General features: G+C 42.2%; 2 protein-coding genes and 2 long non-coding RNA genes across 9 annotated transcripts; 3 read left to right on the top strand and 1 right to left on the bottom strand.

The window, feature by feature from the left end:
• Positions 1–23,759: 23,759 nt before the first annotated feature.
• ZC2HC1A (zinc finger C2HC-type containing 1A) lies at positions 23,760–59,500 on the top strand. Of its 2 annotated transcripts, XM_055705065.1 has the most exons (10): positions 23,760–23,901; positions 35,586–35,659; positions 36,400–36,516; positions 36,727–36,862; positions 40,122–40,270; positions 41,287–41,389; positions 42,232–42,340; positions 48,311–48,433; positions 53,260–53,367; positions 54,031–59,500. In XM_055705065.1, the coding sequence occupies exons 1-10, from the start codon at positions 23,886–23,888 to the stop codon at positions 54,215–54,217; spliced, it is 1,122 nt and encodes a 373-aa protein (XP_055561040.1). In that variant the 5' UTR covers positions 23,760–23,885; the 3' UTR covers positions 54,218–59,500. The 2 variants fall into 2 exon arrangements, with proteins under 2 accessions (XP_055561040.1, XP_055561042.1); XM_055705067.1 differs by lacking the exon at positions 48,311–48,433.
• Positions 59,501–62,227: 2,727 nt separating this feature from the next.
• Positions 62,228–73,172, bottom strand: IL7 (interleukin 7). 3 transcript variants are annotated; one of them, XM_055705022.1, is made up of 5 exons: positions 72,663–73,162; positions 69,458–69,597; positions 65,771–65,857; positions 64,840–64,992; positions 62,228–63,380 (listed from the first exon to the last, which is right to left on the bottom strand). In XM_055705022.1, the coding sequence occupies exons 1-5, from the start codon at positions 72,670–72,672 to the stop codon at positions 63,228–63,230; spliced, it is 543 nt and encodes a 180-aa protein (XP_055560997.1). In that variant the 5' UTR covers positions 72,673–73,162; the 3' UTR covers positions 62,228–63,227. The 3 variants fall into 3 exon arrangements, with proteins under 3 accessions (XP_055560997.1, XP_055560998.1, XP_055561000.1); XM_055705023.1 differs by lacking the exon at positions 72,663–73,162 and adding an exon at positions 72,387–72,521; XM_055705025.1 differs by lacking the exon at positions 65,771–65,857 and having other exon boundaries at positions 72,663–73,172.
• LOC129735632 (uncharacterized) lies at positions 72,355–105,542 on the top strand. Of its 3 annotated transcripts, none has more exons than XR_008731390.1 (4): positions 72,355–72,494; positions 84,221–98,085; positions 102,280–102,533; positions 105,469–105,542. It is a non-coding gene; the product is annotated as an uncharacterized LOC129735632 (long non-coding RNA). The 3 variants fall into 3 exon arrangements; XR_008731391.1 differs by lacking the exon at positions 72,355–72,494 and adding an exon at positions 73,583–83,316; XR_008731389.1 differs by lacking the exon at positions 72,355–72,494 and having other exon boundaries at positions 83,329–98,085.
• Positions 105,532–109,081, top strand: LOC129735633 (uncharacterized). Its single transcript, XR_008731392.1, has 3 exons — positions 105,532–105,617; positions 105,714–108,173; positions 109,005–109,081. It is a non-coding gene; the product is annotated as an uncharacterized LOC129735633 (long non-coding RNA).
• The last annotated feature ends 16,428 nt before the right edge of the window (positions 109,082–125,509 follow it).

The raw sequence follows: 125,509 nt of genomic DNA, 5'->3' as shown, positions 1-125,509 counted from the left end.
ATTGCAAGATGCAATAGAAATCAGAAATAGTCAGCCTGACTGTACAGCCATGAAAAAAGCGTCACTCCTGCACACTGCCCTCCCTCACATACAGCATCTGCAGGTAGTGCTTGTGACTGTTGCGACACACTGATTTGTAATTAGGTTGGAACAAGATTTTCAAGAGACCCTGTGGAATACATCCGAACCATACTTTGTACCACCAGGCAGGGCTGATCACATTTTATCTGCTAATTATTTCTTCCTGTCCGATGTTCAAATGAAATCAGATTTATTATTCATTCTAATGTATGCTTCTGAATATCCATGTGGTGATAAGTGTGGCACTGTTTTACACTGTAGTGTAATAGGATGTCTTCTAGTCATTTGTAATGTCCTATGGATCGCTATGGATCTGTACATTTTATGCCTGTATTTCCACTGAAAATTCACTAGATAATTTCCAATTAAATATCACAGACCAAATGGGAATATGCAACATAAAAATACTGTATGATATTTAGCTTTCTGTAGTATACACTCATCTCTTCTTGCTAATCCTGGAAGTTACACACAAGCACAAATAGGACACAATTTACGTGTTTCAGTAAAAGATCTTCGTTTCCACAGCCTCATCTTTGATCCTGCAATGCGGTGAAAATGTAGACTGTGTAACATCTGATTATAGTCATCATTTCCCTAGCAACAGACTGATATCCTCAATAAGTTACACAGTATACTTCAGAGAACAGGGCATGCTGTAAGGGAAGAAGATGGATGACTTAACAGGTCTTTTTAATCTATAATCATTCTCATCGAGAGAAAGAATTAAGAATTCTCTCTGGACACAAAACACAATATCGTCATTTGTATGGAAGTGCAGACACCAACGTTATATAATAATAAAAACGATCCTATAGAAAATGCTACCACTGTGGCGTTGTTATGGAGCCCTCCCCCCAAAGAAAAAAAAAATGCAAGCACCCCAGAAAGTAACCGTTAACTAGCACACGGACACCTCCTGGTGGCACTAGGTAGTATTTTAAATAGAAGGGTAAGAAATTAAACCAACTTACAGAAACAAAGGTCCAAACAGCCACGGTGGGCCTGGGATGATTAAGGTGTTGAGACAATTCTTTGGAAATCATGAGAGCAAAATATTGTAAATGCATCTTTTTCATGGTTGAATTACAGACTTGTTTTTTTCCTTGATCTCTTAAAATGCATATTATTTTTCAGAGCTTCCCCAGGATCTGCATCCATATCCCACAGATAGGATCTCCATAACTACTGGAAATCAAACTGGGGTTTTAAAGTAGGCATTGCAACGATTCCAGTAGATGAACTCAAATCAGAAAAGTATTATTCTTTGTCTTCATACAAACTCTGATTGCTTAGAGGACAAGCCATAGAATCCCAGTCTGCATTCAGCAGTCTGACAGCACAGTCAAAACAGTGACCTTCCTGGTGACCTTTACTATCAGGAAATTAAGAACCTGAGAATATCAAATAGGCTTTAAATTAAAGTAAATCCTCATAGCAAAACCAAAATATATTTCTTTGATACTTGTGGGAAGTTTATGCTTACTGAAATTCCTGGGGGAAAAAAAAACCAAAACAAAACAAAATCAGGAATGTTATCAAGGCAAATTTAGAAGAACAAGAAGGGATATTCCAAAGCATTACAGGGTGCTTATGATAGAACTCTCTTTCCTGGTGCTAATCCCATGATCGGGGCCAAGCAACTAGATGTTAATGAGATGAATAATCAAGAGATTTGGTGGCTATTACCATAAGTAGCCCAAGATGTTTCAAAGAGAAAAGAAACACAAGAAAGCAGGTTTTTAGCGCAGAAAAGATCATATGAGAAGGTGGACAAGAAGCTACTTCATTTTAGTAACATTTTAAACAAGCCTGTCTGCTGTTTCTTTACAGAGAGTTTTAGTGTTAGAGGATATGAAAGGACACAATGTGCTCTTAAACTGTATCACCAATACCAGGCATGACACCAGGAAAAGCTGGTAAAACATACTTAGTGTGCAGAAGTGCAGAAACCTCAGAAAGCTTCTTTTTGGAAGATTAAGAATACCATGCAGCAATTTGAGGCCTACCACCTCTTCTACCTCACCGGCCAAATTGTTGCTGACAGTCTCACATCTAGGCCTGAGTTTTTTCTTTCTTCAAAGAACATGTTTTTACAAAAGACCAGAAAAGTCCTGAGATAGGATGTCAATCTCAAATGCCTAAACCAGACCAGACACTCAAAAAATCTCAGGGAGAACCTTCTTCACTCCACCAACATTGGTGCATGTTTATATACATATAGCTAAGAAGATAAAAGCCTTCTCCTGTCTCCAGTCCAAAACAGCTCTCTAGGGGATCACTCTTAATGCATGCTTCTCTCTTTGTTTCAGTGTTAATTCCACCACATTTCAAGAAGGTTTGGCAGGTGTTAGAAGCTCTGGAAAATACATATTTTCCACAACACTTGCCTTTCTAACCACAGTACTAGCCAAAATAAAGGATTGTCCATTCACCTCAACCACATAATGTTTTCTTAAAATAACACATAATCAGCATTGCCACATACCTGGTAAGTAAAGTTAGTTTCTACCTTCTTTCCCGATGTCTAAAAAGTGACCTCGTGCTGCAGTGGTTTCCATTTTAAATCAACAAAATTCTCATTGCACTATCTATAATATGTTCCTTCTTCAAAATCAATCCTTTAGCCAGTCATTTTGGGGATTATGAAACAGTTCTGCATGAGACAACGCCACACAGAGAAATTACATTCCCTTGAAAGTAGCCTATCTATGCTTTCACAAATTCAGGGTCCAAAAAATACTGTAATATTAAGAATTATGACAGTGATGGTAAGTTCTTGTGCAATGGTACTCCCAAACATAGCAAAAATGGGATGCTTGGATCACTCAAAAAATAGAAATTGCTATTTAACTACACCAAACACGGTTCTGCCATATGTGCAGCTTCCTTCAATGGAGCTATTGGTCTACTTAGAATTCTATTTCTTTTGTTTGGGAACACATTCTTCCCTAAAACTTCCTTGGTTTTGAAAGGTGAAAGTTATAAATCTCCCTGATGAATACTATATACTATCCTGATATATATGTGTGTGTGTGAATAATATTCAAGGACTGGAAAAAATAAGCAGACATTCCTTACTGTGGTGTGCTTTGTACTAGTTACTGGCCTATGAAAGTCAAAACAAAACAAGTTCCCATATTTATCATTACAGAAAGACCCACACCATTTACTAAATGGAATTCTTCTACCAGATTTTGTCCATAAAATATCTAATGTTAATGTCAGCTCTTTGTCACTGTATTGGCCTGGAGACAGTGTTGTTTCAAAAGATGAAATTCCTTATTTATGCTACCATCTTGGTTTTACCATCAATTATGTTGATGTAAAGCTTGTACACAGATGCATCAACACAGTATTTTTTATCAGTGTTTCCCCTGCAGGAGACCTGCTTTCATATCAGCTACCTGCAAGGCCACTCAACGTCTTCCAGAGAGCTCACAACCTCTTTTTGGTCCCTCCATGCTGTCTCCCTCTGTTCTCTGAAGAATTATTCTGTTTCCCTAAAATACGTCAGTGTTTGTATTTGTCTGTTGTGAAGTCAAAAGACCTTTAGAACTTACTACTTTTATCTCCATATTAAAATGAATTGGGTTTTTTTCCCTGCTGTTTTTATTTATTTGGGATGAGTGAGACTATTCAGTAGATACTCCAGTTTTCTAAACATTTTCACAGTAATGCTGAATATAAGTGAATGTAAAGAGCTGAGCAGTTAATTTCAAGCTAGAAAAGAAGCAATTAACTACTTTGATTTTTACACCACACTATACAGACACAAATAACAAGTAGACTGCTCAGTACATTCTACAGAAATAACACAGTTTTTAAAAAGGGGGATCTGATTTATATCAATTATAGAGCAATCTCATTAAAACTCCCTTCACTGAAGACAACAGACTTGGACTAGTATAAAACTCATGTGGAGGTACACTTTGACTACCAGAAGCAGATTTGGCTGATAAATTTTTAGTAAGGGTTTCAATCACAAGGAGAACTGATGGGGACTTTTTTGCCCTGAGGTGTCACTAAATTAATCTCTCCAAATTAGAAACAATGAATCTATCCTTCATCTAACCAAGTGTACTGGTTTGGGATGAGATAGAGTTAATTTTCTATATGCACAGTCAATAGAGAGAGAAGCTTCTCCAGGAGATGATCAAGAAGCACAGTCTAGTTTAGGTCCTTTGAATCGCCCCCTACAAAAAACATTTGGGGGGACCACCTGGCTTAGTTAGACAATTCCCATCAGCTACTGTCATGAATATTTCCTCACACCTATACACTGAAGAATCAGGACTCACAAATTTGTCTTTTCATCTTTTCTATTCCTTTTGTTCTTTCGCGTGAAATGAGATAGCAAGGGCTCATATCCAAAGTGGAACAGCTATTCCAGAAATACGTACCAGTTTCAACAGACTCAGCATTATGATGTGATCATCATGGGTGAATGAGGCTTTGCAGATTTAGACACAGGATTATTCACGAGGCTGCAGTTCATAAACACGCTGATACTACTACTCAACATGCAATAATCTACTGAGCTGAAAGAAACCCTTGGAAATCATAATCAAAGCATTACCCCAAAAGACACTAATTTGGCCAGCCATGCAAGGTTCTAAAGAAAGGGTATTAATAACCCTGGTAACAGGCACCCAGAGTTTGTTCACTTTAGCGACCATATCGCATATAAAAGTACATGACCAAGCTGAAAGTTAAGTGCCTTCAGTGGTAACAGACATCTACAAGTCTCCACTTTCAAACCTTCAGGGATATTGGATATGAATTTGCAAATTGTTCTTACATTAAAACTTCAAAACTTTTATATGAAAAAGCTGTTTTGTTGATTGGGTTGTGCCAGTGACTTTTTTTTAAAGGAACAGGATGACACTACCGGATTTCATATTCCCATACATCTTTCCACTTACATGATAGAAGGAGGAGGGAGATATATGTCACCTTGAAACATATTTCCTTTCCATCTACTACCATGTTCTTTTCTCTTAATATTTGAACAGTGCTGCAAAGTGAATATAACAGGAGAACTATCATAATGAATTAGACCAATGGTGATGTGTGGAACTGAACATGATATTTAGTAGAATTCAATGTAATTTTATATAATCTATTACTTTTTTACCAATGTATGTTTTGTAGATATTAGTAAACTGATTTCCTTTTTCATTGTTTATGTACCATATGCTGACATTTCTCTTGGTACTTCATTTTGCCACTTTTTGAAGACTGAATACAGTGCTTGTTTAAGCCCGAGACATCTAATTTTAATACTTCAAAGATTAGCCCCTTTTGGCTTCTTTAATTAAAATAAAAGGTAATTTTGAACATTTTTACATAGGAAATGGGCAGCTTCAGAGAAGCACGTGCACTCCGTAACTAACAGCTTTGAGGTGAAAATTCAGGTTGTTCTTTTGCTGTTTTGTCTACAGCCCAAAGAACACTTAGGAAGTGTTTCAGAAAGATCCTGATGATTTTTTTTAATAATATGAAGGCTTACTAACTAAGAAAATGGATCTATTACACTAGTCACCCAGGAGTAATAGGTTTTGCTCACTTAATATTTGAATGAGTCCAGACCAGTGAAAGGCTGCCTTTCTTACTACTTCTTTCTTGAACTATTCAGTTTATCAATAAAAATACCTGTATCTATATTTGTACCTATATATCTTTATATCTACATCTAATTATATGGATTAGATATAGCTATATGGAGATATGTTAATTACATGTATACAGATATAATCATATAGATATATCTAGATATTACAGATATATATTACACATTATACATGTCTATAATCTATAATAAGTGGAACAGTACAATTTTGCCAAGCAGAAAAATCACTTGACTTGCCAACTACAACCACATGGCGATTCAGTCATTACTTTTTCCAGCTTCAGCAATAGGAAAAGCAGAACACATTTTTCATGAGCATTATAATACCTAACTAGTCCAGGCAGGCTGAGAGTATTTTTTACTTTGTTCAAGTAGACAAACCATTTAATTCAAAGCTGTATGCTTGATCACATGTACATTATGGAGATGTAATGGCACGTCAGCATTTATATTCCGGTAGTATAGTACACCAAGCATTTTGCAGATACACTACAGGACAAGCAATTTTATCTTAAAAGCTTTCATGCTGTGGTTTGACAGCTTGGGCTTTGAAATCTGTGATTTCTATGAACCAGTCTGTCAGGCTGCATCACAAGGAAGTACAAGTGCATCACACATGAAGTGAAGGTGCAGCATATAACCTCGAAGCTTCACACACAAAAAAGGTTAGCCCTTTCTTTCAGTTATCATCTTGTAGCCATTAGCTGATAAGCTCACTCACCCTTACCAGAAAGGTGACATTCCTTCTTGTTGGAGGGAAGGGTTCTCCTGTAGAGATTGTTTCTGACTAAGCTCATTTGGTGGCTCTGAGTATGACAGCCACCGAGTATGAGACTATCAAGGCTAAAACTGCCTCATAAAACCTTCATTCTTCCAACAAGCTGGATTCCTTCTCTTTTATACAACTATTTGTCACTTTTGCCAGCTGATCTTCTAAAGTCAAAACTCAAAACCTTAAATAAGGAGCCAAAACAGAGCTCAAGGTCTAGACGCTGTGTCCTGTTGTGATTGAAGGTGAGATCTCTTCCCCTTTCTAGCTGAAAGCCACAGAAACTTTGGGAAATTTTATTCTTTAAAGAAAGTACCTCAAGCATACACGAAACAAAACAAGGGCCAGATGATCATGACAGTACACTGTGTCTTAGTCTAACATTCAGTCTTCCTAGAACACCACTTCATCAAAGGATGTAGCAACAGTGCCTGTTTCCACAAAAAAGATTAAGGCTTTGATCCATGACATCAAAGGTTCAGAATAAATCCCATCCTTTGTCTAGGCTTTCAATCTCCAACATCTACCTTCTAAGCAAGAAAGTACTCTGGTGCTGAGACTTTCAAGCCTGCCTTTTAAAGTATTTCCCTGCTGTGTAAAAATAAATGAAATGTCTTACCTTCTCCCAGGTGAATGCCCTAACCACTAGACTACTTGACAATGGATCCAAAACTTTCCTGACTGTTTTCTTTAAGGAAAAAGAGTAGAATTGATAAACTCATCTTCAAAGGAAACTACTCAAAGGGATTTACATGCTTAATAAGAGCAGTCAAGCCAAAGAAGCACCCCCAAGCCCAAAGGGAGAGATTTACATCCTTGACAAGCAGGTCTTAAACACCATCTTGTGCTATTCTTTACAGACTTATGTGCAGGCACATGACTTCTGTAGATCTTATTTCTATGCCCATAACCCAGAGTCAGTCTAGGCATCCTCAAAAGACAGAGAATTGCAACAGTTGCATCCTCCTTATGAATGCATTTTAACATCTATTTGCTCTCTTCAGCTCTCACAGGAGAAATCACAAACCATGACTGATCTGAAATCTAGATGTAACCAACATTTTCCCTCCAACAAGGAGAACTGATTATTCCTATTCAACCCACCAGTGGTATCTAGGAGCAGATTTTATTCTGGCATTAATATTCCAGGCTACTTTTGGGAGAGGCTAGTGATAAACAGCTGCTTTTGAAGCTGTCTGTTAACCACTGCTTCCCCATCCTCGGGTCTTTGCCTTGGTAACACAACCTTCCTTCTTCACGTATGATGCTGCTCATTTATAAATAAGTCCCCAAACATGCTTTATCAAGAGAAACATATTGCTGAACACAGCTTGGGGGCAGAGGAAGAAATCTACAAAATCATTGGAGTTAGTTCTTTCCTGACCCGAGGAGTTGCTTTTACAGTATTCTGAACAAATGTTTTCACAAGACTTTTAAAAATAAAGACCTATTCTTCACTAAGAAATATACTTCAAACACATAGGAAAACCAACAGAGCTTATACAACTGTGTTTAACAAAGGTATATCTGGTGTGCATAGGAATATATATGACAGAAAAGTGTATCATAAATCTGTAACTATGACTAGAGAAATTTATGAAGTCAGACACTGAAATTGAGTAGTCATCTGAAAAAAAAAATTACAAATAGGTGTTTTCCCCTGACTGTCTCTTTATAATTGTCCCTGAATAAATGTGAGACTGCTGGGACAAATTTAGTTCCTATGATGTAAATCTAGAGTAATAGTGCCGAAGTGAATATTACACATATTTATTGGCTTTAAGAGCAGGAATCAACTGTACCCTATAATTTCTGCATCAATTCCATGCTGTAAATCAGCTTCATATTTTAGCAGAATTTAAATCTGTGTATAGATGTATTTATTCTTAAGGCATGTTTGCTGCATAATTGCTACTTCAGGTCCACTGGGGGGTTCCAACATTGGACTGGAGTTCCTTCTATGCAAAATGTCTTTGTCCTAAAAAATTGTCCTTAACAAAATCTGGCAAAGATATTTCAGAAATCAGTTCTTTCTTTGAACATATGAACACAGCATTGTTACTGTTTACAGTGTTAGAGCTGTACAGCAGCATTTGAGAACAGCATATTGTTCTGAAAGTTCAGAAGATCAAACAGTAAATTTGAAACACAAACAAAACCCCAACCTTTCAAACAAAACCTTGTTTATTTTTATTCCCCTTATTTAACATTCAGCTTTGAGGCCTTGATGAGTTATGAGGAAGGATGATTATTATTATTGTTAATATTACTAGGTTTGAAACTAAAATACTGAGTTCATTTTTTCATTGTAGTTTGATTCTGCCAGACTCTCAAAAAATAGTTACCCAAATAGAAACATGGTGTCATTCACATAAGGGTAAAAAATTAAATCACTGCATGCATGCATTTAATACTGGCAATAATTTAATATAACAGTATTTATCAGCAACAGATATCTTCTACATGTCTAAGTTTTATCTTCAGGACATATCCAGCCTGGTGACTGACATACCCATGAACCTGGGTGATGCCACCTCCCTACTTCACCCTCACTGTTTTTTTACTGGGAGGGCCAAAGGGTAAAGTCTCATGGTAAGATACTCTTTACCTGAGACATGGTGCTTTTTAGAACTTATTAACTATATTTCCTGAGGTCAGGTGCTGTCTTCAGTATATCTGACCTTCTCATTGCCCAGAACAGAGGGGTTTTAGACCAGCAGATGCAATTTTCTTCTGATGGAAACCATTAGTGTGAAAAATGAGCTAATACACACAAAATTTTTACTTCCCTGTGGGGCTGAGGGACACAAACCTGGTCCTCCAATTTAGACGTTCAGTACTGTATTCTAGGAGGATTCGTCCTATGCTTGCTAGACCCTACAGACCAGAGCCCTTCTGGTGTCTGGTACATTGTGGAACATCTTTTCTTCACTCAAAGTATGCAAGGAGGAAGGTAACTTTGTCAACACCATACACTGCCCAATTAAACATAGTTATAGTAATACATATGAGATCTGTTGGAGGAATTCTTCATGGATTGAAGACTTTCAGAGACATAGCAAAGGATGTTTGGAATTTAAAACATTTACAAGGCCAGAGAACACAGCAGACAGCCAGACAGTGCCCAGAGATTGCAAAAACCCGATGCAATCACACTTCTGGTTCAATTTCTGGTTTCTAGTAGTATTTTTAAGAATAGGGTAGGGCAGTTCGATTTCATCTGCAGGGGTGTGTCTTATTCAGCACTTCTGTGAATACCTTTCCTAGCCTTTCCCAGCCTGGTTCTTCTTTTTGAAGTGTATCATTAGCAACTCCAATTCCAGAAATGCTGAGCTTTATCTCCAGTCCTGATGGTCACAGAATGTGTTAGCTTTCTGCTCCAGCTGGGGCTGGACCTCCACAACAGCAACAGGCTTTAGGCTTTCTGTTGCAGCCTCTTGGTAAGCACAAAGCAGCCAGACATCCCAGACTGAAGCATCTTCCAAGAATTGTACAGTCAAGTCAGAATTTTGTTTCCATGAATAGTTGTAGATGGATTTTCCCTGTTTTACATTTCACCTCATCCCATGTTTTCATTTGCGTTCCACCCTCATTTCATGTTTTAAGTCCTGCAAAGCTGAGTTATGGAGTGAGGTACTTGTCTTTAAGAGTTTCAGAATGCCATTTGTAGTCATCTTTTATGTAGTCACACGGCAGATGGATGCAGCACAGCAAGCTATGAAGTCACATAGCAGATGGATGCCTATTAAGAAAGCCACAAATCATGACAGTCTCTTCCTCTTTTTGACAGAAAACATTTATTTTCAAGGTTTTCAAGCATTTTTCTGGACTGTATTTCACTAAGGAAAGAACACCTACAAAGCTTCTCCTGTAAGCCAGTGCTCTGGACCTAAAACAATCACAGCTTACACTTCTGGGGACCCGAGTAAGAAAGGAGAGGTAGCACTGCCAGTCAGGGCAAGCGTCCTCTCTGGGCAGAGGCTGTCAGACACCAGAGGACTCCACAGTCACTGTGGTGACACAGGCTTTAGTGTTATCCCTTCTGTAAACTCATTCGGAAAAGAGGCTACTGCAGAGAGATCTGTTCTTATGCTTCCTGACCCAGTCACAGGCTAACAAATTTGGAAGGAGTGACTAATGAGAAAGCTATAACAAATTATTACAGTTATGATGACTGTAATTGATATATGCTTTTCAGTGCCTTTTAGTGCTATTTTGCTAATGATAAATCTTAGTAAGTAATTACATCTTATTGGTTAATTAAACAACGTAGAAACAGGAGAGGACTAGCCATCCCTTCATGCATTAACTAAAAAGCTCTGGGAGTGAATGCAATGCCTTTGTTGTTTATTATGATACAGTGGTCCTCAAACTACAGCCTGCAGGCCAGATATGGCCCCCCAGGGTCCTCAATCCAGCCCCCACTATTTACAGAACCCCCCCCTGCCGGGGGTTGTGGGGGGGAAACCAAGCAGCCACAGATGACTGCCTGCCACTTCATCCACACACCGGCCCCCTGGTTAAAAAGTTTGAGGACCCCTGTTATAATAGCTTGCATAAGAAGGAAAAGTACTGTATTCATGGCCTGCCTAGAATTTTAGGAGGATTGTTAGGTAAACATCATTACTATTTTTGAAATGGCATTTGATCACATCACTCTCTCACTCTATTCCTACTTAGAAGTTTCCTAACTGAAATTCCCAAAGCTGTGAAGGTTCAGTTATCTTTGAATAAAGGATAGGGCCATTTTTGCACAACTACTTCAGGCAAAATCCTCTTTGAAATGAAGGAGAGTTTTGTGCAGTAACTATAAGAAGAAAGAGTAACATAAGAAACTAAGAATGTGAGGTCAAATCTCAGGCTGATTATTTTGGAAGCACATACTGAACACATGAAGGGATAAAAAGAGAGGTTTAGCATCTACTAATAACAAATGTTCACATTTTTTCTACACCAATTATGTGGGCGTAAACTCCTTTAGTCAGCAAGTCAAGCACTGAGGTCAACACCTTTTAAAAACCAATACCATTCTTTCAGTTAAGGGAAAAAAAATAATCACATATTGCAAAACAAAAGGCAGAGCCAAATAGATCAATATTATCATTCACCTCTTTAGAAAGTGAAGTAAAAAAACCAAAACCTGTAAGAAACATTTACCAAACTCCACAGCATTTCTATATTAGTCATAGTGTGTATATAAACATATTTGGTTCTTTTGTACAGAACATAATGCCACTAAAAATAGCTAACAGAAAAAAAAGAAAAAAAGACTTCTCAGTCTGTTTTTCTGCCCTGTAGCAGATAGTTTTATGTTTTGATCATTCTGTTTATAACTATTCATCTGGTATTTCTTACCTACTCTCAAGCATGCAGAAAAATCTACACTCTCTTATTATTAATATTCCTGGAACTATGGAATTGCTGTGAGAAAAAGGCAATAAGCTTGTTTTATTGTTTTGGTATTTCATGACCATGCATACTCATATTGAGTCACCTAGTTTTGCTTCCTGGCTGAGCGGTACTTTTCAGTCTTTATTATTTAGCATCCAGCTGTACCAGGAAGTTTCTTACCCTTAAGGATGTCTTTCCATTCACAAAAAGGCTTTCTACTGGTCATTTAAAGGAGTTACAGCTAAAAATGAGAACTAGAAAAGAAAGAATCTGAAAATGAAGCCAAAATAGTTTCCTTGCCAAGTCCTACAATCTTGCATGGTTTCCTTGTAGAAAGCCTTGTTTCTACCAGTATCACTCCTCAAAGAATTACAGATAGCAGGATAAGCACATCAGTTAACTGTACCAGAGCAGCATACAAATTCAGCCTCCCTGCTATTTTTGTCATGTTGTTTTCAACATGTTGACAAACACGTCAACAGATCCATAGGAGTAACAGGGATGTTTTATAACTAAATGTTTATTAAAATGGTGTTTCCACAAACTGGGAACAGCTGGAGTTTCAGAGCTGCAAACACAAACCTTGTGAAGGGACCTGGAAAGAAATTCTTTCTCTTAAGCAAATAAAAAAGGCAAGAATTTGCCTTGCAGGGTATGCATATGCTATTTTGCTAGCAAGTAGAGATGCCCGAATTGACAGTGCAAATAGGAACAACACAGGGCTCCTGTAAATTACTGTATCAAGCAAAATACTGCATGCTGGTCCTAATTTCCATAGATATGAAAAGGGACTTCAGCCTTTCTACTAGGACTGGGAAATCTGTTGTATACAAATAGCTACACAGGAATTGTGTATCATTGGCAAGAGAAAAAGTTACCTTAATTTCAGTGGCAGCATTTGCTTCTAATTTTTGTTTCTGTTTGTGGTAAAAATAATAACCATTTTGTTAGCAATTACCAGATGTTTATGCATCAAGCATATTAACTGAGCTGGCATACACACAACTATAGGATAAAACACAAAAGATGACTGATTAAGATAATGAAAGATTAACCACATCAGCTGATGGAAATTACATTTGAGATTTCTACAGAAGTCTTGTAGGGAAGCACAGAGCTGGGAAGAACTAAAATAGTAGTTCAAATCCAAGATCCAAAACATCTGGGGTCTGGATGTAGGAAAACTGAATAACCTAAAATAAATCTTCTCATCCATACTACATTGTAGTTTTAACACAGAAATAGTAGTGCTAGGGGATGCTCAGACTCTGCCAGGAACTCTGCTGAATTTGGTATGTTTGGAATTACAGTCACAGAGCAGCTGAAGTTAGAAGGGACCTCTGGAGGCCTCCTGGTCCAACCCCCCTGCTCAAGCAGCACCACCTGGAGCTGGCTGCCCAGGACTGTGTCCAGACAGTTTTCAAATATTTCCACAGAGAGACACTTAACCTCCCTGAGCAACCTGTGCCATTGCTCAGTCACCCTCACAGCAAGAAACTGTTTCTGGATATTCAGAGGGAACCTCCTGTGTTTCAGCATGTGCCCTCTGCCTCTGGTCCTGTCACTGGGCACCACTGAGAAGAGCCTGGTTCTGTCCTCTTTGCACTCTCCCTTCAGTTATTTACAGACATTGATAAGATCCCCCTGAACGTTCTCTTCTCCAGGCTGAATTGTTCCAGCTCTCAGCCTCTCCTCATAGGAGAGATGCTCCAATCCCTTCATCATATCTTCATGGCCCTTTGCTGGAAGGGCAGCAAGTCCACAGCTCTCCTGTACTTAGGATCCAAGAACTGGACCCAGCAGCAGGACTGTCACAGCACTCTCAAAAAAAGCTGCAACAAGGCTTTTACCCTCATATACCAGGTTAACATCAATAAGTAGTTAGCCCACCTCACCCCAGCACAGCCACCAATCCCCCACAAGGTTTCAAAAGTTAATCTACCATTTGTGCTGTTTCTTCATGCCCTACAGGCCAGTCCCTCTGCTTCTTGCATTTGCCACATCCTTCTTGTCTCTCCTCCATCCAGGGTGCACACACCCTTCCTCCAAATCTCTTTTCATCTACTCCTCTTATATATCCCTTAGAGCTATTTAAGTACTTAGCAGGAACCAGCCACACCTGCACCTTATCCACATCAGCCAACCCACCGCCCCTGAAGCCAGCCCACAGCTGTATATTATCAATGTTAATTACAACTCCCCTACACAGGATCACCCCTCTTGACCTGCTGGCAATTCCTTGTGTAATGCAACCCAGGAAACCATTCACCACCTTTGCCACAAAGACCAATGCATCACACCTTGAGGTAACCTGGTGTTGTAGGATCAGTCAGTAGGGAGGGTATGTCTATGCTTGCGCATGGGCTAAAGGCTAAATTCAGCAGGTATGCAGAGTGCTGACTTGTCACACACCAGTGGGGCTGGCCTTACAGGGACTCTGCAGCAATACTCTCAGCAAAACTCTGCATTTGTCTGCATGTACTACATGCACTTTATAGACCATTTAGTTACACATTTATCTGAAGTGCAAATAGCCCGAGTTCCCAAAGCCTGGCTGAACAGTCTCTAGCTATCCCGGCTGCATGTGGTGATTTTGTATCTGACACTGGATGGACATGAGAACTTGGGGTACTTTGAGGTGCCCAAGGATCTCCCTTTACAAGGCTGAATCACATCCCTATGCAAATTTATCTTAAGTTAATTTGCAGGAAAAAGGAGGTACCAGTAGTCAAGTCTCTCCCGACTGCTCTCCCAAATCCTGTTTATGGTGTATAAACTGCATACAAGGCATAATGCAGACATAGTCATCTAAGCCAGATCAGAGATGCAAACGAGGAGCTGGCCTCATTTTATTCTGTTTACAATACAGAAATCAGTGAGGGGAATAATAACCAGAGGGAAGCGATAACCAGGAACAGAAACTGAGGTAGCAGAAGGAATTCTTGTGAGCAAAGCTTTGGAAAGAATAGCTTGAAAATTTGGACAGAGGACACAGGCAATAACACAACCTGAAAGATCCAGAGAAAATCAAGCCAAGAAAGAAACACAAGAGACTGATTTTGAGGTACTCAAAGGAGTAATAGAATTCATTGGGGTTTCTATCTGAACTGCCAATTGCAAGACATTGCTAAACAGTGTCTTTCTGTTCTATTGGTAATGGATTTTTGTCCACAAAAAGCAAGAATTTCACGCTGGTGGAAAATGAATGAAATGGTCCCTGGAACCAGAGGGAGGCAACTGGAGTTGTGGGAAAGAATTTATTGCAAATTTTTCAGGAGCTGTAACAAGTCAGTATCCTACAGCTGTAAAGGATTTGTGCTGACTTAGTGGCAGTTAGATGCATGCAAAAATCATAATAAAAAATGCAAACTTGGCCTTGAAAATCAGTTTGATTTCCTTGTTTCTCCCTTTCAGTTTTAACTAGACCTTCAAAAGATCAGTTCTCTAAAAATATTTAAAGAAAAATCAAAGGAAGGGATCAATAAGGAGTGGGAAAACCATCAGTGCCTGCCATCAAAACACCCCTTTTTTTCTCACATTATTGCCTATGGTTGATCTCTAAATAACTCCTTTGCATGTTAATCGATAATTCTTGCCACCATCTGATACCTTTTAGATCTAAATGGTCCTCCCAAATGGACATAAATATCTACTGAACAGAGCACTTAAAACATGTTCATGGGTTAAAGACTAAGAAAAGGCACATAAGAGATGTGGATGTACACACATACAAAATCAAAAAATATTTGAGGAATTCTGCTCTGCCCATTTTATCTTAACCTTATTTTATATATTATCTGTCGAGAAAAGAAAATTGAATCCTGTTTAAAATCAACAAACTCCTCAAGAATAACATGAAAATAGTATAATAAAAACAAAACAAAAAAACCCCACCATACTGCAATCAAAAAGAATGTTGTAATCAATGTGGCATACTGTCTTCTCAAAATCTCCTTTCAAAATCTCTATTAAATGAAAGCCAGACTCACAAATTTAAATTTTTACTTTGCAAGTATTTAGCTTTCTTCATGCAAAAGGAAGATGATTGTGAGTAAGAGTCAGGGGACACAATTTCAACTCTTAATTCTGATTATGATCTTTTGTGATTCTTCTTCCCTTTTCCATGTCTTACACTGCCAGTGTTTGAAAGCAAAAGATTTCTTTAGTTGCTGGCCATTATTTTCATAAGTAATATCTCTATATCCAAATAGGGTTTTTTAGACTGAGTATCTTAGAGCAAAGACCAGCTTAATTCAGGCTCTGAGTTCAAGTGTGCCTCATACTACCGGATAAGAACAGAAACCTTCATTCAGTTTTGAGACCAATATATGTAAATCTTTTAAATTAATATGAAATTTCACAGTTAACCAGAGATTGAAACATTAAGATATGTCTAATCAAATACTCTTTAGTGAATCAAATAATCAAAGAGCTTTGCACTTCTAAATTTTGAAGTTTGATCAAATAACACAAAGTATTTAAGAATTTATTGTGAAAATTATTCTGAGCTGGCATGTGTCCCCTCTTTTTTCTGATTTCTATGATTAAAAATGGAAGTATGCTACAGCCCAGTTGTTGAATTAGTTCAGTATGATGCCATCAGTATGAGGCCCATTCCTCAAAGTGAAAGCATTAATATTTCTGTGTTTCTTGTTGGAGCCCATGTATTGGTGACTTTTTATAAAGGTGATAAGGGATTACACGCATTGCATAATCTTTCCAGGTCTTTGTCCAAGAATAGAAGGATCACATTCTGGGACAGAAAATGGCAAGAAGCTGAGTATCTTGAGTAGAACAAAAAAGGAAACCAATATATCAGAACATTTTATTCTGAAACAAAATCTAAGTTCAGTTAATAAACTCTACTCCTACTATGATTTAATCTAACCTTTTCCTCTGCATAGTGAAGAAAAGCACTATAAATTACAATATAGATATAGATTAAATTCTAATGCCATTTTAATTTCTCAATTAAAAAACAAAAGAATCTCCTAAAAGAGTGAAACCATCTCATCGCACCCACAGGACCATGGTACATATGTATAATTTCAATTTTAATTGCCACACAACACATTTGGAGAGTTCCAGAAGAGTAGAATATTTCACCAGCTATGTGGTCAATTTGTTTGTACAATACATAGAAGCAACCAATTTTTATATGCCTACCCAGCAAAATCTGTCTTCTAAGCAAGCACTTAAGGGAAAGAAACACATAAAATGCTCTGTGAAATTCTCTCATATTAAAAAGGCTTTGCAAAATCAGCTTTGCAGCGTTGCTTTGTTTCTCAGTAATCTCTCAGCTCTGGCTTGTGCCATGCCTTAGAAAACAAGATTGTGTCCTAAACCAACAAGCTGAGAGGAGTGGAAGTGTGTTGGAAATAAAACACAAACAGTGCAAGGGATTTACTAAAAGTCAATCTGTTTCGTTTACATATTCTGTACTCTGATTTTCCCACTCATTTTTTAAGAACGAACCTGCTAGTAGAACTGTGAAAACCAACACCCCAACATCTGAAGACTGTTATATAGGTTGCAGATGCCAATATATGGAAATAAGTAAACAGCAGAGGTACTACATCCAGTGAAACTTTAACTATGTCTCTAATTAGGACTTGAAAGCAAATTATATAGAAAAACTGTGTGCATTGTGTAAATTGAAAGTTCAACATAAAAATGCAAAGTCATAAAAGACAAGAATTTTATTTATAATGCACAAATTTGGATTTACTGAAGTTTTGAGCCCTAGATCTTGCAACGCAAATAAATCTTCTTCAGACAGAAAAGTGCAGCTGGGGCAGTGAGGTGGTGGTACAAAAGCAAGCCTATTTTAAATGAGAAAATGTAAGCAAATATGTAAAATGTAAGGAATACATACGCAAAAAATTTAATAAACATCTTGTTTCTTCAGTCCTGAAATTTCAGTTTCTCAGTACCAGCTTTACAGATACCATACCTTAGTTTGCAGAAGAAAGCTGTTACTCTAACTAGAGGAGACTAACACCATACCCTGAACAAAAAGGATCTGATGTTGCGGTCTTCTGGAGTTCTGGTTTCTCCCCTCTGCTCTGGGTAGTATGAGGTGCTTTGAGGGGTGGAAAAGGGTGATGGGAGAACATGTCTGGCAGAAGCACAGTTTGGGATACCGACTTCTCCACAAGTGTCTGCTGTTCTAACAGTTTAGTATTTTGCATAGCTGCTGTTTTGGTCCAGTCTCTATAAACATTCAGCTGTCTGGGGGAGCAAAATTTTGGGATTTCTTGAAAATACAAGGGAGCAGAAAGGGTAACATGCAACAGTTCATATTTCAGCCCGACAGAAAAGCAACAAACAGGAATTCCTGCTTTCCTCATTTTGTCCTTTCTATTTTTGAAATGTCTGCTACAAAACCATGAAAGGATTGGAGCTCATTTAAATAATGAAAAAATTCACTCCTGTGAGACTTGTATAATGGACCCATTAGGGTTTTATATAGCACCTTAGAGACAGCACAACCCTACACATTGGGCTATATTTTAAGTGCTGAGGTTTTTGTGCTTCTGGAACAGAAAAAGAGGCATTTTAATGGGCAGGGGATATTTTAAAAAAAATCTAAACAAAAAAATCCTCATAACAAAATCAGAGATCAGGAAAGGTATTTGGGAAATTAGAAACTCACAGTCTTTTTGCAAATCATCAGGCTTATTGCTGCACAAAACCTCCATATTCTGTCACTGTGTCCAACAGGCTGAGCTGAAGTGACTTTCAATGTTATCTGCTCTTTAAATCAACATCATCTACCAATGGAAGTGTCAGTTCTGCCTTGTCCAAAGACTGGCCATCCATTCTGATTTTGGTGCAGACACCCTTCCCTGTCCTGACACAGCTGTTCATGTACCCAGAAAGATGCACAGATCGGATTGGGGGTGTCGGAGCTGGGTAAGTCCCCAGACCACCTGAGCAGATGAACATCTGGCCCAGCACAAGGAGGAAGAGAAGGATATCAGAGTGTAGAGCTGAGAAACCATGGTCATTGGACAAGGACAACTGGTTTCGGTGGTAATGATGGTTTACCGTTCATGGAGGAATGGCATTACTCCAGCAGTAGAGTGTTCGATGGAAAAAAACCCCTTTCTTTTATTGTCTGCTATCCAGCTGAAGAATTACAGCCTTGGATAAAGTCTCCTGTGAGACTCCTCCTATTATGGGCTAGTTGGCTTGAGAAAATATACCTAACAGCATGGCATCCTAGAATTTAAACTTTTATTGTGTTTTGAGCATTATTACACCTCATTTGCTCTAGTACTTCGGCTTAGATCCAGCTTTATAAATTGAGCAATTCATGTTTGGAGAGAGCAAAAACTGTTCACTCCAGCACTGCTTACCCATTTTCATTGTGGCCTCTGGCCTTCTATTGTCTAATTCAGGAGTTCCCCAGCAAACAAAACTATAAAAGCGTGCTGAAAAAACCCTGGGTTGCTAAACAGATTGATAGTAAAATCACAATACTCCAATCCTGAATATAAATTTGGATTATAACCCACAAAAGAACAAAAGGCATTCTTGTAGTAATTCAATTGAGGAATTATTTTAGTAGGAGAGTAGTCTGTAGTCCTCAATTAGTGTTAATTGTTAAAAAAAAGATTAGGACTATTTAAATTTTAAAGTCCTCCTGTGCAGGCATATCTGAATTCCCAGAAGCTAGTTATAGTGCAAAATGTATTAATTAAAATGCCACATTGGGAAATCCTTCTTTATCCAATGTTCATTATTAACATGAAAGATAGTGAACAGGTTTTGATTTTCTATAAAGATTTTAGTCATTATGACAAGTATTCAAATGGTGAAGAAGAACATTTGAAATGTTAATGAAATTCTGATCATTTTACAGGACTTAGTCCTTCTATGACACTTCTGCTCCAAACGAAGGATTTGCACAGCTTTGCAAAGATCCAGGGCAATGTATTGTCAAACTCTGTATGCCAGAGTCAGTTTCTAAACTGACTAAAGATTTGGAGTGCTTCAGTTTAGGGATTTTTCTACACTAATATATACAGTAAACCGTATTTATTCCACAGCTCCTAATGACCTATCTAAACTGTTTAGAAGACTCAGCCTGTTTCCCGCAGCAGCCCTCCCTACCTGGGGTGACGGTTGGCCATATGAATATTTCTAAATGCCAGAATCCTCTCCTCATTGCATTTTATTAAATATATGCTGTGATCACTCTGTGCCTTTCAGATGATCAAAAACCAGGTATCTCTACCACATGAGAAGCTTCATGACAAACAGCGCTTACACAGACAAGATGGTTCAAATTCATTGTAGGACCAGTTAGGCTCTGCCAGTCATAAGCATCACTTCCAGGGAAAGAGACAACCTTACATATCAGTAATACACCTGGGATCTGTGAGAACAGTCCTCCAGCTCTTCTGCAAGAGGCCTTGGCAGATTAAGTCAGAACGATGTGGTATCACTGCTTTCCTGCATTTTGAAATTCAGGACCTTTTCAAATCTTGGACCACAATTCCACATCTCTAGGCACTTTTGAAAATGCTGAGTTATGAAACAGAAGATCCAGAGTAAGCTGTAACTTTTATTTATGCCCACAAACCATAGGGAAAATTTGGTCTTCATAGTTTATCACAAACTCATAATTTATCACTCACACTTATCCCTGGGGGCAGACTCTGTTTTTTTACCAACTAAACAGAAACACACACACACATATCCCCTCTTTTCTGGCCAGCAGAAAGAGACCCCAGTCTTTTTGGAAACCATCTGAATCTTCAGTGGCATCTCTATGCTCCTGTTTAATGTCTGAGCTTACTGCAGATTACCTTTTACCGCTCTTCTTTGGAACTCCTCATGGAAATTTGTCACAGGTAGTCATGTCTATGTTAGTGTTTGTATTTCAATTCTTTTAAACAAGCGTGAGCAAGGAAGATGTGACTTCTACATTTAGGGCCATATTTTCTTGGTCCTTCTTAGAGATACTACTGAAGATTCTGAATAGAAGGTGTTCAGACTGTATTACTCTTTAGAGGCAAAAATTCCTACCATCATTGCTGCCTCTACAAAACAATTGATATGGAAAAGGAGCTAAATATATACTGGTGCCTACAAGCTTACCATAACAGAAAATGTAACCTAAGATGCATTAGTAGCAATATTCCCAGCAGAGGCAAAGAACTGTAAGTGATGCAGTAAGATCACCTCAGGGACAGATTCTGATCATGTATGAAATATGAACTGACATGGAATAGGTGCAAATAAAGGGTACCATGATGATTATGGAAATGGAAAGCATAGTTTCTGAGGACAATTCAGAAGAGCTCTATTTTGTTTAGGCTAACAAGCTAAATACTGAAACAGAAGGCATGCTAATTGCCTGTTAATACATCAAAGAGGTAAACAATAAGGAAAATGTTTAAGCCAGAAATCAATGTTGGCATAAGCATACATGGTACATACTAGCAATTAATAAAGTTAGCATAGAATTATTTGGGAAAAAATGTAATTGCAGAATAGATTTGCATTTGGAGTAGTAGGTCTACAGCAGAATAACAGTCTTGGGTTGGGTGGTTTTTTTCAGTGTGGAAGTAAATTTATGAAGGTATTCATGTAGCACAGTGGCTATAACAGAGGACTAGTCTCGTATTCCCCTCATGAACGCAATTAAAATACGGCTACTTTTCAGCATCAGGAGTCTTTTAAGGCATGCTGTCCATATACATAGTTACACAACGCATGTTCACACACCAGCCACAAAAGCCAGGAGAACCTTTTAGCTGTGCAGCAGAATGGCCACTTGCCCATTCGTTTTATAAGAAAGCTCTTATTTCTTTTATTTCTTAGATGAGTAACGGGATGACAATGTCAATCAATGGCACCTTTGCAGAGCAAAACTAAGCATTAAGTCTGTTTTCAGTACAGGTTTCAGCCTGATCTAGAGTAGGATTTGACTACTCTAATGCGAGTGTCGACTATTTGCTTGTCTCTCATCCTGAAACAGGCGCCAAGTTTGGCGAGGTGGATTGCACCTTCAGTCCCGTAGACTGTATCACCTACAGAGACAAATCTCTACAGACTATACTGGGGAACCTGACAGGTAGCTCAAATGTGAACACCACATTGTAGACACTTAAAGATGGGTGAGCTGAAGTTACGTCCTGCCCCTGTTTGTAACAAAAATGACCACAGATTTCAAAGAGAAACAACGAACCAAACCAAACGCTCCTCTAACATGAAACCCTGTACTAAATTAAGAACACAAGATAAAAATTTTGTTATGTTCATGTTGTCGTTATAAAGGATTTGCCTGCTGAGAGATGAAATTACGTTAGGCCTCTGTTTTTGAGTCTGCAGTCCAAGTACAGAAATACCATGCAAGGAAGTGCACTTCTGATATGCTAGCCTAATGGCTAGTTAAACAGCAAATGCTTGTAGTTGCCAGCTTATGTCAAAGATTTAATGGATAATTTGCAAAGTTTAGGACTCTGCAACACAGTGGCAAACTAGTTCCACCTGGCATGGCTTGTAATTTTATAAGCACAAGATCTATAGATCAAAGGCAAATCTGAAATATATTTTCAGTATGATTCTAAACTACCTAGAAAAATTGCAGCTAGAATTACCAAATATAATCAAGTTTTTGGTCTCAAAGGATTATTTTAATCATATATTAAGTATGATGCGCATGCTAGCTGTTGGTGTGCAACATCTGGATCTATTTGTCCCATGCTAAAGGGATGCTAAGAAGACAACACGATCATAATCTCCAATTCAATTTAGGTTTGATGTGTTTGGTTTGCTTTCTTTGAGTTGCATTCCCAGAGTACCATGGTTGGGACAGTAACTGTGATTCTATGGACAAGCAAATATATATCAACCAACTTGTCTAGAGTAAGAAAAGAAATTATTTGCGTGTGCCTGCAAAGACAGTGGTAATTTCTGTAAAATTGATTGTTGTTTATAGAGAAAAAAACTTGTATTAGTTGCTCATGGCACATTGCCACAAGAAAGACAAATAAAAGATCTTAAGAATCAGTGCTGAAATCATGTCTTGAATAAAAAAATCTTGAAATGCTTCTGTTGCTAAAAACGTGGACAGCTTTTGTAAGAGGAACAGAAAAATTTCAATATGTATCAAGCATTGTTCATATTCATTAGTCAACAGCAATTTAGTGGCACTGTTTTCCAAAAAGATCCATTACCCAAATGTCACCCTGTAGCAGCAGGATGTCTGAGATACCCTCAGACTTGTATCAGCATCTTTCAGTTAAGAAAATAACTGGAGGAAAAAAGGGGGAGAAATCCACTGCCTGCAATTATTTTCAGGATGTGAACCTGAAAACCGTTTTTTCTTTTTCCTGTGGCAGCCCACGGTTTTCCCTCGGGGAAGGGGGCACCCGCCACAGCCACGTGCTGCGCTGCACCCCAGCACCCTCTGTTAGGCTCAGGGTGCAGCCGGTCACTGTCTGTGTAAAGGCTCGGTTATGTCCCCTCACTTGCTTTACTTTGGTCTTCATATACACGTGCTGCCCTTGGAATAAGGTCCTGAACCAAGGCATAACCTCAAAGTACGGCCTGTACGACACTCAGGCTGTACCAGAGCTAGGACAAGGCGGGGCTTTGCAGGAGCGCGGTGTCCCGCTCCCGCGGTGAGCCCGACCCCGGGGGCGCAGCCGAAGGGCGGGTGGCCCCGCCTGGGCGCGGCGGGCTCCCCGCAGGGGGCCTGGGACCGCCCGCGACGGGCGGCTGCCGGGGGGCACCGGCGCTCCAGGCCGGCAACGCGCGGTGCGGCGGGCCCAGCGCCGGAGCGCAGAGGCACGGCGGGGAGAGGAGGGGAGGGGCGGGGCGGCAGGGCGGGCAGGGGGGGCAGGGCAGGCCGGCCCGCCCGCCTCGGGGCTGTGGCCGTGAGGGGCCGCCCAGGCCCGCCCGCCCGGCCAATGGGAGCGGCGGTTGTTAGCGGGCCGGGAGGTGGCGGCGTTGCCACAGCAGCCGCGGGACCGCAGCCGGTGGTCGGGGCGCGCCATGGAGGGGCTGGAAGGTGAGAGGCAGCGGTGTGGGCGGCCCCTGCCTTCCCCGGGGGTAACCGGCGGGGCCCGGGGGCGAGCCGGACCGCGCCGCGCCTTTGTGCTGCGGCGGGGGCGTGCTTGGGCGGTGGCGGCGGTGGGAGCCGGGGCCCGGGCGCCGCCTTCCCCGTTCTCGGAGCCCCCTGAGGCGGCGCGGCGGCCTCGCCTCGCTCGGCGGCCGGGAGTGCGGGGAGGCGCCGGGGATGAGGCTGGGGCGCCGCGGGAGGCGGCAGCGTGCTTTTGGGGCGGCGAACAAAGGCGGGCGGCGGCGGGCCCGGGCGCGGCGCCCGGCGGGCTGGGGGTGCGGGGCGGGCGGGGGCGCAGGGCCGGGCCGGCTGCGCTTTGTCTGGGGCGCTGCCGCCGAGCCACGGGGCTGTCGCCGTTCGCCGGCCCCTTCCTGCCGCGGCCGGGCGGGGAGCCCGCTCGGTGATCCGCCGCTGGCCGGGAGTGCCGTGCGCGGGGGACGGCGTGGAGTGGTGCGGGCATCTTTGCCAGGCGCCCTTCTTTGGCAAGCAGACGGCTAAGGTGGGTGTTAGCGTACGCTTATGATGCTAGGGAAGCGTTCAGTGCAGCGAAGGCCAGGCAGCGTTTGGCGACAGAGTACTTGCAACTTCCTGCGATGCCGGTTGTTTGAACGAAGACATCGTTGCTCTCCATAGTATCCGTCGTAGCATAGATACTAGCTTGGAGTCTATGAAGTTACAGCTTGCTATCTGAACATTTCTATAGGCCTGTCATTACTGTGTTTTGCAAGCTGCTTTAACCATATTACTTCAGAAAAAATACAGGCCTTTGTGTCACAAAACAGTCATTGTCTTCCGTGCGCTGCTTCGCTAGAGGTAACTCAGTGCTTAAATAGGAGCGAGCACAAACCAGCCTTTGTTCGTTCTCCCTTCTAGCACCGTTGGAGAACAGAAATAATTCTCACTGATTACCTTCTGTCTATTAGTAATTTTACGGTCATCAGACACTGTGCTTATGCCTAGTGACTTCATCGAGACTATCAATTTGGACGTGACTTTGCATTAAAATCCTGAGAGGTTCTCTTTTTGATTTACTTGTTAAGCTTTGCAGACTATTAATGGCCTTTAAATTTTGAAAGGTAGTGTCCGCAGGTTATGAAATAATTTTTTAACAGGCAGTCCAACTGTCATGACAGTCCTGTGAAAATCATACATTGCCTGTCCAGAAGGGGAAAACTTGCTTTAATTTTGACTAAGCTATGTATTTGATTGCAGTTGGGACTGCATATCATCTGCAACCGATCTATCAATTGATTTGGCTGTGAGCTAGTTTACCAAGGCCAGCTATATCAAATGTGTGTAGCTAACCTTCATAGTAGAGGGTGGGAAGAAAGTAGATCTTCAGATAACAGCAAAAGCCTGAAAAAACATGTAATTTTTGCAGTAGAATTCATCCAGCTTCTGACTTTGCAGGAAATGGTTTACATTTTGTTTGTAATTTAGTATGTGCTGGAAGTGGTGGGAGGAAGAACTGCTAAATCATAGGTGAAATCTCATGTTTACTCTGTGAACCATTTCTTGAAAGTACTTCAAAAGCTAGAGCTTATCAAAGCATTTTTCCATTACGTGAAATGTTCTTTCTGAAAACCTGAGACTAGTTTGAGAATAGCAGCGTTCATAAGCCATTTCTAAAACTTAAGATGTCTTTGCATTGTGAACACCCATTTCCCACACTGTTGTCTTGCATTCTTGAATACTAAAGTTTAGGAAACTGAAGAATATAGCATTTTGTGTCTTTGTGGATCACTTTGTGGGTTTTTTTTTTTTCTTTCTCTAAACAAGTTGCCACAACATAAAATACGTCCCTTTTTTTTGCTTCAAATATTTTGAAGCAAGTGATTTTGCTTTTATTTGCAGTTTTTCAGTTTAAGCTGTCTCTCTTGATGCCCATTAGGTTAGGCTCAGGTGAAGTTTCTGTAGAAAGGTGGCCCAAAGGCGGGAACAATGTAGGCCTAACCAGTAACAGTAGTGAATTATTTTGTTGAGTATGAGGCTTTTTTCCAGTCATTGCTCCACCAGCAACTTGGAAGAACGTTACTGGTTGCCATTTTAGATTAAGTTCAGAAGCACAGTTGCACAGTCATATCCATCTCATCCCACGTGGAATTATGGGCTGCTTCTGAAATCTGGTTCAGCCTGCTCCCTCTCTGTATTAGTGCTTAGCAAAATAATGTCCCAGAAATGATTTGTACAGCTGGTCCTGGCAGTTTTGTGCGTGAGTGACATGATTATGGTGCAGGGCAGGACTTTGTCTTTTGGCAGTGGTCTGCTGATGTGTTTTTATAACTGTGAAAGATCCCCTCAGGCTTAAGATGCTTGGCCTGGACTTTCAACCCTCAGAAGCTGGTGCTTTACTTTTCTGAAGCTCGGCTTGTAGATGCAAGGTCAGTTTTATTTCTGTTTATTTAAGCATGCTATTAATAAGAAAGAACTCTACCCAGTTTATAATGATTCTTTCCATAATGTGGAGAGCTAACTGTGTGTGAGTTGGCTTGTGGAGCTGCACTAGTGATGTTTAAAAAGTTAAATAATATTTGCAGCATTGCAGTTATATTTTCTCACTATGCATGGGTTTAAATATTCAGTGAAATGGCAAGGTAGGTTTCTGTGTGATTTAAAAGTTTTTTCTAAAATTAACTTTTGTTGGTTTTTTAAAGTCTGTTCCTTTATTATTTTATTAGTGTTTCAGTATTGTTATATTACCAGATTGATACTGAAAGTCAAATTTGTAACTTTAATTCCTTTTATAAAACTTCAGTGCACATTACAAGTGACAAATTTGATGTTAAATCTAAGGTCACTAGCTCAGTTTTTGTTACTTTGCACCCTGTGTGCTGTTCGGCTGTTTTTCAAATTTCATTTAATTTACTGGTGAAAATACTTAAAGCAATAGACTGCCTGAAAACGTAGTGGTCTCTAAGGTGAGTTTAGAAACCTGTTCCTGAGTAGCCCACCATGTGTTGAATCTCAAGGACCATTTTTGATGGGTTAACATGTGCTTGTTGCTTTCAGTGCTGGATGGCAAGTGAAAAGCCGTCACATGGGCAGGCAGGCATGTTTGTGGCTCTCTGTTTTGCTTGAAGGAGATGGAGGAGGAGATCTAAGCACTGGATTCCTGACTACATTTAAGCTGGAGCCGTCCAGTGGTGGTATTTGATCTGTTTCTGTCCAGACTGTTGTTTTTTCTGGGAGGATACCGGCAACAGCTGCTTGAGCTGACTAAATAACTGCTTCCCACGCTTGTTCACAACCCATCCCAGCAGGCTTGGACTGCTGTGCTGCCTAAGGAGTAAAGGGCAGAGGGGCAGCTGTGTATGAGGGCAGAAGTCCAGTGCTCTGCAGTAGGTAATGGCAGTGCTTACCAAGCCCCAGTGTTCTCCTTCAGCCTGAGCTTTAGCAGCCAGGAAAGGCTGGTTGTGGTTGGAAGGGGATGGGTGGCTGCTTGCTCGGGAAATAGCCTGCAGTCTCAAACCCAGAGCTTTTCCTTGCAGATGCCAAGTAGGGACTACTGTGATTAAGCATTTAGACTGTGAGCAGCCTGGGTGTGCCCTCGAGGTTTCATAAGAATAAGGCTTGCTGTATAGCATTTTCTGCCCAGAGCTGTACTGTAATAGCATTTGTCCCCGGATCCTTCACTGTCACTAATAATTTCTGAGACACCCCACTCCACCCCAAACAGTGCAGGCATTGTAGTTTGGGGTTTTATGTTAGTAATGTGAGTGTTGAAAGTGAGTGCTTATGCTCATTTTGACGGAATTTCTGCATAAGATAATCCCTAGTCTTATTTTTTTCCCCTAATAATGTAGCAAATTATTTCTGTTTTGAAAACAAAAAATATTAATGTGTGTCTTCCTTTCCCTTTAGTGTTCATCTTTGTCTTGCCTCACTGGATGCATGCAGCAGCCTCCTTACTTTGGCAGCCATTTTCTTAAGCTCCTTTTGAGGGAGGCTCCTACCTTTTAGGAACATGTCAGCTTTTTATTTTTAATGTATCTTGTCTGTCCAGCAGAAGGAAGAATTAATTTTCTGGTACTTTTCTTAAACCAGCAAGTTGGAAACTATTAAAGATTGAAATGAACAACTACTATTAATGTATTTTCTTTTTAAGGAGTTGTTTGTCTCTGGTAGCCTTTAAAACATAATGATAAATACGACTTTGCATTGAACTGCTGTGTTTCACTAGGCATATTTGCACCTCTGTTAAGTGGTCCAATTTTGACATTTATTACACTGCATAATTGTGGTCAATGTATTTTCTGTTTCTAAGGCAATTATGTTTTTACTTTCTGATTAATGTTTTTGCTTCAGCGAAGAATTTGAAATTAAATGTTTTACTTAAGGAAAAATTTTGAAAGCTAAGTTTAGCCTGATATAATAGAAGTGTGCTATCAGAATGTATTTCACCTTTAAAAGAGTGGAAGTAATACATATCAACAGGGATTTGTAGAACTAATAGATTTTACACCGTTTTCTATATCTTTTTGTAGAATTCTTGCATTTTTAACTTTAATTGTAGTCACTAGATTGATCTAGTAATTTAATCCAATTGTTTGAATATAGTGGGAAGATGAATCTACTGTATCTGCGCACACATACATGATGTGGTTATCAAAAGCACTTGTTGCATTTTTGGTAAAATCTAGTTCCAGGAGCATGCTCAACAGTTAACTGGAGCGGGTGAGGAGTGGGGTTACTTTTTAAAGAAATCCTAGGGCAGGCAGGCAAACTAGGAAGCAATATATTATGCATGAAGTTTATTATAAAAGTTGTTGTTAACACATTATTTTATTGTTAACCAAGTAATGTTCTGATAAACAAGCAGACTTAGATTGGGATTGCTCTGTGCAATTACATTTGAGTATTAAAGTATGTAACTCCAGAACTGCTTTGGGGGTCATGGGTGCAAAGCAGTCTTGGTTCAAAGCTAGTCTTTGCTTGACAGCCTGCCTGCAGTCATCATGGTGCTTGTAGCCTAGTGCAGGAGAACAGTGAGTTTATGATGATAAAGCAGGATTGTGTAACATGTACATAGATTTTGCAGGTCACATGCTTTCTAGTGGCTTCAGTTGATCTTAAAGGTCATTAATAGAAGACCAGATAATGTATCTGGAAGTCAGATCGATCAAATAGTGCTGCTTATTTGCCTTTGGTTTTGTTGTGTTTCCGTACACATTACAGGGGAAGCTCTCATAGATCTTTCTGGATAATTGTCGTGATTGAGTGCCTCTCTAAAATGCCTGTACATTAACATGCACAGTATGGGAACAAATGGGAGAAATTGGAGGTCTGAATGCAGTTGCAGGGCTAGGACCTTACTGGGATTGTGCGTAGGTGGTAGGGCAGCTCGCAGGACTGCAGTCTTGTGGTTGAATACAGGCTCTTCAGGAAGAGCCAGCTGGATGGCAAGGGGAAGGTTGCCCTTTGTGTGGGAGAGCAGTGAGAATGCATGGGGCTTTTCTGTGGAGCCACCTGCAAGCTTATGGATCAGGGTTATCAGGCAGACCAGCGTGGGAAACATCGTGGGTGTCTGCTACAAGCCACCTGATCAAGAAAAAGATGTGGCCTCCTTCACATAATTGGAAGGAGCCTCATATTCACAGGCCCTGGTCTTCATGAGAGACAGCTTTGTGATGCCTGCTGGAGAGACAAATCAGCAAGGTACAAGTAATCTAGGAGCTTCTGGTATGCACTGATGACAAATTCCTGACCCAGCTGATTGAGGAGCTGACTGGGGAGGCACCCCAGCTGCACTTCATAATGTGAAGGTACGGGGCAGCCTTACCTGCAGTGACCTGCAGATGATTGAATTCAGGATCCTGAGAGGAGGGAGCTGAGCAAATAGCAGAATCTCAACCCTGGACTTCAGGAGAGTAGGCTTGGACTTGTTCAGGGATCTGCTTGGAAGAATCCCATGAGATATGGCCCCAGAGAGGAGTCTAGGAGAGCTGGTTATTTTTAGGGATATATAATGTGACATTGGCATGTTTTCACATTAAAAGTTACACTTCATATGAGGAAGGGAGGAAAGGACAGTTACAGAAAAGGTGAGCACACCATCATGCATGCGAGTTGTGTGTATGCTGCTATATGCAACCATTTTGGACTGCAATGCAATTAATTTCTCAGTCACAAAAAACCCCTTCTCAGAATCCTTGTCCAGTTTGTCACTTTGAGGCAATGGGGTGCTCCTTGATATGTTATTTTCAAGTAAGTAATGCCATACTCACCATCATCAGACTCATGTTTAGTGCAATAACAGTAATTTTGACAAATACAATGCACTTGCTGAAGAGCTGATATAAAAGCATGCAGAGTTACTACGAAAATCTTAAGCTTTTTAGCTTGAAGGAATGGAAGTTATGCTGCTTTCTGTTATGTTTTGGAAGCAGAAGTGACAGATTTATGCAAGATTAGACTGCATTGTCAATACAGAAGAGAATTCTTGAGGCTTTCCTCTAAAATCAGGGATGGATAGATTGATAAAAGTAGGTTGGTTTGCTGTTTGTTACATAATTGTGAATAACTTCACTGCATAAAAATATCAAAGTATATGAATGGTTGAATACTAGGAGACAGAGCTTACTATAATTTCATCTTCCTTTCTCTTAATTCTTCCTGTAAACTGCTGAATATCATAGGTGAGAAGGGATTTGCTTGGTGGGATAAATCATGCATGTCATCAATTATTAAGCAGAATTTACGAAAGTATGGCAAGTACTGCCTGTTGTTAAGCAGTATAGTGTGTTTGTGTGACTTTCATTTGCATTTCAGAATTCCTTTCAGCAAAATAATGAAAACTTGCAAAAGTTGCACTCTTATTGGTATATGCTTTTCTACTTTTGTACATTCATATTTTTATTCTATTATTTAGTGCTCTTTAAAATTGCACTTTAAAAATTGATTCTCTAAATGGTATTTGGCTGTCCAAAGTAGTGTTCCCTTACCTATGTCACCACATCAGTATCATTTTTAGGTGGCTCTTGTTTGTAGTATTTGTTATTAGTCTTTTCAGACTATTGTTAATGTGTTGATTAAAAAATATAACCCAGTCATTACCAATTAGTGGATGTATGTTGGAGACTGACAGTCCTCAAAGAGCTAGATGCTGTGCCTTGATGGTACAGATTCCAATTAATATGGGGAATGCAGTGCATTTTTTTTAATGAAGTATATGGAACTCTTAAGTGGAAAATGCCTTGCTTCTAGAGATGGGAGGGGAGTTATACTAAAAGAAGTAAATACAATTTTGCAGAAGAATTTGGCAAGCACTCTTCAAGTATTAACGTTCAGCAGCTGCAGATTACTTGCTGGTTTCAAATAGATGCCCAGACTCAGGACTGGAAATCGTACCAGAGTGTTTCTGCAAGTTTGAATTCAGTGAAGCTTGATGGTTTTGATTATCACAGTTTTCTGGCCCAAGTCATTTAGTACTGCCACTGCTGCAGATAAATAAAAGGTTTAGAAGGGCAGGGTTTACAACATGATAAAATACTGTTACTGGAGACTTCAGTGCAGTCTTCTTTGAAGCATTCTGTACTTGATATCAAGTGAAGACACATACTAGAGCATACAAAGCTCTCCAAAAGAGAAAACTGTAATAAACCTTTAGTTAATAGATCTTCAGTAATACTAAAGACCTGCTCCTTCTAGGTGTGGAGTCTTTACACAGCTGCTTAATTTGTAAACGTGACAGCAAGAGGTAGCATTATGCCTGTAACTGTCGGGTTGAACTTGTATGTATTGATGGGTCCACATGTTGTACTGAGAAAGGTAATCTGAACTGACAGCTTGCGCTTTCCTCTGTAAATCAGTTGCTGTTTTTGAACATGAGAATAGAGAAAGGTTGTTCCCTGGACATTTAGGTTTCAAGGAAGTCTATAAGAGTATTGAAAATACCGTGCTAGATCTGAGGGACTGACTGTACAGCTATGTTGTCAGCTAAACTCCAAGGTCAGAAAGTGTGGGTAACTGGACAGTGACAGTATTGAAAAGGAATGTGTTCAGTAACTTAGGTATAGGTAGAAAAAAATATTTGTAAGGTGGTTGTACTCTGGAAGTAGCTGGAGGAGGAAGAGCTGTGACATGGTTTAGAAACACAAGGGATGAGATTATTGTAGTGCTGCTAATAAAACTTCCAATCTAGTTATTTAATGCAGATACCCAGCATTGTACTAAGCTGAACCCTGTGTGTTCATTTGAGACTTTGTTTTGGGCAGAAAGTAGGAGAATAGGGTGTGACACTGTATATCATAGTTTTGGCATCACTTCAACTGAAATACTACCTTTTCCTTTGGTATTCACATAGCCATTTTCAACATAGTTCTCTTTTCCCGAAGTGTGTTTAGATTAGATAAACTAATAATTATGTCTGTCCTTTTCCAAGTTAATTATATTCATTTATGTTTAATACAAGCATGTAAACTGCTGGTGATTAGTGGTATTAAAGATAGAAAAAGGAAGAAGTGTAGCTGCTGGATCTTGGGTTGTCTGTGGTTGTATAACCAAAATTATGGTAATCCCTGCATTGTTGCTAGATTTAAAGAAGACTGAAGAAAATTACAGTGACACCATTTTACTACCAATTTGTATTCTCAGACTAATTTGCCAAGAAAATCCTTCTGTTTCTTGATTTAAGTGCTCCCTTTTTTTAACCTCCCCCCCAGCCCCCCGCCAATACATCCCAATTTAACAACCATTTCTGGTAACTTTTTTTGTTCAGGAAAAAAAATTCAGTCAGTCCATGACTGACTGCTTTAGATATCATGTATGAATGCCTTTAAAACAAACAAACAAAACCCCAACCCAAACAAAAAAAAAATCAAACTAAAACTAGCTCTTTTGCAACTTTCACAATTTTATTCCCATGTTTTATTTTTAAATTAATAGATTTCACGTTGATGATACTACTAACCCTTCTGTAAGAGAAGGCTCATGGGCTCCTAGAGAGGAATGTTAAGGTTTTGTGGTTTGGTTTTGTTTTGGTGTTGGTTTTGTTTTGGGTTTGTTTGTTTTTTACTTTAAAAGTGAGGGAAGTTGGAGGAATGCTTAAGAAACTGAAGGAATAAGTGTGCAACTCTAAAGGACTGTAGGCTTCTCATTTTCAACAAAACTTAAGGAACTTTCGTTTTTTAAAATAACTTCCTTTTGTGTTCTGGGTCACTGATTTGTGTTATGGGGGGAGGAGGTGCTGGCAGTAGAAATAGCTCTTGGCAAATGTGATTAAGTACCTGCCAGCAGCAAAGGAGGGTAGGAATGCTGTAAGAAAATCCAGCTCTGTAACTGTAGCTGCAATGAGTGCTAATGGGCGTCGGTATGTTATGCGTAAATACTGCTTGACCAGGTGAGCATCTATCAAGTCTACTTAATGGTGAATTTAAACACAAGCCCGAATTCCAGAGTTCAATGGACAGAAGGAAATGGTGGGAAATGTAGCTTTTCTTTTACTAAGGCGGGTATTTGAAAGAATTCTTCTCTCAGCTAAATCCTAAATCTGATACTATACACCTGATTTCAAGATCACTAGTTCAGATTCATTTCAGCTAATTTCTTGAAGATGCAAACAGTGCCATTTTGTATTTCCATGAAATACCTCTCTTGCTTGTTTCTGTGAAGCTGTGGGTTATATTAGAATTATGTGATAAAAGGAAGTTAAACTCTTTAGCAGAAGTTGAGTTTGCAGTGATGTCTGCTAGCATATTAAGAGTGCTGAGAGCACTAAAGAATGAAGTAATGAAACAAACAAAATACATCTGTGTATACCTTGTATTTTTTAGTGGGAGAATTGAGAAAATCTTTCAACCATTGCTGCAAACCCTAGAGGAAAATGTTGAGGGCAGGTTCTAGTCATCTAAGCGATGTATGAACAGTATGGGTGTTACTACTTGTGATGAATATTATATTCAGGTTTGTGGGTTTAAGAAAACAGATCTATGGAAAAATTTTGAGACATGGTTGTTTAAAATAGAGATTGAAAAAATACAGTTAACAATAAAAATAAGTTCCTAGTCAATGTTGATAATATGCAAGTATAATTCAGGTGCAAGGATAGAAGAAAAACAAGATTTATCTGCACATTTTCTATTTTTCCTACTTCCCCCTACTTGTGTACATCTAAACTCACATATGTTTAGATGACACCAAAGGAAGATGATTACAGCTTCAGCTGTAAAACTCAGTTACTGTCAGTATGGTCCTGCTAGGCTGTGACAAGGGCCTGTTCATGTCTATGTGGAAAAGGTATATAAACTGAAGATTTGAACATAAATATTTTAAACTGCAAAACATTTTTCATACTATTTGTGATTTTTAAAATGGATTGTGCTCTGTAGTATATTCATACAATTAATACCTTATATGTAGTTACATACTGATGATGAATTTCATTCAAGTAATTGAAAAGGCAGAAATAGACCTAATGGTTACATATTGGTGCTAGAAATCTCACCTGACTTTAATCTTTATATTTGGGAAAGAAGGTTTTCAATGCGAAACATGGCTGCCTGAATCTACATTTGTTTGCCATGAAACATTTTGTTAAATTGCCCATTTTTTTCAGGACTGGTCCTACAGTTAGTTGACAAGTTGTATGTTTAGATGGAAAATTGTTTTCCACTGGGGAACTGGGAACAAAAACTGATCAAATCATTGAACATCACTGTGTTCATAAACTTGTTAAAGCCATTAGTTTGCCTAAAATAGAAGTCAACTCAAAGTCTGTTTGGTTTACCTTCATATAAATAGAGGGCGATGTATTCTCTGCAATAGTCTGAGTATAGAGAAAGCAACTAGTAAGTCTCAAAACTTAACCCAAACTTAATGCCTCTTTATTATGTATGTGATAATAAAAATATCCCTCTGGGACATTACTAAATATACTAGATGCCTGTTATTGGGAAACCTGGAGTGGAGTTTTTAATCTCTGCTATGACTGCATTGCATAATGTGTACTATATGAATATATTTGCTTGCATAGGCTTGGATACTTTGATTTGTTGGTCTTTTATCTCGTTCTGTGAATCTTTGGTAACACAACTGTAAATGTTATATACAAATGCTTGAATATCGGCAACATCATAAATGCTTCTGTAAACTGTCAGTAATAATCCAAATAAAATATATAGCAAAAATAGCATTAAAGAGTGTTTCTTTACAAGAGAAAGTAGAATAGTTTAACTTAGTAGAGAAAAATAAGTGATGGCACATGACATATGTTTGATACTGTAACAGGTGATTCTCTTCTAAAGACACAGAAATACCCACTAAATATTCTTGGTCTGTGTTTGGGCTGTCATGGTGACTTGCAGTGAAACTGCCATTTGCATGTTGATTTACAGGCATCCTTTCAACGGTGCAGAGTTTCACGTTGTCAGTTATCAGAGCTGATGGTGACATGTTGCTGGGCCTGACTGCTTCCAAAAGTACATAAGGACTTGTGCATCTTCTCCTTTCTCATCTGCATAGTCTCTGCACAGTTCAAAGAATGTATACTTTTACAGTAAAAACTTATTGAAAAATATATGAGGTTAGCAATCTAGGAATAAATTTTTATCATGAATTTCAGTAAATTTTCATAATGAAGTATGGGTTTGTGGTGTGTGTTTTGATTTTTTTTTTTTTTTTTTTTTTTTTTTTTTAAGGTGAGCTTACAGTGCAAACTGGAGATCTGTTGCCATGTAGGATTTGTGGAAGGACTTTCTTTCCAGCAGCACTGGTAAGTGGTATGAGCACCATTGGCTTTTGGATCAGATAAGTTGATATGAGAGTTAAGCAATGGTCACTACAGCTAAAAAAAAGTAGATATAGATGCTTAGGTGTTAGTGGGACTTTTTGTGTGGGTTTTTTTTCCCCCAGGTAATTATTGATTCCAGTTGTCTCAGTTTTAAGCTCCTTCGAAGGAGGTTAATTTTATTGCATCATCCCATCACTTTCTGAAAATACATCCTTCTAAAAGCATCTTCTCTATGGTCACAAAATCATTCCTTGCCTCTGCAGATGTAATTTCTGGTATTATGCAGACTCAGCTAGTAAATGAAGTGTTTTGTTAGCCATCTTCAAAATACTGTCTTCTCTGATCTTAATAGAAATTGCTCCCTCCTTAAACATGTATATGGATTTCAGACACCTCTGATTTGTCTTGCCACTCAATGCAAATGCAGCCTACCTAGCATGAGGGGTTTTATTTGTAAGAAGCAAATACAGATGCCTTCTATTTTTCTTCTTCATTGCCCAAGATTTTGTGAGCATGTGTATGCATTTGTAAATTCCTGTAGTTCCGTTTAAAAAGTAATGGCTGGCATAAACATTTGAGTGAAAGCAGTCTGATCTTGCTTATCCAGGGTTGGGCCTTGTTTGCTGACTGGCATATTGAGAGAGAAGGAAATAACATGTTAATAACTTGCATTTCTGAAAGTAAGTTCTACATTCTCCTTTTTGTTTTTCTTCTGCTTGTAGAAAAAGCATGGGCCCATTTGCCAAAAAACTTCTGCCAAGAAAAGGAAGACATTTGATTCCAGCCGACAGAGAGCAGAAGGAACTGATATCCCCACAGTAAAACCTCTTAAGCCACGGGTATGTTATAATTTACTCTGCATATGAACATTTTAGGCAGGATATGTATGCATTATAATAAGGCTTATTTCTCCTGACAATTTGTGATAATTAAATCAACTAGAATACGGAAGATATCTAACTATAATGTTGTATACTAAAATAAGGCACCTACTTAGCTTAAATTAAGAGTTTCTAACATATAAAGCTCTTTCTGTTTTGGCTTCCTAGCCGGAACCACCCAAAAAACCTTCCAACTGGAGACGGAAGCATGAGGAATTTATAGCAACTATACGAGCAGCCAAAGGACTTAATCTTAAAGATGGTGGAAAACTCCCTCCACCGCCTCCGCCATCATATGACCCTGGTATGTAAAACAATAGAGTACTTCAGAGATATTTTTTTTTTTATTTTAAACTTGATTTGTAGAAAATTTGAATTGGAAAGGAATTTGTTGGAATACAATCTTCACAAGTCCTTGAAGATGACTGTCTGATTATCCCTATACAGATGCTGGTTTGTGACTGTGGGTCTGGCTGGCTAGCATACTGTGTAGCTTTCAAAGCCCATGACTTTGTTTTTAATGCATTGAAAGGTAGTTGTGGCTGATTTGCAGCTTGCTACTGTCTTTTAAACCATAGGCTGGGCAAACAGTTTCCACACCTTGTTTCTGTCTGCAACAGTGAACTGCTCAGAAAGACCAGACTACCTTTTTAATTAGCTACCAATGCTGAACAACCACAACCTGTTTATATTGTAGGAATGCATGTCAACTGTGTTCTTCAAATATAGTCTCCCCCATTTCTTGCTGAATTCACATTTAGTTTCATGTGTGCTGTAGTGTGCATGTGGCCCTTCCTCATGTAGTAGGGCTACGTGCATTATGGGTATGTGAGATGTGTGGGATCTGTGTTAACAAGAGAGTGCCAGTCCTTGAGTGCCTTCAGAACTGAGGCGGGGTAAAGTGTTGAAGCAGTCTGATTGTGAGTGAGGAGGTGATACCCTTTCCAGTTGACTTCTGTGATATGACAATAGGCTGGAGAATATTTCTCTTTTCTTGCCTCAAGAGCTAAATCATTTGGTTAGCTCAATGGCTGTTTTCATGAAGATTGGAAAAAACTGAAGCATCTGTGTGCTTCTGCTTGTCTGTGGTCAAGTGAGGATGTGAGTGTTCCCTACCTTGTTTCTCTACAGGAAATGTTAGTCCAGTATTAGGATTGTAATTGTGCATTCATAGTAAAAGGTGAAGTAGTATGAGTCGGCATTCAGAACACACTATCTTGAAATGCTATATGCATTTTAAAGTAAAGTAAAACCAGTAGCTAATGCTGTGGATAAGAAACAAAGCTCGATCATGGAAAGGATCATTAATAATCTAGTTGTATAGGTTCTGAATTACAAGCAGGAGAGCCCAGAACTAGCTTGGAAAAGCTACGAAAATGGTGCTCCCTTGGTTCCAGAGACTGCAAATGGGTTTGAAATGAAGAAAGTAACTTTATTCAGCCCACTTGAGAGCAGATAGAAGGTAAAGGGGAAAAAAAGACACTTGTGCTTCTGTTTCTTTTTTTCTGTGTTTTTTACTTTTTCCAGGCTGAGTCTTACTGGTTTTAGTTTCCTGGCTTCATCCTGCTGCACGGGGTAAGACTTAGGAGGACGGAGCTAGGAATGAGGTGAAGCTGCACAGATTCTCTTCTCACAAACAGAAGAAAAATAGAGCAGGGACAGCTCCTGTTGTTCCTTTTCCACTTATAGGAAAGAGGGAGAAATATGCATATCATAGAGAGTGTTCATCCTCTCCTCAGCTCTCTGTGGCATACCCATTCCTAACTAGCTGCTAGTCTTCTTCCTTTTAAAAGGAAGGAGTTCTGTGTTAATGTTTCCTATTTAATTTTGTGCTTTGAGTTTTCAAGCAAGTAGTATTGCTAGTTCTTTGATCTCCTCTTCCAGCATTTCTTTAGAAGGAGTATGGAATAGTCTCATGATAATAAGAAGGACCTTGAGTCACCCCATTTGCATTGAAATTGAGTGTGTATGTGTACTGCCGCCTTATTTTGTTTAATTTGTATTTTATAAAGTTTACAATGAATACTAACAGTTCTTCTGGATGGTATGAACAGTACTTCCAGATAGCCAGGTGTCTGACTAGTGCTAAATGTTTTAGAAGCATGAAAATACAGTCCCTGATTCTTAAAAGAGTATGCGTTAATCCTCTGCTTTGAAAGTCTTCTGTAGGAACTGATTTGTATGCCAGTTAGAAGTATCTTTTCTTACTATCTAGGGACTTCCATAGCTTTGCTTTTTTGCTTTTATGTTTTTAACTTTGGGTCTGTCTTGGTTTGGCCTAAGATATTATAGTTCGTCTGCTTCTCTTAAGGTATAGTTCATGTTTTGAGTATTCCGACAGTAGCAGAGTTTATGTAAAACAAATAAATAAAAATATAATTTTTGTTAATCACATGAGATTCCCATACTGTGACTTCTCTGAAGGATTTCTGTGTTCTTTGCTCATGCTTCTTGGGTCACAGTTGATTGTTTGGTGGCCACTGCATCATCTGATTGACTTAAAATTGTTAATTTAGAGGGATAACTACTTCAGCCAGATCTGCTGCATTTGGAGGAGTAACACGTAATACAAATCATATTTTGGACTGTATAATATCTAATCTTGGAGGCAGTCAGTGTTGAATCTCTCATCATTTTCTTTGATACCCTTCTGAAATCACCAAGGAGCAAACTAACCTGCTTTGTCAGTGTCCAGCTTTTCTGAAGTTCATGTTTACATGGTTTTCAGTACTGTGTTCTGGGGGATTTAACATCCATATCTCTAGACACTAAAATGTCTGTCTGAAAGTGCAGTCCAAACATTTTACTTTCCAAGGTCAGCGTATCTTAAAGGGTATATTTCCAGCATAAAGATGAGGGATCTTATAATATTTTAAACATTAATATGGCCTTTTCTGTTTTTTTTCTCAATGTTAGTAATGTTTCCTGCAAGTAGTACTATTTGTAATGTGAGTAAATTAATTTTGAAAAATAAACCAGCTGCCAATTACCCTGGTTTGGCTCTATAGATATCTCTTAATTTTGGCTGGATTTCCTCTGATTCTTGGTTAAATTTCCAATTATTTTTTTAAATTATTATTTCTAGTATTGCAGTTAGCATTTCTCAGTCCTTTCAGAAGGGCTGGAGGAAACAGATCTTGTTATCTTTTGCTATTTGTATGGGAAAGGTTTTAATGCATTTTCATGTCTGGAACAAACTGAACTGATTATTATTATTGTTATTATTTTAGCCTCTTCTTTTCTGTAGTTCCTTACAGCAGATATCCCTGCCATGTCCATATATGTCTTTGGCCACCACCTTTGTTGAATAGCATCTCTAAATGTTTCTGATTTTGCTTAGGTTATTTCTAATCTTTAACCACTCTTCTCATTCTTATAAGTTAATCAAAAAACATTTTTTGTGTTACATGTGGACAGTATTGTTTTCCCCAGCAATCTATATGCCATTTTCAAGAGGCTTTAATTTTCTCTGGGGGTGGGGCTGGGGCTGGTCTCTGAAAGACTTTAGAACACTTTACTTTTTTTAAAACACATTATTAATGTTAGTTTTTTATGTTTTTAAGATTACATTCAGTGTCCATATTGTCAGAGGAGATTTAATGAAAATGCAGCTGACAGACACATCAATTTCTGTAAGGAACAAGCAGCACGTATTACTAATAAGGGGAAATTGGCAGCTGATACCAAAGGGAAACTTCCTGCTCGAACACAGGTGAACTACAACATTTTTCTTAACTTGTAGCTTGCATTTAACATCAAATCAAGCTTATTAAATAGTGTGTGGCTCTTAAATGGAATTAACTATTTTATTCTGTAATTTTATTGTTTGCACTAGACTGAAATTAGGCTTTTAAGCATGGAAGACTTTTTTTCTTTCTTACAAGAGTTGCAGAGATCCATAAATCGGATGGCAGCAGTTGCAAAGCCAAAATCAGTCATAAATGTAATTCAGAGATTTGTGAAAGTGACAGGTAAGGGTGGGTAGCAGCAGGAAGTAGAGATGCAGTATTTGTGAAGAATTTTCTGTTGTGCAAGTCTTCAGAGTCCAAGATTGTTCCTTAAGTGGCCAAACAAAGGTACATGAAAACAGGAGAACTGTCAGCAATATTTTGATTAATTAGAGGCTTAGAGGAATTCAGGTATATTATGGTGAGAGTCGCAGTAGTTAACTGATGATGGAAACAAGGATTGAAGTGTATGTGTGTTTTCATTTGGTGGTAAGGCTTTTTTTTCCTGGAAGCTGTGAAGAGTTAAACAGACACAAGCAGTTATCTAGTCATTCTTGCACTGTATTCTGAATCAGTGCTGGGAGTGGTCCAGAGTACACAGGTTAAAGTAAGATTTGAAAGACCAAAATGATCCTGCGCTTGAATACTTTTTTCAAAATTAACTGGTAATGAGGTGATAATGTTAATCTCATGAAACAGCTATGGAAAAAAAAGAGAAAAGCTGTCGAAAAGTGGAAAATACAAAGACATGCAATTAAATGAAAAAAAAAAAAACCAAACCACCCCAAGCCACCAAGTTAGAGAATCTTTTCTACTAGTATCATCTGTATGTATAAGAAAGCAGACTACTGGAAACCATTTGCATGTTCCCATACCAGAAACAGTTTACCTCATAGGTAATGATTGTCTGTTTTCCCACAGTTCCTGAGACAACTACCTATCATGTTATATAGATAGTTTGATTTAATTGCTTAAATTTCTAGGTTGTATTTTGTTACAGTACAAACCTGCTGCAGTTAAGAAGATGCCTTCTGGAGGATCAGCACCAGCAGCAGCATCATCACGCTTGCCACAGCCAAGCAGCGTTAGCAAAACTGTTGTAGGTATGAAATGAATGTTAGGAATTTTCCACTTTCTTTCTAAACTCAATCTATGCAGTAAAAGTAGTGTAATTTTAATAGCTGGAAGGATTTCTACTGCATTGCCCAGTGTTCTAAACTGACAAAGTAAAAAAATTCATAGGAGGAGTTCAGTGTTATATGAATGGATAAGGTGGTGTCCATTTTTCATAATACAATTTTTTACTCAATGTTTTTGTGGCCTGATGTTTTTTGACTTTCATATGTGATGGTTACATACTTTGATTGGCATCTATTCAACAACTCTTGAGCACATAGGATTATCTTCTGTTTTATATATCAGGTCAAATTGCTTTGCTTTTCTGAATTGAACCTGCAGAATCATTGTGTAGTAATGCATAATTGTATTGATTACTGATCTCTCACCTGAGGTTTTTCTGTTGCTTAATTCTGTACCTAATTTGTATGTTGAATATGATCATGAATTGGTGAAAATACATAGTCAAGCCATGTATGTTATAATTATGCAAACACTGGTCTTACTCTGATTTCAGATATCATCAGATATCAAACATGTTCTGTATGTATGTACTTCAACATTCGAGACTTCTTTCCTTTTCCTTTTTGAAGAAAGTAATTGATAGCGAGTGTTTTTTCTTAGGATAGAATGTTAAGTCTCAATTGCATACTTTCTGTAAATTTCTGAAAACATACTTAATTTTTCCTAGTATCTTGACACTTCATATCTTAATATTTCTAAAACATTTGTTTTGAATTTTACTCTTTAAATATATTATGAATTGTATCATTCCACCAGTAGAATCTTACATTTTTCTTATATTTCCATGCTTGCTTTCAACTGCAAGGTGCCTCTTCAAGTAAAGCACTATCTTCACCTGGATCCAGTGGGAGCAGAATTCAGACATTATCACCAGCTCATAAAAACTCATTAGGAACCGTGAGCCCACAAGCAGGGTAAGTTTCCATTTAATGTTGTCATTTATGCTTTATTTCATATTTATGTTGTGCTAGTTCTAGAAGTCTCTGTGGTCTGTTTCACTTGCGTTTGCTTTCCCCCCGTGAGCTTCAGAATTAGTGTTTTGAATTTATCATTTATTTATAAACACAATTAATGTTTAAGGAACATTTGAGTTGGAAAAGGTGCATTTTCTAACGTTAAAACAACAGCAAAGGAGGTCAAGTGATATAAAGTAGAATAAAAAGTTACAGAATATGCAGAAGTGATTGGAGCTATAATTTTTTTTCTAACTTTGTGAAAGTGAAGAGACTTAAAGAAGGAGAAAAATTAGGCATAATTTTCAGCAATTCGTGGATATGAAAGAAGGGTCCTCTGCCACAGACCACAAGCCAGTTGCGACAGGATCCTGATGTGACAGGACCACAAGAGGATGGTTACTTTCCCTCTTCCCTTTCCTGTCTTAAAATACTCAAGAGACAGCAAATGAATGAGGGCAAATAAGACAATGGAAACCAGTGCTCCACAACAGCAACAAGATGTGGTAGATGTAGTACTGGAGTTCAGCCAAAGTGTTGGTGTGATCAAGGCTATTGGTGAGATTTTGCTGGAGGAGTAGTCAGTGCATGCTGTCTCAAAGAAGAAAAGTATGGAAGGGATTGAAGAAAAGTAGTGCAATTTTTACAGAAGATTTATTCCTATAAAAATTAATATCAGATTGATGAAGGCTGTATAAAGTGGAGAAAAACAATGCCTTAAGTTTTTGTGAGGAAGAAAAAGGACATTCTGAAAGAACTCATGGGGATGGCCAGCATTATTAATTACACAAAACTAGTGATTTTTAGTTTGTCGCTCTTAAGGCTTACAAGTATGTATTACAGCTCTGGCATACCTCCCTCTGAACACCAGCTAGTATGAGGATGCAGTTCTGTCCCTCCTTGCTCTACCCACGCATACTAAGTCGAAAGACTAAGTTGAAAGACGCAGACTGGAGGCAGTGTCTCTGAGGTTGTCAGAAATTCCACCTGCCTGCCCCACTCCAGTGTCCTAGTAGTCTTTGGTTTACAGATCAGCTTCATTACTGTTTGTAGGCATCTGTGCTTTGACTGTCAGAAGATCTCATCCTCTGTTATTCACTGACTGATTTTTATATTGCATTTCTCCATTTTCCGAAGTTGAATTAACACCTACTGATGGGTGGCAAACAAGTAGGTCTGCAAACCACTGTAAAATAGTCTGCTGAGATAATCAGAAGATGTGTTTGTGACCCCAGTGGTGAATCCCAGCTGCCTGGGAAAGGCTTTTTCCTGTTGATAAGAGTTTCTAATTGCAGCCTGTATTGGTTTGTGAGGGGGCAGAAGTTTTGGTTTTCACTTCTTAACAAGGAAATTCTGTTTAATTTTACCAGTCAGTTGCTTGCTGGACTTACTAGTTAGTATTCTGTAGTCTTCAATTTTTCTCTTCTGAAGCTTGGAGGAAGAATTGTGACTGAGCCAAATAGCAGTTAATATACGGAGAGATGTTTGCACACGTTCTCTCTGTTCACGCATGCTGTTAACCGCAAACAGATGGCTTCTGGTTGGTGTAGCTCTCAAATAATGATCTCTGCTGAGAGACATTGGAGAAAAAAAACAACCACTTGTGTCCTCTTCTTGTCTTTGCCAACCAGTCCCAGTGACTTCCTGCTGGTCATACCAACCAGTCTTCTCACAGATGGCTGTTAAATGTGTCTCTTTCCTAAGTGTTACACCTGAGACCTAGCAAGACTTTCTTTTAGCTCCTTTGTATTAACTTCTGAGAACAAGACTGTCAAGAGTTACATTGAAGCAACGAGATGTAGGAGCAGTTATAACATGGAAGAGTTAGGTGCCTCACATTGGTCGCTGGTGACAATTTTGGTCTTAATCTTAGCCTTAATATTGGAGTGTGAGGAGGAAATATGTAGAAGTAACATGGAAATACCTACAAAATTGTATCAGAACAGAGACTGAGATGCTAACAGTCAACATTGCAAGTGAGAGATGAGCTGTAGTGACACAGATTTTAAACATTAATACATCTTATATTTAGGCTATAGGCAATTGCAGCTAGAATTATATATATAAAATTAATGTGCTTTTAAAATTTTACAAAAGTAACAACCTTCGTTAGGATGAAGTGAGATTTATTTCTTTTACTGGGAATCTGTTGTACCTGTCAGGGCAGAGCTGCTGTAAGATGTCAGGTTCTTCCTTCAGAGTTGTTACTGAACTGATCTGCTGAGCAGTGTTGCACATGCATTGTTTGCAGTGTGGTCTTTCAAATAGAATATTAAGTGATAGTGTGATTTATTTATTTTTTCCTTTGGCAAATATTCAAAAGCCTACACACTTTTTTGACCAGGTTATATTCCAGGTTTTGCTGTAAGAGACAATCACCTGCATTTTTCCCTAAGGGAAGTTAGTAATTACGTGCAACCTTCCATTTTTGCCTAGATTGTTGTAATTCCAGGTTTGGCAGAGAGGTAGTATAGTTTAACAGTAGAATTTCAATTATATTGTGCAGTATCAAGAATGAATTATATGTATGTTGGAGGGGGCAATTTAATCAGACACTGCTTCTTTCTGTAGAACCATGGTACCTGTACCCTGTGGTGGATATGCAAAGCAAGAAATGACTATCTAATGGCAGTCATAATGGATTAAAATGCACAGGCTTGCAGATTCCCTCTTGCTCTCTAGGTGGCACTCTTGAACTGCTGCCTGAAACTATTGTGACCGACACATGAAGATGTCGGTACATTTGTGTTAAAGGCTAAAGCAAACTGGCTCTTTTAAGGTGTTTAGTTCTGTAAAGGAAAGATTAATGAACTTTGTTTTATATAAAGGTCAACTTCAGTATCGCTGTATAAATTTTTATTTTGTATGAGCAGAAATGCAGCCAAATTTTATTAAGTCCCTTATTTTAAGTCATTTTTGCTATGCTGTTTCTTTTTTTAATTTGAATTCTCCTCTTCTGCTCCCCAAGTAAAGGACTACTGAAAGAGCATACCGCAGCATCGTCAACGTAAGCTAGGTTAGCATTAGTGAGGCTTACTTTGTACACATAGATCAGGATGTGTCAGCTGAGCTCTGCTGTGAGAATTTTATTTTTCTGCCTGGACAGAGTAAGAGCACAACCAGTTATAAGTATTAATGGAAGCGCAGCTAAAGGGCATAATTTCTGAGTCCTAGAGAAACAAGTGAGAAGCGCAAGAGTAGCATGTGACACTGTATTGTAGTCAGTAGGAAAATATAAATTCATTGTATGAAAATAAGTTCAATCTTTTTGATGCTGAAGAACTGGGAAAAGGAAAATCAATTCTACATATGTTGTAGTTAGGCTTACATTTTTGATAACGAGCCATGGTAAGATTCTAGGTTTGATACATATTTTATAAAAGTACATTTAGCACTGTCTTACGTTTCTTCTGGGGTGGGGCAGTTCTGGTAAGCTGCCAAAGCAATCAGATCTTCAGAAGAAAAAATTGCCTAGGGTTGTTCTTCCTATCCTAAGGCTAAGCAAACAGACAAACTCCATCCCCACATGCAAACTGTTTTGCCTAGCAGAACTTGACACCACTCTTTGTGACCAGCCGGGGAACTTTTGTGTGTACAGGTTAATTGTCTATGCATTTTCATTTATGAACAGTTGTTTTTGTTTGGTTTTTACTGGGACTTTGGAAAATTACATTATGTTTTTCAATATGGCAAATGAACCCTTAGAAATTACTTTGTCATTTTTATTTTATTTTGAGATCAAAGATATTTTTTTATCTTAAGCTGATCAAAAGTCATACCTCCTGGGAATCATGTCTCTTAGTAGTACATCCAGTACTGTCTTACAGCTGAAATGCAATATGAATGGCACACCTAAGAAATATCAGTAAATTTAAAATTCCACTTGTATGTTTGCCATACAGCATGTGTAGCCTTTAAAAGCATTGCATTTTTAAAATAGCTTATTCCTTTCATTAAGACTATAACTTACATAGCTCTGTTCAATGTAATCAAGATAAATAAGTTGTTTTGGTGGTCTTTGCATTTTAGAAGATTATTACGATTGCTCTTTTTTTCATTAGTACATGAAAGGGCTGTCAGCTTTGGCATTTTTGGTTTTAAGTGTGGAAGAGTACTCTAGCTCTTCATTTTGGGAGTATCATGACTGCTTCTAGGTTTATGTCATCAGTATTCTACACTGTACGTTTCTGGAGTTCAGATTATGTTGATAAATTGTTAAAGGTTCAAAAAAGAGCTAAGAAAATCAGAATAGGTTGGAATATGTGTCTTGCAGTGTCAAAGACCTCAGTGTTGCTTCTTAGTCCTTGGGGAAGTATGTGAAGAATGTATATTTGCTAGGAATTAAGTACTTCCCGAGTTAATTAGTTTGAACTAGAAAATGTTTGGGAGGAAGAGTGGCTTCCCACTCTTCAACTCTTGGGGAACTTACCTTACAACCTGCATTATTTGGGGCTAAATTGTCAAGACTAAAATCTCAGTGTTCCCTGCTGACTTTATAACAAATGAATATCATTTAGTATTGTTTAATTTATGTTCCTTATGGGAAGATTTCCATTGATGCTCTAGAGTCACATGGTTTGCACAAGAAACTTCCCCAAAAAACAAATTATGTTGCAGAGTCTATAGGTTCTGTGCCTTTTAATATTGATGTCATAGTAGAAAGAGTATGAAAACTAGTATGATACAGGTGTTGGAGATACACAAGAGCCGTTATATATATATATAAATTATAAATATAAATATATATATAAATATAAATATAAATTTATAAATATATAAATATATATAAAAAAAGCTGTGTTGAAAGTAATACACTTCCTTGACAGCAATTTGCTGTTTAGTGATCTTCCTGGCATTGTAGTTTATTAAAGTTGTATGACTAGAATCGGAAAACTGCACGGTAATTTAAAGAAATTATTTCTCCCAGTATGAGTGTTGTTGGGTTTGCTTATTTGTTTTTTCCTTATGACCACCCTTTAGGGGTGGGAGGCTTACAGAAGAATTAAGCTTCAGTCACCTGGACATTTCCATCAGTCTTGTTTGGCTTGTTTCTAGTTCTTTAATTTCAGAAGGATACTGTTTAAGTGTCATAATTTTCCAGCTAAGGCTTAAGTCACTAGGGGTTTTACTGTATGGTTTAACATGATAAAAATCCAGGACCTTACTTGAAGACCTACATTTTCTAATATAAGTTGTAATTTCTCAAAACCTACAATTCTCCCTATGACAATGTGTGGGGAGGGATGGTGGTATTTTAATTTCTATTTATTTATTTTTAATTATTTTTTAATTTAATGTTTGGTTTTCTTTTTGGTTTGGAAATGTTATCAATAATAGAAAAAGAGAAAAAAAAAGCATTGCCTGTTTGTATATCTATTGTGAGTGGGGTTTTTGATATTAAAACAAAGGTTTCTTTCTTTCAGGCTCTCCTCCATTCTTTACTCATCTCAATAAAAGAAAAGAGAATGGAAGGCATGTTATTCTCTCTGGGCGCAATGTTCAGCCATTGCAAAAAAAAAAGTGAAAAAGGAAAAATTGTCTTTCTGGCTAATTCTAAAGTTGAGGAGGCTTGTACTTACATCTCCTTTACTTTCTAACATCTTAATAAAGTTACTATAACTTGTAATTATGAGCCTTCTTTCTAGATGTGATGTTTAACATTATGAAAGCTGTTCTTAAAAGAAGAATGTCCAGATGTGAGTGCGTTGTGCAGATTATGAGGATAACTGGCTTTATTTTTTTCTTTGAAAAAGAAATTAAAAAATACGCATTGGAAACCTAATCCAAATACAGTCTATGAAATCCTCTTCTCTTTAGTTGGTGGGAATTATTTGGGAATATAAGTATTTTGTGAGTACTTTAATTTTTTTCTGCGATAACTTCAATAGTAATCTAGCAATCTCCTTATGAGAACTCCTTTATATATTTTAGTAGTAAGATGGACAAGTTAGGCCCACCACTGCGAACTGGAAGAGATGTGCAAAGGTTTTATGACACTGATACAAAAACAGACAGTACCATCAAAAGACCAAATGAATTGGTGCCTATAAAGAAGTAAGTATTACAAATCAGCGTGGTTTATCTGTTTTGCAGAAATGTTCCTCCAAAGTATTGGAACAGTTAAAGTGACCTTAACAGATATCTGCTGCCCAGTGTGCCTTCAACATAAATGCTGCGGAGAAGAGTATATAATATAATTAGTATAAGTATCTGTTTCATGCTAGGTACATAGCTTCATAGTAGGATGGAAAGATGAAGACACTTTCTCAGGTTTGATTTCTTCTATTACTGATTGGTCATGAACTAGAGTAATGAACTTCGGTCTTTGTAAAACAGATAAAACTGAATTTGAATGATGTAAAGCTGAAGTATTTAAGTTGTTCAGTATTTAAGCCTGATAACTGCACAAATACCTGCCTTACAGGCAAACGTTTTATAACATTTTATGACAATAAGTAATTTTATTGTCTTAAAGTCAAATATTTATCTGTCTCCTTCTTCTGTAAGGTAGCTGTGGTGGCCCAAGAGTAAAAGCAAGGGAGACTTTGTAGTGAGAAGTCAAGTCTTGTATTAAATCCAACTTATCTTCTTTAAAGACTTCTGAATATTGAGCAAGTTCAAGATCTAAGTTTGGAAGAAAGGGTATTCCAATCTTCTAAAAAGGAAATAGATACTATCTGGTAGTTAACCTTTTGATTATAATTCGGAAGACACCAAATTCAAATGGACTGATTCTTCATAAACTACCATAAAGCATATTGCAAATGAGAAATTGGTAATGAATGTGTGGCACATACGTGGAATGTGATGCTTTATATAGTAGAAATGTGTCTAAATCTCCTAATGCTGTTTTGGTGTTGTAACCAAAGCTGAAATATCTTTGAGACAGGGCCTGAATATTTGAACATGGGTTTCTATTTGAAGAAGCAAAAGGAATGAAAGGGGGGAGCTCTTCTTAGGCAAACAGATTCTGTTGTTGTTGGTTTTTTGCATGTTTGGTTAGAGCTATAAATCCTGTGAACCATCAAAAATTAGGCCAGTCTTTCATTTTATAATACATTAGTAAGATATTAAACATTTGGCTTAGTGAGTTACTGAAAGTGCTTACTGTAGCCCCTATCCACAGAGCAGTGGTTTGATTTTTCTGTTTGAGAGAACGTCTTCCAAGAGTATAGGCACTTAACTCTGTTCTTCGTAACATCTCGTTCTTACTCAAATGTCCATGAGTTTGGTTTGTGAATTAAATCTTTCTTCTTTGCAGGAGTTTATTTAGTGTTATGTTTCAACAGCATCTGACGAATGTGAATAGCTGCTAGCCATTGTTAAATTCAGCGTAGCAGTGTGGATGGTTACAGTTTATGGCAAAGGTTTCTGGACTTTGGGATGCATGCCATTAGTCATAAGGAGCGTAATTATGATTTTGCACAGAACCGTGAGCTGTTGTGGATGACAGTGATAGCTGTCAAGAATATCTGAAAATGCCCTGTCTAGGAAGCAAGCTTGATAGTTCAGTATTCTATGGCAAAATCCAACCAAACTGTAAATGCATAAATAGAAAAAGAGAAGCTGCTTCTACAAATTTCTTTCAATTTTTCATTTTGGAGACAGTGGTAATGCCACTAGATGTACAATATGAGCTGCTTTAGGACAGGAAGTCACCTTCAATCTTACTTATTTTGAAGTTGAGAATGGATAATAAATGTCTTTAAAGTTCTGTCCAGGACTTAAGAGTTCAAGGTGGCATTGTTACACAGCCTAATCTGCTGTCAGGGTCCATTAATACTTCACGTGATACAACTTAAAACAGGGATTTATATAGCTTTGCACAACCAGAACAAATTAAAAAATCTAATCAAACAAACAACAGACCTGAACAAGTAAATAGAAGTGGCAGAGGTTCAACAGATCAAAGACCAAGCTGTGGTGGCAAAAGTTGACATAATCAAGAATGCATGACTCTGTTGGAAGACTGCTGTCTCCTGAAGATCAGATTGCAATTTAAGGATGCAATTCAAGATTTGTCATCAAATATACGTGAAACCTGATGCTAATTATGTGTTGAGATCTGGGATGAATAAAGTTGTAGATGGTGGCAGCCTGCTAGTTCTGTTGATTTACCCATCAAAGATGGCAGGAATTATTGCGGTTAATTATAAGACTCAATTGAAAGTTTCTAGTCTGAAAATAGATGTGGGGTTTTTTTCTGTGTTTTTAGAAATCTGATCGGGGAAAAAAATCTGCAGAAATTAAACAGAAAGCTATATTGAAACATTTCAGAATTAAGACGTCCTGTTAAACCTTTAATGAATGATATTTTATCTGTTTATGGGACTCTGCCTTGCTCAGTAGACAAGGTAGACAGTGTGCTTTCAATGCAGCTTTTCAACGTTTTGATTTTTTCCCCTGGTTCCATCAGTGGCTTGTATGCTGTACTAGACACCATAAAAATAATGTTTCTATTTCTGGAAAATTTCTCTAGTATACTGTTAGTATTAAAGCATCAGGTGAATTTTCAGAGTACCTGGTGGGATTAGGGCATATTATATATATTTTTAGAGAACTGAATAGTTGAAATACAGGAAAGAATAGCGGACAATTTTTCATGTTAATTTCTTTCAAATACCTAGGACTCCTAGCATTATGTTCAAAACTGATTAAAAGTGCACCCTGCAGAGACTTCAATTTAAGAAATTAATGCTGCTGGTTTCGAAAAAGTGGTGTGTTGGTCCCAAGTTGAAAATCCAGAGAAAACAGAGTCAGCAATATATGAAAAATTTGTTTGAAATTACTTGCAGTTGTCTAAACAGTAATTGAGACACAACTCAGTTCTTTGCATCACTGTCCAATCATCCGTGATCCATGATGATGCGTACTGTTTGTGTCTACAGCTGAATTTTCCTTTATATGCTTTTTTAGCTTCTATAACAAGTGAAGTAACAGTCCAGTATGTTCTTTCCACTATTGAGCTCTACTGAATTTTACCCAATTAAAACCGAAGGTCTCTCTTCAGTGTAAAATGAGTTTGGGGAAATAATGCAAGATTTAACAGCCAACAAATAAAGTAATAGCTAATCTTCAACCAGTTGACTGGATCAAATTTATGAATAAACAAGTTGATAATACTGTTCTTAGAAATAAGTTCTCAACCTACAAATGAGTTGGTTTGAAGCCAGGGATTTCACAGGCAGCCAGCCCTTACTTAACATCTGTGCTGTTGTGCATACTTGTAACGGTGTAATTAAGGTTACATTTAGAAATTTTATCCTGGAGTTCTCTAACTTTTGAAAGACTGGCATAACTTTTAGTAGATTTTAATTCTGATATAAATTATGAAGTATTTTTCAGTCTGCACAGTTGGTTGTTTTTGTTATGATGGTGGTGGGTTTTTTTTTTCAAAAAAAAAAAAAAACAAAACCCAAAACATCTTCAGAATCTCCTTGCTATGAGGGCAGACAGGAAAGCTAACAGAGAAGGTTCTGGTTCTTCCCAGTGAGCCAGAATCTTTCATGGTTCCACTCTACCTGTTGAAAGTGAAGTCATTTTTGTTAAACATGAATACTTCAGTTAGATTAAACCAAGTTAAATTATATCTTAAGTTTAGTTTCTGATATCCACCTTGGTTATTAATCATTTGGTTGCCTGTACACTTAAGTGTTCAAGTGATGTAAGGAGCTGAAAAGCCATCTTTTAGCCTATGTTTATAACATGAAGGAAGAAAGGTTTTATGCAGTATGTCTACAATTCAGGAGTTGCTACATTGTTCCTCGGTAGTGTCAAGGTTGCATTTGAAGTTACTGGAGTTGAATGCATTTCCTTATGTATACTTTGAAAACCAAACCAAGACTAAATTGTTTGTAATTCTGAAAGGAGCAGTAATTTGGTTTTGGGGTGTTTTTTTTGCTGGTTGGGCTCTTAACGACTAATTATTTTAAAAAATAGAATCTTGTTTTATTTTTTTTAATGTCTGAGTGAGTCCCAACTTAAATACCACTTACACATCAGTGTTCAAGAATGAGAACAGAAAAACTTTGTGGGTCATGCACAAGATGTCATAGTCACTGGCATCTTGCCAAAGAAGAAATCCTAGTGAACAGTAATTCTTCTGAGCAATTCTGCCCTTGGTCACTGATGATAAAAGAATGCACCTTCCTATCTTTTTTTTATTAGTGCTCCTCAAATTTTTCAGGGGATTCTGATGTTTCTGTACTCATCAAAGCAAGCAGTGAGATGTTTTGTATGTTTAGGATGTGCTATTCAAACCTACTGACCCTTGAGTCAAGGCCCTAATGCCCAGCTGGGTAGACTCTTTCCTCTTGTACTTCTATTTATAAATATAATATTTATATTTTGAAGAAAATGGATCTACACCATCATCTGAGGAGTACGCATCCTAAATATATTCTGTGGCTACAAAGAAAAGAAGTCTTGACTCACTTCATATTGGTCACAAAGTATAGAGAATATGGTATCCTTTCTACAGTTTTAAAAATGATTAAGACCTGCAGTCAGCTGCTCTCTATTTCACTGAAAGCCCTGCTAGTCCTAAAAAAGTGCAGTCTGTCAAGGTAGACATTAAGACATACTAAACCAGTAGAGCAAGATCTACCCATGTTTTTGTGTAATAGCAAGTGAAATACATGAATGGGAAGGGACTTGCTGTTCCATTTTAGCTTGTCATTGTAAGACTCAAGTCATATTTAGTCCAAACTATGCAAATTCATGCCAAAGCTCTTCTGTCTGCTTTTGGTAGGAAATAAGTTACAGTTTTTATACAATTAATTGATTGATATGTGGATCAATGAACCCGTGGTTTTTATATTGCTTGTAAATGTGTATTCATGTATATATTTCTGTGTGTATATAAATTTATTCTGTTTTAGAGGCACAGCAAAAACACGGACATCGACCGTTCCTAGTGTGGCAAGAACCATGAGCACGGGTGCTCTAACCAACAAAAGAAAAGCTAGCAATTCAGACAGTTATTCAAGGTACTGTCAGCAGTGGAACCTTCATTAAAGAGGAGTACTTACTACAAAAGGAGTTGGGGAAAATATGTTCTCTACTATTAATAGATAACTCATGGTCAATATTTGGCATGTTTAAGGTACCCTTTGCATATGTATCATGTAACAGAATAACTTTGTCATCAGCTGTCTCAGATGTGCATGGAAGACAGTGTTAGAAATGTCAAAAACCTCTTAGAAGCTGTTAAAAGAATACGTGAATGGACTTTCAAATGGGAAGTGTGTGATTCAGTTGAAATTGAATGAAGTGTGCATGCTAAACGCAAATTGTCTGTCTGCTCTTCTGAAAAGTAGGATAAAAATTTTGTTGCTATTTTAACCTGTCTTGTTTTGACAAGCTAAGTTTTAAATCTTCAAACACTCAAACCCGGTAATCTAACTAGTGAGTCAAATATTCTATCCTGCTGCTAAAGTTTTGGTATTTGTTTCCTTTCAGGGAAGGTGGGTATCTGGAGATAAGTAGGGGAGTTTGGGTAGAGTTACAGGGTATACCGCTGTAAATAAGTAAGAAGCGTAAGCACGAAAATGACAGTAACAGTAGTAATTTACTGCAAGGATTACAATAATTTTGCATAAGGTTACACTGAACTGAGTTACAGAGAATGTTCTTTATCTGGGGATTTTCAGGTCTGATGGTAGAATTGGGTCTGACAGCGGAGACTACCCATCCTCAGTCAATGGAGGAAGTTCAAAAAGCAGCGAAGGAAATTCACCTGTACAGTTGTCAAAGTTCTGCCATGAATGTGGAACAAGGTATCCAGTGGAATGGGCAAAGTTTTGCTGTGAGTGTGGAATTCGAAGAATGGTTGTCTGAACACATTCTTAAAAGCAAAAAGAAAACAAAAAATCAGAAGCACCTGCTATGTACTGCTGCATGGAAAGCTAGAGCACTCCTTCCAGCTAAACTTCATGCTGCAAATGTGTTGAAACATCATATTGTAATTTTCTGAGTGCAATCTTCTGGTTACACAGTTATTTATAAACAAATATATATACTGTATATAAAAATAGCAGGTACCTAAAAGTATGCTATTCAAGGAAATACTCTTTAATCTCTGTTGGAAATATTTAAAATTACGGTAAAAATGTGTTAAATAACTTAGGTAGCAGAAGTGGTTCAATGTTATTTTTCTTGTAAATCCTAATAGATAAAGGATTATTTAAATCACTTCTGTAGGGTAATACTTATCCATAGGGAACTAGCCGTGAAGAACTTGGGCTTCAGAAGTTTCTCTGTGGAGGCATTTTCTTCATATGTGACCATAACTTAGATGCTCTATTCTAAGTGAAAACAACATGAGCACTCCTTATAAATTCCTACTTAAAAGTATAAAAAATCTGGATCCCTTTAAACTCTTTAACAGTAATAACCGAATTGGACTTTCCAGTGATTTCCTAGCATTTTTTAAAGGATTGAAGTGGAAAAACTACCTGAGAATTCTGTTCACCTGTAAGGAGAAAAGCAACATGTTTGTAGCTTTCAATGTTCTGTTTTCTAATAAGAACATGTTAATATTTTTATGTATTTATAAGGACAAATATGGTATCATCATTTTATTAAGTTTCTGTTGTTCACAAAGACTTGTCTTCCTCCTCCTGTGCTCCACCATGACTAGCATATCTAAAAGTTTTGTGCTTTTTGTCTTTCAAGGTTTCCAAAGGTCCTGCTCCTTTTCTCTCTTCCCTCATTTCCTCAAGGAGAGACAAAGTATGCTTATGCTACCTAAATGTTAAACTCTTTGAAAACACCCTTCTTGGTGTATCCAATACAAACCAAGCCAAGAGTTCCATAAAAATGTATGTTACTAGGGCAGTAGAGCTTGGTGTAAGTAGTGACTTTTTTATTCTTACACCTGTGCAAATAGGACAGCTTATGTATGAGTGCATAATGGAGTAACTGTGCTCCATAGGTTTATGTGTTAATACCTTAACATGGTTTTTTTTCGTGAATTTGTGTATTCTTGGGCTCTGAACTGAAGCCTCTTGAAGTTAGTAACAAACATTGCATTAATATGTTGGGGACAATGTTCAGGCCCTGGAAGCTGTTGTTTGTTTTATAAATTACACAGGATACTAAAACCATTCACAAGCCAAATCACTTACCTTGTATCTGAATGTAGTATTTTTTGTGAAGTTTTGTTTTGAAGTACAGGCACCATCTTAGTTATGCGTGAAAGAACAATCTGAAAGAACTTAATTGTGCCTTTCCCACAATAAATGCACTCTTTTTGTCATAAATGCTTACCTTCTGCTCACAAACACCATTAGTATCAAACCATGTAATGTCTTTGTAGCTTATGAAAAATGTAACGTAGCATTCCGTCATAGTATTATGATTGTTTGCATTCTCAAAGCTTCGATTACTGTCAATGAGGCCAATTTTGAAAAAGCATGCTTGAAAAAATGAATAAGTTCAGTGGTATGGAATTGTCTTATGCTTCTTATACAAAATTATTTTTAGAAATTATCCTTCATTCATTTTAGGTTTCTTTGGTTGTAATTGGCGTAGCAGGCTTCTGAGCATAGTAGGATGGATGACTGGTAGTGATAGCTAGAACTGACAAATCTTAGCCAAATTGTGTTCTTAGTAGTTTAGATTCTAGGTTCCATATTTTGGCACTCATATCTGTATGTGGAAAAACTGGAATCCTGCATCCTTTGCATAGGTAAGACTGCTTTAGAAAATATGCCCTGGACTTGGGCCAGTATGCCTGCAGACTGAATTATTGCAAACTGTCTAAAGATACGAGTCCAGAATAGGTTTGATCAGTTAGCTCATCTACCAAGGAATCAATTCCTTTCTTTGGCTTAATGGATTTAAAGTTCTTGTTAATGCTGGGAAAAAGCATTTTACCATTTATTGAAAATGCCTTCTACAAAACGAAGGTTTAGTAAGGAAATAAATACCTTCCAAATTTTCCAGGATTGCTGTAACTATAAAAATGTATTGACTGTTTCTTTGAATTGTAGGTGGCAGGTTTTCTAGTTTCAAATCAATCTGCATACAGTTACCATAACTTCTGCTTTTTGAGCTGTTGTGTAACTCTGCTTCCAGTGCAGCCTTTAGTAAATTACTGAAGTGACACATTGTTTGGTTTATTGACACTTGTATGAGTTACAGCAAGGGGTAGACAGGGTATTAACCTGAACCAAAAGAATTAATTTTTAAAAGGTTTCCTGTACTTTTAGTTTGGCTTTACAGGCAGATCTAGCGAAACATAAATGACTGTTGGTAGTAACATTGGATAACGTGTGTGTGTTTGAATCCACAGAACATATAAGCAGACAATGAGTAATTGACTATGCAGTTTACTACTGTATAGTCAGACTATCAGAAGCCTGATATGTTTCCACTGTATTGATTGGTTTTGTTACTGAATAACGTAGGTTTCTAAAGTCTCTGATGTTACAGACTGTAGACTGTATTATATAAGTTATCACCACAGATCACTGTAATTCCATTGCAATGGAATGTTTGTTAGGAAATAGTAGACTTGTTTTCATAATGCCTCTTCAGAACTGAATATGGAAAACAATTTTTTTATATTTAAAGAAAAACCTTTAAGGGAGGTGGACCCTGAATTTTGAATCTTTAGGCACATTACATGTGTCAGGAAGTTCCCAAATTTAATTTATTAATGACCTAGGTCCAAACCCTCTTGCCCTAGCCCTCCCCCCTGCCTTTACGCCTTGATTTTCATGACAGGAAAAAATGATGGATACATACAGTAAAAGGGGAGTGTTCCAAAATGATTCAAGAATCAAAATACCTGTAATTGTGAAGATAAAACCCCTAGGTGAACTGTGCACCGCTGATGCACGTCACTGATCAGTTTAAACTCAGCTACTGTCATTATCTGGGTGCCTTGTTGACAGATACTTAACTTGGAAGCCTAAATTCCTTAGAGTTCATGCATATAATTAGAGTGATACTCCATTTAGAATCATTAGAACGATTACTCCATTTAGCATCTGTCTTTACAGTTTTCTGTGTGCTTAGTAAGTTTCTTCCATTCAATTGAAGAGGAAGAAATAAAAAAAGTCAAAGGTAAAATTCCATATAAAGAAACAAGGGGAAGGCTGGTTTTGAGGTCTGGCCCAAGGGTGTTTGCATTCTGCGTGTTCTGCTTTTGTGAATATCTGTGGTACAAGGGGCAGCTCTGTGCCAGAAAAGAGTGCAGGATCATTGGAACTGTACTGATAAAAGTACAGTGGAGTTATGAAAAACAGCAGCTTCAGTAGTAAAAACTACATCATATATATATATATGTTAAGCCCTATGCTATGTTTCTTACACAGGTTTATATTTGTGCATGATACTCACACCCTAGGTCATTTCAGAGCAGGAATCTAAATATACAGCTGAAGTGTATGGCTATATGGATAGTTACACCCTCAGTCTTACACACCGTTCTAGGGAAGTGGGCACCATTTCAGCCTGTGCCTATGAAATGAACGTTTAGGCAGAATGTTTCAGATTTGCCAAAGAGACTCAGAGCCCCCAAACTCCCCGCAGTGGGCTGGCACAGCAGCACCCGAAGGGTTGTGGGGGAGCTCTCCATGGTGCTCCGGCTGCTCGGCCTTGGCTGGCAGCGCTGGGGGCAGCGGCTGCGGGAGCTCTTCCACCCACGCGTGCTGCAGGTAGCGAGTTCCACAGGCTAGTAGCTCTGGAATGTATTTTAAGACCTGACCCAGTCTTCAAGTGTTGTGGAAGCGCTTTGTCGTCTGAGAGAGCCTAGCACCTAATTCACCATTGCAACTGAGGGTTAGTGTCTGAAACACAGTGTGCAAAGGGAACAGTTTCATGGTGCACCCTTATCAAATCAGTGGAAGGAGGTATGACAGCAGTAGTTGAAACGCAAATAAACAAGGCATGTTGCAGTGCACACTGATGTAGGCTATGTAATTAGTCTGAGTATAAAATGAAATGGTATTGTCTGTATTGCAAAGTTCTTGAGAAGTGCTTGTTTTCATCCCATAGACTTTGTATATGTGCAAAGAACAAACTTATTAGTAGGGTTTTTATCTTGGTTAACAAATTTGTGTTGTGTAAGAGCACTTTTTGCAACTTCAGTTCTTTTCAGGTTGACTAAGCTACAAATAATTACATGGGTTGTATGACAGTAGAATTTTCATCTTTGGTGAAATTGGCTTTGGTGACTGGTGAAAATAGTTTTATTGCCTTTCAAGTACAGCTCATTCCAACTTGTGATGGTTTTGTTGCTGGGTTGTGGGGGGTATTTTTCAACTCCTTGAGTAAGGTTTGAGTTACCGAATTGTGGTGTTGGAAGAAAAGTTAGGTAACAGATTCTCTAGCTGAATTCAGCAGTTACTTGGATGATGTTTTCTTTCCAATATTCACAATATGAGAGATTAGTCTTGCATATTACTTTGGTGTTTGTGTGTGTGTGTGTGTGTGTGTGTGTGTGTTAGGTCTTCCCAGAATACACATTTCTGAAGGATCCTACTTAGCCCCATTCCATTTCATGTTGCCAGAAAAGAGCTTATTCAGATTTAATTAGTGTTTCTTCTTTACAAAATATAATAGGGGATTCTTATTTCTCCAATGTGAACATTAGCTTTTGAGTTGGCAAATCAAATATTCAGTTTAATATAGCTGAATATTGAACTTAAGTTCTAAAGAGTAGTGCGTGGCTCACCATAGTTCTATATTTTTGTTTGGATTTCTGGCAGAAGCATGAATGGATTTGGGTCTGATCTGTAAAGTGCTGAGTATTCTATGACTGTTACAATACCTACTTTATATGATTGCTTTAACTGTTGGTGTTCATCCTTCATATGATACTTAGTATGTATCATCAAAAGTTTATTTATTGACGTTCCATGTTTTTAAATGAAGTGTTCATTTATGTGTTTGAGGTGATGAATTTTGTCAGCGTTGCATTTATTATGTTTGCCTTGTCCCTCAGTTCATTGAATATTTGTGTTTGTAATCTTCTTTTTTTTAATTCCTGGGTTTGCATCTTCTGGTATATTATGTTTATTTTTAAAGTGTCAATTCTGTTTTAATAAGTGTAATTCACCACCTAATGCTAATTTGCCACTTGTTAACAATAAAGCGAATACATTGATAACACTTCTTGTGATGCATGCATTTTTGTAGCCAAATGTGAAACTGTCTTAAATAAAATGGCATATAGGTAACATCACTTCAACCTTATGAATATTGTGGTGTCTTTGGTCTCAAGTACACCAGACCTGATGTGAAGACCATCCACTGTCGTCTTCTAGTGACTGGGAGAGAACCACGTAGCTATTCTTTTCAAAAGATAGGTTTTTTTAATTGACTTGCAAGATCAGATTTGGATTCCTCAGTGACCTTGAAAAATACTGCATAACAGATTTTTAGTGTGATCTGCTTATATAAATTAACAGTCTATGTTGTCTTTTTCCCAACTATATGAAGAGTTTAGTTTATATAGACCCCTATCACTGTGATATCTGTAGTAAATTATCTTTTTTTTTTTTTTTCTTCTTAAAGCTGTCAGGTATGATATATAGCCTAAGCTTGATCTGGATTTTCTTTCCTTCATGATATTAGAGCATGAATTTTTTTGGTGAAATGATTAAGCAGATTAAAAAAAAAAGCAGAAGTTACATGAAGTTACTGTAAAGTTCACTTACGTGAGCAGAAGTTGTAATACAAGGGTTTGGGTTCCTGATTTTTTGGGCTAAATACAAATGAGTAAACACCAATTCCTCTTTTTTATTTTGTCTTTTTAGAGGAAAGTTCCTCCTGCTGGGCTCTTGTTTACTTCACCACACCCTATTCAGGGGAAGGCAGATAAAGTTTTCCCTTCATTCTGAATGACATTCATTTATGTGCCAAGAGTCTGCAAAATCTCTTGTCAGGCTGAGATTCAATGATATTTTTCATGCTGGCTTCCTCTTTATTCTAGTTTACTATGAACTGTGCCAATCAGATAGTGGGAGGAAAAAAAAAAGCACCGAAACTCAACAGAAACCTGAGTAGCTGCTGAATGAAATCTATCATAAAGCCTACATCTCTTCTGCTCTGCACAAAGCTGAAGAGATGGAACTGGCAGAAAACGTGTAACCAGCCAGGAGAGGTTTACTCCTGCAACTTTAGCTATAAAGAACTACAGCTATAAACACCTGTATGATGGTGTAAAGTGAGATTTGAACATTCCTTTCCAGCGGCCTTCCTTGATCTGGCTTCTAAACACCAGAAATTCTTCCTTCTCATTATAGACAGAGCACTAACTCATCTTTACTGTTAGAAATATGCAACATTATCTTGCTCACAGGGTTTAGTCACCACTTTCTGCTTTCTCATAATCTCTTGCAACAACAGTGCTAAAATTCTTTCTCCTAATTTAAATGGGCAAATTGTTTTCCCTTGACACGTTCCCATGAATTCCATGTATTTCTGCATCGTGGATTTGACCTAGTATATTTCTTCTTTGCTGTGGCCAAATAAATAAATATGTAAATGAAAGTGGCAGGCAAGTAAGCATTGTGGTGATACCTTGCAAGGTTTTCATCCCTTCACTCGTCCCTGCAGAGCAGTTTATTGTTGTCACATTTGTAATTTCAGGAGAGATCAGAGGAGGTTCTCAAATCGAAGGAATGAATCAAAAAGCACAAGTCGCTGTGTTTAGCAGTTAGTCTTTGCATGTTAAGCGGTGACTCAGGAAATTTGGCAACAAGAATCAGGCAGGCAGGATACTTGTTAAGAGAAGAAATCAGAAAAAAACAAAACAAAACAAAACAACCCACAATACTGTAATCACTCAGTTTTTCTGTCCTGGCTCTAACCTTAGTCTTTTCCCCAGGATGGGCCTGAAACTACTTGAATTGCATCAAGATTGAAGTTGTGGGCTGCTGATTAAGTCATTTGAGCTGACTGAACTTCCAGTTTTGTAGTAGCTAATACTGCATCTACGTGTTTTTCTTTTCATTCACACTGACTGTTACTTGCTGAGTGGTTACTAGGAAGTAAAACTTGGCTTTAAACTGTTCCTGAATTTCAGAAAAAAAAAACAACCAAACAAAACAGTTGTTCCTCAGTCTCCTGGGACTTCTTTTAGTAGAAGGGATTTCCAGAGAAGTCCTTACAATAGCGGCTACATTCTCTTACCTGCAGTATGATACAGAGAAATCTGCTTCTTTTTCCTATTACATAAAAGAGTTATGGGTTGGGGTTAGGTTTGGCGGGTTTTTTCAATGTTTGGAGTTAAAGTTGCAATCTCTTACATCAAAAGCTAGAGAATATGTGAAAGTCTCAATCACAGTTTTCCAAAGATGATACTCCTACCACAAGTCTCTTCACCATAAATAGGTGAGGGGGTTGGAGTGGGTGTATTTCAGGAAAAGATAATGTGTTTGCATTGCTCTTAACCTCTTCCCTCACATTAGCAGTAAGGCACACTGAATTTCATGAATTCCATACAGCAATCTTATTCCATTCAAAGGGGATCTGTACAGTTCTTTAAAGCACACTCCACCATTTTTTCCAAGTCTTTGTTCTGAATACCAAAAATTTTTCAGAGTAGTTCCACAGAAAATTTCTTTTAACACAGATAAAACAACATATGTTACTTTACTCTGAACCAGGAAACAAAAGGCTGACTTTAACTAAAGATTTCCCAAAGCGTTTTGTCCAAGGCAGAGACCTGGTATGGAAATGCTTACCTGAACTGGCCAGGTTGCAAGCAACTAAGAAATAGGTGTTTTATAATGGAAGTCCTAAGCAGCTGGACGTTATCTTACCACCTGTCCTTTTAATGACTAGCTGTGGGAAAAGGCTAAAAAAGGAGCAATGACACCCAAAAGTCAACAGCCGAATTCCACAGAAGACAAATATTTTATTACCAAAGGAGTTATAATATCAAAGTAAGAAACTGCAAAAGTTACAAACTATAAAAATACTTCCATTTATCCAAAACTAAATATGAACACTTCATTAGTTAAATGCCAATATATTATTCTCTGAAAATATTCACACATTTTAAATCATGTTTGTCTAACATGTTAAACACGTTACATAAAATAACTGCATGTAAGGAATCACAATCTGAAGGTAAGGAATTCTAGCTCCTCCTGCACCTAACTGCAGGATAACCACATACAGAAGGCTAGTGCTGTTTCCAGTCAGCTGAACAGTCGGGCATCTCCTTTTTCACCTTCCATAGGTCTCACTGTCTTGCCTCTACTTCAGCCAGTAGAAGTGTGCTACATCTCTCAAAAATCAGTACCCTTCCTAGTTTTTTTTAAAAAAGTTAACCTCTCTGTTTTTCCAAACCGAAACTGGCTTGCAGACCCATTAGATAACCACGCTGAGAACCTCATTGCATCAGCAGAATGGACCCAAGATCAGTGGCTTGTTCGGTAGATTGTTCCCTTTGGTCCTTGATGTCTTTTATGTAGATATAAAGAAACCAGCTACTTTTCCATACTATTTTCTTCACATGCAGCTTCAAAGATGGGTTTATAAATTGCAGTAGATATGTAAGTGTATGTTTTCATATGACAGTATTACAAAGTTACTCGTAAGATCAGAAAATTCAGAGTAGTTTCCAGAGCACAAAGGTGGGACACGGCTTGCTGTGGACCATTTTGTTTCAAATTCTGGTCTTTCATTTCCACTTCTTGGACTCCAGCAGCTTGGTTTAGCCATTTCTGTTTATTCCGTCACCAGGAACAAGGTACAGTAGCTTTCCATCAGAATTCTGGCATAAAGTTTTCATATAAGTGAGCAGAGTTACTCTAAGAATGCATATAAAATGCAAATATACTAAGTAACACCACTTTGAAGGAAAAAAAGCAGGATTCACCTGGAATCACCTGGAAAATATTTTTTCAAATTTATTCCAGCAGGATCGAAGGCTAGATATATTTTCTTTCAGTTCACAAAGTTCTTGGTTACATTTCTTTTTGGGCTGTTCACTTGTTCCTGTATCTTCTTTATTTTGTGTATTTACCTGCGTGCAAACCTGAAAAAGAACAGTTTGTGTTGCTAATTTTCAAGTGCTTATTCTTTTCATATAGACATCTTTTAAAACAAACATTACGTCTCAATAAATAATGAAGGTACCTTACATGGTAATTAAGCCAGAAAGCTGGGTTGCTCACAGAACGTGCTGCAGTGGTACACAGCCTGCATCATGCTCAAGCTCTCGCTCCGAGCACAGCCTTGCTGCCACCCCTGCCCCCTGGGCTGAGAGAAGGTGGCTTTAACACACAGCAAATATGGGCAGCTGAAACCAGTGTGCACCAGCAGTAAAAACATGTATGGCCTCTGCCAGTGGTTTAAAATTTATCCTCCATTATTTGAAGGACTGGAAAAATAAAGCCATTGAAATAGCGAGCCAAACTTCAAAAGATGGGACTACAAGTGTGGTACCTTGAGCCTGGTGGAACGAGACAGACCCATTCCCAGGAGCTGGTAGCTGTAGCCTAGTGTTCAGCATCTTGCCCGCAGACAAGAAGACTTGTCCATATTCAGTGGCTGTTCTTGACTTTACCTAAATGACTTTAATTGGTCTTTAAATAAAACCAGCCATCCATGAGGTTAGGCAGGAGGTTCAAGGGTGACACTTTGACTTCTATGACTTCAGAGGGATAGCTTTTACGGTAAGGCAAACCTTGGAGTCACCACAGGTAGCTAAGCAAAATACAGACACAAACGTTACTTTGAAGATCTGGTTCTGGATTCTAAGATTTTCTCAATTTCAAGGAGGAAAAGAATGAATTAAAGGCAACCTTCAATCCAACTATTTAAGGCAATCATGAAGAATTATATCCTCTGGTGCCTATGGGGAGACTTTCTGATGTTGGTCAGTATTTTTGTGTTCAATAGGTAACTGTGAGCTACACTTAAAAGAACACTCTTCCTTTGCTATGGTAGTCTGCAGATCATTGCGCTGGATTTCAGTGACAATCAAAGAGCAGATTCTGCCAATGACTTATAAATCCAAATATTTTCATATCTAACTGTTCCTGTTGAGTTTGAGATATTGTGGTGAAAATGAAGGGATTATGGAATGGGGAGAAACTCCTGCTAATTGTTCACTGAAACAAATCAAAATAAACATTAATCTCAGGGTAGAACCCAAATGAGAAGTAACAACTATGACTTTACACACTAGAGAAGTTAAAGGCCTTCTTCACAGAAGTGTGGCCTTTGTCTTTTACTGGAGAATTAACTCAGGTATTTCAGTACCAAACCAGAGTATATGTCTTCGCTACAGACTTCCAGATCATCATCTGACTTAGTTTTTGCACTGGCCTTAATGCCCATTACAAGACACGCTCTACAGAGCAAAATCTGTCTTGCATGTAACACATGCATGATAGTTGTGACTTCGAGAAGTAGCTATGACAGTGTGTTGAAGAGCTCTAAGGAAGAAGTCACAGACTTCCAACAACCTGTAGGCCATCACTGCCACTCACCTTTTCTTTTTTAAGTCTTTCACATTTGCACTGTAGAAGCTGTAATGTCCCACATGAGACTAATGCTGCTTTCCATCTAAAGTCTTTGCTGATTTTTTGTTTATGAAAGAATCTGAGCATGTTGCATGCCATACTCTGTAGTGATTCTATTTCCTGGAAAGAGAGCAATAAAAATGTGTCCTGAAAAATCTGTGCCACATTCATTATGTTGGTTTGTCTTTAAAAAAAATCTACATCAGTTACCATTAGTTTCTTTTGCTTTCATAGTGCCATTCTTTTTCAGTAAAACACACGACTAATCTGACCTACCTGCCATCTCTTCAAAATATTTAAAATATCAGTTTGTACTAGTAACAACAATAGTGTAAACATGTTAGGGAGAAATCATAGCAGTAATGAAGTCAGCTGATGCAGTTAGGGAAATGGTGAATGATTTGTGGAGTCAGTCCTTTTATCAAGTCATAATAAAATATGCAGCAAAAGCTGACAGTTGTGCTTTCTGTCATTTGAGATCTGCCCAAATTATTACTTTTAAAGCTTTCAGATCTGAAGTGACAAGCATAGCAAATATGGTTTCTGTAGAAAAATGAAAACAGATGTTGGGAAATTTTTATGTTCACTTCCATTGGCAAAATAAAATTAGTTTTCTGTTACTGTTTTGGATTAAAAATATAAAAGAAACTTTCTAGCAGAAACCCCCCCACACATTTCTTGGACATGGAATTGCTTAATATTTTAATTTTAAAAATATCAATTTGCTTGACAAATCATGTGATTCCAAATTCAAAAAAGGAACAACCCTGAAAATCATGATTTGACTATTAAAAGGTATTAGTACTTTACCACAATATGTTATTCATGGACTGGATTGTTCAAAGAACCCATCTGAGTTTGTATTCTCTAAAGTAAATTCTGAGACGTTAAATTTTACCTGAGTATCATTGCAGAAAAACACTTTGCTATTTTCATGGTTTTTATTCTTGCAGCACCTGTCACGATACTCTGCAGACATATTTACCTGTAAAATAGCATCTATGTTTAAACATGGAAGTACTTTTAATTAAGTGAGCCAAGTTTCTTACTAACAGCTGGTGATGCGCACACTGAACTGTTCTGCAGAATCTCCTCAGTGTAGCAGGGTTAGTGTACAATTCTGAGCTTTTCCTTGGCAAGCAGGCAAAGAAAACCCCAATCCAGCTACAAATTCTAAAGGTATTCACAGAATCACAGAATGGCTGAGGTGGGAGAGGACCTCTGGAGGTCATCTGGTCCAACCCCCCCACTCAAGCAGGGCCACCTGGAGCTGGCTGCTCAGGACCATGTCCAAGTGGCTTTTGAGTATCTCCAAGGATGGAGACTCCACCTCCTCCCTGGACAACCTGTGCCAGTGCTTGGTCACCCTCACAGTGCACTAGTGCCTCTAGATGTTCAGAAGGGACCTTCTGTGTTTCAAGTGTGTGCCTGCTGCCTCTGGTCCTGTCACTGGGTGCCACTGGGAAGAGCCTGGCTCCATCCTCTTTGCTCCCTCCCTTCAGGTATTTATACACATCGATAGGATCCCCCCTGAGCCTTCTCTTCTCCAGGCTGAACAGTTCCAGCTCTCTCAGCCTTTCCGTACTGGGCAAATGCTCCAGTATCTTAATCATCTTCATGGCCCTTTGCTGGACTCTGTCCAGTAGCTCCATATTTCTCTTGTACTGGGGAGCCCAGAAATGGACACAAATCTATTCATTTTAAACTTTTAAACATTTAAAATTCGTAGTCTATTGAATTACTTAGTTCTTTGGCATTTTAAAAGATACAGGAATATTTAAATCTTACACAGTCATCAAATACAATGTTTGTCTCAATAAATACATGCCCCAGGCTTCCAGGCAGGTTGTAGCACTCACTTTGCGTATGCACTAACAGAAGATGTCCTAAGCAATATCAGTTGCTCCCTTTGCGTAACCACAATCTTTTATCAATGGGTATTTTTTTCCTTCTGCTTTCACGCTTGTCATCGAGATGACAACTGAACCCAACTCAACAACATTCCTTGACTTTCTTCTTCAGCCTGTATCCAGACAACCTAATATAACCAGAAGGGCTTTTAAAAAGGCAGCTCCAGACAATATTGTATTAGATGTCCTCACTTAGGCATGCATATGAATGTCGCGATGGAGGGAAGACACAGTCACTCAATATGAGTGAATATGAACACATATGAATACATTAGACAACTTAATTGTGTAACATGCCTGTATTTCAAATTTCGACAATATGAACAGAACCTCATCCAAGAAGTGTTTTCAAAACCAAGAGTTTAAGGGAGTCAAATATTCACTGACAAACACCCCCCACCCCCACCCGAATATTTGGAAGATAATGCACAACTCTGCTTGTACCACAACAGAAAGAAGTTCTGCTGCAGTCATACAGCACTAAGATTTATAAATAAATAAATGAATAAATAAATAAATACCCTAAAACCTATATCTCTGTGGCTTCATTTGCTAACTGCTAAGCATTCACCTGTTCTCACTGGCTTCCTCAAATCATCTTTAGTATAACATACAGTAAACATTTCTGAAGGCAGTTTTATTTGCTGTGATGAAAGCAACATAAAGGAAATCCTGGCCCCAGAAAAGTCAGGGAAAATCAAATTACTTAAAGAGATCTAGTATATAACCCACTAGTCATCTTCATAACTGCTTTCAACCATCAGGCTGAGGGACTCAAAGTTATTTACTTTGGCTCTGCAAATGCAGGAAGGTGCCTAGTAGGCAGTTGCTATCACTTGAACGGCACTGTCTATAGTATTTGCTGTGAAGTTACAGTGTATATAAGACTATACACTTGATTTTACATAGAAAGCAAATGAGTCTCTCTTAAACTGGGAAAAATGAAGACAGGAAAATGAAGAAACTTGCACAAGCAGTGGTTTGTGCATGCTTATTCTGGGAAGCAAAAGCTTCAGAGTCATTACATTCCTGTTACTTTTCACAGACAATAACTCACTAAGGTTTTGTTTATTTATTTATTTATTTCATTGGGTAGCAGTTTTAGTTCTCATACAGTCTCCTAAAAAAATCATATCTCCTAAAACCCCAATATTTATTACGATAAAAATGACAAAGACTTAGAAAATATGCCTGGAAGAATGGCTTTGCTCCATTCAAATCCTTTATGGCACCCTGGGGTGCAGCTGGGAAGTGGCAAGGCATCTCCGGCCCAGAACACCCCTCTAGCACCCCAACCCTGCAGCTCAAGGAGAGCTGGGATGCACCTCATGGCTCTCCAGAACCAGAAGACAGCAAGATCTGCCTCCCAGAGGCTGTTACTCCTGTCGTATTGTTTAGTCTTGTAGGTCAGCTGTCCTACAACTGCTCACTGAGAGGGTTTGTTTTTGTTCTCTGAGAAACACTTGTCTTTGTCAGAAATAACACGACAAACTAAAGGGGCTACTTATCTGTTTTAATGGCCATGGATATTCTCCCCAACTTTGGTGCCTTGTTTAGGATATAGTCATTTATCTGTGGAGATGTACCTTTCTCTCTTCATAATCTCGACAAACAAAGCATGATTGGAATGCTTTTCAAAATTAAATGATTGCTCCCTGACCCTAAAGGTATTTTGTTTCCAGTTGAGGGCTGATGTGTCTTGATAGGGAAAGGCTGGAAACCACTGGCCTAATGCTCTGAAGAATGGTGGTGGATTGTAGGTGTGAAGAAATACAATGTCTCCTGATTTCACCTTTGGAAAAGCACTATATATCATTTGTATTTCATGCACATAAATCTTGATTTAAGACTGCAACACAAGGGTGAATGCTCGTTTAGTGACAAACTATCAGAAAAATCCCATTTTCATAGAAATGCCTTGCTAATCCAACTACAGAGAGTGCTTTCTCCCATGAAAGTGTTCTTGAGAGATGAATTTGATTGTTAATAATTCATGATGAAGAGGTGGAAGGTAGGTTTTGAGCATGGATCGGTAAAATGTTATACTGTTTTGCAAAACTGTAATAAATCTGGCTGATAAAGCCATAATGGCAGAGATTTACGACTGAGAAAGTTCAGGTTTTCTCTGCTGCCATCTAGAAAAGTTGATTCTTTGTTGACTAAACAAGATATATTAACAAGTAGAAGACAAAGAAACTTTTTCTGTTGTATGAATTTTGTGGCCTCTGCATTTGTATTCAATGGACAACATAAAAACTTCAGTCAAGAAGTCTACAATTAGTAGAATAAATTACAGATTGTTTAATGCTTTCTTCTCTTAATAAGAAGATACAAACAGAAGTAGTCATGAAATTACTTCAAGAAAAGAGTACTTTTTAATGTAATATATTATACTATTTAGGGCCAAATGGTACATGTATCTAACTACATGGTGCACAGGTACAAATACCTGCATCACAGTATTTGTACATGCAAATAGGCAGCATCCACAGATTTCAGAGATTTTAAAGAGACTGAATTGTTGCACATACTCAAATAAATCCACCATTACAGGATAATGTGTGATTTTAAATTGGTCTTTTATCGTATGTTAACATTAGAGCTTTTTTTAATTATTATTTTCTATAATCTAAAAATAACCATTATTTTTTGAAAGCCCAAGAGCTATTACCTACCAGCTCATTGATGTCATGGCTTAGTATATTCTCATACTTCGCACGGATTCCATTTTTATTTCCCATTGCACAACTAGATGAATTCACTGGAGATAGAACAAGGAGCAGTGGCAGAACCCAGAAGATAGATCTAAAAACAGCTGGATTACAACAAAAGCAGTTAAGTACATATTAAATGCCATAGACTGTATGCTGTATTAACAAATATATTCTTTAATCTGTTAAAATAGTTTAAAAGGGACCTTTGTACAACCAAATGACTTGTACCTTGAGGGAAGGATTCAGCTCCAGGTTAAGACACTACTTGGGTGTCTAAACTCCCTCATATTCGAGGGTGGTTTAGCCAGCGTGTTAAGAGCCTACAGCTATTGAGCTGACCAGCTACTTGGTGTCTTCTTGGGCTGAATTAATCTCTAGGTTTCACCGCAAGCGTTGACAAGGTCTCTCCATTGACCATAACTGGACCGTAACCACCTAGTATGTATGTAGGCAAGCGTGCGTCTTAGTCAAATAGGTGTAGACATTCCTGTGTCTTAATCTGCAGCTGAATCTCACTGTAATTGTCCATTTTTCATATGGTAAATTCTACAAATGCCTGTGAATGTGTCCTTACATCAAAAGTGTGTTTATACACATTTTGGGGCTGACCAAATGTACAAATACCTATTAGCAGCCATAACATGGGATAAGGCAGCAACACCACCTTCTCTGCATACTCTGGCCTACAGCTAGACTGGTGAGGATAATACTTAAATGTATTTAAGTATTTGGAAAATTATTTGGAAAAAAAACCTTAGAAATTTAGGTTGGAGAATTAGCAAAGATCACAGCAGGTTCCTGCACTAGTTATGAGCTGTTTCTACCCATCTCTGCTACTCAGTAAGAACAACAGACGCATACAGAGTAACTGTGGGGTCTCTGCCAGGAGAGGCAGAAGGGATGCCCTAACCCTAGCTCCTATTTTCCTTCCTCTGGTGAAGATGGGAGCATTGGGTACTGCCAGTCCAGCGCTCAGAGATGGGCATCTCTGACTTGGGCATCACTAGTTAATCCCAGCCTCAGAGAGAGCTATTGAGTAACTAAAAAGAAAGCAATGAAACTTGACCATAATCTATACTGAGCCACCTAAGCTCTGTGATACAAGAATCACAGTCACACCACACCATGTGCTCATCTGCCAGAGAAACACGGTCCCTCACAGCCCATCCCAGCCGACTCCCAGTGCACGCTGCTGCTTCAAAGCAGAATGCATACCACTTTCCCAGACAACCAAAGCCTTTCTTTCCTGATAGATTACTTGTGAACATGCTGTGATGTACACCTCTGTCCTAGAAGCAGGACTGGAAATTTTTTACCTGTACAAGCTGAATTCCAAAATTCGGATGGCAAGCTGCCTGCCAAATTTCAATGGGAAATTTGATGGCCTGAAAACCAGATTTTCTAACCTTTTCATATACTGATCAACCAAAGCCTATTAGTATCTCAAAACATCTAGCCTGGAGAGCTAAATGGATGCTAAATGGATCCTACATGTAGTAAATATGAAAACCAGGTAAGGTCTATCTATTACGATCTTCAAGCTCCAAGTGTAAACCTGACTTCCACAGAAAAACCCTGTGAATATCTGTGCCAAGCACATTATCAGTCGTAGGGCTGAGATTTAATATTTTAAAAGAAGTTTACAAAAGAATGCAAGAACTCAACTACAGGACAACATTTTCCCAATATACCATTGCACCCCTTGATTCCAGTGCAAAAAACCCCACAACTGCAATGCTTGTTTCCAAACAACAGTGATACGAGCAGCTGGAATATGCTGCTTCAAAAACATGCTTCAAGAGATACAAATAACTGTCTTCTAAATTAAAATTAATGTAACAGACTCCATCACTTAAAATTTGGTTTGTCCAACAGCAAGTGGAGGATAATAGGCGAGAACCGCAAAGTCACTTCTATTTATTTTCACTTTCTCTGTATTGTACAGATTTTTAATCTTTTTTAAATTAGGAAATTGCAGAATCACAGCAGATAATTCTGAAAGAGATGCTGCACACTCGTGAAGTCTTTCATGAGTGGATTGCGTTGCAGCATCACAATGAAACATGTTCAGACGTTCTTAATGAGTTCTCTGGAACCCATCAGAGGAGTGTCATGAAACGTTCCAGGAACTTTAGGCTGAAAATTGGAAGGAATTTCCTTAAAGTTAGGCTGCTTCAAAAGAAGCAAAACAGATAACGCTCCACAGTGCTCCAGCAGTTCGAAAGAAAGAGAGCATCTATTACTGGTAATACCCCATCCCTCGGAAAACTCCCCAAACCTTGGAAGTCGTATCTGGAAAGCCCAAAAAAATTCTCCCAGGAAAGTCAGGAAGAGTTGGTATTCCAGTATTTCCAAATATATATTAAAAAAACCCTCTTCTTTTTTCAATTAAAAATCCCCTCCCAAGCATGCAGCCGGGAAGCGGCAGCTCCAGGCGCGCCCGTGCCGAGGCGCGGCCCCCGCCGGCCCCCGCCAACCGCCCGCACCGCCGCGAGCAGCACGCGCGCTCCGCTCCGCTCCGCAGCCCCGAGCGGAGCGCCGGTAACGGCCAGCCCGCCCGGCCCTGCCGCGCTGAGCCCCTGCGAGGGGGCGGGCGGGTGGAGGCGGCTCCGCGGGCCACCGCCGCCGCCCGCCGGGCGAGGGGACGCGGCTCGGCCGCGCCGGGGCCAGGCCCCCTGCGCTGCGCGGCACCTGCTCCGGCGGCGCCCGGGGGCGGCAGGTGCCCGCGGAGCAGCGCGCAGCGGCGCGGGGCGATGCCGGGCGCTGCGCCCCCGCCCCGCACCCTCCTGCTGCCTGCCCCGCTCCCGCGCCCCGCTTCCCGGCAGCGGGCGGGATGGGAACCGGCCGCTTTTACTTTCATTCTAGCTGGGAAAGGAAAGAAAAAACAAACCTGGGAATTTCCCCGGCCGTCACCGCGGGTTTAAAAGGGCGCCGGGCGGCACCGCGCTGCCACAGCCGGCGAGGCAGCGGGGCCGGCGGCGCGGAGACAGCGGAGCGGGTGAGGAGCCGGCGCGGCCGGGGCGCGGAGCGGCGCGGAGCCAGCACAGCTCGGCGCGGGCGGGCGCAGGTGGAGCGGGGCGCCCCGAGCGGCTCTGCCCGCCGGCGCCTGCAGAGCGGCGCGGCCCGGCGGGGTGCGGTGCGGTGCGGTGCGGTGCGCGCTCCTTACCATGGAACATGGTCCGCGGGTTGGGCGGCAGGGCGCTGCGCCGGCGGCTCCGCGGTCATGGTGGCGGCGCCGCCTGGCCCATGGTGCCTGCAGCCCGCGGAGCGCCGCGCTGCGGGGCCGGAGGGGCCGCGGGGGCCAGCCGGGGCTCAGCACCCCCCCGCCGCCCGCCTGCCGCGGCGGGGCACGGCGCTGTCAGAGGCGGCTGCGGGACGGCCGGGCTGTGCTTTTCCCATGGGGCTTCCGCCGGCGGCAGGTACTTTCACTTTCTGCTCCGCCAGCGGCCGCGGTGCTCCCGACCGCGGCGGCGGGCTCAGCGCGGCGAGGCGGGCGCGGACGGCTGGCCGGCCGCCAGGGGAGGAGGCATCCCGCTCCGCCACGGGGGAGGTCGGCAGCCGTCCCGGACCGGGGGGGAACCGGCAGCGGGCAGGGGCCGGGGCCCGGGGCGCGCCCGGAGGAGGGCGGCAGCGGCGGCGGGCTCCGCCGGGATCCCCGCGGGCGGGCGGGCGGCGCGGCAGTGGCGGGGCAGTGGCGGGGCCGTGCCGTGCCGGCGGCGTTACATAGAGCCCCGGCTACACGCCCAGTGCCGTGTGCGCGGCCGGGGAGGAAGGATGGTCCTTGGCAGTGCGCGTGGAAAGAGCCGCTCATCCGCGGGAAGAAATCCTAAAACAAAACAAAACAAAAACCCCCAAACAAAACCAAAAAAAAGAAAAGAAAGAAAAGCGGGGGGGTGGATGAAAAAAGAAGCCAACCGTGCTCTGGAGTCTTTTTCTTGGGAGGAGAAACTGGGCTTCTGAGCTGCTCTGCAGAAGCCTGCGCCCCGCTCCGCTGTCCCTGGGGGGAGGAGGGGGGGGGGCGGGGGGACCTCCCGGAGGGCCCCGTCCCGGACCGGGGGTTACCCGGGCTGCTGGCACGCGGCGGACTTCGCCCCCCCCCTCCCCCCGCCATTAGCTCGTCTGCAGAAATCCCTGAGGATTAACAAAAGACAGTGAGTGAATGCACCAGGAGGTGTTTTTAAGTGTAGAAGAAGCTCAAGTTCTAAAAGACAGAGCTGTAGCCAGCTGTGGTTTCCTGGGTAAATTCAGAGTGACAAAACCCGGTGCTTTGGTGTAGGTGAAAAGGCTTGGAATAAAGTAGGGTATGAAAAGTATGTGTAGCATCCCCTTCACATCTCCTGCCCAGTGTACTTTCTTGAGTTTTGAGTTCTATGTCACTTTTTCTGCTCTGCTTGGGCTCGAGTCTGACCTGATTCCATAACCCCTCTCCCTTCTCAGGAGGGCGCTGACCTAAGGGGATAGATGTGAGTATCAAGGAGCAAGTACATGGAGTCAGTTGAAGTGTAGACTGCTCAGGATGGTTTTCTCCTGTTTTCTGGTATTGCAGTTATGTCACTTCATTCACATACGAGGAGGTATTCAGCCCTGTTTACTTGCCCGTGGACTACACTCTGCTTTTGACTTCTCATGAGTTTTTCTTTGGAAAAAAGTTTAAGCAATCCTTCAGAAGTGTTCTGACAAGATTCAAGAGTGAGGGTGTTTTCCACCCTCTCAAGATTGACTTTAGTAACCGTTTAATGTCACTACTGGACTATTTGGGCAAGGGACAGTGATTGATATCAACAGAGCTCCACACAAAGGCCAAGTGCCGGTGCTTGCTTTTTCCCCTAATGTGTGCCAGGCTGGATGTGACGGCTGGCTCGGACCTTGAATTTGGTCAAGGATTTTGCCTCACTAATAGCTACATGATCTAGTTCTTAGATGTGTCTTACACCGTCACTCTTTTTTTCTTTTATTGTCTTCTTTTCCCTTCTCTGCCAAATGCTGTCTGAAAACATCCCCCCGTGCACATTTGAATTTGCTGCTGTGTGCAGGTCAGAGAATGCCACAGCGCTCTTCTTTTTGGGGGGAACGGTACCTGATGAAATGCAAGCAAATTTATGACTAACTGTTTCTAGGGTCTGGCACTTACAGACTGGTCTCACAGGTCTTGAAAAAAACTGCACTATAAAGCTCCCGTCCTGCAAAACCATATCCACAAGATCAACTTCCCTTCTAGGCAAGTAGTTCTTCCGGTTTCTTATGATAGTACATGCGTACTCACAAAATGAGATATTCTATGTAGATGCTAGTAAATTGTCAAGGTGTAAAATATATATAAAAAAATCTTTAGCTCCTTTGGTTATGCTAGTTTTTTGGCTGAAACATCAGAAAGACTGATAATTGCCTCAATTTAGATTTTATAAAAATAGTGTGATTGATGGGAAGTCGGTGTAGTAGCTTTACGCGTTAACGGAAACATGACTCTGAAAGGTTATGCTAGAGTGTTAACAGCAGTTAATAGGAAAAGTACTCTTTTCTTGGGAAGCGGCAGGGTCTTGTCTGCTGGTTTTTAAGAAGATGAACTGTCTGTCCATTGAATGTATATGGAATTTTTTCTTTAGTCAAAGTGACAAATAGATGGTGTGACCTGATCCTGTATTTAGATCCCAATCGATCCCTGTTATGTGACCTAGCCCTGGACTGTGACACTTACAGTTCAGATATTATTTGACATATTTGTATTAAGCTTTGACTGTAACATGTATGTGCTTTATAAAATAACTTGAACTTTACATGCATTTTGTTGTCAAAGCACTCCTTTTAGTGATTTAGCAATGATTCTTTTCTGAAAAGATTACTTGCAGAAAGGTCAAACACAAGTCTTCAGAAGACTATGTTCAGCAGATGGAATTGTCTATTCTTTAAAGAAAGAACAGACACTGACCAGTTGAAATACTAAAAGAAAAAACTTGGGACTGTTTATATGAGTATTATCTTAACAGCCCATTTTAATCAAGAACTTGTGAAAGGAGTCTTGAAGGTGTAAAAGTTTATCCCATCTGAGACTTACCTAGTCTAAATGATTGATACCAGTTTGCCCGTTTTGTGAAATGCCGTTGGTGCCGTAGAGAGCTCTCCCTTGGGAGCTGAATTAAGCTGCAGCTTAAAACCTTTGGGGGAGAAAATAAAACTGAAATATTTCTGTAGGAACTTCCCAGGCATTAGGTGTCCTGCAACTCTTTAGTAACTCAACAATTTATAGGGGTGTTTTAATAAGAGATATATTAACTTTGCTATGTAAATACTTTTACTAAGTAAAACTACAAATAAGCAGCTTCTGAAAAGGATGCAGTCTAATGCAGGGCATTAGTGAAAATATGTGCAGTTCTGTCTTTCACACTGCTTTCAGAAATGACTCTTAAAACCAGAAATGAATGTACAGCAAATTGCATAGATAACAACTGAAAGGCACTAGTAATTTTATCGGTTCATAGCTGAACATATTCCTTGATTCTGTTCAGTATAGTTTCTCTAATAAAGATTCAGTTGTCTCCTGACCTGGTCAAATTTACGCTTAGAAAAGCAGCTATTACGGCATTACATATTAACCACCACTGCAATACCAATATTCCTGGGTAGCTACATAATTGGAAAGCACATGATTTCTTGTTAAGAATCAGTTCTCGAAGCACTAAGTACTTCTGGGAAAGTTGTCTTTCTGCAGCTGTTGCTTGTCAGCTTGAAAAGATCTTTTGCTCATTACTTTAGATTTGACTTTAGGCTGCTTGCAGACTTACAGTATAGTTAGTGAATGATTGTATTACTGGATACAATTAGTTGCAAAGTTATACATTTTAAATTTTATTTTGGAGTAAAACATATGTGCTGCAGTTGTCACAAACAGGTGGAACTCTGGAAAGCGTGGCCGCTGTTACTGATATGCTTATTTTTAAGAAGAAATGTGCTTGGTACTTAAATTATTTGCATTTAACTATGGGAGATGGGGAGAAGAAGAGACAGATTCCCTCCTATCCCATCCTCCCTCCAAAAAAAATCCAAACCACAAGAGGATCCCTGCTTAACTGGGATTCAGAGTTTACTGTGCACCCAAAACTCCCATAGATACTCCGGTCTGGGAAGTTCTAATCTTCTGTCATATTTAAGCAAGACCGCGGGACCTAATTTTGTCATTGCACCAGGACACCTATTGTGCTGAATTACCGTTGCTGCTTTTTCTGCCCAAATGGTTTGTCCTGTCATTGGGGTATGTGCTGAAATGTCAGTATGAACTGACACATGGTTTTTAACACAGAATTGTATCTCAGTTCACTCAGATGTAATGTACATATCTTTTTTTTTTTGTTTGGGGTTTTTTTGGGGGTTTTTTTGGTGAGAATTCAAGGTAATTTTGCCAGTAGAGGTTAGGAAAGAAAAAAAAAAAGTATTTCTGGAAAACTATTAAGAATTGTGGCAGTGTGTGAAGCTCACAGGAAAATTTTGTTATCAAGCTGTGGAAAAGCTTATTCCTTCAATAGAAAGTGGTAATTATTCTATCTTCCTGTCCTGCAGTACAGGAAGATGCCAATAAAGATTTTATCAAGAGCAACATGCCAAATAAAGAGATTTTGATAAATCACCGCTGGGAAGGGGGAGTTTCCTAAGAGCAGCACTACCAGTGTTGAGGAGGTGGTGTGGTGTAAAGCAGTAGCGGTGGGAACCTGCCTCCTCGCTCCTGGCTGCCAGGGGCACTGCCCATGTCCCCAGACACGGGTCCCCCCCAGAGCCCGGTGCCTAGGTTGGTCTTTGCCTGTGCGGGTCAGGCAGCATGGGGAGGCTTCTGCCCTGCTGGGCTTCCAGCCTGCGAGCCAGCACACTCAGCCTGAGGAGCAATAAACAGCCCTTGCCACCACCATCGGGGTTCCCACTGCCCCTCCTGTTAAAGGTCTCTTGTATTGTAGTTGAAGTTTGATTTCAGGTGGGAAGAGGGCTGCTAGCTAAGTTCACTGAGGAGCAGGCTTGCTTTCAGAAGCATGCTCTCAAACATCTCTCTTTAAATGAAGCAGAGCAGCCTTTCTCCCGCAGCCCCACTCCCCACTCCCCAGGTGGTGGGACGGCTGCAGGTGGGCACTGGGCACGGAGTGCGGGACGCAGCCCCCTGCTCCCGGCAGTGCTGCGGGTGAGGTGTGGGGTTTCCGGTGGGCACAAGGACCGGGTCTGGTCTCCATTTGTTGGCACCCAGGCTGTGCCCACCAGCCAGCCTTTACCGTGCCCGTGGGTCACATCGGCTGCCGTACATCAGCTCCGTGGCAATGAGGCGCTGGCGTGGGGCTGTCCTCTTCACTGAGTGGAGGGTTTGAGCCCATTGTCGTCTGCTTTGGTGCCTTGGGTGAAGCTCTTGAGCGTTTCAGCCAGGACAAATACTGAAAATCCTGCTTCTGCTTTAGTGAGCCACAGAGGGAAGAAGGTTGTGTGTGTGTGTGTGTGGAGTTGTTCTGTCAGTGCATTTTGTCTTACTTTTCCTATTTTAAAAAGTGCAGCTTCAGGGCTGGGGGAGGTTTAGTAGCAGCAATGGTCTTTGAAGATACTCACCCATACTGAAATTATGAAAATTTCATTGCGTTTCAGGGTCTTGGATGTACATTTAGTTTTGGTGTTGTGCTGTTAAGAGTGTTTTTCCCAAAACCATAATCAATTATGTTTTATAATTTGTGTGAAATTCTGTGTCTTTTAGTGATGGCCTTTTTTTTTTTTACAATGTCACTTATGCAAGTACGAAAAGGCATTCATTGAACTTTTCTTTTTAATTTTCTCCTCGCCTCTCCTTTATTGCACATTATTTGAGAAAATTTGATTGGTAACACCCATGGCAAACTGTCCCTGAAATACTACTCCATTTCTTTCTTTCTTTCCTCTTTGTTTTTGGTTTTTGTTTGGTTGGTTGTTTGGTTGTTGTTTTGTTTTTGTTAAAGAGAACTGGGAGGCTTCCTCCTGGTTGTAAAAGCAGGCAGATAGTCACTCTGGAAAGTGACAGCAACCTCGGTAGAACCACTGTGTCAGGGAGTAAAATTAAATATCTGCAATTGCGTAAAACCAGAGTCTACCCAAGGAATAAGTTTCAGGTCTTAAATCTTGGAAATATAATGCAAGGTGCTAATAGTTATTTTACTTTGCTTTGGATGTATATTAATAAATGTATGTCTCCCATCACAATGATTCTGCTGAAGGGTTTAGGTGTGTTACTAAATTCATTGAAAGACATATTTTTTATCAGAAAGATTTTTTAAATTGTTATTTTTTATTTTATTTTTAAATTTATTTTACTTTTATTTATTTTAGAAAAGGATATTCTGTGTCTTTCATACATAACAAAAAGATGACTAATTTCTCAAAGTGTGAAGACAAACTTAATTGTGGTAACTTCTGTGAACTTCAAGGTTTTTTTCTTTTGCTAACCATGCCTTCCCAGTCTTGAAAACTTTTACTTGATTTGTTTAGTGCACCAATGTGTTTAAATCCGTGCACTTAAAAAATGTTACAAAGCGCACTCTTTAGTACCCAGGAGTTGCATTTATACCAAGGAGATGCATTCATTGCATTGTAGTTAACTATCTTGAAGATTAAGACTGTTCTTAAAAATTATTTTTTTAAAAAATCAATTGATACAAAGCAGTTGTTTAAAACAGAGATCACTTATTGTAAATGTGGAGTTTGTAGGTCTAATCCTGCAAGCACGTGCCTGCTTAGCGCTATGTCTAACTTACAGGCTTACTTTTAAGCAAAAGACTAGTTTGCAGATTTGAAGAAAATAGTTTCAGATTTGCTGAAAATAGAGTATCTCCACTTTGAAGCTTTGAGTAATTTCTAACATTTATTTTAGTCTGGAGTTAACCTAAAATAATTCCAAACACATCTCTGTCTTTGCAGATCCCCATCACATATGTGCCTTTCTCCCTTGTTTGCAGTGAGTGTAAGGTCCATGCATTAGAGAGGCAGGGGGCAGTTAAGAAGGAAGCAAAATTACAGTTACAATATGCTGTGCTAATGCAATTTACCCAGTAAACATCATTTGGCAAATCAAAACAGCTGGTGCATGCTGAGACTTGAATTCGTTTTTTTACAGGGAAAGTACACTTCAATATTATACAAAGACCTAGCAAATGTGTTTCATAAGAACAGTGTGCAGGTACTGAGTCTTTTGTTTTATCATAACTGTTTTAAAGGGCTGACTTTGAAGCAGTGGATGGATACGTGTGTGCTTGTTCTGTGGTGTTTGAGCCTTTCAGTGTCTTTGATTTATGTTCTCTCCTTCGACAGAAGCTAAGACAGCAAGTGACCTGAAATGAAAATGTGTGAAGAGCTAGAAGTTGTTCTAACCTACAAAAGTGGATCAAATAACAATGTAAACTTTAAAACTAAAAAGAATATATGAGTGGTCAGTAATAGCTTTTTCTATTGTTTTAAATTACATTCAGAAATTGTTCTCAAAATATTCAAGTCACATATTTCAAAATAGTGGTGAAGGACCAAAGCTAAACATCTTTGTCCTGACTCTTTGCCCTGCACCACAATTACTACTGTCTAATTAATCAGTCTTTAATAAGCTGTTGTGATTTCAGAAACATATACTAGATTGCTCTACTTTGCATTGAAAATGTAAGTCTCTTTCAAGGTAGATTCCTATAAAAAAAAAAAGCATTTAATTTTGAAGGAACAATAGCAGATGCAGCTAATGAAGGTTAGTAATTCAATAGTAAAGATTTCCTGACTCAGCAGTTTTTAGCCCCTTCCTCTCCAGAAGTATTGGAGAAATATGATGTACATCTCTTATTTTTTATCCTTGGATTATTTGTTTGATTTCTGGGCCATACCATTTTGAAAGGAAAAATATATTGCTAGTAATTCACAGGCTGTTTCACAGGCAGAGTTCCATTTTGCCACCTATTTGATGCGTTTTTATATGGGCACTGAGAAGCTGTGGCATTTTCAGTGGGTGTCACACCCAGCGTTGTCTCTTATCTTGCCTAACCCAGATGATACAATTTAGTGGCTTTTTTCTGTGTATGGTTAAGATTAGGGCATGGCTGTGGGCAAGGCAGCTGGTTAGACTGTGACTGGGACATTTAAGGAGGTTAATGGAGGTTGTAGTGGAGGGACATGGGCCCCTTCGGGAGTGTTGGTCCATTACTGGGAACCTGGACCCCTAAGTATGGAGTGGTTTTATAAGGTGGTAGATTTGCCATATCTTCTTCCATGGAAGCCGAGTCTTGCAGATGTCATGGCATCATATATGTTGTCTTCAGTTGCTTCTGAGGAACACCCTGGAAAGAGATCCCTGTGCCATAATGTCTGCACATTTCTGTTATGATCCCTTAAGGCATTCCTGATACTGCTGGTACACCCACAGTTGGGGTACTCCTGGGTAAAACACCAGTCTCAAATCTGTGGCATCCTTCTTGCACTTCTCCTGCCCCAACTCAATATTCCCTGTCCCCTCCTCTGCTCCTAAGAGTCTTGTTTGAATGCAAACATTATCCAGTGGTGCTCCTAACACAGCTTGTGAACCTAGGGAAAAGGTCTTCCCCAGTGCTTGCCGGTGCATATACTAGTAGGTCAAAACCTGAACCATTGGCTTCCATGGGTCTGGAGTGAGACACTCAGGAGCTGTACGAACAGCTTCCTCTAGCCGCAGATTGTGGGGCACAAGCTAAAACTGCTGTCCTGTCCATTTCCCTGGCATGTAAACCTCTCGTCCTCGCTGGGAACAGCTTTTAGGCTATAATCAGAACTCCTCACTACTCTTAGTTTGGCAAGCAGAAGACATGGGAACTTTCTGGGATTGTGTGTTTCTAGGAAAAGAGGTTCTAGGGAAGTGAGTCTCTAGGGGACAAGATACAAAGCAGGTACCAAATGTTCTAATTCTGGTAAAAGGAAAAAAGCCACAACCTTTACTATTGTATAAACCAAGACACCTTGGCCCTTAGCACTTGGATAAGGTGAGCGGAGAACGTACCCATACAGAGTAGGACTCACGGTCTCAGTGTGGTACGGAGAACTCCGCTGGCCCCACGGCAGCCGGTGACCATGAGCCCCCTGGCAGCAGCAGCCCCTCCTGCTGCCTCACCATAATTGAGTAAAACAGCAGAAACAAAATGTGTGCTACATGTGCAAGCTGCAAAATTGTTAAAAGGCCAAGTCTGTCTCACAAGCAGTATTTTAGCTGATACAGCAGTACATATGTGACTGCAAACGTAACATTATAAAAACTGAAATACCAGGAGAGTTTTCCCTTGAAACTGGATTACTTAAAAGAATGATGTGAAGATATAATGGTGCATGACCACGGCTGTCATCTCCACCAGTTAGACTCCATCGCCCAGGGATTGATCTCTCTTGGGCTAGGTTGTCAACACACTTCAGCATGTGGATATTAGTGTGCGTACAGGTTACCAGCAGTTGTCCAGTGTATGGAAAATGCCAGCAATTACCAGCTTTTCCACTTTTTCTCCTTGAAGGATTGTCATCCTCTTCCTATTCTGTCCTTCCTGTTCACATTGGTTGGAGTCCACGCGAGGATCAAGGCTGTGTTCCCCATGTAACAAGTGTCCTGTGTTCATCTAGAAGCCACCTGATGAAGGATCCTACAATAACCTTTAACCAGGTGCTGGCATCAGGCTTAAGCTCCTGGAAATCTGCCTCTCATTGACTCTGTCAAAAGATACCCTCTTAGCTATTGCCCTGCAAAGAAGCCCTCCACTATCAGTAACTTTAGGTAGGCAAATTACCTTAGGATCCCACCAAGGAAACTTAAGCCTACAGTGACCTTTCAAACTTATCTAATTCCAAAATGGAGATCTACCAAAGCAGTCAAGAAATTGCTGTGGTCAGGCCAATACAGGGCAGTCCCATTAGGGAGGGGGAACAGGAGGACATCCTCCTGCTCCCTGCCCAGGAGGTGTTTCCAGCATGAGCTTCAGAATGTGATCAAGGCATTTTCCCTGAGACACATCTGTAGAAAATCAAATGGGATGCCTGCTTCCATCCCTTGGCTCTCTGAATTCAGTGGGGTACCTACCTCCCAGGCCCTTCTGGTGCCAATTAAGTCTGGTTTTCCCCCTTTTCTAGAAGCATTTCAAAAAGCTTCCAGGTCCAGGGAAGTAAAAAGTGCTCAGGATTGTCAAGGTTGAAGTCAGTGTCGCAAGCCCTGGAGCACAGCTTGGACGAGTGCCTTAGGAAGAACCAGGGGGAGTATGCAAAGGCAGGAAAGGGCCAGACCAGCTGGTAAACAAACTTATTAATTACTCAGGGATTCCTTCCCTCCCTTTCCAGCCCTGCACCCAGGGTGTGCACCAGGGATGCACGCCCTGGTATACCAGCCTGAGAGCGCCGAGAAGGAGCAGGCTCCACACGAATGCTAAGGTGGTGTGTCTTCACAGGGAGCTGGGGTGTGACAACCTTCCCTTCCCAGGTTGTCTGCATGGTCTGTGGGCACAGGGGAGTAGAAGGCTGCAGCATTTTGCTCTTCCCTCTAGAAACACGTTGTAAGAATACTTTGTGGTTATCTTGGCCCACCACAGATAGGAACTGAAGATCCTCAATATGGCAGACTGGTATTTCTTTTAAAATAGTGTTTAAAAAAAACCCCAAATAACACAAAGGTGAAGTGGGCGTGCCATTCCCTGTGCCATGCTAATTATCAAAATTCTGGAGATTGTCTTTAAATAAACTCAAGGACTAGCCCTTTTCTTTTTCCCTATCAGCTCTCCTAGCTGTCCCAAGGAAGCCTGCCAGAATGAAACCAGCCTGGTGATAAACTTCTGCAGAGGTAGCCTGACACACAGGTGTGAGCCTGGATATCACAGCAGGAGGTGGACTGACGGCTGGGTGGGACGGAGGTGGGGTCAGTTCATGACTTGCCTGTGCTGACAACCCCCGGGGTAACAGCTGGGATGAAGCTCTGCTTACATCCTAGGCTACATGTGTCTGTCAGGGGCTGAGCAGCTGCTCAGCACCTTGACATCTTGCAGTGTGTTGGCATCCCTGCACTCAGAGCAAACAAGGAGAGTAGTTGTTTCAGAATAAAATGACAAAGCCATGCATATGTGTGTAGTGGTAGCTGGCACCATGGGTGTCAGCCACAGCCAGCTCCCATGTCGCTTTTCGCTTGTTAAATTACATCACCGTTTGACTGGTCCTGTTTTAACTGGGGCACCTGACAAATGGGAAGAGGAGGAGGGGAAAAAGCAGGTAAGCTGGACATCACCGTCATCTTTCATCCAGGCAGCAGTTTGCATGTTGCTCTGGAGGTGAGACAGGCTTCGGTGATGCTACATGTGAAATCACTGCTGCATGCTGCATGTCAATCCAACAGAGACAGCAGCTAAACAGAATAAGTCAGGTGTGAGATGTACCTGAAAAAGGGGCAGGCTAGAAAGGGGTTGCTAGCATGTATGGTGTGAGAAGGTGCAGCTTGTGCTGCACTATTTTATGGACCACATGGAGATTTATGGCACAAGGCTATAAACAAACAGTTTGGAAAAGATAAAGATGCAATTAGGAATGCAGGATACTTTGGTCCCAAGAGAATGAAATTGCTTGTGTGATGCCTTGTTCACTAGTGCCTATCTGCCTGCTGGTGCTCCCTGCAGTGGACATGCTTTTTAGAATTAAATTGTCCATTTCTTACAGTTTAGAAGTATTCCTGGACATGAGGACTGGAATTAACATACAGCATTTATTTTTCAGTGTCTCTGTAATTAGCGCTGAAGAGTAAGGAGACAAAACAGATGTACACAACACAGGTATTCAAAAGTGAGTAACACCTGCTTCACTAAGACATCTCTAGCTTCTATTATTATCAGGATATCTCACAAATAATGTCTTCGCTAAAAATATCTTCATCAAAAACAGGTTGAAGGTCTTTGTTTCCCTTCCAAAGCGATTTGGAGGGGAGGAAGTGGGCTAGAGTAGAGTTTCTAAGCTGGAAAAAGCCCCAGGACAATTATAATGCCTAGTTTTATTTATGTATAAAATTGATGATCCAACAGCTTCTTGGCTGCTGCTTTATTCTAGTGTCCCCTTACTTGTAAACTGAAGAAAGGCATGTCTGTTCCCAGCCTGACAATATTGTTGATAGATTATTTTAGGAAAAGTTAAGTAAAACCAAGCTGGTTGACTTCTGAAAAGAGGACAAGCAGTGAAGAAAAATGCCTGGTAAGACACTGTAACTTGTTCACTCTAGCTGCCCACAAGCAGCAGCAAATTTGGCATGGCTCAAAGCATTTTTAACGTTCCAGTCAGAACTTGGTAAGATCTGCCAGCTGTAGCAAATGTTTATGCTGGCTTTTGCAGATATTGTCTGCACTGTGTGCTGGCTCTGCCTGTGTGTGCAAATGCTAAGGGGTCCCCTCCCCTCACTGTTTGAGGGTGCTTGCAGTAGGATGGGGAAGAAGGACCTCTACTCCAGAGCAGTGTGGAAAGCACTGCATTGCTCCACATAGGTAGGGCCAAAATAAAAGGTGTTGCATATGATGAAAACATTGGCATGCTGTTTCTGATGTTGTGGGTTTTTTGGTTTTTTTTTTTGTTGGTTTTTTTTGGGGGGTGGTTGTACTTTATTAACAAGCAATCTGATTTCCCTTCTTTCTTTTCAATAACAAATGAAGATTTACTTTTCCCTTTCTGTGCCATCTGTGAGATAATCAGTTTTTTATCCTTGTAGGGTCAAGCATACAGATTGATTTCAGAGATACGTACTTCTGAATAAGATATGCAAAAAAAATGTAGCATCATTTGAAGTGGCAAGGTGGAAAAATAGTTTATTTGATTTGTAGAGTGATAAACTGAATGAACTGCTAAGTGTAATGCTAACTGAATCCAATGGCATGCACCATAGTGATTATTATGGGGTTAACTGCTTCAGTTAAGTTCAGTTAAGTGCCACTGTCACTCAGTACTGTCATTAACAAAGTGGTGTCAACTTGAAAGGCTGGTTGGTGGGGTGCAGCTGGAGCCCAGCCAGGAGCCCGTGCAAATGCAGAATTCAGCTCTTTATTTTATCTTACTTAAAGACCTGCAGACCCTCTGGAGCTTTCACACTCAACAAGAAATCTAGAGACTCACACTGGGTGCTCCTGACCTTAGTGCATTGCCAAGATGCTGTCATTTGACTTTAGGTGGCAATAACGCTGAAGAAATAAAACGAGGTCAGGCTCACGCTCCTGGATCTGGCTGAAGAGCTAGCAGGGGTAAGACTACACCTGTCACCGAAGCTGGCAGTTCCATCTCTAGAAACAAAGGGAAGCAGGAGGGAAGGGAAAGCTGCCACTCTGAAGAAGAAATTTTTCCGTCTCTGTCTGCACTTAAGAGTGAAAAAACCCACCTTTGACAAAAGAAAAGATCCAAAGCACAGCAGTCGTGTCAGAACCGAGTGAGCTGCTTGTTTGCCGAGAGTGTTTTTGATTTACAGGTGACACTGTTACCCTTGTAAACTTGGCATTTGCATAAAATGGGAAGAGGTGAGGTTTTAAATCAGAATTTATCATCATCTTTCTTAAAAGCAAACTTCAGAGCAACTGGCACCAGTGACAGCGAAGCTGCTGGGACCCCCCCAGCAACAGACAAGCTAACAGGCTTGAGCTCTCACAGAACTGTTTAGATTAAACCAAACCCCACAATCAACAGATGACCTCTCCCTGCATCCAAACTCCCTTCCACCACAGCGGTCCCACAGCCATGCTCTCAGATGCTGCCGAGAGCAGCCAGGACCGTGGCACGTTTGCACGCCCACAGCAGAGCTTGCACACCCATCGGCCAGCAAACAGCACCCCCATTCCCTGCAAGGCTGGCTGGCCCTGGCGCGGCTCTGGAGCTTTGCTGCTCTTACTTTTACAGGTTGGCATCGGCTCGCCTATGCACCACTTGCTGTTGGCTTGGCACCTGAAGACCCGCTGGCCTGTGTAGTAGTAGCCGGGGTCACAGATGAGCATGAGCTGGGCGTTGTAGTGGTACTGGTTCTTGTAAGTCAGCCACCACTGCCCATGCTCAACTGCAATGCTGTTAATATTGGGACAGGTGACAGCTGAAATACAGAGGTGGCGAGTCAGGGAAAAGAAATGAGATAAAAGACATTAAGTGTTTAACCCCAGGGCATTTCAGCAAGCATGTTGGCTTTTTAATGAGGGGGCCAGTATTAGCATCTCTGTTTTATGGGTGTTTTCCTAAAGCAAACATAAGGCTTGTTTATTTTAGTCAGCCTTCCAGGAACACTGCTTTTTTTTTTTGTTTTGTTTTGTGTGTGTCCCACAAAACATCTGATCAATCAACAACAGCTGATGGTGTCAGCTGATGAAGGGGGAGTCAGTTCAAAGGATATCCTCCGTAGGGTGGGTTGCTCCCTCTTATACAAAGCATCCAAGAAATTTTGGGTGGGAAAGCAAGACACCACGAGAGGGGATGGGACATCAGACCCAAGTTATGCAGGGTTACAAACCTGGTGCCCTAAATCGTGCACCCGTGAGGCAAAGCTACCCAGGGTAGAGCTGGAAGGCATTATTGAAGGGACTTCCCGAATTCCCCATGGGACTTGCTGCAAACACTCACCCACGCACTGTGGGGGCTGGTTGCCGTTGCTCCACTGCCCTGCCTGCAGGCACTCGTGCTGGGCTCCTTGCCGGGCTGCAGCTGGAAGCCCTGGTTGCACTGGTACATGGCTTTCGTTCCCACTGTGTACTCCTTCCCAAAGACAACACCATTCCTCGGGGCTCTGGGAACTCCACAGGAGAGAGCTGAGAAAGGGGGAAAAAAACCACCACCACAGCCGTGAAATCAGTCAGCTTCCAATTTTATCATCGATTCATGGTGAGCTGAAAGCCCAGATCCCAGCTCTCCCATTTACAGAAGCTCCAGCCCCCTGGTGAATCCCAGAAGCTGCAGCGAATTCCCATTTTAACAGAGGATCAGACCGTCCATCGGTGTGGTAACAGCAAAGCGAACGCTGAATACCAGTTTCTACTAGAAGAGGCTCTCGCTCCTACTTTCTATAATATCTGTAACACAAAATGCATCAACACAACATTCAAAAGTTTTCACACAGAGATGAAGGATTAGATAGCAATAATGTTTTGTATTTACATCCGACAGCAGCAACAAGCTGAAACCCTTTTCCAACAGCACTCCTGGATTACATAAGGCAGCAAATTGTGTAATTATGTTGTGGCAGAAGGCAGGCTAAATTTAGCATTACGGCTGAGAATGTAAGGGGGGGAATTCAGGGGAAATAAAAAAAAATTGTTAACAGGCACAATGCCAAATGGCTGCTCAAGATGGCAGCACTTCGGAGAAGATGCTCTGCACCGCTCCTGCCAAAATCCTCAGTTCTGCGGCCAGGAGAGGGGCCAAACAGGGCAAGAAAGGGGACAGGTAGGTGGCAGAAAGATGAGCGACAGCCGAATACAGACAGACCAGACTCACATTCATTTATGCTGCAAGAGTTTCACGGGACGGGACAAGCCCGGCTACCCTTTTCCCTACCGCTGGGAACACAGGCACCGGGAGTCTGTCACTCAAATCTGGTTTTCTCCATCAGCCTTCGGAAGAGCTGGGGAACCAAACCCAAAACCTGACCTGCCTCCCAAACCACCGCGCGGGTTCCCATCCCTCTCTGAGTCCTTGATCCAGGGGAAGCCGATCTTGCTGGGGATGGAGATGGCCAGCCCACCTGCCTGGACAGGCATGGGATGCCAAGGGGGAAGAGCAGCCTGGGACCTGCAGAGCTGCCACGGCGAGGCCACCAGCCAGTGGGGTGCCACCAGCCCCTGTGGGGCACCAGGATGAGCAGAGCCTGCTAGCAAGCACCGAAACAGAGGCCAACACCTAACCCAAAAAGCTGTCTGCATTTTAAAAATACTCTAAAGGAAATCCATTCCTTCCTGGAGCAGCCTGAGCCGTTCCCGCTCAGCTAATGCATGAACTGGAGGCTGAACCTATGTCCCCCGGGCCACATGCTGACACTTCAACACACACTCCCCGTTCTGTTGTTCCCTCTGCACACAGACGAGGGCTAGAAAATCAGCAACCTTAGAAAACTCGCCTTCTGGTGACACGGAATCCACTGGGCACTGGAAAGGAGAGACCAAGCTTACCATATGTAGCATCAGCACAACCACCAGAGATTTCCTACTGCTGAAGGTCCAAGATACTTTCATCCCACTACTGCTACACGAGTCGGCCAGAGCCCCAGCCTGGAGCACAATTACACAGCACCTTGCAGATGCTGGTGTTGCTAATAGGTGTGAGTAATTCAGCAGGCTCGTATTAGCACGATCAGGCAGATCCCTGGTAGAAATGATAATCACACATATGTCACTTCATCGAGCTAAGGAGCTTGGCAAATCTCCGCACAAGGCTGGGTGTCTAGAACAGCAGCCACGCTGAATACCAATTTCATTCTGAGGCAAAAGAAGAGGGGACCTGGCAAGTCCTGCTCTTTCTCTTGCACCCAGTAGTTCTCATATTATGACTTTCTGATGTTGCACCCAACGCAAGAGGCTGGGGAGAAAGCTGCCCCTCTTCCCAGGCCACTGCCCCCAGCAAAGCCTTCTCCTTCCTCTGTTCAATCCTCTTCTGCACCCTGATACTTCACCAAAACTCATCACCTCTGTCTGCCACCAGGAAACTGAGTCACAGCAGCTGCAGGGAGGGACACCCGAGCGAAGAGAGACCAGGGCCACCACACTCCCGCTCAGTGAGCGCTGCCCTTTGCCTCTCTGCACAGGGGGAGGATGACGATGACTTCCTGCCTCTTCCTCCTCCCAGCAAGCCCCCTGCCTGCCTCTCAAGCGGTCAGTCTGATCATTTGGAGTCTCTCCGCTGCGTAAACCCTGCACTGATACAAAACTTAGCAATAACACAGTGCTTCTGGGCCAGATGTAGTTAATTAAAAATGTCATTAAGCCACCAGAAATGATAAAAAAAACCCACTTAACCCTCTTCACCTGCAGATGGTTGGGCTACAACATAAAGACTTGGACAGGGAAAGCCAACCGGGGCTGAAACCTCTGCAGCCCTGCCCTTGTGGCAGGATCCTTCCCTCTCCGCAAATTCAGCATCCTGGAGCAGAATGTGTATCAGCAAGTTTGTATTTAGAGCCCTTCACAAAGCAGAGAAGCTTGATTTTTGAGGTGGCAATAAGCTTTCCATCTGCTCCAAAAAGCATTTCTGAGACTCTGTGGGCACTGCAATCCACTGGAATTAAGAGGTGACAAAAGAGTGGGTGTTCGAGGGGAAAGCAAACCAGCATCTGGCTTGGAGACCCATGGAGAGCATGGTCCAGGGAAAAAAGGAGGAGAAGCACTTATGGGTGTTCAGAGGTACAAAAACTCTGTCGGCAGGAAGATGATGTGCGAGGAAAAGGGACAGAGGCTATGAAAGCAAATCTGCAGCTGGGATTCCAAAACCAAAGCAGCTTAAAAATAGGCAGCAGAGACAGAAAAGGTGTATTAGATCATCTTGTGTTCTCCCCCATTGTGCCAACACAAGATTGTTCCCTGCAAAATATTCTCTGCTGCTTCCATAAATGTCAGCTAGGAGTGAGCATGTAGTAAAGATTATTCAGAGGGGATTGGGAAGGGGAAGAGGATTATGCGCTGGCAGAAAGGAGCTATGGGAAGTGTCATTTGTTAACCTAGACAGTGTGTTGATGGACACCCCAATTCCCCTCCTCCTGCCACTGCTGGCTGTGTAAGCAATTTATGTATAGTGTTACGAATCGAGTCCTCCAACCTCTGCCACACGCTTCTGGCCACCAGAAAGGATGAGGAATGGAGTACGGCCCAAAACAAAAGGATGCCAGTTGGCTTTGAGAACAATGTGAAGGGGAAGGAAAAAATAAAATAAAATTTAAAAAAATAGACATTTGGATTTTATGTAGCTGAAGCAGGCAAGAAAAGCGCAGCCAGCCCTGGCTGTCAGCTGCTGGAGGCCGCGGGGGGGAGCTGCTCCACCATGAATTCTCCTACAGCTCCCACCCGCTGCTGCTCACTCGCCTCCCGCATCCCTCTCAAGGCACCTGATAACCATGGGGCAGTATTAAGATTCCTGATGTAGATACGGGGAAGCAGTGAGAGGAGGGTGACTTTCCCAAAGGGGCTGTTTCAGCCTCTGGATCTAACACCACCAGCGAGCTGTCCTCCTCCCTGGAGAGCCAGGCTTTTCCAGAGGGACACTGAGCTCCAAGATCCTGACCAAGCTGCTCTCTGTGTGGTCAGTGGACACACCCCCCCCAGCTCCACAGGGGAAACTGGAGCACGAGCCTTCTGAAATGCTTTGAATTGGCCCCCAAATTCTTTCTCTGGTGGTGACTGCTGTGGATTGGCACCACGATGGAGCTCTGGGCATGGAATGCCTTCAGCTGAACCAGAATGGCACAGGGTGGGTTTAGTGCTTCTCATGTAGCTCCCCATGGCAAATCCCCTTCCCACACCACTCCACCCCACGGCACAGCCCTGGTGTGCTCAGCAACACCACAGGACCCCCCCCACATTCCCAGGCTATGTGGGTGGTCTGGCTCTGACTCCCTCCCCGGTGGCCTGGGAACTGGTGCTCAGGGACTTGTTTCTGCTTTGAATCACCGCTGTCAGGTCATCCCTTATCCAAGAGCATCCTCTCCCAACCTCCCCACACACCTTCTCTCTATCTCCTCCCCACCTCCATGTTTAAAATCCCCACACGCCATCACAGCTTTTGGAAGGAAACAGATTTTGGAGCTGAATACCAGTCTCAGATGGCATTCCAGCATACCAGGGCAATAAAAACTTAGCTGCATTTGTACCTATTCTTGATTACACCATTTTCCTCAAAAAAGATGAACTACATCAGAGAATTCCTCGCACTGGGCTAAGGATTCAGGAGGCACAGTTGCCATGACAGCCTGTTGTGCTGTTCATCTGCTCATTCCAGCACTCTGTTTGCACCTGTCTGTTATCACAGAGGCTCCATCGCTGTCTGAGGTTGTGGCCAGTTTCCCAGTTCACCCTTGCCAACAGGACTGGGTAGCAGGGCCTTGGTTTACTGCGTTCCACTCACCTTTAAATAAATACAAGCCTTGGGAGGGCTCCAAATGGATATAAGCACCCGCAGCACAAAACCACCCTTTGGCAGCAGGACTGTTTGCACCCTTGTGCAATTTCTAAAGCGACTAAGTGATTTGGGAGCACAGAAAGGATTTTTTCAAGGCTCTTTGGTGCCTCCCACACTAGATAACCTTGTTTTTCTTTACAGCTTGGACCGGACAACAATGCAGACAGTGCAATGAGGTTTTGCCTGTGCTGTCTGTTTTCTGGCTAGTTTCCAGGGAAGTCAATGCAGTATCAATCCCCTGTGCTTGGTCCCCTTGGAACATGGATGAATGTTCAAAGGCATTGAAAGGCTTCATCAGAATAAAGATGGGCATTTCATCCACATAAAGGAACAGGGTTTATTGGTGGGTTGAGGAAGAGGTGCAATCAGAAAGGGAACACAGTGAGGGAGATGAAACAGTGCCGAAGCAAAGGCCCCCAGGGCACGCTGCCCTGTCTTCCCCTCCACTCCCACGCCTGGAAGGAGCCCTGTGCTAAGTATGATATGTCATAAAGATTACAGTTAATTAGGAGGAAATGTGGAAAGAACAACTACATGCCTAAAGCTTATATGAAGCCAACAGAAACGGGGCACCACCTGAATCTCAAGACATTTCTCATCCCCTGTTGAGAGATGCAGACCTGAAAGGCCACTTCCAGAAACACCAAAGGAAATTTCAGTTACAAAAGCCCAGCAGGACCCATGCTCCTGCCAGTTTTTCCAGATTCTTCCAGGCAATGGCTTCTCCTGTCCTTAACCAAGGCTTGGCTGTGTCTTGACTGGGAGTTCCAACACTTCTACAGCAGCTGCCTTTACACAGCTAATTTTTTTCTCTCCCATCCCGAGCGCTCCCAGTTACTCCCTTCCCTCCCTGCCTACCTATTCCCAAGGACATGGATAGGAGAGGAGCACCCCTCCCTGCCTGCCTGCAGCTCCAATCCTGCTCCAGTTCCCTGTTGAGAACAATTACAGTCAGTTTTTATTTTTACCACGTTTTCCTCAGTCCTTCCCAGGACTTCCCGGATTCTCATAACGCTCTGTCTGCCCGCTCTTACCTTGGCACAGAGGGATCGCTTCGTTCCAGTGGAAGTAGCCCTGCGGGTGCTGGGAGCAGGTGGTGGTGCTGTGGGCAACGAGACGGTAGCCCGCGTTGCAGCCGAAGCGGAATGTGCTGCCAGGGTGCAGACCTGTCTGGCTGAGGATCAGCCCGTGGGCCGGTGGCTGCAGGAGGCTACAGTAAGGAGCTGGGAAGAAGGGCAGAAGCGAATAAGTCAGTCACTGGATGGGCAACGTCTAGAGAAATTCTCTTCCTATTCTCGGGAATGACAGCGCACTTCCCATAACCTAAGGCTGTGCGAGAACTTGTGATGGATAAATAAAAACTCAAAGGGGGGAAAGAACACAGGGCTAGTGTCCAAGTTTCACTCAGCTCTAGAAATAAAGACTCATTTCTGATAATTAAATATTACTTAATTCATTTACTGAGTAATTATTTATTTATGACACACTGGCAACTTTTCAGCTCAGTTTTATAACTTCCATTAATTAAGATTTGCTAAGTTCCAAACCACAGCGATTCATGTTAAGGAATTCTCTGCAAACATTCAGCAGCCAGCAGCAGTTTTGTGCTGATCAAGCAGCCCAGGCTCCCCGGTCTGGATCCCGTGGGAGCAGCGGCACAATGCCGGAACAGGTGCACGGGATGGTTCAACCAGTTCATTGCAAATGCTGTAACACCATCAGTCACGTGTAAGTTGTGTCTTGTGCACCAAGCAGCTCCTAAACACATGTTCTTAGTGATGTTCATCTTCAAACATCTCCAAATGGCCTTGTGGCAAGGACACAGTAATTAACACTGCAATCTTTACTGTGAGCTTCATGGGATGGGTTCCGTTCACCCCAAGCCATGTGGTCTACGGTTATATATTCTGGTTCTGATTTTTAAGAGGGGTTGAGAAACCAGCCAGAGCTTCAAGGTTTCTCCTGGAAAGGAACCTGCCTCCCCCAGCCTCACCAGTGCAGAACCAGCCCAACTTTCTGTGCCTTCCCAGGCTTTGGCAGCTTCTGCCGACACAGATGGCCTATGCCCCTCTGCAGCAATTTCATGGTGATCTTTGGCTGAAGAAACGGCTGTGCCCTTGGCCGAGCACCTCGCCCCTGCTGCCTACTCACCAGAGTAGCAGATTTTGAAGCCTTTTCTGCTGTAGGTGTGATCAGAGGACCAATGGAGATAGACTTTGTTCCTGCTGCTGGTGACGGGCAGAGTAGCTCCCACTCAGCGACAGGAGCAACAGACTCTCGCCAGAGGGACCTGTAAAGAAGGAGGGAATGAGGAAAAGTCAGGGCTGCCATGCAGTTACTCACAGGTCTTATGTGCCAGGGCGCGCAGAAGGAGCGGGCACATTGTGGAACTGGTAGCACGGCAGCTTTCGTTGTGAGTCTGGGTACGGCTGCTCACGCTCAGGGCTGTTTTGTGAACGCGAGCTCCTGCGCAGACACCTGGCTCCTGGGGAACCAATGGCAGCGAGACCGGGATTTTGCTCCAGGCAGCACGCCTCCCGCGCAAGTCCCCACGCGCAACCACAGAGGCATCAGTGCCGTGTTTGTGTTCGGCGTGTAGCTACAAGGCTGCTTCGCCATGAGTACCGACAGATCCCCGATCAGGTCATGAGAGCTCAGGGGTGCAGAAAATCTGGTCTGCGTGGGCTTCAGGAATGAGAATTCCCACCTTCCCAACTTGTCCCTTCCCAGCAATGTCTGCTATAGTTTATCCTGGGAGTTTTCTAACTCCTTCCCCTCTGAAAAATACTTTCCATCTAACAAAAAAAATAAAATAAAATATCAAACCATTGATATTTTCTTATGCAGAGAATCCGTGAGTCTTAGAAGGAGCTTTCTCCAAGTCCAGGAGAAGGCTGTAGGTGCAGTGGTGGAAAGCCATCCCTGAGCACTCTGGGAACAGCGATTAAGAGCTATCCAAACTGCTGCTTTTTCCTTTTCCCCTCAGTTGCTAAGCAAGTCATAGAATCACAGAATCATTCAGGTTGGAAAAGACCTTTAAGATCACCGAGTCCAACCATTAACCCAGCACTGCCACGTCCACCACTAAACCCTGTCCCTGAGCACCTGCACGTCTTTTAAACACCTCCAGGGATGGTGACTCCACCACATCCCTGGGCAGCTCCTTCCAATGCCTGACAACACTTTTGGTGAAGAAATTTTTCCTAATACCCGATCTAAGCCTCCCCTGGCACGACGAGGCTGCTCCTCTTGTCCTATTGCTTCTTACTTGGGAGAAGCGACCGACCCCACCTCGCTACAACCTCCTCTCAGGTCACGGGCAAAAGGGTGACTTTCTTACCATCAAAGATTTCGAACTCGTCATACTGCTTCTCGCTCAGGAAGTACACAATGGTGAGGGAAATGTTATACCCAGGCTCCACCTTCACCACCCACGAACAGGTCTGGAAGGGAGGGTAACTTCCCAGGAAGCTCTGGCTGAGGATCACACCGGTGGAGTCTGTCAAAACCTCGTTCATCGGACAGTACACTGCAGGGAACGGGAAGAACAGACAATAAAAAAAAAATGAGTTTTCCTATTCTGCAGAGGAAGAAAACACAAGGTGCTATGGCCAAGAAGGTCTGTCCTGACACACTAAGCCAAGACAGAGCCCAGCTTACACCCACTTGGACCCTTGGGGCTCGCGGAGAATCCCCAGACCCTGATGTAGGCTCCGAATGAAGTGTGCTGCATTTCCACAAATCCCAGCAATCGCCACATTGAAAGGAAGGGACAAAAAGCAGCAATGCAAACAAACACAACTGTCTTTGCGTCGTTTCACATCTCTTCTGAAACAAACGGTGCTGCAACCGAGCAACTACTCTCAAGTTACAAAGCACTCCCCGGGAATCCCTGGAAACTTTATTGCCTGGATCAGAACAAAGTGTGCAGCTACAGGCTTCTCCCAGGTCACCCACCGAGCTGTTAACTAGGACTTCAGAAGTCTTTCTGGAATCAATACACCCCATTCAGCTTGTGGAAATATTAAATCCTGTTGAAAATGCTAAACATAAAGGCCAGCAAATACACCCCAGAAGAGGAGGCAAACACACAAAGTGAGCAAAAAGTGTAAAAAGAAAGAGATTTTTATTTACTCATGTCACTAAAGCCCAGTGCAAATGCTGTACTTATATTAATAGAAAACAGCCAGAACTATCCAGAAAGAACAGTGTATTCTTTCCAAATCCTTAATCTCATCAGTGATTTTTTGACCTCTATTAATTGGTAGCCAGATGTAATTTAAGCAGTCCCTTTACCCCCAGGCTAAGAACCATCAGTAAATAATTGAATGACCTCCCTTTCTCTCCTTCAGTTCATGCTATTTCAGAGAGAATAAAGCTATAGAAAAATATCCCATTATATGGTAAAAATGTTCAGATAGGAGGGAATGAAGGAGATTATTTAATCACAGCTGGAGTGAACAAAAGTACCAGCAGGAATCCAGAGGATAAATAGGGGAACATGGCAGCATGGAAACATCTCTGGGATCCCTCCTGCGCAGCAGCAAGGTGTACAACGCAGCATGCTTGGGACTTTCATTTGTCTCCCATGTAATACATTCTGTGGCACTAATAGGGAAGCTGCTCCTCACGGAACTGCCTCGCTGGAGGAGCTTGCTTTGCTGCAGCCCTGCTCTTCCTTCGGCTGTTCCTGTGTCACTGGCAAACCATCAGTGCCGAATTCCTCCCCCTTCCCAAGATAAGGATGTTTGGGTGACTGTTATAATGACTTCAGGGATCCAGTCAGACACAGACTTCTGCTCAGCTCCACAAGCTTGAAATGCCTTCCAGAACGGGGGGCTTGGGGTATAAGCCAGAGGTCCCTCCTGTGAGGCAACGCCCCTGCCCCCCAGACAATGCAGAGACCCCACAAAATCCCTGCAGCCAGCAAAGGGGGCGCAGGAACTTTCCCCATCATTTATTAGGGACCTGTGGCAACGAGTTACGCAGCAAATATCTCACTGTTATTTGCAGGTTGTTGCTCGAGCCCAGTCACAGTGCACACGGTGCGTGGCATAGCCTGCGAGGCGGGTTGGGAGAACAGCCTTTCCCTGCACGGTGATGCCTCCTGACCCTCCTCATCAGGTCCTGATGGGTGATTTTGCACTATTGGGACCCTGGAGATGTGAGAGTTAACCCCACAGATGCAACATGTGCAAGGAAACCTCCTCCAGTGCCACCCAGCTTGCTCCCTCCCTTACAAGCCCCCCCTGCTTTGCAGCAGTCTGTGAGTAGGGGGGCTTCAGCTGCCACCCTGGGCACCCCAGCTTTACCTTCACATGTCGGGGGAGGTCCTTCAAACTGCAGGTGAGTGCCCAGTTTGCAGGTCAGGATTTCATTTCCAATCAAGGTAAAGCCAGGAAGGCATCTGTACCTCACTATGTCACTTACAGACGGAAACAGAAAACACCTTGATCCAAGAGAAGCATCAATTCATGCAGACTGAGCCGTGCCCTGGAAAGGGGGTACCACGGGGAGCAGAGACCTCTCGGCTGCGCCTCTGCCATCCAGCTCTGGCATGACCATGCAGAAATAGAAGGCGTAGATGCAGAAATAAAAGGCATAGAAAGGCACGCTGGAGTCTCAGTTGGATTAAACTGCTGTCATGCCGCTGAGACTATTATGATTTGTGCAAGCTATTTCAGGTAGAGACTTTCCTCAAAGAGAGCAGATAGTGAGAAAAGCTGCTTTAAAAAAAATAAAAAAAATCACAGCTACTTTGCTGGCTGCAGACGCAGTTAAAATGTGGATGTAACCATGCGCCACAGCAAAAAAAATAAAATAAAATACAAAAAGCACAGTCAATATGGGTGAAAAGTTCTCAAAGAAAAGAATAACGGCCTCTAAGCTTTCACACAAATCTTTGTTTGAAACGCCTGAAAACTATTATTGTGGCAAAGATTTCAGAATATTTCTGAACAAGCTCGGGGCTCTCAAAAGCCAAAGCACTTCTGCTGTACTAACAGAGAGGAAGAGCCTCAGGACAATCAGATCAGTTTGACTCCCTGTGAATATTGGGTGCTGAGCAAGGTCCCGTGCAGCTCCCCATGCGGTCACCCATGGGAAAAGGTCTCCTGAACCCCCAGATATGGGGTGACAGGACCTGGGGGTCTTCCTGTGGGCACTGCCAGCAGCTGGCGAGGGGGAATGGAGGGCTAGGAGGCCTGGGAGAGGCTACCTTTGTTAAATTCTTTGTTCTCAGTGATGATTTCTACGTTGGGAACGATGGTCGGAGGCTGACGTCTGAAGAGCTGGTAGGCTGGAAGAGCAAAGGAAGAGTAGCAGAAGTTAGGCTGGGGGTGAAAGCAGCCACAGCCATCTCTGTGCTAAGCACCATGGACATCAGTGCAAATCCTCCCTCTCCACAAGTAGCAGGAATCGGCAAAAGTGCAACCAGCCCTTTCCCCCTCCAAACCCTACAGAGATGGATCCAGGTATGGGTCCCCCAAAGCAGCTTTTTCCAGTTTTTTTACACCTAATAGGAAACACATTGTTGTCACTCAGTGGAGATGCAGGTGCCCAGACAGTGTCAGTCCGTCTGGATGACGGGTGCTGATGCCAGGCAATGTTACCAGCACCTTTTGGGACAGTACGGGAGAAGATGCTGGTGACCTCAGTGGAATCGGGTCCATCTCATGACAGGCAGAGCCTCAGACTGCTCCAGCACCAAGTAGATCACAACAATTATTCAGAGAATTTCATCCTTACCACCTGCCCTCAAACAGAACTCACAAAACTCACTGACTATTTTTTTTAAACTTGGAATTATTCGTTAATTTCTTCTGCAAATAATTGCAGGAGTGCTAGTGTTTTCAACTGCAAATCTTATACGTAGCTTGCAGTTCACAACGTAACCTATGCAAGGTTGCTGTCAGTGCCTCACGGAAGGCAAAACAGGCAGACCTTGCACTCTTTGCTGAATTAGGTGTTTTTTTCAGGAGTACTATGTGGCTAAACAGGAAAAAGAAATCCTGTTGATGCGCTGAAATAATTCCTTACGGCTCACACACCTGACCGAATACATTGCAAACAGCCCATTTGCCACCAAAAATTCAAGATCAGCTAACAGTGGGCAAAAGAAACGCGCTGCTGACAAGCATGTGGGTGCATAAGGCTTGAGCACTGCACTGCTTATGAAAATAAACACACAGGAGCTATGAACACTGTTAAATTGAAAATATGGTACTGGGAACTAAATGAATATTAATGGAAGACACTTACTGCTATTTGCTCAGCACTTCTCTGCATCTTTGCTCCCCCTGCACCTGACCCTGGACAAGCATAACTTCCTCTGAAATTTATATCAGCCTGTTAATTTAAGATACAGGAGCTCAAGCTGCCACTGAATATTAATTCTTACTAACTCCACAATGATGAACTCTTCACACCGCGGAAAGGCTAGCAGTCCTGGCAGCAACCTTAATGAGGCTTCTAGTGATGCTTAAATACGCATGTACAGAAGCACATGCTCCATCGTCTTGCCCCAGGTTCCTTACCCCCTAATCCATGGTAGGACAATACTTTCCAAGAGGTGCATGGAAAAATGTGATGTTTGGAGGTCTGGGGAGCAAGCTAGAGGGAATTCAGGGGCTGCTGTTAACGTGAGGGGTGGGCTTACACACCCCATGTGTGCAACGGGGAGGAAAAACCAGCCATGGGCTACTACAGTGAGCTGAACTCAACTGGGGGCGAGCGTGTGGGGGTGGTGAGGGGTCAGGGGAAAGTGCCAGCTCTGTAATTCGGACAGTCAGCCCCTTCCTTGCAACCCACCTTGGCAGCACAGAGAATGGATGAGCAAAGGAGCCAGGAGAGCCCATGTGTGCGATGGGAGCGGGAGACAGGAGGCAGCAGGGAAGAATCCTGCTGCATAGCAAAGAGCCATCCCAGGAGGGAACACACTTATTTCCAATCTTTCAAAACAGATGTTTGACAGTGGGGAAGAAGGAAAGGAAAGCATAACAAAAATTTATATTAAATGCTACTTAAAAAGTGCTTGACAGCACCTATTGAAGTGGAAAGATAACCCAGCATTCACAGCATTAGTCTCCTCTCCTTAATGGGCCATATTTCAATACAGAGCTGTGATTAAGATGGCTTCAGCATAGCGGTGATACAGCACTGGTAAAGCTCTTTTCAACAGCACATCCATTTGTTCTCACCAGGACAAAACAGAGTCCTGTCCTTGAAACCACACTGGGACCCCCTTGAGTTACTGTGCCATAAAACTCATTCCCATCACACTCACACATCAGCTCCTGTTGGCACCTGAACTAACCCATTTAATAATAGGTGCAATATCATCATTTTTCAAGGGATGCTATTGAATCTTTAAGCTCTGGGAATCATTCTTTTGTTTCCCTTCCTCCACCCTAAGGAAACGTTTCTTTGCAGCCATTTAAAAGGGCAACAGTTCTCTTGACACAGTGCTGATCATCTCTGTATGGGAAAATACAATTTAAAGCTGAGGAAGGATGTCTCCTATATCCTAGATCTGCCAGCATGCAGACACAGAAATGAAAATACACGTTGCTGAAAATCCTGAGGAAATCGCTTTTCCTGCAGTTACACCCCAAAGGGTGATGACAAAGATTTAACTGACTGCACTGCCTGAGCCCAGTGTGAAAACTTCCCCCTTTTTCCCACACCTCTTGTGGCGTGCAAGGCACCACATGCAGAGCCAGAGCCTGGGAAAGAGGGAAATGTCTCACCCTGGAGGCAACCACCTCAATCGCTTCCATCTTTGGGGTTAGGCTTTATGCTAAAGCCCCACGTATAAAGGAAGCAATGAGCCAGTAAATGACCCTAATGAAAGGCCAAGCAGTTGCCAGAGTGCCCAGCTGGTTCACGGGGAATGAACGGCTGTCCCAGCTCCTGCCAACACCAGCTCCAGACCCCTCGTGCCTGTGAGTGGCTTTATAACCCACATAAGCTAAAGAAACTTCAGCACAAAGCACTATCAAGATTAGAGAATGGCAACATATGCTGATGGGCTCTAACCATAGCAATGATACAATCTAATTCATATTACAAAAGGAAGCACTCGCTGAAATGCAGCATGTTTACACACTGCTCATTTCTGAGCCAAACTACCTAAGCCATAATTTTTTGCATAACTGTTATATACGCACCATTGTCTGGCAATATAAATCTCACAGTAAACCAATTCCCTCCAAAACCTAGCAAACATTCTTTAAATTCAGCCTATTGTATAATACTTGCCTTTCAGAACTGAACATAAGCTAAGGCATTCTGCACAGATCCATCCTGTAATTCACACCAAGGCTTTCTTGAACGTTGTTGCCAGCAAATTACCCCAGCAAGAGGAGGTCTCCATTTGTATTTTCCCAAATCCCAGCACCGCTGTAGGAACCTGTTAGCTAATCCGATTTAAAGTTGGGCTCTTGTTTCGTGGTAGAAAGCACAAGGTCTCATTTCAATATAATTCCTGACATCGCTCTTAGCATGAGCTGCACTCACACCAAAGAATCCCCAGGTAATTCAAGGATTTATGGCAATCCTTTTCCTCCCTAGAGGAATGAAGTCACCCCTCAGCTGGAACACAGCTGCCATTTAAAACTAGCCACCAATATGGCCCAGTTGGTTTAGCACAGCACTGGAAAAGCAATACCACATCCAGCCAGCACCGCGGGGAAGGGGACTTTTAGGTGGACAAAGCAGAGGTATCCGTAATGGGATCTGCCACAGAGAGGACAATATTTGCAGGCATCACCTTGAGAGAGGTGTAGGGCTGGCATGGCTATTCGCCTGCAGGGACCTGATCTGTGCTTGAACGATCACCACGTAACAGATGGCTTTCCACATCTGCACGGGGTGTGTGACCGCTTGCCAGTGGTTGAAGCGACCTTCAATCTCAAACGTCTAGCACTGGGCCCTTTGTGGAAGACTTCAGGTAAAAGCATGTTTTTTCACATCTTTTCCTCACAAGCCACAGCTAGCCCATGCCCCGCCACATCCCACAGGTGGGTATAAAGTTCGTGTTGCTCAGCAAACAACACAGACTGTAGAAATAAATGGCAAAAATCCCTCCGTTGGCTGCATCACTGTGGAATTTCATCAGGACCTGATTGGAAGAGCTTTGGGCTGATTTCTTAGCAGAGTTGCCAGTGAACACACCGAGCTGTGGGGCTGTTTGCTGTGGACCATCCCTAAAATCGTATGTCAGAAATACAAGGAAAGAGCATTATTACACGTCCTTAATCCCAGCAACAACCAACCTCCTATACTGCACGCACAGGAACTCCTGCATGCTCTTCCTTCCTTGTCCTCCCTTTTCTACATCTGTATTCCAGTCTCATCAGCTCTCTTGGTAGCTGTCCTGGACCCCCCGCCCCCCTCCCCACTCCAGCCTAACCAGGATAACCTCTTCTGGCAGTGCAGTGCTCACTTGGTAGACCATTAAAAACACCAACTTCATTTTTAACCTCAGAACTTGAAGAGTTACAGCCAGCTTTCCCAAGGAGTTTCACTCCCTGTTGGCACAACAGACATAGAGATATTTTGCAAGTCAGATACTGAGTGCTACAAGCTCTTTAGCCAGGGCAGCTATGTGTGCTCCCTTGGTTGAATGAAGTTGACAATACATCATTTCTCTTTCCTTCTCCAAATAGGAAAAGAAGATCCCAGCCTGCAAGACTCCTGTGGTGAAGCAATCAGTGCCACTTCATAAACCGCAGCAGAGCTGCACCCACTTTACATCAGAGGTCAGAGCTCCCAGTTGCTGCTATTTAAAAGGCAGCTGAGGGTCACAGCCAGGGCTGGTGCCTAATGCCATTCCAGCGCTGCCTCTGCAGCCTAGGAGAGCAGCTTGGATGGTAGGGCTGTGCATCTCCGATGGCAAAAGAAAAACCAAAAGAGGACATTGGTAAGTGTAGATGATTTTATCAATGGCTTTTTCTTCATTCAGCCTCTATCCACAGGCAGGTAGCCATAAAGTGCAAAAGGGAAAAAAAAAAACCAACGAGCCCCATAAAGATGTCTATCAGAGAAATCAGAAGTGAAAGGCAACTCTTATTACGCCAGTCCGAACAAGATTCATCTCAACTAAATTCAGCTTGAGATAAAGACCCCATTTACCATTCATAAAGTGCCCTCTGCAAAGCCCCCTAAGCTTCCCAAGAGGTGGCTCCTTATTCCATTCAGCAGAGCGTTTTGGAAATGCAGGGAGAGGCTGATGAAGGCACCCAGGAGGACAAGCGAGGCTCTGCTGCCCAACACCCTCCTGCCGCAGCTGGGACACCAGTCTGCACCCCCCAGCCGCTCAGCCCCTGCTCATGGTGCCAAACCAGTCTTGCCAAGCCCAGGCGCTGCGGAGGTCTGATGGGCTGCTTCATTTTTAATTGCTGATGACCACAGAAATCAATGGCAAGAAAGATCTGCAAGGTCTGACAGATGCTGCCATACGGCCCAAGGTGGGACCACTCCTTGTGAGCTGCACACCATTGAGGCAAATGTACCATGGAGGCTAAGGATTCCCGTCCAGACTGCCCTCTAGACCCAAAGGATGACACTTCCATTGCTTGGCATGAGCAGCCTAGTCAGCCAGGGATCATTGCCTTCACTGACCTTGCACTCCCTGCCTGCATTTCTCAGGAACGTTACATCAGCAGTGTTTGGAGACAGTCACCTTGTCCGTTTTGCCAACCGCATGGAGCACATGATCCTTAATCTAAAGGCTCTATCAAGCACCCAGAGTTAAAAAATTCCAAATCCTCATCCCGGTGTCTCCAGAGGATGCTCCTACTCTCAAACATAGCACTACCCACACACCACAGCAACAGGTGCTCTATTTATCAGCAAGAGCATCTTTCTGAAATGGAGCCTTAGCAGCAACTCCAGTCATTCCTCACACCTTTGCTGTACCCACCAAACAGTGATGAAATCGTTGTAGGGCTCTGTCTGCAGCAGGGTGAAGGTGGATTCCATAGCCCACCAGCACTGTGAGAAGCCAAGCGCAGTCCTGGGAATTGGGGTACTGGTTGGGGAAGCCAGGAGAGTAAACCGTACCATTCTGGGTGGTGATGTTCCCCACACAGGGCACTGCAGGGAATCAAACAAACACAAAACTAATGAATATCCCCCACCAAAACAATAACTCTTAAAGATCCTCCATTTCCCATTTTTCTTTCCATATTTTGGATAAAAAGATAGCAATTCTGGATACAGGAGGATCCAGCCCCAAAATCCTGGCCTGGTTTGCCTTGATTAATTCGTATCTGTCAAGACTACATCTAAAATTTTCAACTTAATCCTGTTACTATAGATTTATTAAGTGCTTCAGAGATGAAAGGAGACTGCCAGGGCATTTTGTACAGATGTGACAGCCAGGTGTGCAAATAAACTCTCTTTTGCCCTATTAAGAATCTTTGGGCTCCACCAGCTGTCTGCACCCATGCATGGAAAATACAGCTCCTGACGAGATCACACCAGTGAGCAAATCCATCCACTTGTTCATACAGCACAGGCTGGACCAGAACCGCTGAGCAGCTGGCTGCTCACCGAGTACCTCTGAGCAGGGGGGAAATGATGATTTGTATGACAGCAGCATCCAATTCATTAATCAAGGTGACAGTTCTATTGCACGAGGTATCCCCCAGGTCCAAATGAACTTGCAAAGCAATTAGAAAGCCTGGGCAGCAAAAAAGAGGGACAGAAAGATGACAGACGTCCTGCTGGATGTATGCAGGAGGGCCACAGCAGGTCCCCAGGTCTGAAAGTCTCATGTACAGCTTCTGGGCCTCCCTGGCGTGGAAGTTCATTTGAAATGACGATCACACATCTGCAGCTCATTACTGGCAGCCTGCAACAACTGCAGGTACAGGGTTAAGCGCAGTGTCCCCTGCCTGAGCCAGCTCTGCTCCAGAAGCCACATAGCTGCATTAGCCCAGCCCTTGGCTTAGGCAAACAGGTCCTCCCTCCCCACACAACTTATTAATTCAGGCTCAGTGCTACGCTCATGTGTAGCAACACACACTCCTTTTTGTGTAGGAGCAGCTCCACAGACTTGTGCCTGATGTGATGTGCCAGATGTGACGGAAGAGCTTCCTCATACAATCACTTAATTGAAGGAGATAAACTTTAATGAACCATGCACACATCTGCACGAAGGCTGAAGGAAAATCCAGCTTCGCAAGAGCCTCAGACGTGAGCACCAGGGTCTGCCCCAGTCCGCCGGCGCCTCCGAGCCCATATTCACCCAGTCACCCCACACTTCGCTTCTAATTGGGAAATCTGCCTTGTTTTCCAACAAAACACAGACAACGCTGATGACGAACGCAAGTCAATTGGTTAACATGTTCCACCTGGCATTATAAATTATTGGGCAGCCTTGCTAGAGCTAATTTGCATAGCAATTTACATGAGATTACCCAGAGTGCCTCACAGAGCACATTCCTTCCTAAGTTGTGCAGCAGCGCACGAATTATATGGTGCGCGAACAGGACAGCCAAGACAAAATTAATGTTTTCAATTAAGTATGAGTAGCGGCTTTTATTGCTGTTTCTGGGGAGTCAGCCCTTTGTCAGTCATGTGGCTGGGGACACACGTTCCACCTTTCCCACTCCTCCCATCTCTCTCCCAGGCACTAGCTGGACCACTTGGCTCCTGCGCAGCAAAGCCCATCTGAATTGTATTCGGGATGAAATACACGACCTGCCCCTGGCATCCTTTGCCATTTTACACTCCCATATGCCACGGACAGGTGGACAGAGGAGACCAAAAGGTTTTGCAGAGACATTCATTATGGCAGAGCTGCGGATCAAGCAGGGCCAGAAGTTCATGTTCTCCTTCTCTTTCACCAGGGCAGACTAACACAGGCAGCCTCGACCTAGCACCTTCAAAGAGTGGCAAATCCACAAAGAGATGGGGCACTGCCTTCAGAGTTCGAGGTGGCTGCTGCTCAGAGGACACCACGCTCAAAACCGGGGAGCTGCTCAAGGACTCTGGCTGGGTAAGAAGGCACCTCCATTCCTCCATCATCTCCAAAAACTACGCTTGAGGGCATCTTTTGATTCTAATAAAACTTCTTCCTCTCCTCTTACTCCAGGTACCCATGGGAGCCCCACCGTTATATTCCTTGGCTCTTTGCTCAGCTGGTCCCTCACCAGCCTGCCTGGCACAAGGCTGGGCTGCAGCAAACGATGCCTTTGGACTTCAGCGGAGACTGACAACCACCGCAGAATTCCGCAGCAAATGCATGGCGGCTGAGGGCTCCTCTCTTTGCACATGACACTCAACAGAGCCTAGTTCTAAGTGAATCTGGCCAGAACTAATTCAAAGGCATTTCGCTGTCACAAAGCATTCTAGGAACATTCGTTATTTGCCGTAGGCATAAGTCCGGGTGAACAGATCCCAGTCATTAGGATTAAGCATGGCCTTCATGTAACACCTTTCCACTCATTTGGATTGAGTCCTCATGGAATTAATTCAACAGAACAGCAACAACCGTGATGCCTCCCCTCCCTCCACTGCCCTCTCCATCAGCACCCGGGGACAGGATTGTCCCACTGCAGCGCCTTCTCCAGCCTCCTTACCTTGGTATTCCAGCTTGAAGCCTGGCTTGTTCTGAGAGTGGTCGCTGTGGAAGTACACAGTGGTTTCATGAGACGTCGACAGGAGGGAGCCTGGGATTTTGGTGCCATTGAACTGCCCGATGATGTTACTGGTGTCATATGGCCCATTGCGGATTTCAACAAAGTCATGGTTCGGCTCAGTGGGGAAGTTTAGGAACTGGATGTGAGCATCTGGAGAGGAGGAATGAACAGTGCCTCTAAAGCTACACTTGAGCCTCAGCACATCAGCACTGCTCGCCCAGTGATGCCCAGTATACCCCGGGCATCAGCAGTACATTTACCCTGCTGGAGGTAGAGGGTGCCTGTAGTTTCAGGCAAGCTCAGGCTATTAACGCCTGTAGTTTCACGCTGCTAGAGCTCCTGTGCACATGCCTCCCTCTGCCTGACACCCAAGGAACTAGGAAGGCAGGCACAGAGTGACAGGAATCACCCCTTGCCAAAGCGAGCGTGGCCGGCTCAGATGGCAGGACGGGCTGAGCACCCTGGGTGGGCTGTTTCCCCAGCAGCACACGGCAGCTACAGCCGGAGGAGGAGAGTTAATTCAGGAAACCAGGAGACTCAGCATTTCTTCCAGACATGCAACACTTCCACCTCCTGGCAATCAGGCACCCTGATGGGGCTGGCCTAGAGAAGAGCTGAGCTGGAGGCGGGCAAATTTCTCTCTTAACCAAGGGCTGGGGAGAGCCTAATTCTGAATGTGCTGATGCCTGCACAAACTCCAGCTGAGGCAGGACATAATCTGACACAAGCTCTGGTCACCTGTTACATTTCTAAAGACTGATGAACTGGTGACGTTTTACAGCTATTACAAATGTGAGTAGTTAAGACAGGGAGTTACACACTAAAAAGAGGGTATTACAACCGATTCGTAGGCATGCCCACAAATCTGGATCAACCTGTTACATTCCATGGCATCCTGGCATCAGCTTCTGAAAAAATATCTATTATTTCATAGCACCCTATAAATGCATCTTTAACGGCAAGTGTGATCAGGAGGTCAAACAACAGTTTCTGTAAGTCATTGTGGCACTTGGCATCCAGCACGGACTGAACAGGGACAGGATCTCCCCACCACATCTTTTGTGATAGCATCAAACCAAACCCAGCTGTCTCACCGAACCCCACCGGCAGCAATATCCTCCACGTGCAGTCCAGGTTGCTTTGATAATTCCCTGGGAAACCCGGGCTCAGGAGCACTCCTTCCTTCTCTTCTGCTGTTCCTCCATGCTGGGCTGTAAAATCAACAGTGATAATGGTCAGGATCACTTAAGGGTCTTCTCTGGATGATGGCCATGGCCGGCCAGCTGCACGGGAAATAAAGCAATTAAAAACTAAGAAGAGAGAAAGGAAAGCCTCCTATGTAATTAGCATAAAGTTTGCCAGGCACTGCGTGGCCACATTACTAATGCATGTGCCTTTCTCCTGCCCTCTGGAGATAAAAGCCTGGTCCAGAGATCCAGTTTGAACAATCACAGTGGGAGAGACAGATCTGAGCTGTGAGCGAGGAACCGGCCACTCTGTTCTGTCCACAGCCATCATACCAGCGCCTATCATCCACACAGCACTTGTTTGAATTTTTAACCACCTAAAAAAAAAAAAAATGACTGTGAAGAAACAGACCAATTCTATTTTGATTCCAGTTCCCATTACTTCTTTTTCTGGTTAACTGATCTACCTTGACTGCTATACTTGTCAATCTCTGGGCAATTACTGATAAATATAGAACAGAGTGTTTGCACACTGATTGAAGTAAATTCCCTATGAAGAAGCGAGCCACAGATGACAGCACAAAATATGTTTACAAAAGGCATCGCATAAAATCTAAATACAGATAGCATCTTCTCATGCTTATCTGGGTGACCACTACCTTGTTACGGTAACACCAGCCAGCCAAATACACCCAGGCGTTCTCCTAACACGTTCTGACAGTGAAGGTACGGATTCCTTTTGTCCGGTATCTCATTATGTGTGTACTTGCTACTAACAAGGTTTCTCCCAGAAGGTTTCTCTTTCTTTTTCCTCTTAATGGCTCTTTAATAGAACTACTTCTAAATTATTTAGAAGTCAAGCATCTGGATGAAGTAGACCAAAGCAAATCAGCGCGCTTTGCCAGGGAAGCAAGCTGTTCTCTGAGCAGGGCAGCAACCGAAGCCCAGGGTCCTGGGGGGCTGGCAGCCAGTGGCACTCTGGACACTCTTTAGACACATCAGGGCATGTGATTAGCAGAGGACAACGAGCCTCAGGGCTGTCAGCATGGGATGCTGCGGCATCCCTCTAAGAGATGATGGTCACTCATGATGAGTGCCATGTGTACGCCTTCCTGCATTTGGATGACCACCGCGCTTGGGCACGACCGTCCAAAACCAGACACCTGAATTCAACTGCCCTGGTGGTCACACAGTGAGGAACATATTGGGAACCGTGGAAACATGACACTATAATATCGACCTCTCCTTTTCTTTTAAATTAAAAAAACAAAACAAAAACCCACAACCCTTTCCTTAGATTCCTCTCCCTGCCAAAAGATGAGACAAGTTGAAGCCAATTTTATAGCATCCCAGTGAATATTTCAAAGATGAGTGTTTCCATAAGCTAATTGGTGCCCCTTATCATGGAATTAAAAGGCAAATGGATTAAAGGCAATTGAGCATCATCACTTTCATTATTACCTTTTCCCCAAAGACATCTCAGACTTCCAACTCTGTTGACACTTAGGCTTGCTTTTAGACAGGTTGCCTGCTGGCCCTGACACATTTTTGTCACAGGAAAAGACCTCAAAGAAAGGTCCAAAGAATGGCAGAGGGCAGAAGGGACAGCTGGAAAGGCAGCACCTGTGATGAACAGGTCCAGAGGTAGTCAGCAATGCAGCATTAAAGCACCCTTGGAGCATGCTTCCACCAGCCTGCACCCAGCCTCCATCCCCTGCCTTCCCCCATCTTTGTAACCCAGAACATGGGTCTATTGAGCCCACAGCCTCGGTCCACTTGTACTCGCCACACACTTCACTGCTGCTTTCTGGCTGGTTCCTTGCTAAATCCCATGCTACGATTTCTGTTAGCTTCCAAGCCAACATACTGGATTCTCAAACAGACCAACATCTCTGCTACCCAAAAAACATGACTGGCTGAACATTGCTTAAGTAGGACAGACACAATCATCTGATGCAAACTACATAAGCTTCACTTTGCAATAATCTCCAAAATATAGCTGAAGGACCCCTGGGGTTTTATTAGTTTAAAACCTAAAAAGTTTCAGTTTAAAAACTTGAGACTGACACAAGCAGAAGATGAAAAATTAAATCTGCCCTTTCCTTTTGTCACAGCTATTCCACCTATCCAGAGTCACCAAGATTTTTTTTTCCTTCAGGTCCCCCCTTCCCCCATTTGTATTCTGCCTTTTTTCTGTGGCTGACTTCTCATTCCAAGCAAAACCAAAGCCACCCAAGATACCAGCACTGAACAGCTGCTTGCTTGCTTACTTAACAGCCCAAGCGTGGATTGGCACCTCTTACAAACACTGCCAAAGAGAACAATTTGTTACTCATCTGTAAGGTTCCCAAGGAAGCCTTCCTGACCGACATGGAACTTTCCCTCTTTACCTTCCACAAAGGAAAAAAACAAGACAAAACAACTACTGCAGACTTCCCTTTTATTGTCACTTCCTCTAGCGGTGTGCAGGGCGCACTGGGGACTGCTGTGAATAATTACGTGCATTGGGAAGAATTTTCTACCTTTGCTACCCGGACTCAGGCACCAGCCACTGCACAACAAACTAAATGGGGCTGTTGGTCTGTTCTGGTAATGGCATCTCCTTTGGGAAGGCTGTCATGCTAATAAGAGTCCATAATGAACACACAGGTCTTTGAAGCAGGCTTGACTAGTGATTGCAAGGAATGCCAGTCATCCTGAGCTCAGGTTTAATTCCCTCCCACACGTGGCTTTTGTTAGCTTGCTGTTTACAGCTTAACATTATTGACATCATAAATGTTGAATCATGAGGCTGAAATGAAAAGAAAGGATTTCCGCTTTGCTTGTGGTTCCCTCCTTTGCTGCATACCTCTCTCCTCCCCTGCTTTGGTTGCGTACCTCATTCAGCTTATGCGACACGTTTAAGTCTCAGAGCGATGAAAGCTATGGCAACAGGATTTGTGCATCTAATCCCTGATGCAGAGTGCTAAAAACATACCATGCAGCATCACATTTCCTATTCACAAGATCGTTCATGTTTTCATTCACGTTAAACTTGGGAGAGAAGTTACAGAAATTCTGTATAAGGAGAAAAACTCAGGGCAGCAGGTCCCTCATGGGATCAGGGCACTTGGTTTATAATGCTGAAGCAGGTTCATGGGGGCAGGTGGAAACGGGGCTCATGCCTGGAAGCACGGTAACAGCCTGGAAGCATAACAAGAAATAGCATAGCCAGTAGAAGTGTCTGGAATTTGCTAAGGTCTTGCTTATTGGATTTTTGTTCTAAGTCACTCTTTCTGCTCATGTGTAGAGGTTGCCAATTCAGTATCACACACCTGGCCAACACTCTCTAAAACGTGATTTGCTTCTGCTGCTCTCACATGCTAGCCACCACCTGAAGCAACACCCTCAGGTGACAATGCCACCAGCTGCCACAGCTGGGACAGACGCCCTCACCCACAGGTAAGAAACAGCTGCTCCACCAAGGACCAGACCCAAAGAGCTTGCTCGGCACAGAGCACTGGCCACTGAGCCCCAGCTCAGTACTGCTACCACCACCAGAAGCTGGGCAGAAACTCCACAGAACACTTACGGTTTCTGGAGAGCCCCTCTGTTCTCTTTCCACTTGGGCAGAAGTGGCATGGGCCCACCTCTCCTGTCTTCAGTAACCAGGATGGTTCCACCTTCCCCAGGTGAGCACTCGCTTCGTGTGCCCAGTGAAAGCACAGCAGAGGCCCACTCTGGCCAGACCAGGAGAATCCTGCCAACAAAAAATGATGACTTAGACAAGCAGTTTGAAATACCTAAACACTACAAGCATTTTAAAAAAACCCAAACCACCAACAACCAAAAAACCAAACCTTGAGTGTGCTCACCATTCAGCTCTATACTGGGAATTAATAGATTCACAGTTTCCTGTCTGTGGGCTGAAAAGCTGCTACTGATAAATGAATTTTTGCAACCCAAAGGAAGAGCAGGGCCCGCTCTGGGAGCATGTCCAGGCCGGGACCCCCCCCACCCCCCAGCACAGCCATAATGGCGATGCACAGGCCCCACCTCGGCACATAGCTGAAAAGGCTTCTCCCTGAGGAAGGTTCAGCCACCCCGGGAGGACAGAGCCAGGACCCCAGGACCTACAGGATGAGTGAGAACATGGAGGCCTTGTGGAGCTGCAGGACTGCCAGCTCTAAAAGCCCCCCTGCCCCTCCCCCCGGCCTCCCTTCCCGCCCCCCGGCTGGATCGAGGCCTCGGTACCACCAGGTGCCGGCAGGCCGTGGGGGGCGGGGTTAAAGCACAAGGCTTTTGTAATTAGAGACAGGTTTGAGTAAAGGGCAGCTAAGGAGGAAATTATCAGAACAGATGGGATAATAAATAATTTTTAAACAGTTTTCCTGTTTAAGGAAAGAAGTAAAGCTTTGAGGCGCCGGCGTCAGGAGCTGCCTCAGTGAGGCCCCCTGCCTCCGCGGCTGCCCCGGCCCACCTGCGGGGGGCGGCTGGGCCCTGGGCGGGCTGGGCTGGGCCCTGAGTGACTGGGCCGGGCCGTCACCTCGGGTGGGCCGCGGCTGGGCCCAGAGTGACTTGGGTGGGCTGGGCTGGGCCGGGCCGGCCTGGCACCTCGGGTGGGCCGTGGCTGGGCCTGAGTGACTGCGGTGGACTAGGCCAGGCCAAGCCTGAGTGACTGGGGTGGGCCCTCCTGCCTAAAGGAGAGAGGGGAAGGAGCTCTGTGGTGGTGGGTGCTGGGGAGCTGCTAGTCACACCATGGTTGGTAGGTGGGGTGACTCCAGAAGAGTTGGAGTGCTGAGCTGGTATGAAGCAACACTGTAAGCTTAGCAGGGGATGGTCCCAGCAGTTCTTCTGAAGCTTAAAGGTATGTTTTATGCACTATTTTTACTTTGGCATAGTTGGTTGGTTTTGTTTTTTGGGTTTTTTTGGTTTTTTTTTTCTCTGATGCTGGTCCCTGTGGTAGCTGCTTGTAGCATCCGTGTTGTCCTACCTACAGTGCCGATCCTGTTAGCAGATTCCTCACCTCTTGCTTGAGGTTGTTACACCTCGTGGGGAGGTCTGTTGTCATTTATGTATGCGGTGCGTTTTCTTTGGAAAACCAGTAACTTAATAATGAAAATCATCCGTGTCACCTCAAGCTGTGTAGTCACATCTTCTGGCCTCAGGTGTGTTCATTATGCAGGAGCGAATTCAGAGCAGTGGGGGACTCCCGAGGAGCCTGGTCTGCTCCTGGCCTTGCTGAGCAAGTACCTGCTTACCCAGCCCCGGCCCTGGCCAGCCTCCCTGCTCTGCTGGAAGGCGCTTCTTTTCTCTGCTGCTCTTGAACGGTGTCCAGGGATGCCTCACTCACTAGAGTAGATTACAGGGTTGTTAGTATGCATGCACCGTGGCACCCTCTCCAAACACGCTCCCCAAGCGTTAATAAGCAAAGTAAACAGCACAAGCCTCCGCGTCCAGCTGCTGAAACTCTTAATAACCAAATCCTTTCCGAGTTAATGTTTGCTATCAAAACAATGTGCTGACTGTGGCTCTCATTCTTTCTTTCTCCCCCTGCCCCCCTCCAGTCTCATTGATGAACCGGTGATGCTGTTATTTGCTTACAGCCAATATTCCGGTGCTGTTCACTCATCGTTCATAGTTTTAACTTGATAAATGCTGTATCTTTTTGCTTATAGTGTGAGTCTTGTCTCAGTCAGCAGGGCAAATGCCTGTCTGTTGGGGGCAAAAGTTAATAAAAGAGTTAACGAGGAAGAACAACAGACTTGTGGCATCTCTTGGAGGGGGAGCACAAAGACAGGCCCTCTAATAATCCCCTGGATGCATAATGGGGTCATTGCGGTTTTTCTGAGGACATCTGTTCTGTGCCCTGAATGAGGAGCACAATCGTTCACCATTAAAATTAGTGAGAGGTGAGAGTATTGATGTGGGCTCTAAATCAATGCTGAGCAAACACAGCACACAGAGCAAATCTTCTCTTAGCTGTGTGAAGTGCTTCCCGGCAGCGCAAGGGAAACAGGACAGAAGTGGCCATGCAGGTATTATTTGGTAATAAACTTTAAGCTGGAGTTGGATGTGAAAAAAACACCTAATGCTGATTTAGCCTTTGTAATTTTCTGTATTGAGATGTTGCTTGCCTTAATTCCAGTTTTGACTGGACAGCTGGAAGAGAAGGGAAGTTCTTCCACTTTAAATGGGAAATAAAGCCAGCAGTGCAGTTTGTCTTACTCCGGTGGTGGAAACTTGGGAGGAGGAAGTTGTGAACATCTGAAAGAATCCCTGATGAACATTTCAGTTTGCATAGAAACATGCAAACAAGGTGGGTTTTGAAGCCATATGGAGAATCCCACTTTGTTCAGGCTGCATCTGAACATCTGCTGGTCACCTCTTAATGGCTAAAACCATAGATTGCCAGCATTATGTTTCTTCTGTGTATTTTGCAATCTTGCTGTTCTCTGTATAAGTGGTGTATTTCTGTTTATATCCAGTGTACCACAGGCACTCCTGGAATACATAGATTTACAAGTATACATGAAAATTTTCAAAAGAGCTGGTGTCACGTAGAAATACATTCCCATAAAGATCATAATGGCATCTTCAAAGAAAGCTTGAACACTTAATTCATTTGTGAACAGAAATGAGACTTGGGGGAAGTGTAGCCACTCGTACACCTTTCAGAGGCACTTAAAACAAGGACAGTTATGATTAAGGTGAGTGATGAGGAACAAGGCTCTCATCCTGAGGCGGTCTCTGTTACAAAGCTGACTTGGGCTGTAAGCAAAGTGAGCAATGGCTAGGGCTTGTGGAGTGGTCCCTTGCAGGAGTGGTTTGTCCTTGCCTGGCCCTTAGTCTTTGGGTCAGGAAAACTAAATTTTACTTATGCTACTGATAATCTTTGAGTTAGCTCTGTACGGTCGTTTTACAAGTGTCAGGATTTGTCTGGGTAGGGAACATTGCAGGTACTGCAAGGCAAGGTACTCTAGACTGTATATTTGCAAACAGCTCTATGTGGGCTCTCTTTTGGAGTAGCGGGGAAATAGCTTGGTTAGTTTACCTGTGTAGGCGAGGCCAAAAGTGCACAACTCGCTTCCTGCTGATGGCAGAGAAGTGCTCTGTGTAATTCAGGCTGTAGTATGTTTGACAGCTTGCATACATTGTGAAGCACCTCTCCTAAATTTTCAGGTGACGAGGCTGTGGTGAGCAAAATGGGCTGGCTTCCTTTACAAGGACTGTTTGAACGTTTTGTTAGATGAAGTCTATAGTTGTGACTGAGATGTTTGTAGCTGCACAAACCTGGCAATGCATCTGTAGGCAATGAAAGTGCTAAGTTACAGAAAAGCATCTCTTCTTCCTGGTACATGTTGGTCCTGAGAGAATCCATTCGAGGAAGCTTCGTTAATCAAGAGAACCCCCAACCAGTCTGAAGATACTTTAATGGAATACTTAGAGCTAATGTAACGAGACATATTTCAACCCAGAAAGTACGAACTAAATCCAGACATGGGAGTTAACTGAGAGTATATGAGGTAGCTTAATTACTTACCTAATTCTGTGCTTTGGATGTACCTGGGGGCTCTCACTGTTTCCCCATAAGCAAAGAGCAGCTTTGAGTCTGTGTAGCATTTACTTCAGGTTGAGTGAAATGAGAATAAATATAGCAACAGAATTAAAAGCTTTACTAGAGAGCAGGTGTGCTGATGTCCTCTTTAACATGCCACGTTAATTTGGCCTGCAGCAATTGCAGCTGCCCTCGCTGAAGTGGGGCAGTCTGTGGGAGGTATTTCCCATTGGTATTTTTTAGTGCTTTGGTTATTTTGATGCAGTTTTCATTTTAAAGGGGTTGCCGAACAGTTGTACTCGGGCTACTTCAAAGCAACACTCAGAAAAGGAAGGTTCTTTCTTCTCATGTCCTAGAGGAGGTGAGGGAGAGGCTGTTTGGGCAGTGATCATGATCTGCAGCTGAATGTCTCCTCATGCAGTCTGCTATTGCCAGCACTGCTGTGATACAGGATGCCTTTTATTCTATGTTGGGAGTCTGTGAGCAAATTAAGCTTAGGAAACCTCAGTCCCCCCCTAACATCTGTTGTGGGGCAGTCCCCTTTATTGACTCGTATGAGGACTTTGTCCAGCACTGTGGTCCCTGGTTCTGATTTACACTTTGAAAATCAGTCGAAAACTGTGTAAGTACTGAAGTGCGGCTTTTGAGGGAAGCCAGACCAGTTGTGCTTGCAGGAAGAAGAGGGTGATGAAGGATACTTTCTTATCTTCTGGTAGGAACCAAAACTACTGGCCAAAATCTTGTTGAAACCTACTAACGGATCGCTTATTTTATTAAGAAACTTTATCAAGGTGTTTTAAGAAACCTTTTACTGTTCCAAGATGAATTATTTAAGCTGGGATCTGGCACTGGGGAGAGGTGTTGGTTGTTTTTTGGCTTTGTTCTTGCTGACCTTGTCTGTTATCTAAACTGGTCAGCGAAAGAGGTACCTTTATTTCTGTTGCACGTGATTCCTTGCATTGTAGCTCTTTAGGCTAGAGTTTATTTCCAAAGGGCATTGTTCTGGATAAAGGTGCAGAAGGGCTTTTGTCTCTTCTGTTGTGATGAGTAATTAGAGCAGTAATACACCATGAGAAGGGGTTTCTTGGGAAGTGCAAAGGGTAGGAGGAGCATTTCTGCTTGAGCAGAGAAGAGGAGGGGTATCAGAAAAGGGGTAAGCTTTGTTTACGGGCTCCTGAGCAGAGGTGATGGATATGAGTAGTGAAAAGGTCAGCAATGATAGACTTGTTGAAAGTTGCCCTTGACTGCTTACAGGCATAATTTTAATTTAAATGTAATAAAAAACCTAAAAGGGAAAATTAAGATGCAGAAAGCAGTTTAAAAGCCTGTCTGAAGACCTCTGCAAAATGGTTTTATTCCAAGCAAATACAAGAAAACAGTTTGGGTTTTTTATTGTCAAACAATAATAGTGCCTCCATTTATACAATGCGTTTACAACCAAATCTTTTTCATAGATTACTTCCAAAACAACACAAAGGTTGATTTATTTTTAAACCCTGTCCTCATAACCCTTTTCTTCCCAGCGGCATAGCGTCTCTTCATCGTGGCAGTGAGCTATCAGAGCTGAGCGCAAGGTTATGTAGCAAATGGGGGGCCTGTTTGGTTGGGTCAAAAGGAAGCAGGGACTCCACTTCTGCTCATCAGCTGGTTTCCCTTTGGGCTGAGCCCAGTGGCAATGCTCTGATGTGAAATCATTTGCTCTGTGGGGCCCAGTGTAACACAAGTTACATTAAGGGTGAGGGAGGCTTGTTCTGCTCAAGGTAAGCTTTATCTCGGGTGGTGTGTTTTTCTTTTTTTTTCTAGGCAGCTCCTTTTCCAGCTGTTTGTCAGTTTTTTCCCAATCCATGTTACGTCCAGATGCTATGTGCTCTTGGCGTTCACAACTCCTGTAGTTATTTCAGCATAGATGGATTGTTAGGAGGTCTCTGGATTCCACTTCACTTGACTTCCCTAGCAGGCCTGGAGATTATCTGCTTGCTGCTGTTGCAGCGGAGACAAAAGCAGAGGTATCTGTTTCCCACAGTAAACCCTCTAAAAATCCCACTGCCCTCCCCAGAGGGTAAAGAATACTTCTGCTGTGACACAAGTCACATAGACACAACCCTATTCAGATCTTAGGATGTGGCAGTATTTTGAAAGGTTAGCTAGCATAATTGTTGGGGGTGGGGAAATATAGGTGTATGAGCTCTCTCAGCTGTGCATGGGTAAATCCTATCGACTTCAGCTGGAGATGTAAGGCCACAGGCTCAGCTGTGCACAGTATAAAGGATTTTGTGTGTAGCTGTGAAATGGCCACTGGTCTAAAGATCTGGATTTTTCTGTCCTCTCCTGTGATGGGAGGTCAGAGCACTGTGAAATAAGGAGGTTTATCTGTTCTGTTTGTTTGGACCGTCTTGGCTTTCTGCTCCGATTTGTAGATGGGAATGAACAAGAAGGTTCTTGATGTGGGGAGGAGCAAGAGAAGCATAAAGGGTACAGGTGGGGGTCGGAGATAAAGTCAGTGTAGTTGCGATGCATCGGGGAGCCTGATCTTCCTTGGCCCTCGCTGTGCTAAGTCTTGTACAGTAGGTGAAGCCTGACTCCTGGGGACTCATCAGATGGCATCAGGGGACGGGACTGGGCCAAGAGGCTTGATAGTATCTGTGTCTTGTAGCTCGGAACATAAGGACAAATAACCTTCCAGTTGTGTGATCACCGTGTAGACAAATCAAGACAAGAAGGGCAAGATGAAGGTTGCCAGCACAATTAGAAACAGAGCAGTTGCGGTATGTCAGACCACGCAAACAAAAAGTTAGTCCTGAACGATTCAGACATGAGAGGCTATAGCAGGTATGCTGCCAGTTGTTCTTGGGTACCTTTTTTAATTCCTTGGGTGTCTGCTGTACGTCTCAGCCAGCCCGAGGGAGCAGCTGGGTGGATGAGCAGTGGTTGAATGCCTAATGTCAGGAAAGCAAATCAATGGCAGAACCTAAAACCAGAACCCCCGAGAAGCCTGACTTCAAGCTTGGTGCTTGAAAGGCAGGAGTTGCCTCTTTCCCTGGGTGAGGAACTTGAAACCTACAGCTAATTAATAACTGCTCTAAAAATAGTGCTTTAGTCTAAAAATGCTGACAGAGAATTTAATGCACCTTATGGAGGGCAGGGGGTTACAGCTTGCTTAATAAGTTGTAGGATGTCTGTAATCCTTGGACAAAGGGCTCTGTGTAGATGTAATGTGCAACGACTACTACTAATGAAAGCTGTTCTAGTTTTGTATGGACTGGGGACATGAGGTCCTTCTTAAAAGAGAATCGCTGTGGTGATGCTTTTTAAAAAGGGAGGGACTGGGAACCTGGCTTACGATGTGGTCACGGTCAAGCCAGAAGACTCAAAGACCTCTGCCGCCTCTGGCGTACGTGAGACTTGGGCTTTTGAGCCTCTTTCCCTGCTGCTTGAGAGTGATCAAACTACTATAGCTGTCAGTCTGTGTCTGTTATTTTCAGCCCCTCAGTTAACTGGCAGTTGGTTGATGTGCGTTCGTTACTAAACAGTATGAGCTTAATCTGTGAGAGGGTGGCTTTACTGCACTAGTGCAACATGCTAGCAGCATATGCACGGTTAAACTTCAGCTGATCAAGCGGTGCCTCATCCGTGACTGTCCACGTACAGCTTTGTCATCTGGTGGCCTGATGGCAATGACAGGTTTGAGTTACAGGAGGCCTCCTGTGTCCTGCTGTGACATCAGCAAGGATGTTGTGGAGACCTGAAGCTTCGTAACCTTGTGCTGAGCAAGTGTGAAGGACGTGAGCTGCTGCGGACCTGGCTGGGGAGCTGCCTTCCTCCTTGGGCAGCTACCTCTCTGCGCTGAGGCGCGGTGATTTGGGTCACCAAGAGATGTCTGTTGGTGCTGGCATAAACAACGCAGGGGCTTAGGACCTCTCTGGAGAGGAGCTCTTCTGTAGTGCCATTGATGTTAACGTGTGTGCTGCTCAAGGAGCTCTCGTGCTGCACATCATAAAGGCTGCTTTTTATCCTCTCTGTTCCCTGGCTGGGGGGTATTAAGTCATGTCACTTCACCCCAGCATGGTGGCCTATTTGTCCCAGGCTGCCCTGCTGCCTGGATTTGAAGGAAGCTGGCTCTGAGCATCGTTTGCTTAACTCTGAGTACATCTTCCCCACTGAGCTAGAGCAGAGAGAGATCACACACACCTGAAGCTTTATATCCCTGCTGCCTCCTGCAAGTGACACTTGGCAGCTACTTTGAAAGCTAGAGGGACAGAAAGATTTGGGGGTGGCTGTCTTCCCGAGATCCCTGTCCTCTGCAGGGTTAGTGCTGTGAGCATGGGGTGCCTCTTGGAGCTGCTTGGAGAACAGTGGGAAGTGGCAGAACTTCCCAGAGCTCCTTGCTGGGGCTAGGCAGGAGCACATGGGCCTGGTTGTCTCTGTCTGTTGTTGGAGTAATTGCTCATCTGTCTAAAAGCCATTCCAATTCAGATGTTGAAAAGAAGCTGCTGGTGACACTTTCCAGGTTTCAGTCCTCCCTCTCTCACCACCTCCTTGCTGTCCTAATTAAATTTAATATTAAAGTAAAACATTACAGACATTATCATAGAGCTTTAATCTGACCCACAAGCCTCCTTCTAATTTGTGAGCTTATTAGCAAGGCAAAACAAATACAAATGAGTTTATGGAGGCTAGAGTGTTTGAGGATTCAGCATTTTGAGGATGGGGCTATTCTTTAAGTGAGTGCGTGCTCCGCTGAGTGGGCTTGGCAGCGTGATGATGTCTAAAAGTGGCATTTTAACAGCATCGCGCGCAGCAGTGCCAAATGTGGCAGTTGTACTCGTTGGTGCTCTGGGAGTTTGCAATGCCAATCCAAGAGCTGGGATTCCCTGTTATCCTTCCAACATCTGAGCGTTTCTTAATGTATATCTGAATTTGACTTGTGGGTTTTCTGAGCCTTTTAACTCTTTGCATCTCTTCCCTGCAGTTGTGAGGATTTAGTCTGTCCTGCTCAATGAAAGCAGTAATCGTTTGATTAGAGGAACTGAGGCTTCCAATAAAGCAGAAGGAGCACAGTCAGCTGTAGCGATAGTTGTCTTTCTCCCGCACAGGTCTTATATAATCACTCTGCCACCAACTCCTCAAAAAGACCTTTCAAATGGCACTGAGGCTTATCAGAAAAAAAGGACTGCACAACCTGTGAGGTGGGAATTGCTCTGTTTTTGTCAGTGGCGTGGGAGTGAGCTGCTCCCTTCAAAGCAGCCGTCATGCCAAATGCTTTATCAGAATACTGGGTGATCCTTCAGGAGAGCATTTTGCTATGTGCTAACTCTGAGCCTTCTTGACTGTCTCTCAAAGAATTGTAGAGACAAGACTACTGTCACGTTAATTCCAGGTACTGCTGCCCGCCCTTCAAATGCAGGGGGGAAGCTTGGGGGAGTAAAGGAATGAGGACCCTGCCAGGACTCCCTGAAGTCTTGAACAAATGGCCTGTTCTGTGCGGTTTGGTGTTTAATTTTAGAGTGGAGGTGATGGTGCTTTTTCTGTCTCCGAGGGTTAAAGGCTTGAGGTGATTAACGGTTTGAGTACCACAGGATTTACATGATTCAAAGGAAGGCTTAGATGTGCAGATGAAGGCTTGGACCTTGTTTTACCTACTTAACATTTAACTCTTGTGTAAAACCGCTCTGATTATTGGCTGTAAAGGTGCTAATGCTATGAACGACTTGGTACTACTAGGTTTGATTCATGCCATTCTCCCTGACTTGTATATTAGACTGAGAATAACTAAAGGGTGGAAGAATTGCTGTGTATTTTACAGGAGCATGCAGCATTCCTGCAGTCAGAACAGTTAGAAGGACTAAGGAACTGCAAATCACTTCCAGCTTAATTTACAAAATAAGGCCTTGCTGTGTAGGTTGCCCTGGCTTGAGAGCTATTTTAAAACTTGAAGTTTGGAGTAGAAGTTCAGTTGCAGGTGTGTTGAGAGGTTCACTAGGTCTTTGAACAGGCTGGGGACCAGTAGGTCTAACTCTCCGGTTCAGGGGAGGCTAAAATGTTTGGCTCTGAATTTTCATAGGTTTGTCCTGCTGTATCACAATCCAGAAAAGATGAAATACTGAGGTGTTATATGGAATAGATGTTGTTATTTCGCCTTACGTTGCAGTGGGCATGTACTGGAACTGAGCTACAGTGTTCACAGGGTGCTGCAGTAGCTGGTGTGAATCTAAACATCATCCTGTCTTGTAAAGAAAAAATGAGCTCTCCAGGAAAGTGGATTTTTTTTCTTTTTGAAACCTTTAATAACAATTCCTGCTGAAAATAGGGAAAAAAAAAACAACCCAACACCCACCCAAACCACCCCAAAACCAGCAGCAAACCTATTTCTGGGGTGAATATCTGCTTCACCAGCCCCTCTGACTCTGTGAAGACTTGGCCATGCTATCACTCAGGTTCAGGCAAGAGAAGGTAACACTTTTCTAGAAGGCAAAAACTTGAGCAGTAGTTTTGCATTTGCTTGATGAATCTTCTCAGCATATGTTCAATGCTTGGATGAATGAGTTATTTAAGTGTATCTGAAGGTTATGACAGACACCTGTAAACAGACAGATATTGATAAAATGTCATTTGGAACCAGATATCTGCCTTTCTTGCAATCCAATTGCTACTGACGGCGAACAGCCCAGAACTAGCAGCAAAGTGCATTAACCAAACCGTGATGGGCAGGCTGTCCTTAGAGGGAACATGGTGAGGGCCTTATTTACCTCTTGCTTTGATGTAACTCCGGGAGTTAGTGGAGGTATTTGTAATTTACACCAGAGCAAAACGACTGACTCCAGATGTGTATCTATAGGCTTATTATGGACTTACTAATGTACAATATATCAGCTAAATGGTGCTAAGGCTGGTAGCTGAAGGGTCCGGTCTTACTGCTCCTGCAATCGTCCTTCTGTAAGGCTTGCGCCAAACAAGTCAGTTCACCGTGGAAGAAAATTCCTTGGTTTTTGCTGCACTGTAAGTCATGCAGAGAGAGCAGAAGTGCCTATAGCTGTGTGTTCTTCACTATACACACATGAAAAAAAACCTGTGAGGCTGTGCTCTTGATCAGGGTGCTGCCTTCTTTGAGTGAAGTCAAACATAAACAGATGTGGTCATTAACAACTGAATTCTTTTGCCTACTAGCTCTCCAAGATCTCCTCAAAGCTTGTGGATAGGGTTGTTTTCTGCTGTGGTGTGAATTGCTTGTGGTGACTGTAGTGTTTGGATACACTGGAACTACTAACGTACTTCTTCATAGGAAACAGACGCTGGAAGTTTTGTATTGAAATTTGTATTGAATAATTATCAGGAGCTCACAGTCCTGGGAAAAAGCCCTTTTTATTTTAAAGTACTGGGTAAATGTACTGAAAAGATGCCTGCCTCTGCCAATAGCCAGCATCCAGTGGTGGATGGGGGAGAAAGTACAAAATTTGCTGTGCGGAGCACAGGAGTCCCTGAGTGGCAGCTTTAGTGGAGGGATATTCCCAGAGAGGCATCCCTCTGGTAAATGCTTCTGCCCATCCCTGCTGCTGTGATCAAGGGGAGGGAAGGAGCATGTGAGCTGTCCTGAAGCTGGAGGTGACTGTCCTAGCTGAATGAATCCTGTGTTGGGACTGCAAGAGTTTCGTGTGTGTCTTGAGAATGTGTAGGAGGTGTAGAGTCTAAAATTGCCACTGTCTGAGCTGACTTACACCACACCTATATTTTTCCTGTTCCCCTCCTAGCTTTTTCGAAGAGTATCAGGCTCCATGAGTGGCAATTTCAGTGAAATATCTTTTGGAAGTGATTTCCCCACTTCCCCCCCCCCCCCCCCTCCCATTTTTACAAGATGCTTCTATCTCAGCGAATGGCTCGACTTCAGCTTACAAAATATGGAAGGGAAAGTACTAAAGTCAAGAAATTCTTCATTTGCACACAATTTAGTCCCAAGTTGATAACTGGCATGCTTCTGAGAGTGAGGCAAAGAATGGATGTAGCAGAGAAGTCATTTAAAAAAGAAAAGCTCACAAAACCGAAATGCTATTTACAGGACTCTGTGCCTGTGGTTAATAAATAGTCATTCATGAAATCACACAATAAAATCTAACTGCATTGTCAGCTCTGTCAGAATGACATTGAAATGTGCAAGTGATGTACAGCAGGTTCAGGTTACACCTTGGGAGTTAACAGTATATTAGGTAAAATTAGGCTTTGGTTTTCCTCTTCTAAACAGAAGGTAAATACAGGCTGGAGCAAAGGAAAGATTGTAGCAGTATTTCTTATCCTGACAAAATCAAGTTAATTAAGACTCTAACTATTCTGTTCTTTCTGGCAGAAGGATCTAGCCACTTACCGTGATTCGTTTTTACTAGTATAAGCTGTATCTCTGTTAGGCGGGGTTCACTAAGAGGTTGTTTCAGCAAGCCTGTAAACGGAAGACCAAAGCTAGCCCAAACCTGAAATTCAGAAGCGTCCTGACGCTTTATGGCAATTGTGCTGTAGGATACCCGTACGGCTTTGTAGCTCTTGTTTGTCCTTAGCTTTTGTGGGATGATGTAAATGCTACTCAAAGTCAGTGTGAATCGAAGGGGGCTTTGGTGGTTGTAAATGAAGCCAGTGTCACCACTTGGCCCTAAACTGGCAGCGTACCCTTCAATGTTCAACTTGGTAAGTGGGTGCTGGCACAGGGACCTGAGGAGTTCCCACATGCTAAATAAGTGCTCGGGATGCTGCTAGGAAGATGTTTCTTTCAGACTTTCCTGTGTTCACATGTACTAGGTTTTGGCCAAACACCACTTTTAGTAAATGAACACTTTAATCAAATGTAAAATTGAACTGAGTGACTCTAATTGTCTTAGTGTGGGGCATCTTGATCACAAAGGCTTTTCCTCACTTGATGGGGTGGATGACTCTTGCGTTTTTGGCTTTGGTATTCTTGGTTTGCTCAGCCCACTCTATAAAACATTTCTACGCTTTCACTTTGTAAAAGGGTATTACGGTTTGTTCTTGCCATAATGTGTTTATTTTTTGCTTCCTTCTAACAGATGTTAAGCAATTAGAAAACATGGCAGAGCAACGTATTTATACAAATGAAAGGAAGTAAGGAATAAATGCTCTGAATATTATACTTCCTAACAGGATTAATTTGGTAGCGTACAAATGGTGAAGCACAGCCAGAGCAGCAAGTGAGCATTTATCAGTTACTTGTGTAATACGTAAGATATCTTACTGAGGCAGGGTAGTAACGGAACGCACCCACCTCCTGAATCTCAGTTTTAAGCACACACAAGTGAGTGGCAGAACGCATCCACTGGAAGAGGATGAGGGGGTAACAGATTGTATAGAATGGTTAAAAAAAAGCCCACAGAGGTAAAGTGGCAAGACCAGCTGACCTGGTTTTTTCTGAGCTTACCGTTCCATTGCCTACAGTGATGTCACACTGTCTCGTGAAGCTTTTTTGCTCCTCGAGGCTTGTGCTTTACTGTAAAACTAATATCTTACTGATGTGTACGTTAAGAATTATTAGCAGTCTGAGCTAGTTCTTTTTCACGTGTAGCCAAACTTTTCAATTTTTCAATTCCAGGCCCTGGAAGGGAAGTCTTGGAACAGGCGTGGATCCTGTGCTGAGCACAACGGAGGGGTGAGCTGGGGGAGAGAAGCTGAGACAGTCAGCCCTTCAGCCTCCTACTGCTACTAAAGGTGTGATGCAGTCTGTTGCAATCCGTTTACAATGTGTTAGAACGCATGGGTGTTACAGTGAGCTGCTGGAGTAAACCTGTGTATGAGCAATTTTAGCAAGGAAAGAGATCATGGAGTTAAAGAGCTCTGGAGAGAAAGCTAAAGAGCAGAGAGGGCTTGGAAGAGTGCCTGCAGCCTGTATAGGTTTATGTCACTTCGGAGTTGTGTGTTTGCGTTAGTGTTGTGTGCTAGCTGAAGTCTTGGGAAAGACTTTGTGACAAAGGCAATTTCCTGGCTTGGGAAGAGTAACGTAGCGGTTTCTGCCAGAACAAATCCGGGAGTACTGCAGTACATCTCCCTATCCCTGAGCCGTGACAGTATCTGTGAAGATGTGCAGAGAACTGGAATGCTTAAGCGCCCATGATTAAAAAACCCTCCTTCCCCTCTTCATTCTTTGGAATCCATGCCAGGTTCTTCATAACCAGTGGCAAGAAAGTTCTAACAGTTTCTCATCAATGCAAGAAGGTGGCATCAAAATCTTTCTTTATGGGCCAGGAGTCTGAAGTGAAGCTGGTAGTAAGCTTTCAACTGAAATTCATCTGCTTCCATTTGAACAAATGAACTAGCGAAAACAAGAGCATTAGGGGTGTATTGAGAGCACTGAATTCTGCATGAAAAGTAGGGCTTGAATTAGAAACCTACTATTTCTATTACAGAAGATGCTATAGGAAATAGGTGGACAAACCACTGAACTATTAATCCCTAACTGAGTTCCCTTTAAGAAAAATACCTAGTCTTGTTTTAATTTTAAAAAGCCCCCAAACCAAGCCAGTGTTCCCCAATTAAT

This window comes from Falco cherrug, chromosome 3, assembly GCF_023634085.1.
Source record: "Falco cherrug isolate bFalChe1 chromosome 3, bFalChe1.pri, whole genome shotgun sequence".
In the NCBI taxonomy this organism is placed as follows: Eukaryota; Metazoa; Chordata; class Aves; order Falconiformes; family Falconidae; genus Falco; species Falco cherrug.
Note: the sequence above shows the minus strand (reverse complement) of the source record. Positions and strands in the feature narration are given on the sequence as shown.

What these genes read in the sequence shown, in the direction of transcription:
- IL7 (XM_055705022.1), bottom strand. An exon ending in GCCATGACATCAATGAGCTG is followed by an intron (nt 65,858 to 69,457) that starts GTAGGTAATAGC and finishes GCTATTTTACAG; the next exon opens with GTAAATATGTCTGCAGAGTA. An exon ending in AAAGACTTAAAAAAGAAAAG is followed by an intron (nt 63,381 to 64,839) that starts GTGAGTGGCAGT and finishes GTTCTTTTTCAG; the next exon opens with GTTTGCACGCAGGTAAATAC.
- ZC2HC1A (XM_055705065.1), top strand. An exon ending in GAATTGGTGCCTATAAAGAA is followed by an intron (nt 48,434 to 53,259) that starts GTAAGTATTACA and finishes ATTCTGTTTTAG; the next exon opens with AGGCACAGCAAAAACACGGA. An exon ending in AATTCAGACAGTTATTCAAG is followed by an intron (nt 53,368 to 54,030) that starts GTACTGTCAGCA and finishes GGGGATTTTCAG; the next exon opens with GTCTGATGGTAGAATTGGGT.